General features: G+C 42.0%; 1 protein-coding gene across 5 annotated transcripts; it reads right to left on the minus strand.

Moving 5' to 3' along the window:
• Positions 1-16,045: 16,045 nt before the first annotated feature.
• NSD3 (nuclear receptor binding SET domain protein 3) lies at positions 16,046-91,816 on the minus strand. 5 transcript variants are annotated; one of them, XM_075207033.1, is made up of 23 exons: positions 91,209-91,815; positions 83,734-84,497; positions 74,203-74,368; positions 70,730-70,884; positions 68,926-69,474; positions 67,446-67,575; positions 62,331-62,431; positions 56,840-56,885; positions 56,454-56,584; positions 49,154-49,273; positions 48,885-49,011; positions 48,016-48,213; positions 47,547-47,720; positions 38,388-38,531; positions 30,467-30,623; positions 30,137-30,339; positions 29,794-29,906; positions 28,556-28,825; positions 27,850-27,966; positions 26,830-26,971; positions 24,930-25,036; positions 22,135-22,339; positions 16,046-17,089 (listed from the first exon to the last, which is right to left on the minus strand). In XM_075207033.1, exons 2-23 carry the CDS (start codon positions 84,451-84,453, stop codon positions 16,848-16,850), a joined length of 4,317 nt encoding a protein of 1,438 aa, XP_075063134.1. In that variant the 5' UTR covers positions 84,454-84,497; positions 91,209-91,815; the 3' UTR covers positions 16,046-16,847. The 5 variants fall into 5 exon arrangements, with proteins under 5 accessions (XP_075063134.1, XP_075063133.1, XP_075063136.1 ...); XM_075207032.1 differs by having other exon boundaries at positions 30,467-30,626; XM_075207035.1 differs by lacking the exon at positions 38,388-38,531.
• Between the last annotated feature and the right edge of the window lie 40,105 nt (positions 91,817-131,921).

Raw genomic sequence — 131,921 nt, forward strand, 5'->3', positions numbered from 1 at the left:
GGAATTTTGGTTCTCAGCTGGGTCTTCAAGAATCTTGAATTGTTTGCTAGTTTATTAAATTTAGCTTCATTCCTTGAGATTCTACTTCCTCTAACCTCTCGACTTCAGCTTGGTCCCTCACGATCTTTCCTCTCTGGACTAAAAGGCTTGGCCAGACATTGAGTGTCCTTAATAGCTACCCAAAGCAAGTGTTTTCCTCCGTTAACCAACCTGCACAGTGACACAATGCCTTCCGAAGGTCAGCACTTAGCCAGTACCAAGACAAAGCTTCGAGAGGGAAGTCCAAACTACACCAGAATTGCTTGTCATAAGTTCAAAGCTTGGTTTCCTGGAGAAATGGGTTTAATGCAGGGAGGGTGCCACAGTTATGTTCATCTCTATTAATTATATGTCCAGTGTTGAAAATGTTTGTTTGTGCCTCTTTCTCAGACGTCACAGAGCCATAGCCAGCAGGGGGTTCAGTAGAGAGATGGGCAGAGTTCGATCCCCATTCAACCTCAGGATGAGCCTCAGCCTCCAATCGAGATAGCCTAAGGACAATCCATCATTATACTAAGGAACTGCCACCATGGACCAGTAGGCCTGGAAGCTGTGACTGTGGAGCAGGTTAACCCATGATGATTAAAACCCAATGCAGGCAGGACTGACTGATGGGCTGCAAAGGAATAGAGGCCGAAAAGATTTCGGAAGGGTGTGTGCCCAAAAAAGTGGGGTGACACTTGAACAGGACTAAGTAGAGGTTTGAATCACTGGACTGTAATGCAGTGATTGTTAAACTTTTCATGAAAGGGTTGTAGCTCTGCAGTAATTGTATGAAATAAACTTAAATATGTTTTCATAGTTTCACAATATCAGGAGGGGAGTTTGGGGTTTTAAGATGAAGCATGTCCTGTGAGCGCTGACCTGGTGTGAGAGTGGTCTCCAATTAACTCTGGACACACTACAACTGTTAGTGTGGGTAAGTGTTCCATATATGTTACAACATTGTGACATCTGACTGCCAACAAGAAGGGTCACAGGTGGACTTCCCCTTTACCAACAGTGATTGGCACCCACCATTTGTCTGTCACGTTCCTTCCCCTACTTAATCCCCATGTCTGTGCCGATTTACCTTCTATTAAATAGACAATGGTAATTCAAGCTTTATCGGTGCCCTCTCATGAGGAGATGGGTTAAGTGAGTCTGGAGGCATGGCAGATGGTCTCCCATTACACCACCCATACAGGGTAGGCATGCTGTAAATTCCAGACTAAAGATGTGAAGGGTCAAGAATACTTGGTGTTGTTCTAAATCTTGTGGGATTGCTAAAGACACATTTGAAGTCATCTCCGGACTGCAGGCCGTCAGATTATTCCCAAATAGTAAACCTTTGGCTGTCAAAAGGCATCAAAACAGGTGAGCCCACTGGTAGCCTTTAGAGGCTGCCAAGAACCCATCAACTTCTGTGCCATTTGGCTGTAGTTGCCTGCTCTCTTCGCAAATGCAATCTTTTGACTATTAAATGGCAGGAAACTTTGGAGTCCAGTGGGACTACCAGGAACACATTCAGATCGGTCTCTGAGCGGAAGTATGGTACGTTTACTCCTCCTGTTTCTTCAAGTGTCTGTTCTTGCCACTGCTGATAGCAGGGCTATGCATCTAGAGGGCCTAACAGACACTGCCAGAAGCGCTAGTCAGCTCAGAACTCAGGAATCTGTGGAAAGCAAGACATGGTTTAATCCAGTAAGGACGCTCTGAGTCCAAGTCCAGATCCAGCCTTGGAAGAAAAGAGCCGCCAATTGAGATTTGATCTCTGTGAAGATCGGGGTAGCTTGAAGACAGGACTGTTTGCCAACTATGACTCCTGTTGAAAGGAAGTCTGTGAAGGACAGAACTGTTCTTTCTTCATCCCCATTCGCTACGGGTCTTCTGGATATATGTACCTGCCGAAAGTGTGGTAACATTGAAGCAGGGCTGTTGCCTTGTCAGCAGTCAGAGGGAGAGGAGCTGTGGCACCACTAGATTGTGCAAAGAACAACACCCCAGTGACTAGATAGAGAGACCAATGCTTGTATCGTTTTCCTTGTATGTTATTTTACAAGTGTTAGAGTTTGACCATTTTAAGCATATCATAGAAAGTGGAATAGCTCATAATGGACCTAACAATTATTAGAACTTAAATTAGACTCTGCATCCAACTTTGCTTTACAGATAATGATTCAATATTAGCAGGTGAAGTTGTATGACATCTATTTGAACAGGCGTTTAACAGATGTCTTTCCCTTAATTATATTATAGATATAGCTACATATATACAGGTATAAAGCCAGTTGTTCCATTCTTGAAAATATGCATTTTGTACATACAATTAGCTTACCCTCTACAGAATACTGGAATCTTTAATTGATATTCCTACACATTAAATCTACTCTTTAGTCTATTTAAAACCTCGTGCTTATAAAAGCTTTTTCTTCAAAACCAGTAACTGCCTCAGTATCTCCTCAGATTTCTTCTCCACAAATGGCCTGACACTGCTTGGTTTCTGCTACATAGCTGAAGGGAAGGGACCCCTGCCGTTTAACCAGTTTTGAGGAGGGTCCAGTGTCAAGCAAGCTGCAGTTCTCCATTAGCTAGAATTAAAGAATTAAGTAATTTTCTGAAATTAAGAGAATGGATGTAGTGTAGATGTATTATGGTACTAAGAATTTATTAGGGATCATACTTTATGCCCAGCAGCATAATGCACATCATCACTCAAGAATGCATTACACAAGTTGGAATTACCCGGATCAAAGTAAAGGTTAAACAAATATCTGTGTCTTTTTCTTTCTTACACACAAATGTTTTGTCCCTTTAAAACACCTACGCTTTCAGCACAACTTACGGCCGCTCTAGTTTATATATAGAAGGAAAGTTGCCGACACTATTGTAGTTACGCGTAGGTGTCTATGAGGAATGTGGCTTCCCTGACACACAAAAAATTGACCAACTCATGCTTTAACAATGCATGTAGATGTGACTTATACAATCATTTATGGTGTAAATAGGCTTGGTTTTTGTTATATGGATAAATGATCCATGTTACAGGTGCATTTCTTTGATGGCTTCCAAGCTGTTTGAAGAGCAGCCGATACGCAAAAACAAAACAATGTGAACAAGCACTTAAAAATATATTTAAGGGTTTTCCATCATGCAGCTTAATTCTTTCCTGTACCACAACTGCTTCCAAATGAGCCCCCAAACACTAGTAAGACATTATTAATAGGGTCCAATGCACGGACATCTGCTTTTAGGCTACACACCCACTGGCGTCTTGCTTGTGTTTTTAGCACTAGTAAAATGATACACATTTTTACCAGCATCTCAGTGGTCAATATAGATGTGACGAAACAAGCTTGATATCCACACAACTGGCCTGTCCCTCGTTTCTCACAAAATCTTTAGTTTTACAACATGTACTTTTTAATCATGTTTATGTTCCCCAGCTCACCAGAGTACAACTGCTGTGCCTAAATACATGTGGATAATGGGACATTGTAGCTCATTGTGAATATATGCATATTGTTGATATTGCAGTGAAGCTGTTATTCATTGTTCTTAAAGTAAAGCCAGGTGGGTTATGGGTAAAGATCACGTTCCAGGACACAGATGAGAGGCTGACGGCTATCCTATATCTGGAGGAGGGGAAGGCCAATTAGTATCCATTATTCTCTACAGGGCTAGTCCAGACATTTTGTCTGGAACCCAGTAGGGAAGTTTCTGTGGAAGCACATCTCATCTCCACTCCCCCTCCAACCCTCTGATCCACCATCCACCAATGTTTAAGAGGGAGAGAGCTAGGGGTTTGCCCAGGGAGGGAAAAGCACTGTGGAAATTTGACCCTAGATATAAGGAGCCACTCCAGGGGGGAGGGTTGTTCATTCTGGGGATTGATCGCTGGTGTTAGGTGCAAAAAATCCGGGAAAAGTAGCATTTCAAAAAACAGTACTGCGGCATAAATAGATCATCAATAGGTATGAAACCACTAGAAGCAATGGTTTCTTGTCATAACTATTTGCATGCAAAAATGCATATATAACACATTAACAAAAAGTCATTGGCTATGAGCCCTAGAACATGTTGGTCGCTCACCAGATGGATGCATTTAAGAACTTCTTACAATTAAAGAATATCAACAAGGGGTTGAGACATTCACAACAATATTTATTGAAGTCAACAAGCAAACTTTGAAATCAGCGGAATGTCATAAAGAACTTTTTTATTCGAACAGCTAAAACACATTTAAAACAATAAAAAAAAACATTTGTCCATAAAAGTAAAAAACAAACAATAGTATTGGCAATGTATTTTAATGTACAAAAAAGGATTTGCAGGGTTCAGTAGAGAGATGGGCAGAGTTCGATCTCCATTCAACCTCAGGATGAGCCTCAGCCTCCAATCGAGATAGCCTAAGGAGAGTCCATCATTATACGCAGAAACCGCCACCATGGACCAGTAGGCCTGGAAGCTGTGACTGTGGAGCAGGTTAACCCATGATGACTAAGGCCCAATGCACAGGACTGACTGATGGGCTGCAAAGAATAGAGGCTGAAAAGGATCTCAGAAGGGTGTGTGCCCGAAAGAGTGGGGTGACACTTGAACAGGACTAAGTAGAGGTTTGAATCACTCAACTGTAATGCAGTGTGATTCTTAACCTTTTCATGAAAGGGTTGTAGCTTTGCAGTATTTGTATGAAATAAACTCAAATATTTTTTCATAGTTTCACAGTATCAAGAGAGGGGGGGGATGATGGGGTGTTAAGATGAAGCATGTCCTGTGAGTGCTGACCTGGTGTGAGAGGGGTCTCCAATTAACTCTGGACACACTACAACTGTTAGTGTGGGTAGGTATTGCATATATGCTACAACATGGTGTCATCTGACTGCCAACAGAAGGGTCACAGGTGGACTTCCCCACTACCAACAGTGATTGGCACCCACCATTTGTCTGTCACGTTCCTTCTCCTTCTTAATCCCCATTTCTTTGCCGACTTACCTTCTATTAAACAGACAATGGTAATTCAAATGCAGTGTCTACTTACATGTGGATAATGGGACATTATAGCTCATTGTAAATATCCATATTGTTTGTATTGCAGGGAAGCTGTTATTCATTGTTCTTAAAGTAAAGCCAGGTGGGTTATGGGTAAAGATCAAGTTCCAGGACACAGATGAGAGGCTGACGGCTATCCTATATCTGGAGGAGGGGAAGGCCAATTAGTATCCATTATTCTCCACAGGACTAGTCCAGACATTTAGTCTGGAACCCAGTAGGGAAGTATCTGTGGAAGCACATCTCATCTCCACTACCCCTCCAACCCCCTGATCCACCATCCACCAATGTTTAAGAGGGAGAGAGCCAGGGGTTTGCCCAGGTAGGGAAAATCACTGTGGAAATTTGACCCTGGATATAAGGAGCCACTCCAGGGGGGGAGGGTTGTTCATTCTGGGGATTGATCGCTGGTGTTAGGTGCAAAATATCCGGGACAAGTAGCATTTCAAAAAACACTACTGCGGCATAAATAGATCATCAATAGGTATGCAACCACTAGAAGCAATGGTGTCTTGTCATAACTATTTGCATGCAAAAATGCATATATAACACATTAACAAAAAGTCATTGGCTATGAGCCCTAGAACATGTTGGTCGCCCACCAGATAGATACCCATAAGAACTTCTTACAATTAAAGAATATCAACAAGGGGTTGAGACATTCACAACAATTTTTATTGAAGTCAACAAGCAAACTTTGAAATCAGCGGAATGTCATAAAAAATGTTTTTGTTTTTTTTTCATTTTTACCTTTATTATTCGAACAGCTAAAACACATTTAAAACAAAAAAAAAAAACATTTGTCCATAAAAGTAAAAAAACAAACAATAGTATAGGCAATGTATTTTAATGTACAAAAAAGGTTTTGCACAGACATTCAGTGATTAGCTAAAGTAGTACAGCTATTTCTAAAATGGTTAGTGTAATATTTCCTTGTTCTATATACATATATATAAATATATACAGTATAAACTTGTCAGTCCCACTTAAGACTAAATGTTAAACTAATGAGCTTAAAAAGGTAAAACATTGATCATCAATGCCGTGTATTTAAAGCAATTATATTATATGAATGTGCTTGGTTTTGATACAGAAATGTATACAGGCTTTTACTGTCTGTCTGGGCAGAAAGTAAAGGATTACAAGCATTAAAGTGCAGTCTCCATAGAGGTCTATGAAACACATCACTACTTGGAATAAAGTGCCTTTTTTTTTAAGATAATCAGCATCATAGTCCATTTAATAGGCTCAGAGAATGTGCCTTAAATGTTTAAAATGATGTCCGCTTGATCCAACCTCTAAAGGCACTGCAACAAAACAAGTGACATTCCCTAAACATATATTGTAGAACAAACTCAGGGTTGTGCTTGTAACTGGCTGTCTATTTATAAACAGTACATTGAAAGTAGAAAAAAAATAAATGAACTTTAACAATAATGTACTTTAAAATTTCAAAAAAGCGACTCACAGATACACAAACACATTTAAAATTGCATTAACCATCAACATATATTGCTTTAAACACATCAGTCTTAGTAACTTAATCTTACGTGGGACTGACTTATTAACTTGACTTTTAAATAAAAATTAAGCGCAGATGATTAACATTTTGCAAAAATATAAAAATCAAAACAATTACGATCCCACTGTGCACTGTATATTTGAATTTTAATGTGATCATATCAAGTCAAAAATACAGAAAACACCCAGTTCCTTTGTGATTTAGTTTACTAATTTTGGGATAGATCATTATTTAAATTAAAGCTTCTACAAACTACAATGTCCAGCAGGCTACCAACTTTATCAAAGTGTCCTGGATAACCAATTATTTTGGTATGTTAAAGTGGCAATGTTATTTTTAGGAAATGGAAGCTTTCATGAACGAGTACAATAAATGTATAAAAAATAAATGCACAATTCAATACATAACTTCAAAAAAAAAAAGTTTTTATTGTCTGTCTTCGTTTGTTAAGTGGCGGCTTCAGAAATGCTACCCGCTTTAAACAAAGAGGTACATAGTACAGAAAAATGTGAAATATTAACACTCTGCAGGCATTTCGTAAACCTACATCAAAATTGTAGTTTTTTACCTGACCACCATGGTGATAAAAAGAAAAGTTTCAGAATATATCAAAGAAATTAAAAAATATGACTAAGAAAAAATATAAAAATATATATGTATATATCTTAACAGAAGAAAACCATATAAAGTATAACAAAAAAAAATTCTTAGAGTTGTCATTAAGATAGGTAAAACTTAATGGATGTTTGCTGTGCAGTTAAAGTATATTTGTCATTTACTCACAATGGAGGCATCCACTGTGGGAATGGAGCCTCTCAGTGACATCACTGATGTATAATTTTTTTTGGCCAATTCCATTAACCGTTAAGTGCCCCCGGAGCCTTATGTGATGTGCTTCTGTGCGCAGATCTGAAAGAACGTTTGATACCAACCAGAACATCACCGCACAGTCTCATCACGCAAAGCTCTGGCGGTACTTAGTGACGAATGGAATGCCTTCCTTGGTGTCACCTGTCTCATATTAGGTCACCAGTTCCCACTGAACCGATAGGTTGAACATAGACTCAACACACAAGATGGCTGCCTCCACTGTACGTAGGTTATAGACTGGTAAAAATGTACCTGTAGGGGATGAAAGAACAAGTTAAACAGTTTGTAAGTCGTGGCACCAAGGAGATTATATAATCAATTTAAATAAACTGCTCACCAATAGTCATTTTTGTTACTAAAAAAAGCTAACGCCAGATGAGTGCCCGACACATTGTGCCATGCATGGTAGTGCATTCATTTTGCTTTGAGCCACTAGTCCCAGCTTAAATCTACAAACATATACAATAAAGATAAAGCACTTTGACAAAGAACACACTTTTACTGATAGGACCTCAATAGGCCACAAGTAAACTTTGACCACTGTAGTAAAATATCACAATGTACACACACCACTCCCCCTGGGAACTCTGAGAGGTAGGAGATGTGACACAACCCAGTCTCTATGATTAGAGCAATACATTTACTTTGTCTGACACTAATAAAAACGTATGTTTGCCATTGTGAAATTTTTAAACTTTTGTGGGAATATTTATAAAAAGAAAAGGAGATATATATGTGGGACTTGGAAATTGATTTAAAAAAACCAAAACAAAAACACAACATTCTGGGAGACTTATAAAACAAAAATGAGCATTTCCCCCCCCCCCTCTATAATTGTGTGGTAGTTGGTCTGAAAATAAACCACACCTTGATGGCAGACTAAAAGTTGCTGTGGAAAATGCCAGATCTATATCTATACATGAGGTACAAGACATCACATGAAAGGCAGTATACATAAAGTCATCATTTGCAAAGATTATTAAATTTCAATGTACAGTGACAAACTGGAAAAGTCCATCAACTAGTCACCAAGTCTCTCGGCCGTCACTTTACATATATTCAGATACATGCTATAAAAATAGTTACCACTGTGGATGTACTGGGTTATATTGGGGTCAGTGATAAAACAGGCTTTATGTACAAAGGTCTACATCTTGACAGAACTTATTATTTACACAAGGTTTGAACTCATGTGTTTGCAGAAAGTCAGTAATCTGGATGCTGTAGTGCAGCAGACCGTACAAGAAATAATTAGATTCCGCAAATAGAGCAAATGAGCGTCTAGATACAGCAGCCTTTTGTGTTACATTGCAGTGCAGTATCGGGCGACCCTGCACTTAGATGTGACACAAAGTCATTACAAGATCATTAAACCGCAGTGAAGTATTTTAACATACATTTCAAGGGTTGTATCACCTAGCAGCACTTGTGTGATGCACTTTCAACCTGCAAAGTGCAGTGTCCATAAGTCCTAAATTGCTGCAATAAAAACAGCATGAAGTGGAGAAACATTTGCCCCGTGCTACATGGTAATGATCCAAGTCTAAAGAGCCTGCATGCAGCGTTTTCAGAGTGCAACTCATCCAGTGCGACAGGGAAGAAACGCTTCCCCTTCACTCCTATGTGTCTCTATGACAGTGACTAGCTCCTATGTGCATTGTGCTTTTATTGTTGGAAAAGTGCATTGCACAAGTGTTGTTGTGTGACACATCCTCAAGAACACGTTTGAAAAAAAGACAATGGCAATTTTATAATAAAAGGTACTTTTAACTTTCTAACTTTTTTTCTTCCAAAGTTTGTTACTATTAGGAGTGCATTGAATATGTCACTTGCTTGAGCACTACTAAAAACTTCAGTATAGAACTTTGTAACGGACGGGAGATGGGACCTTCCTCTTTATGCAATAGTATAACAATTAATAAAACAGTGGCTGAGTGATAGACTGCCCTCCTGAAATGCACTGCTGATTAAGCTTTCCATGTATAAATTGATCATGTGCAGCATTCTCAAGAGAAATATCCTCACTGTGGGCATTGTTTAGCATACGTCGTTAGTAAAGGGAGAGAAACTGCACACTCATTTACAGGGATGTATTAGATATACACTGAATAGCATGATATCTAGGGGAGGGACGTCACACTGCAGCAACATGCAATGTATTTGGGAGTGTGCAGTCTCCCTCGACACATTACTGCTATTTGCCAGCAATGTCCTGGTAGCACCTACAACACCACATTCACAAGTGCAAGTGTACAAGTCTCATCATATCTATACCAGTCCCAATGATCATCATCATTTATATTAGCATGAAAAGCTATCATACAATATAGTGATACAGTCCCCAGTAAATGCCTGTGCATAGAAAATACAACGAAAAGAGGATTTATGTACTTACGTTAAATCCGTTTCTCTGATTCCGTCTGGGGGACACTGCTTACCATGGGTTGTGGAGGGGAGCTTGGGAGTTGGCACCTAACTAGTTAACTTTAGTACTGCTGACAAACCCCTCCCCTCTACAATCCCCCTGCCTCTTCCTGTCCAGTTAGTTTTAACAAGCCCAAGGATAAAAAGGGCAGTCACACAAGAGCACACAGAAGAATAACAGAAGGGAGGGATCGCAGTGTCCCCCAGACGGAATCAGAGAAACGGATTTAACGTAAGTACATAAATCCTCTTTTCTCTTTCATCCGGTCTGGGGGACACTGCTTACCATGGGGACGTTCCAAAGCAGCCCCCTAAGGGTGGGACTACTCCGAAAATCCCGCTCGTAAAGCACTACGAGCGAAATCTGCATCAGCTGATGCAAAAACATTAAACTGATAAAATTTTGTAAAGGTGTGGACAGAGGACCAGGTGGCTGCCCTGCAAAGCTAGTCTGCAGAAGCTCCATTTCTTGCTGCCCACGAAGCCCCTACCGATCTGCTGGAATGGGCTGTAAGTCTCTCCGGCACAGGACGGTTAGCCTTTATATAAGCTTGCCTGATGGTAGACGTAATCCATCTAGCTATGGATTGTTTTGAGGCTGGCCAGCCTCTCTTATTAGCGTCATAAAGGACAAACAGAGAGTCAGTCCGTCTAATCTGGGAAGTTCTTTTAAATGCGGAGCCCTAACCACATCTAACTTTTCCATTGATTGCTGATCCGCATGAGAAGTGGATGAGAAAACAGGAACTACTATTTCCTGGTTTAGATGGAAAGCCGAAACTACCTTAGGAACAAAGGAAGGAAGGGTTCTTAACACCGCTCTGTCCTCGTGGAAAACCAAATAAGGTTCCCGACAGGACAGGGCTCCTAATTCAGAAACTCTACGAGCAGAAGCAATAGCCAGAAGAAAGAGGACCTTCCAGGTCAACCACTTTAAATCTGCCCTGCTCAATGGCTCGAAGGGAGGCCCCTTGAGCATGTCCAGAACCAAGTTGAGATCCCATGGAGCTGTAGGAGGGACATAAGGAGGCTGTATATGCAGAACTCTCTGGAAAAAGGTCCTAATATCTGGTAAATCAGCTAATTTCGTATGAAAAAATACTGAAAGAGCTGAAACCTGAACCTTTAGGGAGCCTAATCTAAGGCCTGCTTCTAGGCCATCCTGAAGGAAAGCTAACAAGCGAGGGATACGAAAGGAGGACGAGTGGCATGTCCTATTTTCGCACCAGCTAATGTAGGCCTTCCAAATTCTGTGATAGATGCGAGATGAAGCTGGTTTCCTAGCTCGCATCATTGTTTGTATTACACTGGAAGAAAAACCTCTAGCCCTCCAGAGGCTGGCTTCAACAGCTATGCCGTTAAATTGAGCTGAGGTAAATTCTGGTGATGGAATGGACCTTGAAGAAGAAGGTCGACTCGATACGGAAGGCGGAATCCCGGACCTTCCGCCATAGATATTATTTCTGCGAACCACACACGCCGTGGCCAGAAGGGAGCTACTAGAATTACTGGCAGAGAGCCCTGCCGTACTCGTCTGAGGACGCGAGGAAGCATGGGGATCGGAGGAAACAGGTATCCCATCCTGAATTCCCATGACATCGTCATGACGTCCACTGCCACCACTAAAGGATCTCTTACCCTTGCGCAGAACCTGTGAACCTTTCTGTTGTGTCTGGAGGCCATGAGGTCTATGTCTGGAAGACCCCACCTGTGGACCAGAGATTGGAAGACTTCCGGGTGTAGTGACCACTCCCCCGCCATCATTTGGTTTCGACCTAGATAGTCCGCCTCCCAGTTTTCTATTCCTGGAATGAAAACTGCTGATATTTGGGCTGCGATATCCATCGCTGCTGCGCTCCTGTTTCCTCCTTGTCTGTTGACATATGCCACGGCCGTGGCATTGTCGGACTGGATTCTGACCGGGTGGCCCTGAAGAAGGGACTGTGCTCCCCGGAGGGCCAAGAGAATGGCCTTCAATTCCAATACATTTATTGGGAGAGCAGACTCCTGAACCGACCACCGTCCCTGGAGCCGGAGGTGCAGGATTACCGCCCCCAACCTTTCAAGCTGGCATCTGTCGTGGCTATAATCCACGACCATGGTGCGAAAGATCTGCCCACATTCAAGTGATCCTGGCACATCCACCACTGAAGAGATATTCTCGCCCGCTGAGATAGAGAGATCTTTTGAAGTTCCAGGTGTATGTGTGATCCTGACCACTTCGACAATAGGTCCCACTGGAAACATCGAGAATGGGCTCGACCGAAGGGAATGGTCTCGAAGGAGGCCACCATCTTTCCGAGTAGCCTCATGCACAAGTGCATTGAGGGCTTGGGGGAAGACAGAACCTGAGTAGTTACCTTTTGAATAGAGGTGATCTTCTCTACTGGGAGAAATATCCTTTGCTTGCTGGTGTCCATAATGAGTCCCAGGAACACCATGTGCTGACATGGAACCAACTGGGATTTCCTTGAATTTATCAGCTATCCGTGGCCCTTTAGGACCGCCTGGGTGAGGGTTAGGTGATAGCCTAGGCAACTCTCTGTGGAAGCCTTGATGAGTAGGTCATCCAAATAAGGAATGACCTGAACACCCTGCAGGTGAAAACATGCTGCCATTACCGACATCTTTGTGAAAACCCTTGGCGCTGTTGAGAGGCCAAAGGGGAGGGCCCGAAACTGATAGTGACCTGATCCCACCAAAAATCTGAGGAGGGACTGATGGTGGATCCAAATGGGAATGTGGAGATATGCGACCTTTATATCTATGGACGCTATGAACTGATCTTTCTCTAGGCCGTTTATTACAGACCTTAGAGATTCCATCCGAAATTTGTCCACCCTTAAGTGAACATTGAGGCCCTTTATAATTTAAGGTGATACTTAGCCCAAGGGGCACCAAGGGGAGAAGTCCGACAGCAGTCCTGTGCTTTCTCCTCAGCTCTGTTCCTCTTCCCGGGCTTCTGCTGGCGCCAGAAGACTTGGGAAAGACCATCTCTCTCTCTGTAGGGAGGGGGGGAACTCTATGTTTTAGTTCCCCCTCCTTCCGTTTTGCCGCTATTAGCAACTATAATTTTAAAAAAAAAACTTGCTTCCAAACGTGGCAGAGTAGTGGAGACCTCTAGGACAGAGGTCTCCGCAGCGGAGATATTCGACACCCCCCTCCTATGTATGAGGGGGGAATCTTGGTATAGCCCCCTCTCCTTCAGCGCTGCTGCCGAAATCCAAGATGGCCGCCACCGTTTACACTATCCGATAACCGGTGCTCTATGCCTGTAATGGCAGTGCCAGTTATCGGGGAGGCTGGAGGAGTGCAGCGGTCCTTGAGACCGCTTGTCACTCCTTTCAATCAGGCACCCTCTTCTTATACTTTTTTGGTCCCTGTCAGTGAGAGCCGCTGGCTCTCAGATGACAGGGGAAAACCTGCGCTGCCAAGCTGTGAGTGTGTTCTCTATAGTAGAGCACTGCCACCTGTAAAAAAGTAAAAAATAAAAGAAAAAAATTAAAATTTCTTAAATTTACCCTAAGTACTAAAAAATGCTGCCCAAACTCCAGGGCACCTAAAAAAAACTGGACAGGAAGAGGCAGGGGGATTGTAGAGGGGAGGGGTTTGTCAGCAGTACTAAAGTTAACTAGTTAGGTGCCAACTCCCAAGCTCCCCTCCACAACCCATGGTAAGCAGTGTCCCCCAGACCGGATGAAAGAGAAAGTAACAGATTTACATAGCCCTAGACAGTACAGATAAGAGATGCAAAATGTAGCACTGTACATACAGTTTCTAGTAGATAAAAAAAAACAATGTTGTCATACTGCTCTCCTTGGTATTATAGGTTTAATAGATGTTAAAGTGGTTTTCCACCTTCAGACAATTATAGTGTGTTTGTTTCCATAAACCCTTGCGCAACTTGTACTAAATACACCGTCTTATCTCCCCGGCTTTATTCTGTCCTTTTTTGTCTTGCCTTTTATATGACCAGGCAGAGTTTTTTTTATTTATATTGCCTCGGATAACACAGACACTCTATGTTCGCTTTCTGAACTAGATCCATTCACAGAGCCCTGGAGCAACCAAAATAAACACTTCTGCCTAATGATTTAAATACACGTGTGAAAAGCACAGACGGGAGTCAGAAAAATAAAGCAATACACACGGTAAAACTTATGTTGGTATGTACAAACCAATAAATCAAAGTTGTATGAAGGTGAATAAGCCCCTACCAAAAACATAAAAGTCTGTACTTTCAGTTTTAGAACGCAGAAGCGGACAGTATAATAAGTTGAGTGAGCGGATTCCCATTTCTAGAAGTGTTTGCCTTTACGTGCTGTTTTCTATACCACCATGGTACATTGCAAAAGTACATCATGTGACAAGAGTGGCTAGAACCAATTTAGACCATTTATTTTAATAAGGTTAGCTTGTTTACATTTAAAAAACAAATCTAAGGGGGGAAACTCAATTATCTGTGGAGTGCCTCCAGAACGGTTGCAAGGGCACTCTAGGGCAATGTAACTTTGAGTATTTTTCCTCACACCTCATAGAGTTGTGCAGGAAAATCAATGATGTTGGGACACCGTAGTACCCGAAAATGTGTGCAGCCGCGATGTCTGGCTCCACTACATGCACAATTGAGCACCCCTTAAGAGTGGATTCATGTACTTTAGTTTGTGATCTAACGACCTGTGGCTGAAAGCAAAAAGGTTAAAACAAAATTGCCAGTAAGTTTAGTATAGCAGCATCTCTCGGTTCTCATAAGATAAAGAGTTACTGGTTTAAATAACACCCAGACAGGAAGTGACAGATCGTAAAACTGTTAAAACTTCACAAAACAATCATAACAGTGTATGTAAAAACTTTACAATTAAAATGTAAATACGATGTTTAATTGGCACATAACTTGGACTACAAATATAAAAATGGATTATTTTCTTCCCCTATCCTTACAAACAAAAAAATAACAAACAAGCAAAAAAAAACAAAAAACAATTTGAAAAGCTGGTGTGTTTGGCACAACATGAGGCGTGTTCATGGGATAGTCACTCCTATGCTGAAGTCGAAGTCTAAAACATGAGACATGTACCCAAGAAACAAAATACCCTAACTTTCTTCCAGATTTATCTTTAGTCCCTTATATATGTTGGTAGAATTATATTTAAAAAGACCTAGATTTGTATTATACTCCCCCCCAAAAAATTCACTAATGATAGTGACTTTATATTTGAACATATTCTGAACTAGTTTTGAACACTACTACACTTTTCAATGCACACTCTGCTAGGCAGCCACTTCCCTCTACAAGCTTGTTGGTAGGTAAAACAAAGATGCACCAAGATAGGGTGAGAACGTACGTAAATTAATCCTTGATAAGGAAGAAAGACTAACACTATAGACATTTTGGAATGGGTAGTTACCCTAAGCCCAGAGAAGAAAATAGTTTATCAAAACACTGAGCTTGGAACAGATTTCATTCATACATAGCATGTGCATATGTTAGCATGCATGTGCGTTTTACGCGGCGCAATTTAACTATATGTTGTGCAATTTAACAATACGGTACCACTGTCAAAACTGAATGTGATTGCCTCAAAGGGCTGGAGCAGGAGTTGAATGCCATACACAAAGTAGAGCCTTATGATTTTTTTTCTTTGCTTTGAACCTTCAAATAGAAATTCAAGGCACAGCAATGGGGCCTAAATCTGTGAATTCATCTTGAAACCCTTAGTGTCGAAGTGGCACTAAACTTAACCTTTAGATGACCATTGTCTAAAGGTGACACTGGCAGGGGAGAGGGGGAAGAAGGGTAGGGTGCAATTATGCTTGCAGTCCATGTAATGATAGAGGAACTAGAGTCTACTTAATCTGACTGTACATAGTGAGTAAAACACAACAGTTCCACTTTATGTACGTTTGACATCCTGAACAGTCAGAACTATTCTAGAATACTCACAACAGATGTACAGGCACATACAGCATTTCTCTAGCAAAAAAAAGCAGCAGGAAGGTGTTGAAAATCCCTTAATGTCCTTTTATAAAGTTCTAGGACAGAAACAGTTATAAGTGGCTGACAAATTTCAATATCCATCCTATTGTGGACCTTCTAAAACTGAACGGAGAAAAAAAAAAATGGTTATTCTAGTAAGAGGACAGTTTATTTTCTAGAAAGGCAGTCAAACAGTTTTAATGTTTACATTTTAGGAGCGATGGGACAAGAGGGATGACAAGATTGTCCTTTTAGTATTGACCTAGATGGACGTCAACCCAGAAGAGACAAATTAACTTTCCTTTATGCGCATTCCTTAGAGGGATGGTATTTGAAAGTCTATAATGCTGACAGGGAAGAGACTGTAAGTTCCCTATGATGTACCAGTCACTTCAAGGTCGCCAGATAAGCAAAATGATCACTGTGTATTCCTGTTGAGCGGACATGTAAAAGGGACAACCATAGTACTTGTATTCTGTTTTTAGAAGGGGTTAATAACCTGTTGAATTTCAACATACATCCTTTAAGAGACAACAGCTGCCTTTAACCCACTGAATGCAACTTTAGGAATACTCAAGACAACATCTGGGTAGAATGTTGAATTTCTATCGGTTCGACACTTGAGATAAGGACTCAAGAGTTCCATAAATTGCTGACATGTCTTGTCTTCAATACTTTTTCTGCGAAATTGGTTGCCAGATTCACATGGTTTTATAATCCAGATAAAAATAAAAAATATAATAAATATAATAAATACAACTTGCTTACCACAATCGTTGGGTAAAGAGGGATACTGATTTCACTATTAAAATAAAAAAGTAAAATAAGTTTCCAGGAACAACAAAATGACACAAAGAGGACATATACAATCCAATCCTGGTATTAAAATACGATGTGTGCGTTATACGTCCCCACCATCTATGAAGGTATGAGTTTACATTGTACTGACAGGACTAGTTTTCAGCTGTAAGTGCATCATCTCCTTTAAAACTGTGATGGAAACGAGGAGTCCTCACACTCTATTTTACATTTAAATTTCTTCTTCTCTCCATAGGCCAACGGGCGTTTGGGGTCATGTTCTGAGCAGCACAATCGACCCTCTAGAACCGAGACCATCAATCCTCCTTTCTCGTGCTCCTTGCAGAAAGAAGATGGACAGAAGTCACAGAACGATGAAGAGGCAGCTCCACATTTGTCACACTGGTGCCACGGGCAGTCCCATTTTCCTAAAACAAAAAGAATAAATGGAAGAGCAGCCAACAGTATACAAATATTTATTTCAGAAATGCAGATTTAGTACTAAATGTGTCTGTATAGAAAAGTTGGCATTTGTTGACTATTGGTCAGTGGGGTTTAATACACAGGCAGAAATAGAGCAGAACCAATCCAAAACAAAGATGTTATTTTAGAAAGGTTAACTTTAGTCAAATAATTTATGTAAGAAGTAATTGATAAGGAAAATGCAGGAACAGTGGGATAGATTAAAAAATGCATTATTAAATGCCAACGACTGTTCAAAAAAGAAGGTTCAGTAATGTAGTATTTTTTAATATATGAGGATTTCTAGAACACTTGAAAAATAGAGAGGGAGACGGCAAAGTAGCATAAGGAAGAACTTTTCTACAGAAAGCCTATAGATTCATGGAACAGTCTCCCAGTAGTTGTGGTGTGGACTCATAGTAAAATAATGAAAACAACACATTGAACAACTATATTTCTACTGCTAAAACTTAGGTATAAAATAAGAAGATTTTGTCACTTACGTCAAATCTCTTTCTCTGAATCCATCTGGGGGACAACTGCTACCGTGGGGCTTCATGAAGGCGCGCAGAGTATGTACTTAGTTAACTACACTAACTGCTGCTGACTCCTCATCTCTGTAACCCCTGCTAGCGTCAGTATAATACAAAAGCCCCAAGGAAGGAACCAAACAAACAACATCTAGCAGAAGAGCAAAGAGAGTGTCCCCCAGATGGATTCAGAGAAAGACATTTGACGTAAGTACCAAAATCTTCTTTTCTCAGTCATCCAATCTGGGGGACAGTGTTACCATGGGAACCTTCTAAAGTAGCCCCTGAGGGAGGGTTTGCTCGGGAACCCCTGCATGCAGAACACTGCGGCCAAAGGTAGTATCCGAAGCAGCAAAAACATTAAATTAGTAAAATCTGGTGAGGTGTGAAGAGAGGACCAGGTAGCAGCCCTGCACAGCTGATCCGCCGAAGCACCGTGACGAGCAGCCCAGGATTCCCCCACCGAACACGTGGAGTGAGCTGTGAGTCTCTCTGGCACCGACCTGCTAGAACTCACATAAGAGCTTGCCGAACCATAGATGTAATCCAATGGGCAATGGTTTGCTTGGAAGCCGCACAATCCCTCTTATGGGAGTCATACAAAACATAGAGGGAGTCCTTCTTACGATAAGCAGAGGACCTATCCACATACGTGCGTAAAGCCTGCACCACATCTAACAAAGAACCGTCACGGAAAGCAGGAACCACTATATCCTGGTTCACATGGAAACCAGACACAAACTTTGGTAGAAAAGAAGGCAGCGTCCTCAAGACCACCCTGTCTTCATGACAAATCGGGTAGGAAGTTCTACACGATAAGGCCCTGAGCTCTGACACCATGCGTGCCGAAGCAATAGCTAATAAGAATACTACCTTCCATGTCACAAATCTGAGTTCAGCCTGACACAGAGGTTCGAAAGGAGGCTTCTGGAGAACACCCAGGACCAAATTGACATCACAGGACAGTATCAGCGGAACGTAAGGAGGCTGAATGTGCAACACCCCCTGGAAGAAGGTTTGAACTCCTGGAAGAATAGCCAAACGGCATTGGAAAAAAAACAGATAACGCAGAGACGTGAACCTTGAGGGAGCCAAGACAGAGCCCAACATCCAAACCATCCTGAAGGAACTCCAATAAACGAGGCAAGTGGAAGGAAGATGACTGGCAAGAACGAGCCTCACACCGTTTAATATAAGCCAGCCACATCCTATGGTAAATGCGTGCAGAAGACGGCTTCCTGGCCTTCATCAAGGTCTGCACGACACCAGAAGAGAACCCCTTGTTCCACCAAATGCCGGCCTCAACAGCCATGCCATTAAAGCTTACCGAACCAAGTGAGGATGATGAAAAGGTCCCTGTTCCAGTAAATAAGCCTGAGAGGAAGGGGCCACCGCGGGCAGTCTGCGAGCAGAAGAATGTTGGCGTACCAAGCCCTCCTGGGCCAGTTTGGCACAATCAGAATTACTGGATGGCACCCTAGAGCCACCCATCGAAGTACTCGCTGAATCATGGGAATGGGAGGAAACAAGTACCCCAAATGAAATTCGCAATACATGGCCATTACATCCACTGCCGCTGGACCTTGCGCAAAACCTTGGTACATGGCGATTGTGACGAGAGGCCATCAAGTCTATGTCGGGGAGGCCCCATCTGTCGACTAGATCATGAAAAACCTGGAGGATACAAGGACCATTCTCCTGGGAGAATCACATGTCTGCTCAAATAATACGCCTCCCAGTTGTCCACCCCCGGTACGGCGGATATGGCTGGAACAAACTTTTATGCCCAAAACAAGATCTCGTTCGCCATGACCTGGGAGCCGGTGCTTCTTTTCCCACCCTGGCGGTTTACGTAGGTCACCGGTTACTCTTTCCACTAGAGGACCGGGAAATCATAGCGTCCAGTTCTGGACCAAATAAGACCGACCCAGACTAAGATAAGGCCTCCAGCAACTTCTTGGACTCTGCGTATGCATCCCAAGAGCGAAACCAAAGGGCCCTTCTAGCCACCACCGCCGTGGCAGAGATAGAAGACCCCACCGAAGCCGCATTCTGGGCCGCTTCGCAAAGATAGCCCGAGGTTTCCTTCAAATGAAGAGCTAAAGGAAGAAGATAAGAATCCTGCAAACCTGCCACCAGTTGGTCAGCCCAGGTTTCCATGGCTTAGGCTACCCACGCAGACGAGAACATGGGCCAAAATGAAGAGCCTGCTGCCAAAACCATGTTCTGAAGGAACCTCTCAGTCTTCCTATCTGTGGGGTCCTGTAAAGCCGCCGAGCTGGGCACCTGCAGCGTGGTACGACGGGCTAACCTAGCCACAGGCGTATCCACCTTGGGAATCTGCTCCCAGCGCAAGGCATCCTGGTCCTGCAGTGGATAAAGCTGAAGGAACTTGCAAGAGAAAGAGAATTTCCGGTCCGAACCTTCCCATGCACTCAGACAGCTCTGAAGAGGAAGGAAAACACACAGTCTTCGGCTGTTTCGCTTAAAAAGACCCTGAACTGAACTGGTCCGCTGATTCCACCAAGTCCAGGGCCTGATGTACAGCTAACACCAGGTCCTGTACCCCTTGGTTCCCGGCATTGTCCTCCCAGTCACCCCACTGGACTGAGTCATAATCCTCTACTAGCTCCCTTTCTTCCTCGGAGGAACCCCCTGAGCCCGAAGCTGAAAACAGAGCATAGGATAACTTAGCTCGCTTGGCTCTGGGGGGAAGCAGCCCAGGGGAATCCAGGAAGCGATTTAAACAGTCTAATCTTCTCCCTAAGGAAAAAGACCAAGCCGGCTGCCCTTGGGCAGCCTGAGGGGATGGGGGAAAAAAACTGAGAAGACGCCTCCATATTAACTGTCAAAGCTGGGTTAGAAACCCCTTCTGCTAAAGAATACAAAATGGAACCCGCGGCAGAGTGTACAAGGACTGCCTGTGCCTCTACCTGCTGGGTAAGGAGCTGTGCAAGCAAAGAGACCAATTGGGCCAGTGAAGACGCCCACGCCGGCATCCCCGCTGACAGCGAGGATGCCCCCTGCGCCTGCTTGTCCCGGACCCCAGCTACACACTGCGCACCGAGCGCATCCCGGTCTGTCTGTCCCACCGGAAGTTTAGCAGAACAATTCGAACAGATATAAACTTTTACACTGACAGATTTACCTTTATTTGACATGATAACAAGCAGAAAAAGGAATTCACCAAAAACAGCAGCAAGCACTCGACACACACACACAGGGTGGGTAGGCAACGGGAATGGGGTTTTAATAGGATCTAAACCTCAAAAAAACGTTTCCGACAGTAAACTAAGTATCTCCACTTATTTGCTTTACTCTCTTCTTTAAACGTATATGTCCTTTTTCTTTCTTTTTTTTTTTTTAAAACTGAGAGTAAGCTTAAATATACTACCAGGGCAGACTAGCCCCTCTAAAGATATGTAAACTTAAACCACTGAGTATACCCTAAATTTAACTCCCATTATGGGGAGAATACACTAAACAACCTGACTGCGTGTGTCACACAGATTAATCAATTAAGAAACACTCTTAGCTGGATCCCAGGGTAAGGAAGGGTCAACAACAGTGCACTTCTTTCTCCTAACAGAGCCACTTGAGGAACCTCCGTCATCCTCTGCATTCGAATGGTAGATTTTGCGCTGATGGGACATACCAACCGACAGCGGGGAAGCCTCCACTGCCCTGTCCCAGACTCCTACTGACAGCCGACTGTAGCGGGGTACACACCTTCTGTGTCACCCGCTTGCAGTCCAGCGACAAAAAGAAACAGGGCCAGCGTTACTGCAGTCTGACCTACTCAGGAACTGCCGTGGACTGGCCCTGTGACCGGAGATCCAGGTTCCCCCTTCTCCTTAGCGGGGAACATGTATTTCCCAGCATGTCCAGCTTCTTTCTGTCTGTGCGCTCTCTGCCTGTCGGCAGCGCCGGTCCCGGAGAAGCGGTGGTGACAGCACTGCAGTGAGCAGCTGCTGTCAGCCTAAGAAGAAGCGCCAAACAAACAGTAGAACAAACAAAGGTTTCCATCCGTCCATCCGGACCGCTGACCTAACAAATAACAGGTAGCCCACAACGTCTGTATGCGTCTACACTATCCAGATATAAGAACTAAAAATAAAAGAAACATACTAATATATTTAAAAAACCAACAGCACAAAAAAACCAACAGCCCAACTTCTTGGGCACTTAAATTAACTTAGGCTAGCAGGGGTTGCAAAGGGAAGGAGCCAGCAGCAAGCAGTTTAGTTAACTATTTAAGTGCCAACTCCGCGCGCCCTTATGCAAACACATGGTAACAGTGTCCACCAAATTGGATGACTGAGTAAAGAGAGAATATGATAGACCGATACACACAGGCAGACAAGTGACATACGGAGAAAGAGAGAGAGACAGAGTGGGGTGGAAAGATTTAGAGACAGACGAAGAGAAAGATGGACAAAGAGACATACACACACACATTTATTGGACTAAGCATATATTACCGTAGGGAGGCTGTGTAAGATTAAGGCAGAGGAGGTGATAAGCTTTTGGACAGTCTCTCTTATCGCACATCACCAGTTCCCCTCCATCTCCACAGCGGAAACAGAAATCTTCATGCATTTGCTTCAACTCAGTTTTGATTTTTCGCTTTTTTGCTTTCAGACGAGCATTTTTGGCCTTTTCTTCTGTTGCTGTTGCGCATGCTGACTGCAGAAGCAAGTAACACAAAGTGAGGCTGAAGTCCCAAAAAACATTCATGTCAATAATCTGCAGACAACATTGTTATCGTGCTAGTTTTCTGAGTAAACCATTTAGCAAAGAGCTATTAATGTTTTTGTACACCAAACATTCACATTATTCATCATACTTTTCCCTGTACAGTGTTGGTTCCCCCATTCTTCCGTGAACAAATCTGACAAGCAGAAAGTGAAATCTGATGCCTATAGGTGTAGTAATGTGTGCTTCAGGGCCAATCCCAAACCACTTAATTTTCCTGATGTGGCTAGATTAGAAAAGTCGCAAGGGCAAAAGATACAGTACTGTGACTTTCAAATCCAATCCCACTCCTTCATTGCACACCTTCCGCCGTCAGCTCACCACCACAAGAAGAGAGAGTGAGCAAAAGATAGAACAGTTAGTTCAAGCAATGATGTATTCCTAGACCACCACCAGGCTATGTCCCCTTTCTGGAACAATGGGCCTGATTCATTAAGGAAAGTTAAGCAAAAAAATTGAGTAAGTTTTGTTACTCAAGATTTCTCTACAAAACCATGTTGCAATGCAAGGAGTGCAAATTAGTTTATTATTTTGCACATAAGGAAAATACTGCCTGTTTTTTCATGTAACACACAAATACTTGACAGCTTTATATTTACACTGAAATTTAAAGTTGATCTAGGACATACCTCAACTATAAACCTGCCATCACATTTTAAATTTACCTCCCCCTCCAATGTAACATGGTTTTGTCTTTTAATGAATTAGGCCCAATGTTCCTTGTCTGTGATCAGTGGCTGCTACCTGTGGCAAATTACTGGCTCAATCTCTAGTCTGCCAGGTGGTCATCATTTTAGTCTTGTCTGGTAGGAGCCCGACATAAATGTTTCAATAAGAGCTGTGCCAAAAAAGAGAGGTTGGGTGCGATTTCAGTGCCTTTGCCAAGCTTCCTTAATAGCAAAAGAAAGCAAATTGAAGGAGTCTCATGATTTACAGCTGAAAAACAGGAGAACAAGCAGGAAATATATTTCTTACAAGACGTCCAGACGAGGGAGCAGAGGCATCAGGACCCCACCATTGCATTATTAAAATGAAATGTCTGCCAGGGGTTATGACCATTAAGTCAATTTGTGCATGATAGAAGACAAATCAACCATTTCATTTTACAGGTTTCATTATTTATTTGTAAGGATAAAGCTTTGTTCAACAAACATGACTAAGTGACCCAATAACTTGCAAGGTGTATTTTTCTGTTTTTTTCAGTTAAAAATATTAATTTTCCTGGCCCTTTTGTCAGTTTCTGATTTTCCTGTGAAAATAATCAATTAAAAGGTATCACTTTTATGACGTAATGAATCAATTTCAACTGTGAAGGGAGAAAGGCTGTGAAGTCACATGATCGTGCAAGTATAAAAGTTTGACCAAGGTCATCTCTTCATGACTCGGTGAATGCCTGTTCCGATTTACATATGTGGGACGATCAATACTTTACTTGAGCCACGCGGTCAGCTGTGAAATTGGAATAAGACTGTGCCATATAAGGTCATAGTCACTTAAATGATTCTCACTCTGATTTAGTATCAAATTCTTAAACAGAGATATATTACAAGATTAAGATCCAGCAGTTAAGTTTTTTGGCTTACCGAGTTTTATTATTTTAAACTCATTTTTTATGTACTTGTAGTGTGATGTGTTCTTGTTATTAAATAAATGTATTTCTTACATTCACGGTTATAGTGTTTATTTATCTGCAGGTAACTATGTAGCGCTGTTGTTTTCCTGTAGTTAAGATAAATTAATTAGCATTACAGCCCACCCCAAAACCAGAGATTTGTTTCACTTCACGAAGGAGACGCCTATCTCCATATCTCTGCTTATCTCTATAATCAGTTAGCTAATTAAATCCAGGAGCAATCCCACCAGTTCTAGATTGTATTCTGATACAATGAGGGTGAATTGGGCTCCAAGTTGCTACAAAATTAGGGAACCTGGAATTATGTTAAATCTCTAGTAATACATATTTACTATATTTATTTTTTTTACTCTCAAAATAAATAAATAACTTCACATATCAGAATATTTTTCAACCAAAAGTTATAACAACTTGTAATGTATTTATGATGCTTCATCCCTCTCAGCTGGCTGGCTCGCTCTTATATCAAGGTCTTCTATCAGAGGATAGGCAGCACTCCGTGCCACATCATAAGGTATCGACCCATCCCTTCTCTTTAACTAGGATCCATAGCTAATTGCTGCGGCCGGCCACCCTTTGCTACTGCAAACGTCGTCTCTTGGAATTTGTGCCCCATGTCCTCTTTGATTTTCTGACTGCTCATTCAGTGTCTCAGGTGATGGAGCTTCATCTTTTCCTATGTTCCTTCCACAAGGAGTATCTCAAGCATCAGCTTGAAGTCCACTGTTGTCTCCATCTACTCCACTTCCAATAACCTAAATATCACATTATTCACCTACTTTTCCTTCTTGTACAGTGCTGATTAGAGTATTTTACAAATGTCACATGATAATAGCAATTACAGCTGTTTCATTGAATCGGAACTAGGAAAGCAACAAATTCACTTACTTTTGGTCGTACCCCCAAGAAACCACTGCAGTTATCCGCACCACAATGGCACTCCGTCCGACCATTCCCCAGACAGTCAAGATTATAGTTAAATGTTAACTCGGTGCCTAGAAACATTAATTAATAAAGACATTTCAGTTACAAATTGGATAATCAAAAACAACGTAAACCCTTCTCTTACCAGATAGGTAATCTAGTGTTAGAAAGCATATTAACAGAACAACTCCCAACAGGCTCATAGCTTGGACGCCCATAAGGCTGTTGATGTGGCATCAGTTGACAACTGCATCCAAAGTCCTGGAACACGTGTGTGCTGTAGGTACTGGCAGAAGTGAGAAATCCTTGGGGAGATTTGAATTCCAAAAAGAATGGAATGTTCACTCCCTTGGCCTTCACGGCACTGTCCTTTCCTGACTTGCCTCCTACCTCTCTGATCGTTCCTTATGTTTCTCTTCCTCTGGTACTTGCTCCTCGCCTCTACCTCTATCTGTTGGGGTTCCCCAAGGTTCTGTTCTTGGCCCATTACTTTTCTCACTTAACACATCCTCTCTTGGACAATTCACCCACGCCTTTGATCGCCAATATCACCTCTATATTGATGAAACTCTAATCTGCATTTTCTCCCTTGACGCTCTCCATCTCTTCTCTCCAATGTGTCTAACTGCCTCATCTCATGCCTTATTGCAATTTTATCCTTGCTGGCCTGTCTGACAAACGTCTGTGAGCTCCTGAAATCTGTTCGGAAAGAGAAGTCATGACTAAGCTTCCTCTCCCGACAATCCTCATACGCTGTCCTCCAGTGGCTCCCCATTCCCTCCAGAATACAATTCAGGTTGCTTACCCTCACTTATAAAGCCCTATTTAACGCGTCCCCCTCCAACATCTTCGACCTACTCACCAACTATATTCTGTCACTGACCATAGTCTCTCCTCTGACCGCCTCACTCTCCTGCCCCATCTGACCAGACTCACCCCCAACCTTGAATCTTTCAAGCGCACTCTCAAAATTCACCTCTTCACACTTGCCTACCCCACCCCATCCTAATATCCTAAATTCCCTCATTACGCTCCACCTGCTCCTTCCAATCCTTTCCCTCCACCCCCATTAATTCTACTTGCTACCCCGCCCCATCCCAAACAGCTCTCCTCCCACCTACCTTTTCTTCTCGCTTTCCTCCATCCCTATCATCTCCATTTACGTCCCTCTTAGAGAGAAATGTGGCCCTCTCTATCTCATCTCCTCATCCTCTTTGTAATGTTTTCTTTATTCTAGTTGTGTCTTCTTAAATAGTTGCTTTCTCTATTGTCTATTGTATTGATTTTTACTGATTCTATTGTTTCTCTTGTCCCTTATCTATATTCTTTACTGTTTTCTTTCTTTTTTTTGTAGAGCGCTGCGGATTTTGTGACGCCAAATAAATAAAGTAAGATGATGATAAGGAGTGGAGATGAATACAACAGTTTGGTGATATGCTATTGCTAGTAAGAGATAAAGGGTGGGAAAGAAGAATTGATCTCCAAGATCTAAGAGTTCTGGGGCATCTTCTGCATGTTATGCACCAGAGCATCTTAAGGTGCAGCCAAACGCTGTGTGAGAGAGAGTGTATAAATATAAGCACTTAAGATATTTAATATTACAGTTTAATCAGGGATAGTCTTTTCTCTAATAAAGGACACTACAGCAAGACTAAAATGACTGAAAAGGACAATAGTTTTCAGTGTGAACAGAAAGTGTGCATACAATGTCCTACATCTGTGAATTTCGAAAGATGCCTTTTTTTCCATAGAAGGGAACTTGCAGTATGGCTTTGGAGGCCATTTAAAAGGACCCCGCCATTGTTCTAAAGGCAAATAAAGGTATAGAGAGAATCAGGAAAAATAGATAAAAAGCAGGTTATACCTTGAGGTATGTCACAAAGTGCAAACAGTCCGACCCTGATGTCACCATTTACTGTCCACTTCTGCGTTTCACAGTTGGGATTACAGCTGTGGTTCATGAACCGCGAGTAATTTCCTTTGGGGCCGGCATCTATGATACGATCCTAAAATTCACATTACATAAACAGTTATACAACTTTGGTAACATATTTTATAACATTATTTGGAAAAACACATATTTGTAAAATCTAAATGATCTTCCACTGAACAAATGCATCCAGACTCTGAGATACATTAGGGATTATGAAAAAGTGTGAAATCCAGGGAAGTAAAATCTAGGCTTGTCTGTATTTAAAGTTATGTACTGAGCCAACCCTCTAGTATGCTTGGAGGCTGCTCTTTTTAAAAAAAAACAAAACCTGGTACTACTGATAATTTTAAAACTTTCCATATATACAGTAATAATTCCCTCTTGCACCATTTTCTCTTCACTGAGCAAAAGAGTTACACACTTGGCTTTTAATCTCTGTAATACTCAACTGCAATACTATGAAAGGAGCAGTACTGCCATTTTCGAACAAGATACATAGTTGAAGAGCTATTCTCATTTCTTATATACATTTGTTTATAGTTGGAACAGTTTTAATTACTATACAGGAAGAAATCTAGTCATCGCCCAAAGAATGTCTATTGAGAACGTCTGCATAGTGACATCTGCAGGTTACAAGATGGTACTGCGCTCCACCTTCTAAAGAATAAAAAAATTGAGGTGGAAAATAAAGAATTATTAAAATGTGTTATTGACAGCCGAATATCATCAAATGGCAGGCCTAATTGGTATTTTTTTTTAATCGACTTTTCTCATGAAAGACCTGTGTTTATCTCTAGCAGCTTTATTTGTGCTCATTTAACTTAGTCTGCTTGAAGTTGGTTCCAAGCATAAGCTACTACTACACACTGTACATTAGCCTGGTTCTCTACTATTTCAAAATTAAGCAGCTTCTGCTAAGCCATATTCACCACAAAGTAGGTCAGCTCTCACCTTGGTGACCGTCAACAAGTAGAAATTGGTGATTCCATTTTCATGGGACCTTTTCATGCGTAGCCTGCACTCCTCCTCATCTATCAGTTCCCCCACATACTCATTCACAAACTCGCCCTAAAACAAGAATAGAAGTACATGACTTGCAAAAACAGAACATGGATTATCATTACTATCTAATATACACAGGGCTCTTGAAAGTAGATATTATAATGGCATGGTGTGCCAGCCACTAAAAGCCAGGGTGGTGGGTTGCCTTCCTATCTCCTGGTCCTTAACACCCTGCTCTATCTCCTCCCTGTATCTTCCATGATCTAATAATTGACGGTATCGCCAATTAACGTAAATGCTATCCGTCCATAGGAAGGATTATAAACGGAATAATCAATACTAATTTCACTCTCCTGTGACTTGAGCCTCATTCCTTCCTGTGGACAATTAAAAGCAACAAAGACACAGTGAAACTAATTAATAATTGAAAAGCCTGTGCACAGAAGAACATCCCCTTACCACGATTGAAAAAAGCCCTGAGCCAATTTTGATTTCATGTGTGAGTAGTGTGGAAAGTGTGGGTCGGGGGCTAGAAGTTATATTTTTCTGTGTCAGATGCAATATTGAGATGGCAAAACCTTGTTCACAGCTGCTAAAAAATATGGCAATAAAATAAAATGATCTGGCTTTGTTGTTATACCAAGCTGCACTATACCTTGCGGATATCCTTTTTGCAAATGAGGCCCCAACCTCTCCTGTCTGTTCGGAAGATTTCGGTCTCTGGGTAGAGCCGTTTGGTGAAGCTCTGGTTTTGGCAGCGTTCACCGGTAGGGCACACCTGTGGGTGACACTCATACAGCAACATGCGGTTCAGGCACTGGGAGTCCAGGCCACAGGGGGCATCATCAGTGGGACGACAATTACAACGAGGTATTTCAGACACATCGGCCAGCTGGATCTGGACTTTTCCCACAGCTTTATTGCTCTGTGAATGAGAAATACTTATTTAGAAGGAAAAACTGAAACAAAATGCACTATAAAGCATACAGCTGGTAAACCCAACATGACATGTATAGAAGCCTGGCAATACCAAATGATTAGTGCTCAATACTTCAGAGAATTCACTTTTTTACTCTTTAGAAATGTCTGCCCCAACTAACGTAACCGTTTTATTTTTTAAAATAAGTAATGAACAGGTAGGGGCAGTATTATTTTTTTTTATTTTCATTTTCAATTATTTATGCATTATTCTTTCTGCTAGGTTACAGAGCCTGTATGATAGTAGACACTATAGTCAACTGATTTTCAAATAAAGCAGATAATGTTTCCATAAGTTGCCGGTCACTGCCAGACTTTCCTCAGTACTTGCAATGTCTTCATGTATGTTTATTATTATTATGTATTTATTTATTTGGTGCCACAGATTCCGTAGCACCAGATACAGAAGCAGGTAATAAATAGATGAGGTAATACACATAAGTAGCACAGATGAGTGCAAAAGACATAACAGGGTATACGAGGGAGTCAGTCAGTAGACAGGCATGGGACAATAGGCAGAGAGGACACTACCCAGTAGAGTTTACATTCTAGAGAGAGGGGTGGTGAGAGACAGTAGGACCATCTGGGAGCAAATGGAGAAGGCAGTCGTAGGAAGAGGAGGTGATGGATAAGATGGTTAGGATGTGGTAGGATAAGCGAGCATGAAATGAAAGGGTGAGTTTGGAGAGTGGTTAGGATTACAGAGCAGTCATCACGTGACTATTAAATGAATTTGGGAACACAGTAAAGTAAGTGAAAGTAAGTGAGAGTACAGGTATACCTATACTCCACCAAAAACCATACATTTTTTTATTTTGTTTTAGATGGTTATCCTTTTTTGGCACTGAACAGATACCATGCAGAAAATGAGCAGGAAGCGACAGGGTTGATGGGGCACTCCCATACTTCCCCTACCTTGATGTGCTTGTAAGGAGGAGGTTTCCTAGAGTTACGCTCTACCTCCAGAGCTTCTTTACTCTCCCGCTGAGCCTTCAATTCATGGAATCTTTTGGCAGCCTCCTCCAGTGCTGATAAAGAAGATGAAAATGATCCATTAAATGAGGGGAGAAATATACATTCAAACTACTTGAATAGATTATTTTCTAGTGTTCTCTCTCATAAAGTCTCTGTTTTACTCCATCCAGGGAATGTACATGTGGCAGTGCACTCAGCAGATAGAGACCAGTCTTCATAACAATAGAATCCATGCATGTTGCAGACACATTAGGCATTCTGAAGTGTCCCACTGTGCACTCACCTTTCTTGAAAGTTTTATTAATACTGGTCTGGCCCTCAGCAAAGCTCTTATCTCCTTCTACATAGGGGAACACACGACCCTGATGTACCCAGTAATAATCATGGGAGCCAAAGAAGAAAACTGGAAAGTCCCCTATGTCGTGTTTCAGTCCCTGAATATTGAACGGAACGGACCTTGGATTGCAGATCTCAGCTGGCCACCACCTGAGAAATACATTCTTTTAATTTATTTTGCAAACGATCAATGTAGCAGCTTTTGACTACAATATATTATTACTGATACACATTGTTCAGACATTATACACAGTGACATTGCATACTGAATACTCGCCTGTAATTCCCCAGTTTAACCCACACGATCTGCTTGTAGTGTAGCTTCTTGCCCGTCCTGCAGTCGTTGCAGCTCCAAGATCCTTGTGGCGTCTCCATGTTGAGACATGAGGGGTGGAAGGCAGCTGGACATGACTCGCAGCAAAGGAGTTTGCCACCTCCTCGGATAAGCAGAGAACACCTCATTAAGACCACTGATTAGGGTGTCTCAACAACCCTTTTGCTGCTTGGGTCCCCCAATCAACGAAAGGGTTAAACAACAGAACAGCAGGGATTGGTGGACTGCTATTTGGGCAGGTGCTAAAACTACTCATTAAAATGTGTAAACTGTCCAGCCACATGGTTGTATGGAGTGGTGGTCTACAGCCCATTCACGGAGACGTTTTATGCTGTGGTCTGTTGCCCTCACAGAATAAACCCAGAGCCTGAATAAGTCTTGCTGCAAGCCCAGAGATCACTGACTCAAAGATTATATGTGCATCTGTTAACATAAGTATGGAAGCAGAAAAACAGACTATTGAGCAAAAAGGTGACGCCCCATGTTGATTCATTTCCATTTTAATGATGCAGGTAATGCAATGAAGATCGATAATCCCTGGGCTTGCAACCACCAATCAATGCACAATGAGCCACACACAGGCATATTAACATTTGCCTGAACAGACCCATATTTATTTAGAAACGCTAGAATTAAAAGTGCATCTTTAGCACAACAAACATGACATTAGCATGAACATATGATGCCATGGTGGGAGTGTATAAAGTATAAATTACCCATATGAGGAAACATTACTTTATAAAGGGAGGTAAAGCAGAAGGGATTGGAGTAAGGAATGGATCTAGTGTTAGAAAAAAAGTAGCAAAGACACAGTAAGGACACAATTTTCAGCTCGACAACTCCTCCTTGTGGGGCAACTTTAATCAGTACTTGTACAGACTGCCGCACTGCGTTCTGGAAGGGCAACAATATAGATTATAAAACTAATTGCCTAGAAAAAAAAATTATCAATAAATGTTGTATATTTTTAATGGGTTTTAAAGTGTACCCTAACCACAATGGAGGCAACCATTTTGCACATAGAAGCAATATTAATGATAATTCAGTTAATCAACTCACCAGGAAAAAGTGACATCACTGAGGTGTGAGGCACTTTGTGTTCCATGTCCCAGGGATGTTACTAGTGCCTAGTGACATGATAAGCTAAATATGCAAAAAAAGTCTTCCTCCATTCCATATAGGTGACCGGTACTCTTTAAATTCTGACAGAGGTCCAAGCTATGTCTAGGGTCTTATAAATGCTTGTTAGCACAGGCTTAACGAATGTGAAAGCTTTACATAATGGATTCAAAAATGTGTGTGGATTACAGTACATAAAACTGCAGATGGCACATTTGATTAGGACAATATTGGATAGTAAGGACCTGGATAATCAGCGCACATTTATATTACAAGGACAATAAAGGTTTTACATAACGGGCAATATTTGTATTTATACTATGCAATGGTTTTATAGGCGACTTCACAGCATTATTACTTTTTAATGGGAATTTAAGGGCGAAAGCAGATTCTCACAGGCTGTTAAGAGACAATGTTTATATATAAAAAGAGCCCTTCTCGTGCCCCTTTTGGATGAACGTTGTCTTCAGGATAACCAGTGGTTTAGTGGATATGATAAATATGTACAATATTTGTATTTGGATTTTACCACTCATTTAAACCACGGTCAGGTACTATAGGGCGATGATTCCAGAGACTACGCTCATTCTCCTTCAGTTTACACGTACCACGGGCATGTGCATGGGTAGACATGTGCGGGTATGTAACCTGTGTTTTGTTTTACATTATTTTGGGATCTAAAAGGAGGTGGGGTGTGGATTTTATGGTATAAGCATTTAAGAGAACCTATTCTAATGTATATTATTAATTTGTGTTCATCAGGGGTGGAAATAAAAGCATATTTGGGAGGCAGCTTCTCCATCTAAGGTGTATGTTTTGGTTTTGTCTAAGGGCGTCTCGGTTTTCATTAAAGGGCATTGAAGTGGTATTGTAAGGGCCGTAAGTTTGCCTTTTCATTCAGAATCTTACTCACTGCTAACAGTACACTCAAGGTCAGCACTGAACACCGAATGTGCTTTCCTAGAATTAAATCTCCCTTTTGTGGGGTGGCCAGGGTAACCCACCCTAAATGGCAAAGTGACCCTTCTAGTTTAAAATAAAGCAAGTAGGACAACTTTTCAACTGCTTACATGTGTCCTATTTCTGTCTACCACAGGTATAAAAAGAGATAGTTAATCCTTGTTAAAGGGTTACCTGTCAAACCGTATTAGAACCTGAATGCAAAAAGTCCTACTTATTTGCATCCAGATACATTAATTTGTACTTCCTTCCTGTACCTGCGGCCAAATTATGGCTAGCGTTATAGGAACTGCATAAGGCGAATGGGGAACTGCCTGTTAGAAATTCCATCAGAACATTTCTCTTCTCATCCAGGGAGCCACCAACCTACCAAATGTTTGCTGTATTTTGAATGGGCAAATGTTATCTTACTGCAGGGGTTCTTTTTGGTTTGTTTTTTTTAGAAATAGTTTCCTTCAATTGAAAGATTATTCATAGAGCAAGACAGACTCAACTGAAAAAACATAAGACGTGATTTTGACAACATTTTATGTGAAACGGTTTTAAAGAATTAACACTTTAATGAAATATTTGTGTAATATAGTATTGATGAAATCAGACTTGTATTTAATATGTTCATTTCCCAGGTAATCTGTGAAAACAGGATTAAACAATGTTCCTCTTAAAGCGGGATTACACCAAATTGCTTGTCAGATAAACATCTTGGGAATACCAGAGGAACTACTTATTCCTTCAGCAAACATTGCTTCCCATTCATACTAAAATATGAATAAAATGTATAAGCACTGCCCGTGAGATCCCTCCTGTAGCCAGTTTATTTGAATAGTGAATTTACACTGGCAAATGCTTTAGTGCTAAAGAGAGAAATACAATACTTCACCTTACTGATTTCCTTCGGTTCTTTTCAGCCATGTATTTATACCCTTAGGAAGTTGTTTTTCGCTGCTACTGGATATGACACAGAGCTGTTTTCTAGATATAACTGTATGCAGGGACGTGGGCAGAGCTGTCCCTATCACCTCCCTTACATAGCAATAGCATCATCTAGAGGGGTCTCTGTCTGCATCTGAGCATGTGTCACTGATAGCCTGGAATTGTAGTGACCTAATCACTACGCTCTCCAAGAGTTACATCATCATGTAGTTCATGCAGGGACAGACTCCACCTCTTTTATAGCGTAAAGTAAGAGCAGCAGACTGGAGTAATGGGAATGTGGGAGTAATGAAGGGGAGTGATGAATGACAGGGATGTGGGCTAAGATGTGAGCTATTGAAGGAGGGTGATGAACAACAAGGGTCAGGGGGTTGTGAAGAGGGTGAAGGATAACAGGGTAGGGGTGTGATGAGGGGTGATTTTATGGTTATGATGGAGATGGTGGGGCTGATAATTAAAGTGAATGTGGGGGTGGGGGGTTACAGGGGAGAGTGCTAAGGCTGTGTGTGAAAATTAATTAGTGTGATAGATATATATATATATATATATATATATATAGGCCTATATCAATTTTCACAGTTGAAAAATAAAATAAAATAAAAGTGATACATTTTGCATACCATGGTGAAACTTGATTATGTAGTGAAATAAATGTATTGATAATTTTTACCTGTTTGGCAGTGCTTGTTTGGTATAAATGTTAATGTAACCAATCCCTGTCTATCAATACAAAGCCCCTTCCTTATACAATATCAAAGGAAATTTAAGAGGAAGGTGGCTGAAGGGAGGTTTTAGCAGTTTTAAACCTTTTATTAATAGGGGTAAGGTGCTGGTGATGTCTTTGGGTGCCATGAGACATTGCTACATCACTGACTGTATACAATGTAGAAAGCACAGCTGTGTCATATTCAGTGGAAAATGAAATAAATAACTGATAGAAATACATGGTTTAAAAGAACAAAAACGATAAAAGCCATGTCTCAACTAACACCTACAGGAGGGCATGTACTAAAAATAAAGTATAATACCCCTTTTAGCAGTATGGGACAGTAGGTGTATTGTTAGGCAAGTTTACATGGAGTATCAAGGAGGAGTTACATGGAGCTCTGAAATAGGTAGTAAAAATTAGAAGGAAGAAGTTATGTGAAGTAATAGGAGGAGGCTGCGTGGAGTAATAGCAGGAGTTACAGGGTGAGGCTACGTGGCGTAATAGCAGAAGTTACAGGGTGAGGCTACGTGGAGTAATAGGAGGAGTTACAGGGTTAGGCTACGTGGAGTAATAGGAGGAGTTACAGGGTGAGGCTACGTGGAGTAATAGGAGAAGTTACGGGGAGAGGCTACATGGAGTAATAGGAGAAGTTACAGGGAGAGGCTATGTGGAGAAATAGGAGGAGTTACATGGAGGGCTAGAGGAGGTACAGGGTTAGGTTACGTGGAGTAATAGGAGGTACAGAGAGAGACTATGTGGAGTAATAGGAGGAGTTACAGGGAGAGGCTACTTGGTGTAATAGGAGGAGTTACAGGGAGAGGCTACGTGGAGTAATAGGAGGAGGTGCAGAGAGGAGAGAGCCTACGTGGAGTAATAGGAGGAGTTACATGGAGAGGCTACATGGAGTAATAGGAGGAGTTACAGGGAGAGGCTATACGTGGAGTGATATGGGAGGAGTTACATGGAGAGGCTACATGGAGTAATAGGAGGAGTTACAGGGAGAGGCTATACGTGGAGTAATAGGAGCTACAGGGAGAGGCTAGAGAAGGTACAGGGAGAAGCTACGTGGAGTAATAGAAGGAGTCACAGAGAGAGGCTACATGGAGTAATAGGAGGAGTTACAGGGAGAGGCTATACGTGGAGTGATATGGGAAGAGTTACATGGAGAGGCTACATGGAGTAATAGGAGGAGTTACAGGGAGAGGCTATACGTGGAGTAATAGGAGCTACAGGGAGAGGCTAGAGGAGGTACAGGGAGAAGCTACGTGGAGTAATAGAAGGAGTCACAGAGAGAGGCTATACGTGAAGTAATAGGAGGAGTTACAGGGAGAGGCTATACGTGGAGTAATAGGAGCTACATGGAGAGACTAGAGGAGGTACAAGGAGAAGCTCCGTGGAGTAATAGGAGGAGTTACAGGGAGAGGCTACGTGGAGCAGTAGGAGGAGTTATAGGGGAGCTTATGTGGAGTAATAGGAGTTACAAGCAGAGGTTATGTGGAGTAATATAGTGAAAGATTAAATGGAGTAATTGTAGGTATTATGATTAATAGAAGAGTTATAATGTAATATGAAATGGGACATATTATAGAGGGCCCAGTAACTAAAAAGGTGCTAAATCTTTTTATGTATTTACAAAGTGTATAATAAACTTCCCACCAGGCAACATATAACTATATTGAGTTTTGTCCACCAGCACGCCACACACAAAACCCAGTGAGTCCCCAAAATCAGTAATGTTCTGGTGAAAACTTTATGACAGCGATACCATCACCTTCTTACCCATATTACGGAAAATTCACCACTCGCCTTGTGAAGAAATCCCAGCACCCAAAACAGCAAAACTATATTTCTTCTATAAAATGCTCATGGCTTTTCCATGTTCATTTGTAAAGCAAATTTCAGAGGAAATATATTCAGCGTTCAAGCAACATAACAAACATTGACACTGCTTACAAATAACGATTCAGCGTCGAAGCCAGGTGCAGTGAGCGCAAGCAGAGGGCTGAAAATAATTGTGATCAGAAACTTGTCATAGTAACATGAGGTATGCAACTGAAGCATGTTTTCCCTGTATATGTTACATTTTAAGTGTATTTTAAACCACTATTATGTACCTTGGCTCAGGGCATATAGACAAGAAAAGCTAAACTCAGCAGACAACTGAGCACAGGCTTGCTTTACATGTGTATGGGTGTAATAGAAAGATAACAGCTTATCGGCAGGACATTTCCTGAACATATATGACTAGCAGTACTGAAAAAGACAACTCTTCTGGATTTTGAACCTCGGCTACCATGCTTAGGAAAATTAACATTCAATTATTATTTTCCATAGAAAGAAGATGCCAGGAGCTCCATGTCCTCTTGTCTAGCGGGGAGTGAACATGTGCAAGCACTTGCACTGAGCGGAGAAATATACTAGCAGTACTCGGGGTATGTTCAGAGCTACAACTTTGCAGTTTCAAACATCGAGACAGAGAACACTGCAGATTCGTCAATGGTAAGATGTATAAAATAGCGCTAGAATCTAGCACTCCACGTAGGCATCCGGACTGCATATATGGAAGCCATAAAGGGCCATACAGATGTCATTGTGGAATAACAGAAAAAGGAGGAAGTTACATTTTCCTGTAATCTAATTGATGATTAAATGTACTTCTAAAACTACTCTACATCTTGTAACGTTATAATGCATGACACTTCCAACTGCAGACGTCCTATTCATGTGAAGGGATATTTTCACATTAAATTTAAATGAATGAATAACCTCAAGTCATAATACAGAATTGAAAATGGCAATTTGTTAAAGTGGAGTTTTAACAAACTTTTTTTTGTGGGTAAGTTATTTAGGAGAATGCCCTGCTCTGTACTAGTTCCCAAGCTCCACACCTCCAAAATTTAAATTCTCCATTCATTGTTGGATTTCTAAAAATGAAAAAAAAAAAAATGTGAGTCTTCATAGATCAGAGGTAACCCCTTTTTCTTACCTAGTAGGCTGTGCAGCAAGCTACCAAGTACCAGCCAATGTTTATAGTAGCTTAAAGAGTGCCCTCTAGTGTCTGAAAATGTTTATCATATATCCCCTAATGTCTGAGAGTCTTGCCAAGCACCCTTTATAAATAGAGCTACTCAGAGTTTGACTGTTGTTGTCTATAAATTCTTAGGTTACAAGTACTCTGTAGTTTTTATCTTTTACAGGTATAAAAAGATATGAGGAAAACATATTTTCCTATGATTATTAAGGTTTAAAAATGTCTCGTCTGATTTTTGCAAATGATTTATATTTAATCAGTAAGGCAAGCTGACATTTATATTTAATATGTAACATACCCCTTTAAGATGTATAAAGTATGTCTAAAGAATCCCCTTGGGTACATATACCAGGGATTAAAAAACCTCTAGATAGACCATTTCACACAATGATTCCTCAGTGACATCACCCATTATTGACAGCCTTCACTGCGGCAGTAATGTCTGGACAATCAAAGTTTGTCCGTCTGACTTAAACAGTGGGGGCCAGAGAGGGAGATATTCTGCTTGTTGGAAAAGGAAAAAGGGGAACAAATCTATTTTTTTGCAAATCTATGTAACAGCAGCTTCCAACTCAATTCTTGTTTCCCAGCTGCAGAATATAACAAAATACATACATACTATAATGCCACTACTTGCTGTACTGAGCTCACATGGGAAGCATCCTGGGGTTATAGCTGTGATTACTACATTTTTGGTTACATTCCATTACAATCCAATGGCCATAGTTACATTATTGTTAATGGAATTAGGTAACAAGGATACTCTTTAATTACCTGAATTACTATTTTACGTCATCATTAAAAGGCTGGTGTTAGTGAATTATTTAAATAAAAATAAGGCCAAGTAAGAGCAGAATTATGAAATTGGGTATAATTATTTTAAGCCCTTTAAGCCATTCAAAACACACACAGAAATGAGAAAGGAAAAGCAACACACCCAAAATTATTTGGCATTCATTACAAATCCACGTAGCGTGCAAAGCAAAATAGGAGAGCGGGGACAGCATGTGCTAGACAGGGATGTATTTTAATGGTTTTAAAACTGAAAAAAAAAATTATATATAACGTAGATATAAGGGGTTTAAAAAGGGGAAAAGCTATTTTTCAGTTACCTTTCTCAGATTTCTTTAGGAAAGCTGGCGAGGAAGAAGGAATCATAGGTATTTTCATCAACTCTGCACGCTTTGAGTCATTCAGTAGAAAGTGGGACTTAAAGGACATAGAACTGACCAGGGTATAATCCTGAACTATCAGCCCTATACAAAACAAACAGAGAGATGCGGTCAATGAAAGCACCCATGATTCCACAAGGATCAACACAGGGTAGGGAGGGGAGGAGGAGGTGGAGGATAAGGAAGGAATTGAAAAACAAAAACAAACAATACATAGACAATGTGCAAATGGAAAGAAAACGTGACTGAAAAGAATGACATGAAAAAAATAAATAAAATGAAAATGATATCGTCAAGGTAAACATGTGGCTCTAGATTCAGTTCAGAAAGGATGACTCCACTTTAACTATCTTTTATTAATAATGACCCCCGCATTATGTTAGAGACTCTATATGGCCTAAGGACTTTTCTGACAGGGTTAATTCATTAAAGAAGCAAGCCTGAGAGCACTGTCAGGTGGCGTCTTAGAAAGTCAGGATATTGAGACATGAAGACCGCAGCATTATATAGTGAGGGTACGCTGAGTTAGCCTAGCATTTAAGTGGACAGGGAGCCCTGTTGCCATGTCATACTGTAGCAATACTACAGAAAAAGATCCGCATGCAGCATTTTTGATAGAGGAATTGGTATAGCGTGACATAGGAACAGCATTCCCAAGTCAATTTAATGTAAAGCAGAGAATTATAGCGTTCTAAAAACAGCCTGTCTGACAGTGCCCTAAATTGTGGACTGTGGGGGACTAACACACTAACTGAACAGTTACACAAATTTGTGACTGATAAAACAATAACTCCTGAACGTCAAACATTGGGTTTCCAGCGGAGGTTGGCCTAGCATGTCACATCCCAAGCTGGCAACTCATTGGAATTATTCATGTGACAAAAACAATTTATTTCAGAATGTTAGAATATATACAATCGAATTTATTTAGCTTCAAAATACATAACTCATCTAATAATGATGGTGTACATAAATTGGTCCTCTATTGACTGCATAAATTCACTGCTAAGGTTGTTATACAGGTTAAGTCCTCTATAGTTTTAGTCAGGTTTACTAAACCAGTTTAGTAAAAATCTAGAGCACTGACCACAGATTTGTTTTTAAGGCTCACCAGAAGTTAAACAGATAGGATAACTCAAATGATAGAATAAGGTAAAAGTGATAGTCATAACACTGGGCCATATTTACAATTTGGCAGCGCAAAAGTTTTTGATGATGCTGTGCACCCACATTGACGCAAATGCTCCTGGATTTCGAGCAAGTGTATTTTCTGTAAAGCAGAGTCGGCACACTGATGCACCTGGTTGATCATAGCAGCGCAAAAACACTGCAGAGTGAAATTACTGAAATTAGATTAAAAAGTGAGAAGAGGCTCATCTTTAGGTGCTTCTTTGCTGTGCAGAAGGGTGCACGGCCATTTTCAATTTGCAAAAGAACTTTACATTTTGCACTAGCTCTCAGAGGTTGCAGAAATCGACTCATTATATACATTAAAATGGAGAAATGTTGTACTTTCCAGTTGCACTTTGGAGCAGAAGTCCTAGTGGATGGCAAGTGGGGGTCATCCCCCCTTTACAGGGTGAGTTTTGTACAGATTTAGCTTCTCAACTTCCAGATATGGGAAGATGAAGACCTGTAGCAGAGGTAAGGCTTTTCTGAGGACCATCTAGGATCCAGGGGCATGGATATGGTAGAGTTATCTCCCCTCAATTCCTGTTTTCAGAGCTTCCCCAAGCTCCTCTCCCTGGTTTCCAAAGACCTGTTGTGCAGGACCTCATTCCACAACCATTAACAGGGCTACTGGAGGACAGTCATCTGCCTTGTCCTAGGTCACCAGAGGCATCGGGTATATGAAAAACATTTCCAGAGCCCAAAGAAGAATTGTTCCTTCTGGCCCTGCTGGACCTGAAGATCCTCAATAAATTCTTTCCAACTGTACTATTCAAGAAGGAATTATTTTGGTAGCTGATTAAGATCACCCTCTACATCAAGCATGCTTATCCTCTTATCCCAATGTGGGTGGATCACCAGTAATTACACTGCGTTGATTTTATGGACTTATTTACAGTTTTGTACACCCCCTCTTGCCCCATTGTCTTAAAATGTGGAACAGGTCTCCTGGGCACCTGAGAGTCCGTTTCAACTATCTCACAGGGTTGTTGCCTTCAGGAAGTGGGCACTCCTATTTAACACTGGGGATACATTTTGCAGCTCCAGTGTGGCAATTACCAAGCGGGTGGGGAGCAGTCTCTCCTACTGATCAATGTCCTGGAACTTGGGGCCATTTATCTGGTCCTGTTCTTGAGGATATGGCTCCTCATGGGTGGGGCCATCAGGATGCAAACATCAGGATGGCTTATCTGATCCATAAGGTTGAGCTTTCCAACCCCAAGGCCACGAGGAAAGCATCTTGTGTTCTGCAGTGGGCAGCGTGTTTTTGCCACAACCATCTGAGTGCCCTGCATTCCGTGTTTTACAACAAGTAGGCAGATTTCCTGAGCCATCAACACCTGGACCCATGTGAGTGGTATCTCAAAAATATCTGGGACCGTCTGAAAACAGATTTGTTGGCCTTTCAACTAAATCCCATGCTTGATTGCTACAGCAACAAGTCTTGGGGGCATGTATCATTGCAAGCATCAGCGGCTCTATGGCCATTTCAGTTTGCTAATCCCTTCTGAAAGGTGCATACAGTAGATGGCCCGGGAGGTTATAGCTACATTCCTGAGACCCTACTTTGCTATTGAGCTGGGAAATGTAGAGTTCTGCCGCTGGGTGTTTTCCTGCTTAATGCTATCCCTTTGGAGTGATAACTGCTCATTCCTCTGTTCACAATTTGTAACAGTAGAGTGGAGGAGGGGAGTTTCAGGTGACCCAGGAGACAGGAAGTAGATTTTGCAACAAGTGGTTGAACTAGAGGGAGGATACCTATTCCTCTCCATCCCGAGATATAAGATCAATGACTCATGGCAACAAAAAGCTCACTGATGGAGACAGGTTGAGGATTAGGATTCCATTTGGCCTGGACTGATATGGAAAAAGACAATGGAATTGCTGATCTCGCTGCAAATACAGCTGGAACTTGTCTGCTTTGGGTTGTTTTTTTTTCGGCCATCACCTGGAGTGAACAACTGTCATAGCTGGTAGTAGAACATAAGAACAATTCAGGAAGAAGTCCATCTTTACTACCCAGGTCACTGGTGAAGTCTCCCCTGCCACTTTATATGCACCCTTATGTGTGCACCACTTTATATAGTATTGTTATTATATTTTACTATATTATAATGTGATGATTTATGTAACAGTAACAGAGAAGAGGTGAATTAAAATTGGCTATCCTTGCATTGTCAAAACCCATGGTAACAATACTTGTGGTGTTTCTGGCGCATTAGAATGGTAGCCCAAAAGTATGGTTAACACTTTTACCTTAGGATACATAGAGTCGGCATAGTCTCTTACCGGGGAATCGTGACACATTGCCTGACAGAACTGGGTTTACCGGCAAGGCTCTTGAAGTCATGATTCTTAGGAGGACAGGCCTTGCTGACCCAGTTATTCATACCTTGCTTGAGCACAGCAGCCCACTTTTTCGCATATTTATTATAGCATTTGAAAATCCTAGCTGGCCTGTTGAGAGGAACATAGCTTTCAATCATGAATCTTGTTTGCTTTTTTTGTCCAAAGGAACCTAGAAAATAGCCTGGCTCTCACACTGCCCTCAGTGTTTTTTCAGAACTAGTTGATTATTGCTTCCAAACAATTGTATTAGAGATGAAAGTGTATTGAAGGGCAGTGGCTCTCTGGGACAAGAAGCTGGTTCTGAAGGTCCTGCAGGGTGCTCCTTCATTCTGTTCTATAGGGTTTTCTCAGGTACTTTTTCTCCTAGCTATTATTTTTGGCTAGATGCATTTCTGAGCTGGGGTGATTCAATAAGGTAATTAAGAATTGAGTAGCCATCAGGTGCCATGCTGCTCACAAGGATGTGTCTAGTGTTACTTTTAGCTCTATGTTCAGCCAGGTGTTCCTCGCACCTCGAGGAAAAATCAGATGAGATTTCTGTAAAATTACTGCTGCCCCGATGTTCTGAGAAACATCGCGGCTATTCAAATTCCTCTCATAGAATCACCGTTCTTAGGTTTATTCCACTTTGTACAGAATTAATGTTATGCTTTTACTTAGTGCAATGAATGATTATATTGTATCCATTATTCTTTCATACAATAGTGTTACCCACATAACAGCCTGGAGTGCTGTATGCGCATCTGTGGGAGCTGAGTGTCTGGATGGATACCAAACTAGCCCTGGGACATACATCTTCAAGCCCAGGGATTTGTACCAGCTGGTAGCCTTTCCCATAGATAGTCGGTACTACTTCATACAGCGGTTTGTTGTTCCAACCTACGTTGGTGGTTTCATCCTTGGGTCCTCGCAATCTCCTTGTATGCAGTGAACTACATATGGATGTAATGGTACAGGATTTAAACTCCCTGTTTGTCTTCTTAAGGATCATAAGGAATGGGATGGCTCGCCATAATCAATTGTGTGCTGTATACACCCTGTGAGCTGACAATACTCAACCAAGTGTTTGGTCCTTGTTTGACAGTGAAACAGGGAGCGCTGTTGGACTAAGTTTGCAGGGCTGTTACCTGGTTGACCAGCTTACTTTTTCAAATTGTCCAAAGTGGACATTGCCGTTTCTATGGAGGCCTCCTTTGGTAGGAAGGTTCTATAGTCGGCTGTCTATTCTTCGGTATTCATTCCTTTCCACTGAGGATGGATTTGGGAGACTTCATTATTTGTGATATTCTCCTGAAGATGGAGAAAAGGGGATTTTTTTAACTTTAGGGAGGAATAGTCATTATTTTTGCAGTGTTCTGCCCTCTTGGTGTGAAACATAACCCACCATCAGTGTCTCTCCTACAGACTGAATGGCAAGTACAAAAATCCACTTATCAATCTTGATTAGATAAAACTGAACATTTCACTACCTCACTCCGTGTAATAGGAAAAAGATAATGGACACGTTTTATCACTGAAATCTTACGTGATTTCGTCTGGTTTTTTTTTTTTTTTTTTATCTGGGTTTTGTTTGATGAGATAAAATAAAAAACACTCTGTTCACTGGACTTTCCAGGGTAGATTATCGGTGAGGGGCATCATCACAAATCAGCTCATCTGAAACAGGCCACGCTGGAAAGAGAATGTTGCACAATACTAAAGACCCTGGCGGATGGGCCAAATGGAGCGTGGAAGGTAATAAATTGTTTTTTATTTATCTTGTCATACCCGTTGTCCTTTAAACAGCAACACATTAATATCAGTCATACACTACATTACTGAATTTATTCTAAAAGACAAGATACATCCATCTCACATTGTTATTGTAATATTAAGATGGGTAACTGGTTGTGTTAATGCAGAATTTACTATACCAAACAAATATTAAAGAAATTTCTGTTTATAATGGAAGGAAGACACTAACACCATAAGGTGATTGGTGGTTTATTTATCAATTAGAATTGTGCTCTTGGTTTTACAGAAGTTTGAATAAAGTTATGTTTTAGTAAGTTAATATCCTTTTGAATAACCTTTACTCTTCCTATGCTATAGTTTTAGATGGAGTGTCCTCAGAGAATTACATATAGCTATTACACCTAATGCAGAGTTGAACGTACGTGCCTGTTTGCATACCGAAAATTCGTTCTGCACATGGCCACAAAAAAAAACATGCAAGCACCTACGCCTATACAGTTCCATGCATCCACAATTGTGCCTGAAGAGGCATGACGAGGGAGGGAAACCTAGGCCAAGTACAGTAAGGGTGTGTTCTCAGAACTGTGACCCAATGCAGCTGTGAACGCAGACAAATATATATGCCTTTTACAGCCAAATGGTTTGCACCAGCAACTATACATGCTGCTGATGGTAGCCAGCACTAGCTGACTGCTTCTGATTGGCTGATTGTGAATTCACCGCTGAAGCTGCAGGGTGCTCTCCTTGCTGATCATGTGATCATATAAATGTAATTACTTTAATTTATAAAAGTGAAAGAAGGTTACATCTGCTGTATTATATGATACCTAGAAGAAAATGTGTTTTCCCCTATGAAAAGAAATGTTTACAAAGTTGTATTGTGCTTACAACGAGGTTCTGTATGTGAGTGTAAGTACACCAGCCGTGTGATGCCTCCAACTCCTATTTTAGCCCTTATGCTATCTGTGGGGTGTACTTTACAGCCAAATTACGTTCAATTCTGCACTAGGTCCATTATGTGAAGTTGTCTCTTTCAGAAGCATGTCTGCAGTAATGCAGAGACTCTACGTCATTGCAATGGGCTAGTTTGGAAGGAAGAGTTCATCCTCCAAACTGAGATGGGCAAATACAGAGTCTAAGAGGGTTATTCCTTGAAGTGGACTTGGTGGGATTCATAAAATTTTTTATTGGAATCTGTCATAAATGTCAACGCTTTTGTTAAAAAAGAAAAAAGTTAGATAAAAACTATTATTCTTCTATTACTTCTGATTTACATACAATGTGACAAAATGCGGGTGTTATCCTCAGAAGAGATTTATAATCAAACTATCCGATTTCTAGCAGTAAAGTGTTTATCTAGAGCCACATGAACACCATGAAGGACAACCCAATTTTTTATTTGATATTGCAGAAATATACTATATTATCAAAGCAGCTAATACACTTGACAACTCATTACCTGCCTATAGAATCTTGGTGTACTTATTCAGCATTATTACACAGAGCAGAATGAGCTTACCTTTAACATGATTATATATCCTAAAATGTTCTCTCAATGACAACATTTCACAGACATACAACTAAAACAAAGGTGAGGCCAGTTATTTATTTTCATATAAAATGTCTATGCCGTCTCCTTTTATATTTTGCAGAGCAGCAAATTATAACATTTTCCTTCTCATTACTATTTATACAACATCTTTTTTCCCATATATCAGCTGGCCAGAGACTTTTCCCATGAATGAGGACACAGAAAAAGATTACTATCCTTAACTGTTACACCACCTTATTTTATACCATAAAACCAATATGTCTGTCTGTCTCTTCCACCTGTGTGTGATAAAATAGTTTTATGAAGACTGGTGTAGGTCAATAGCCAGATATATGCTTTTAGGTTGGTAAGCGGTGCTGGAATACTGATAGAATCTAAGTGGCTGCTATGGGTTATGGAACATTTGCGCACCAGCTGTTATAAAATGTCCCCAAATGTGGTGCAAATGCTACTTTTCAGGTGCTTTCATCACCAAAAAGTGAATGACTCAATCCCCTTATCCAGCATGGAGTGTAATGGATTAAAGCCATTTTGCAGTGTGAGGATTCTTGGATTCATATAACCATAAGGTCAGTGCCAATTGCATTCTTTATACCCTATATAGCCCCTTGCTGTCCTTGTAAGAATGGAAACATGACATCCTGAACATAGTATTGGCTGGGTATTGCCATCTCAGTGTTATCAAGTGTAATTGCTGTTTGCAAAGCAGGTAATGAGCAATGAGGTTGTAAAAATAAAAACATGGAGGGGAATGGGAATAAATAAGAACAAAAGATTCTATAGGCTTCATCTGGTCAGGGGATTTAAAACATTCTTGTATATCTCTTGCTGGGGTCTGCTATACAAGCTAACATACCATTTATAAATGGATTTATACACAAAAACCTAATTACATTCTGGCTGGAAACACATTTCAGATTAAATCTCAATGACCAACCATGCTCAAGTGACAAATATGTACAGGGCAGTATAGACAGAAGTGAGAACCGTGGAACAGTCAATTGATTACAATTAAAATCTAGACATTGCATTTGTTCAGCTGAAAGCTTTAATGGTGCCAGAGTGACAAAGCGTACCCATCGCAATCTTATCAAATGTCTCAATCACTTATCGGACTTGGCAACTTCTAAATGACTGACAGGGGTCTTGTCAATTGGTTCTTACATAAAATTATACAATCATACATTACATCTTGTCACTCAGATGGGCAGGTTAACCTATGTACATACAGTAAATATCAGCATAGTTTTTGTTATTTTATTAATCTGTTTCCTGTTGTGTGTATCCCTGTCACAATCTATCAATTCTTATCTTCCATATTCTTGTTTTTGTCTTGTGTGCATCGAAATTTCCTTTCCTCCTACCCTTTACTTTATTACGTATGTTTACAATAGTAAAGACGTCTACGTTGGGAGAAACAGGAGGACACAGATAAAGGAGATAGAAGAAGGTGAATGACTTTGGAGACACACTGACCAACAATAGTTTCAGATGGATTAGTTGATTTATTTAAACCATGGTCAGGTGATTCAAATCTTTAAAAACTGTTAAGACTGTACTGCATAACATAACATAACTCAAAGTCACGCTATTCTTAAATTCATTTCATAGATATTATATGGTAATAATATATAATTCAATTTGATTAAATTGCAAATTAAATTCCCAACACAGAAAAAAAGTGACATATGAGACCACTGTATAAAATGTAGCTGCAGGTATGTCCAGGGATCCCCTGATTCATACAAGCTGTGTGAGAGGTCTCTCTGCTGCATCTTTCTTCCCACCTTTGGTATGTTCCTCCAAACATGTGCCAAGCACCTCTGCCATTTCCTTCACATGTGCTGTGTTCCTCTCTCTCTTACATGTGAAATACTCTTTAGCATTATTCCCTTGTCCTTACATGTGGTGCTACCACAACTCTTTCCCATGTGTGTCATGCTTCTCTACATTTATCCCCTTCCCCTAAACGTCCTGTCTTCATTTGCATTCACTTTCTCCCCTTGTCTGGCATTACATTACCCCAATTTTCATGATAGAGTAAACCTGTTCTCCTATATATTCTCCAAAAGTATTCTGTCTCCCTCTTCCCATTTTATCCCCAACTTATATAATTTCCTTACTGTAGCCCTTGCAAACATGTGGTGTCGTGAAGGCTGAAGTGCATATGGATAACACTAATATGTAAATGCATACACTACTGTTCAGTTATTACTTGTTACCGCTCTAAGTGTATGCCCACTTGTTAACTGCCCATCTGCATTAGCGTACACTGCACATCTCACATTGCTTACCTCGAGCACACACGAAGCAGAAGCTCACGTTAACAGCGCAGGATGAATGCCCACTGCGCTTGGAATGGTTGCTGCAAATGATGAGACTGAAAGAGAGAATAAGGCTGCCTGCAGCCACACAGCCGTCCCCACTGTGATATGCCACAGGGCACCGCACACATCGCAACATGCGTCCTGCAAGAGAGGAGCCCACATAATGAATGACCTTACTGTACTGCAAACACAAGCCCTGAAATAATAGTGTCACCATGAATAGTTATTCCAAGACTCCCGTCACATACACACAATTTAGCTTATCCATTCAGTAGGAACAAGGTACATCAATGCCTCAAGGATGTCCTTACATCTTAGTGAATGGAAAGGCTACATTCCTGTGAATATTTGCTTGGTCCACAATATTGCTGCCTCTAGAGTGTGTATGTGACTGGAACACTAATAGCTGAACATGCATTTCTCTATCCCTGTTTACCTTTGCAAGCTCTGTAGACGTCTTTGTCAGCGGTGCAAGAACTACAGCAGTGGTGTGGGCACCGGAAGCCCCTGGAATCGAAGACAGTTGCAGAATATTGCCGAGCGCAAGCTTCATGGTAAAACTTCCCACATGACGTTACAGAGCAGCGCTTTACGCTGGTACTTGGTATCTTGCAGGAGAAGCAGGTGTGGAGGCCTGTTCAGAAGAAGCAAATTAACGAAAGCATTAGTCTACACAACGCAACAAAGAACTTTGGTTTCTGCAGTTGGTAAAACACAATAGCTTTTGTATATGTTATGGCATTTACAATGCACAGACAGAAGTCTTATATGTGTCAAGAAGCTGTGCACTTTCTTGTCCATTCAGTAAAAAAAGCTCTTTGAGGTCTAAAAGGCTTTCACAAAGAAATCTGAACGCTCTGACATACGCAGATATGGCAAGGAAACCTACTCCTTCAGATAAACTAGTGAAGATCCTACACAGCCCACAATGAACAGTGTATGAGGACACTTGTAACATGGACCGTGTCTGTCAGAGGTTAAGACAACATAGGTGGAGCAGGCGTTCTGAACTTAAAGTGCCCTGTGGGAGGCGCTTATCCCCAGTAATGTCTGTGTCACTTATATGGTTGTAGGACAACATTTTATTAAAATGATCTAAACACACAAATATACATACAAACATGCACCTCTACATACAACAAAAAAAAAAAGATTGCAACCATTGGTATATATTTCTGCATTAAACTATATAGAGTTTATTTATCCCAAAGAAAAAAAAACACTGAAATCAATTCACAGATTAGTAACAATAATAAAAGAGGCCATATTGAAGACAGGGCATGAGGTTTTGATATGTCAACACACCTGTTTTACACTCCATGCAGATAAATTTCCCATCTGGTAATGTATCCATCCCTAAACACTCAAGATGAAAGAGACGAGAGCAATCTCCATCGCAAGACACCAGTGACTCCCCGAAATGTTCACAGATCTATAAAAGATTATATTAGAAAAAGATACCTCAGTATTAGCTACCTTAGTCGACAAGCTCCATACTTGACATATGAAGGCAGATAATATAATTCAACTTTTAACGTCGTTCCCTAAACACTGCCATCTGCATTCACACGTACCTGACACACAGTGTCTCTTTTTCCTGACCTCCGAGATACGCTGGAATCCACAGACTGGACGTCAGAGGCGTCCGCATCAGCGGCGGCTGATGGGCTGTCCAGTTGCTTCTCAAAACTGATCTGTGTCCAAAAGCCCAGATGTTAGAGAAAGCATGCATTTGAGCTCTTACATTTCAGCGCAATAATGTATGAGACATGAAAACATAAAGGGCATTTGGAGGCTGTGCAGCAATACTAGCACTAGTACCTGAGAATAGGCTTAGTGTATAATATTTAACAGATATATTGGAGGATCAATACAATCCAGTGATTAGAATATATTCCTGGAAAAGCAGGTAACTGAACAGAGTTTACGGCACAGTTATATCAACACCACTGTCACCCCGGGCAAGGACAGAGCTTGGATAGTCTGTCTGTATCTGCCTGGAAGTGTCAGCAGGCACCAATATACAAGTGATGCTTCAGTACATAGTTCCCCACCCCCATTCTTGCTGGCTAGAGACTAGAGGAGCCCTTTACTGAATATGGAAGTCACAGTTAGTGGAGTCTGTCATAATAGCAGGGGAATAATGAGTAGACATACAACACTGTGCATAAGGTTTAGGTAGGTGTGGAAAAAAATATATAGATATAATGGGCGCTAAACAACCTTTATAATAAACAATGCTTATCTGAGCTGCAGCTCTCACTAACAGGATCTGCAGCCTGTAACATCTAAATAGTACTAAATAAAACAAGAAAGCGCAAAGCTTAGATAAAATTTATATCTGTATTTAAGAAAATATATCAATAAAATATTAAAACATTTATTGGCTCACTCGTGGAGTCAGGTCCATAGATATCTTAAAATACATCAATATATAGGCTGTAAAGATTCCAAAAACTGTATAAATCCAAATGTTACATAACTCAAACGCCACCATCCAGAAGAAAATCATGTATAATCACCATCAATGTGGGGCACTAGATGTATCAAAGTTAGGTGTGAAGGAAATGCTGCAAAGAATGCTTTCAAAAATAGCAGTGTCAATAGTTTATTTTGATCAATTAACAAAATGCAAAGTGAATGAACAGAAGAGGAATGTAAACCAAATCAGTATTTGGTGTGCCTTCATCAATTCTTCTAGACATTGACACTGCTATTTTTGAAAGCAGTTTTTCCATAGTTTTTCCACACCTGCCTAAAACTTTTGCACAGTATTTTATGCTGGTAGATGATGGGCACCCAGGCACATACTGGTGACCAGCGGTGGGCTATGGGCTGCACAGGTGGGTCATGCTGGACAAGTTGGGCACTGTTGGGCAAATGTGGGATGTGTGGGGCACTGTTGCTAAAAATTAAGTTGGTGCTGCCGGTACACGCTGGGTAAACTCGCATTTAACATTTTATTATAAAATTGATGGCTACTAACGTTTGGAGAAAGTTCTCAAGCCCTGGACATATTTATCAACATTTCACACAACACAAAAAAGAGGATTTATATACTTACGCTAAATCCGTTTCTCTGATTCCGTCTGGGGGACACTGCTTACCATGGGTTGTGGAGGGTAGCACGGGGAGTTGGCACCTAGCTAGTTAATCTTTAGCACTGCTGACAGACCCCTCCCCTCTACAGTCCCCCCGCCTCTTCCTCCTCAGTTTATTTAAAAAGCCCCAAGGAGATAGGACAATCAACCAAGAGCATACAGAGGAAAGGCAGAAGGGAGGGATCGCAGTGTCCCCCAGACGGAATCAGAGAAACGGATTTAACGTAAGTATATAAATCCTCTTTTCTCTTTCATCCAGTCTGGGGGACACTGCTTACCATGGGGACGTTCTAAAGCAGCCCCCTAAGGGTGGGACCGCTCCAAAAGCCCTGCTCGTAGAGCACTACGAGCGAAATTTGCATCCGTGGATGCGAATACATTAAATTGATAGAATTTGGTAAATGTGTGGACAGAAGACCAGGTGGCTGCCCTGCAAAGCTGGTCAGCAGAAGCCCCATTTCTTGCCGCCATGACGCCCCTACTGATCTGGTGGAATGGGCCGTAAGTCTCTCTCCGGCACAGGAAGGTTAGCCTTTATGTAAGCTTGCTTAATGGTTGCCGTAATCCACCTTGCAATGGACTGTTTTGAGGCTGGCCAGCCTCTTTTATTAGAATCATAAAGAACAAACAGAGAATCACACTGAGAAGTAGATGAAAAAACCGGAACTACAATTTTCTGGTTTAAATGGAAAGATGACACCACTTTTGGAACAAAGGAGGGAATCGTTCCCAAAACCGCTCTGTGCTCGTGAAAAACCAGATATGGTTCCCAGCAAGACAGAGCTCCCAATTCTGACACCCTGCGTGCCGATGCAATCTCCAAAAGAAAAACAACCTTCCAAGTCAAACACCTAAAATCTGCCTTAAGTAAAGGCTCAAAAGGAGGCCTTTTAAGCATGTCCAGTACCAGGTTAAGATCCCATGGTGCTGTAGGCGGAACATAGGGAGGTTGAATATGTAAGACCCCCTGAAGAAAAGTCCTGATATCTGGCAAATCAGCTAATTTCAGGTGAAAAAAGACTGAAAGTGCCGATACCTGAACTTTAAGGGAACCTAAACGAAGCCCTGCTTCCAGCCCATCCTGAAGGAAAGCCAATAAGCGAGGGAGACGAAAGGAGGATGTGTGACATGTCCTATTTTCACACCATCTGATATAAGCTTTCCAGATTCGATGATAGATGTGAGCCGAAACTGGCTTTCGAGCTCGCATCATAGTGTTCACTACACTGGAGGAAAAATCCCTCGCCCTGTAGAGGCTGGCTTCAACAGCCATGCCGTTAAACTGAGCTGAGGTAAATTCTGGTGACGAAACGGACCTTGGAGAAGAAGGTCTTCTCGTGACGGAAGGCAATATCCTTGTCTCACCGCCATGGATATTATGTCTGCGTACCACACTCGACGCGGCCATGAGGGAGCTATTAGAATCACCGGCCGACAGCCTTGCCTCACTCGTCTGAGTACTCTGGGAAGCATGGGAATCGGGGGAAACAGATAACCCAACCTGAATTCCCATAACATGGACATCACGTCCACAACTATTGCTAAGGGATCTCTTGCCCTTGCGCAAAACCTGTGAACCTTCCTGTTGTGTCTGGAGGCCATGAGATCTACAACCGGAAGACCCCGCCTCTGAACTAGAGACTAAAATACTTCCGGGTGGAGGGACCACTCCCCTGGCATCATCGCATTGCGACTGAGGTAATCGGCCTCCCAATTTTTTATTCCTGGAATGAACACCGCCGATATAGCTGGAACGTACTGTTCTGCCCAAAGGAATATCTGAGCTGCAACCCGCATTGCAGCTGCACTCCTGGTTCCTCCCTGTCTGTTGACATATGCCACAGCTGTGGCATTGTCGGACTGAACTCTGACTGGGTGGCCCTGAAGGAGAGTCTGGGCCCCCCGAAGAGCTAATTCCTGAACTGACCAGAGCCCCTGGAGCCTGAGGTGCAGGACTACCGCCCCCCAACCTCTCAGGCTGGCGTCTGTTGTAGCTATGATCCATGACCATGGAGCAAAGGACCTGCCCACTGCCATGTGATCTTGAATGAGCCACCACTGGAGCGATTCCTTCGCCCTCGGAGACAGCGAGATCCAAGCGTAGGTGGGATCCTGACCATTTCGTCAACAGATCCCACTGAAAACATCGAGAATGAGCTCGACCGAAGGGGATGGTCTCGAAGGAGGCCACAATCGTTCCCAACAGCCGCATGCACAAGTGTATTGAGGGGTTGGGAGAAGACAAGACCTGAGTTGTAATACTCCGAATTGAAACGATCTTCTCGGCAGGCAGGAACACCTTTTGCTGGCTGGTGTCCATGATGAGCCCTAGGAAAAGCATGCGTTGACACGGAACCATCTGGGATTTCGTTGAGTTTATCAGCCATCCATGGCCCTCGAGAACCGCCAAGGTGAGGGATAAGTGATGACGTAAGCAATTCTCTGAGGAGGATTTGATGAGCAGATCGTCCAAGTAAGGCACTACCTGAACTTCTTGTAGGTGAAGACACGCTGCCATCACTGACATGATCTTCGTGAAGACCCTCGGCGCTGTGGAGAGGCCGATGGGGAGAGCCTGAAACTGATAGTGGGAGGACCCCACTGTGAATCTTAGGAGAGACTGATGGTCGCTCCAAATGGGAACGTGGAGGTATGCGTCTTTTATGTCTATGGACGCCATAAACTGATCCTTCTCTAAGCCGTTTATCACCAACCTCGGGGATTCCATCCGAAATCTGTCCACCCGTAAGTGCACATTGAGGTTCTTTAGGTTTAAGATGGGTCGAAAGGAGCCGTCCGGCTTCTTGACCAGAAACAGATTTGAATAAAACCCCTGTCCCTTCTGGTAGTCTGGGACCCTGCAGATGACTCTTTGCGAAAGAAGAGAGGTGACACAATCCTGTATTGCCTGTCTTCTTGTTGGATCTCGGGGTAGCGGGGTTATGAAGAAACGATGTGGTACCGGGCCCCGCAGGTCTATCATCTACCCCCTTGATATAATGCCCCGAATCCAAGAGTTTTGGGAGGACGCTGCCCACTGTTCCTGAAACAAAGACAGACGTCCCCCCACTGGTGCCCCCTCCGGAACAGAGTGGTCGTCAGGACGCAGGCTTCTCCTGGGTCTTGGAGGCCTGGCGCCTAGCTGCAAATGAGGATCTTCCCCTGACAGAGGAGCCTCAAGCATTTGGATGTCTACCTCTAAAGGACTGTCCTCTACGAAAGGAGGTCCCCCGAAAGGGCTGACGAAAGGAGCTGACCCAAGGGTTCCGGCCCCTACTAGAGAATACCGGCAAGGAAGTGCTTTTGCCCCCTGTTGCCTGTGAGATCATAGTATCCAATTCCGGGCCGAACAAACCTGCTGCTGAAAAAGGAATGGTCTCAGCTGACTTTTTTGATTCCGCATCTCCTTCCCAGGATTTCAGCCATAACGTCCTTCTAGCTGAAATAGATGCAGCCTGAATAGAGGAGGACACAGATGCTGTGTTTTGGGCCGCCTCATAAAGGTACCCCGATGCCTCTTTCAAATGCAAGGCCAGGGGAAGTAAATCAGAGTCCTGTAAGGCCTCTGCCAGTTGGTCAGCCCATGCTTCCATGGCTCTAGCAACCCAAGCTGAAGCAAATGTGGGTCTAAAGGAAGAACCTGCAGCCACAAATATAGATTTCAGCTGGGATTCCACTCTGCGATCATTGGCATCTTGCAGAGTTGCTAAACCTGGGGCTGATAGTAAAGTGTGTTTGGCCAAACGGGCTACTGGAATATCCACTTTTGGAATACTCTCCCAGCGAACCACATCTTCCTCCTGTAACGGATACAGGGAAGAGAACCTTCTGGGAACAGAGAACCTTCTATCAGGCTGTTTCCAGGCTCCCTCTGCAATATCTCTGAGTTCTACAGAAATGGGAAAACGGATAGCCTTCCTTTTGGCCTTCTTAAAGAGACTTCTGTCTCTAGGAGTAGGATCCTCCGGTTCTGGGAGGTCCAACGCTTGTCTTACCGCTAAAACCAAATCATCAATAAATTGGCTTTTAGTGTTTTCTTCCTGTTCCAAAGGTTGAACCTGGTCAGGATCAGAATTTATTTCCCCCTCCTCTTCTGAAAACCCCTCAGAGTCTGAAAGGACCATAAGGGTATTAGCGGATCCTTCCTTTTAGCAGGCGGGATGTTTGGGGATTCAAGTAACTGGTTTAGTTTATCCAAACCCTTAATAAATGCTGCGGACCATGCTGGTTCTGTGGGAACAGGGGCCTGGTCCGTAATCAAAGAGGAAGGTCCTGGTATAGACGTTCCAGTAGAACCTGAGGTAGCCGGGAGGCCCACAGGAGTACTAGTATTATTAACCACGGAGGCTGCCACACTAGATAGCAACTGATTAGATTGTAAAACCATCTGTGCTAAAAAGGAAACCAACTGTGTCAGGGAGTCCTCCGTCAATGGGGCTGAAATATGCTGGGTTTGCGCAGGGGGGGGGCCCTGCTTCGCAGACAGAGCAGAGCGCCAACGGGTCTTTCTGCCCACAAGGTAATTTAACATTACATCTTGAACATGTGAAATATTTTGCTATAGGGCCCTTTCCTTTATCTGTCATTTTTATAAAGGAAGGCACACCAATCACACAGACTTAAATTGTTAGATTTAGCTGTAGAGAGAAAGGGTGTAGAGAATAGCAGGAAAAAACAAGTAATCAACTAATCTTGTCATAAAAGTTGTACTTGTAATTTTTTTAAACACAATATAATATTTAGGCAAGTAGGAGAACTACAATATAATCCCTACTAGCCGACTTTGTAGTACAGTAATATGGTCTTAAATAATTCAGATATTAGCCCATAGGCCAAACAGAGGAGAAGTCCAACAGCAGTGTCCTGGTGCCTGCTCCCTCAGATCTGTGTTCACTTCCCGGGCTTCTCCTTGGCGCCAGAAGACCGGGCTAAACCATCTCTTTCTCTGGAGGAGCTCTATGTCTTAGCTCCCCCATTCTAATAATGCTGTCTGTGCAGCTGTTTCGTTAGTCTTGTATAAAAAATAAAATTGGTATGTGGCAGAGTAGTGGAGACCTCAGAAGTTGAGGTCTCCGCAGCGGTTAGCACCCGATGCCCCCTCCTATGTATGAGGGGGGATCTTGGTATGGCCCCCTTCTTCTGCTCGTCTCCTCCGTGGATCCAAGATGGCCACCGGCGTTTGTAATCTCCGATAACCGGCGCTCTATGCTTGCAGTGGCAGTGCCGGTTATCGGGGAGGCTCCAGGAGTGACAGCGGTCCGGTGAGACCGCTTGTCTCTCGCTATTCAGGCACCCCATTCTTCTCTCCCTGTCAGTAAGTGCCTCTGGCTATCATCTGACAGGGAAGTGCCTGCGCTGCTCTCCTGTGAGTGTGTTCTCTATAATAGAACACACTCCCAGTCTGCCACCTATAAAAAAGTTAAAATGAATAAAATAAAATTAAAGTAAAAAATAAAAAATACATGCCATAAGCTAGAACACTGCCCAACTCCATGGGCACCTAAAAAAAACTGAGGAGGAAGAGGCGCGGGGATTGTAGATGGGAGGGGTCTGTCAGCAGTGCTAAAGATTAACTAGCTAGGTGCCAACTCCCCGTGCTCCCCTCCACAACCCATGGTAAGCAGTGTCCCCCAGACTGGATGAAAGAGAAATTAAATATTCCACCAGCGCGAAACAAAGCCTGCAAGGTATAATGCTATCTGGGTGGAGTTTTTGTACTGCTAAATCTATTAAACTGAATTATTAAAATAACAATTAAAAAAAAAAATCTAACCTGTGCGTCATTCAGGCCACGAGAGTCAGAGTCTGAAGCGTCGCGGTAGGAGGAGTTTGCAAGTTCCACGTCAGTGGAGGCACGACTTCTCTTCTTCAGTGGCTTGCATGCGTCAGAAATCTCACTGGCTCCTTGAAACAAAGAACATTGGGATTCAGTAACACACACCATGGTTAGTGCAGTTAGTTTCAATGGTGGTAAATGTCCAGTTATTACATGTACTAGAAATGTGTGAACTAAAGCATGACGGGTGTTTTTGCTGGCTTTCCTGTCATGCTGTCTGACAAAATGACTCAATAGTGGCAGTGTAAATCTGGCAACACAGCGTGCAACACTGAGATGTGAGGTCACCTGTGTGATATACTCCTATTCTCAGAGACACTCACCCTTCTGCAATCCAATCTGTACTGATGTTAGTGGAGTGACATCCATCTGTCCGTGCAAAAAACAAAACAAAAAAACAAATCCCTGTCATTAAATATGTTTAAACAATAATAAATAGAAAGTACATTAATGCCCTGAATACAAATCTGGTAAATGTACTAGCTAGCAAGCCACCCCAACAGCATAAACTATTTCACTTTTGCTTTCAATTGGGACATTTATGAAAAATGTTCAGCAGGTAACTGTAAAGAAAAGGCGGTATTGCCCCACCTCAAACATACATTTGGTTTCATTCTAAAATGGTACTAGAAGAATTACAGCTAAAAGCCAATTGGTTGCTATGGCTACAGCTACCCATAATAAGTCCTTGTACGAGGACAAATTCTCACAGTATTCTTGGTCCACCATCAGTTGCATTGGTCTTACGTACATATTAGAGGTGGTCATTGTGCTATTAATTTTCGTGCACAGAAAAATAAAAACCCTAAGACAAAGCATAACAGTAATACCGTTTGAGCTATAAATGAGTAAATCAACTCACAAATCATCCGAACTGGCTAGGCCAGCTGTATAAGACAGTACACATGCAAAGTCAAAGCAATGTCCTAGGTTTCAACACAATGTATTCAAGCATCATCCCCAGTACTTTTTACAATTACTAAAGCAATGATTGAGCCAAACGTGAAAATTCTACAGAAAAACAAAACAAACAGCAGGACAACTGAAAGATAAGGGTTAAAGGCTGTCTGAGTTAAGGTGGGCACGGACATGGCTATTCCCAAGTTTATATATTTTGAGAAAATGTTCAAGCTGAGAAAAACATGCCAAAATGGATTTTCATTTCTTTAATACAATTTGCTTGGCCTGCAACATTTAGAACTAAGTATGTTTACTTCTGACACTTAAGCTGGGTATACACTACAGAATTTTCCACCAACTTTTTATGCCGATCGATTTTACATGCGATCGATGGTCCGATCGCTCAGTCCATGGACTGCGCATACACACTAGCCTTGTTTTAGAAGATAAAGGGAAGAGCAGATTTCCCTTTAGCGACTTTTGACAGCCATGTTGTCGTGAGCAATGATTGCAATTTCGTACACATCGGTCGGAAGTTTATACACACTAGAAACGAGATTGGAATGAATATATTAATTGGTACGATCAACCAAATGAGGCGACAATCGTCCATTTGGGCAGACTTTCTACCATCGTGTCACTACACACACTGACCCGACTTTTGAACGAGCGGTCGTATGTCGGCTGATTGAGACGATTATTGGACGAAAACTGTGTAGTGTGTAACTAATGTTGTATATAAGAGATAAGGCTGTGCTTTAATGGGAAAGCTAATTGATATTAAAATCAAACTGCAAGAAAACTAGAGGAAAAGGCCTGGCCCTCAGATCTATAACAGTATTACATAAAACAGGTCACACACAGGCTAATCCTGCCTGAACAACATGACCCCGATCTACGACCCCTCACCCACTGCTGAGAAGAATCATGCTTCCAATAACAGTACTTAAAGTTTCATTTTGCGCTTGCAAGTGGTCTGTGGACCCTGCCTGCTCCAATTACTTGCATAAATGTGTGGCTTGTTAGAAATATAATGACAGCACAAATGCTGACTGCATCATACCATGGTAACCGGTTTATAGATCGCCGATACAGAACAGCTTGACAACATTCTCAAGCAAGGGTTTACAAACGTAAATATATATTTCGGAATGTTATAAAATGCTTATTTTATTGAATCACCTTCTATTTCAGGTTCAGTGGCACTAGGTTCTGCCAAGTAAATCTTCATACAGGGTACTTATACCCACCGACAGTTTTAGATTCAGGGGCTCTTTAAGTCCTCATGACCACTGGTGTTTTATGTGCCTAAATCATCATCTAATTATAAAGCGCCACTAATTCCGCAGCGCTGTACAGAACTCACTCACATCAGTCCCTGGCCCATTGGAGCTTAAAGTCTAAATTCCCTAACATATACACACAGAGACAGAGAGAGATTAGGGTCAATTTAATAGCAGCCAATTAACCTACTAGTATGTTTTTGGAGTGTGGTTTTGTGAGTGAAGCAGAAGTGCTAACCACTAAGCCACCGTGTTGCCCCCGATAACATTTGATATGTGTTATTACTTTAGGATTCACTAATGTAACAAGTAGCAGTCAAAGAAAAGGTACTGCAAGTAAAAATGTGAAGGAGCAGGGTAACAGTAGAAACAATGGATTCCAGAGTTACGCTATTTGCATGCGTCCAAACATTCATGAAAAACACAATTCAAGTAAGCCATTGAGTATGAGCCTTTAAGGTGGGAAGTTTCAGAAAGTCTGCTTAAAGCTCCTGTAACCAAACCAAAAGGCAATATGTTGGTTCTGAGCTTTTTATGTGTAAACTAAGTTCTAATGTTAGCTAGACAAACAAGTATTCATGAGACAAGCCTGAGACAAAAGAACATGCTTTTACAAAAGTTCAAGGTTTTAGAAAACTTTAAAAAACAGCTTGAAGCTAGGATCAGCATTCGTGAGACTCTTGGAAAGACTGAGTTCAGAGGTAGAGCTCTTTGGTGTCAGCGCTGAGAGATGTGTTCAGTCACATGTAGAAATACATTTACAGAAAAGGAAAAATGCTCTGTGATCTTCGAACAAGGTTTTGAAGATGACGCAAGGTCGATATGAGGCGGCTGACAGCGTTTTAAGTAATGAATATGAATACAACCAGGAAGTCACAAAAGGCAAAAGAAATACTTGCAACATCGCAACGAGTTAAATACTTCTCAGGATGCTGTGTCTACACTCGACAACCATGTGCTCTATAAGCAGCTGACTGAGGACTTGCAAATATAGATAATTAACTGCTACACAGCAGGGAAGTTTACAATTTACAATTTAAGAAACATAATTAAGAAATGGAAGTCAAGGGGAACTGTTGAAGTCAAGGCATGATCTGGAAGACACAGTAGCATCTCTGATAGAACTGCTAAATTGGTCAGATATGCAAAGCAGGACCAAATGTCTCTGAAAAAGACCTGCAGAATGATTTAGCCAACACCAGAGTAGTGGTCCACACTATAGTGTTGTCTACATAAAATGATCTGCAGGAAGAGTTGTCAGGAGGAAACCTTTCCTACAACTTCATCACAAAAGTTAACATCTTAAATATGGAAAATAATACCTAGATAAGCCAGAAACATGTTGGAAGACAGTGCTATGGACTAATGAAACACAAAAAGATACATTTAGAGAAAAGCAGATGAAGCATTTAGAGAAAAGAAAACCTTTCCAATTGTTAAGCATGGGGGAGGATCCATTGGAGTTGAGTGGCAGCCAGTGACACAAGAAACACTGTCCAGATGGAAGGAAGAATAGATTTAACTAAAAAACAACATATCCAAAAAGATAATGTTCCAGAGCCAGAGAAGAAATTGAAGCTGAAAAGATGATCCAAAATATACCTCAAACTCAACTATAAAGTACTTATATGAAGAAAAGATTAAGGTTTGGAATGGACCTCAAATTTTCTAGGTTTTAATATTGTTGAAAACTATGGGAGGTACATGCAAGGACAACTAAGACTATTTCTGAGCTAAGAGAGTTCTACAAAAAACTCTTGCAGCAAAAACTGCCAGACACTTACCTCGCTACAGTAAATGTTTGAAAGTTGAGATTTCTGCCAAAGGAGGAGTTACCAGGGGGTAGATTTATCAAACCACATAAACACAAGAAAGGTAAGATTCTTGCTATCATTTTCTAGAATGCACTAGATAAATGCTAGATAGGATATGATTGGTTGCTATAGGCAACACCTCCACTTTTCAATTCTTCAGAAGGTTTGATAAATTTACCCCCAAGTATTGACTCACAGGGTGGACCAGCTTTAGGAAATACCAAAACGTGCAGTTTTTCAAGATTTTATTTTTCTATATTAAGTTCAGCAAATAAATGTAGTACTTGTGGATTAAAATGTGCAGAAATAGGTCATGGCATATCTGTAACCTGCAGTGGTTGCGTTTACAATTGGACCAAAGGTCCCCAAAACTTTGCCTACAAATGTATGGAACTGAAGTTAATGAATGGCTGAGGGGTTAGGGTTTGGCAGCAGGGTGGGAGTTAGATGATGTGGACAAGTAATGATGGCACCTAGCTTACTTTGTGAAATTACCCAGAAAGCAATTTTCTGCTCTGACCAGCTGCTACTATTTTGCCAGGATTGTTTTAATGTCTCAATTTACCAAAGCAACATCTATTAGCCAGGATAAACAGACAAAAACACGCAAAATAAAAACATTTCCATAAATCACCCTAAGATCGTTTTTGGTTAATAAAAGTAATCCCCCAAAATTCCCCTGAAATGTATTCCTTAATGTTTTTTTATTTTTTCACTTTTTTTCTCCCGAAGCTCAGAGATTCCTATAGTACTTCCCTTTTTTATTAGCAATAAATCCAATGCAATTACTATGTCATTACGTTGACATGGATCTAATAGTAATGTGTTGTATGATATAACGGATTAGCTACCCTATACAAGATACCTGGCCTTGCAACCAGAAGGAAAACCCTTGTGATATCAAATGGTAACATCATTGAGATTTTCTGATATGTGGAAGCTGTTCGTACACATACTGGGGTCTGGAACTGGAATGTGCAGGAGTACAATACAATTTCATTTATGACACTGTAATAGTCAGGGTGTATTATGGCACTACCCGATGTTACGCATTAGGGATGTTAAATTGTGCAGCAGAGACTGTAAATGATTTATCATGGCTGTTTATCAATGTCACAGCACTACACCATTACTTACATTTTCATTTTTGTTTTCCAACCATTATAGATACTTGGTCTCCAGATTAAATAATACCATACCACTGCTTCAATATGTGCACATATATATATATATATATATATATATATATATATATGTATGTACTGTGTACAAGCTGAAGCATACTCTTTAACGCATCGATTCCCAACAAGTGTCATGATATGAAGCTGGCAGTATTTGGTGTTAATATACTATTAAACAATATAATATTAAATGTGATATATTAAATGTGTTTACACAGATTAGCTATAATTGGTTTACCTAGGTGCTTGATGGGCAACCCCATGAGCTTCCAAGGTCGGGCCCACTAACCTTCAAAAGGGCCGCACATTACCCTTAATCACATTAATAAGTTAAAACAACACATTTAATCAAAGAGAGGGAGCCACTTCTGTAATAACTTATCAGCGTGTATTTTAAACATCTGTACAAGCTATAGACAATAAAGCAGGAAGTATTCGGGCAGGTGAAGGCTCGGAGGGCCAAATGATGTCCATTACTCATCTATTTAGTTGTGATGCTGCTGTGATTGCATACAATATTTTAACACTGGTGTTTCAGAAATAAATGGCTGATCATGTGGCATCTATATCGGCAGCTTGGACACCACCTGTCTTGACAACTGGGGGTAAGAGGATCCAACGCTCCATAAGACCCACCTGCTCTTTTTTCACCTTCTTCTTTGGCACGGAGTCCAAGGACTTCTCAGATTCCGAACGAGTCCGATTGGACCTTCTCTGGTGTTTCTTCTCTGAGGCTCCTGGTAAAGAAAAACTGGGTTGTGCATTAATCCATCTTTGGGTCAGTCCCTCCTAGGACGACAATGACCCACCTCTGGTAGTGATGATCAAGTAATGTTACATGTTTCTCTTATTCTGCCCCTTCCTTCTGAATTATGCATACAGTCACTCTACCCAGAGCAGTCACACAGATGAGCAATTTCATACTGAGTATACAGTGCAGTAATAAAAAAAAACAAAAAAAACACACTCTTACACGCGTACAAAGCTTACACTAACAGTGAGATTAGTAAGTGTTCTGTAAAGGGGCAACATAAAAGTAATTACATAAAACGACGGCATATATCTTCTTTTGCATCAGCATTTCAGAGGATTTTGGGATCCAGTGATTGCTGTCAAAGGTTTCATCTCAACAAACGAATAACTTTTGTTGCTCAATATTATAATTTCTTGTTTAAAATATAGCCGGTCAGAAACAAAAGAATCCTGTGGTTATTCACCATTCAAAATAAATATAAAAGTATAAACAATATTCTATACCCAATAATATAATTCAACATCGATGTAGAATGCAAAAACAAAAAACTATGCCTAAATTGCAAGTTACTTTATATTAAAATAGAGCCAATACAATTTCTTACAAAATGTAATTAAAAGATTTAAGGAACTTTTCAGACTGTCTGAAAGAAATACCCTTTTAAAATATAAGTGAATAATGTAATGTTTTTGGCTTTAGTCTCTCTGTAAGGGCTTGCACACATATACTTTTTATTTATCTCTTTCTACATTAATAAATGCATGAAAAGTATATTAAAATTAGATCAAATAAGAGTCAATGGAGTAGTTCCATCAATTTAAAATGTTAGAACGTGGCGTGACCCATTTCTTACTTGTGCTACCAGTACAAATTATACAGATAAGAGCGCAATGCAAGGAAAGCACATTGTAATGCACGAAGAGCATATCACTAAAATATCACTAAAATATTATCACTAAAGCATCAGCTTTCATGTCTTTAATCCATTTCCCCAACGCTTGTGTGAAGGGGACTAAATAGATGTTTTTAGTGTCTAAAAGTCAATGGAAAAAGTGCAGCACCAAGTGTCCAGGGGGTATATTTACTAAACTGCAGGTTTGAAAAAGTGGAGATGTTGCTTATAGCAGCCAATCAGATTCTAGCTGTCATTTTGTAGAAAGTACTAAATAAAAGATAACTAGAATCTGATTGGTTGCTATAGGCAACATCTTGACTTTTTAAAACCCGCAGTTTGGTAAATATATCCCATGTGGTTGTCTTTGTTTTATTTTTAATATATATATATTATGTAGACGGTTTGTTATAAAGTGATCTGAAGTTTTAGCATTGAAGACGATCACCCCATGCAGTTGTATTGTAAGATAAATACATGTTTTGTACTTTTGAAAATAAAACAAATGTTTTAGTGAACAAGCAAACTCCTCCAGAGGATAAAAGGGAGGTTCTAGCTTATGATGCACATGACTGGGTGAATCATATCCTAAGTGATAACAGCAGACCTCTATTAACCTTTTTCTACAGTACAATCGCTATTCTATTTCGAAATTATGTTTTATTATCAGACCTGCACAGTGTCAAAGAAAAGGAGAACTCAGACCACAATGTTAGACCCCGACAACCAAGCCGGACAAGTTTTCAATTCCAGTAAATATTTTTAAACAAACATAAAACACATCTGGAAAAACACATTTAAATAACTCTTCTAAGTACAGCATTGCAAATAAATATATATTTATTCAGTAGCATTAAAGGGGAACTGAAGTAAAACATGTTGGCATGGGTTACCAAATATGTTTTTCCCAGTTAGCTTGTATTATGTTTTGTGTTGATATTTATTTCCTCATTCCCCCACCACTGTAGGAGGTGGATTTGATACTTGGGTGCATACCGCCCACTCCTTCCTCTCCGATGACGCTCCTACAACACTTGTCTTCTAGCAATTGGTTGCACTCACACCCTTAGGCTTTGTTCTATAAACAGAAAGTGGAGCACACAGACAAGGGTCTGATGAAAGGTGAGAGGGAGCAAGTAACACCTAATGCGGAGAGAGACAAAGGTTCCAGGGAGCATTCAGCAGGAGATGGGAGAGGAACACAACATGGAGCAGGGTCACACTGGCGATTTTCAAGAGACGTAAACTAAAAAAAATAAAAATTAGCAGCTTCTATTTTTAGGAGTTATATTCCACTGCCTTCACTTACTGCTTAAAAAAATGGATAATCTAAATATTGTACATTTTTCATGTAATTTTAAAGTCTCAGTCACAAAGAGAAAAAAGCAGCTACAAAATTATGTGAATAAACGATGTCCCTGGTAGGTCAAAAGAGCAGCATTTTCAAGTAGCTTTTTACCTGCTGGACTAAATTGCTGTGGACGGCAACTGACTGCAAGTCCCTAAAGGAAGAAGTGCTGGTAGGACAGCCTGCAATAAAAGTATGTCTACATATTTATCAGCGGTGATCTTCACTGACCTAGCTACTGAGGAAACAAACCACGAGTGTGACACCAGCCTTGCCGTCAGTGAACTTTAGTTTCCCTTTAATACAGTGATTTGTCTAAGACTGTGATGCAAATATGGCCAAATAGGTGTAACTACTGCTACATGCAGACAAAATTACTTATATACATCATTGGCAAGTATACCTCATCAATCACAAACCCACATATTTACCATTGGAAGTTTACACAAGCAAACTAGATTGAAAATAAAAGTCATGAATGCTGTATTGGCCGTTATATGTTTATAAGGAGTTGACGCTTACTTTCAGTGTGATGACAAGTATATATTTCAATGTATTAATTGTACTATAGACAATGGACATTGTAACTAGCAGAAAAGACATTAAAGCCACAATTCTAAATTATGAACTTACCAGAAAGTGGGGCAACACACAATGTAAAAATAAACAACTTTTTGACAGAGAAAATGAATGATCCATCCAACTTCTTCTCAATACCTATATACTGCACACTGCAAATCACAACACTACAAAATGATAATACAATACTCAGTAAATATCTCAAGCAGATTACCAAGCGTCTACAAAAGGTACCAAGATGTCAAATGTACAGTATGACAGGATAGCACAAAACCAAATTAATTGTGTGAGTGATGTACCTCTGATTTTACACTTCGGAAAACATTTTCTGAAATGAGTGGTTACGGTGAATTTTATCCTATATCCTCACTATATTATACTGATGTGATCTATGTCTGTGGACCATATTAGACATTTTAGTGGATCTTTAGTCTCTGATTCCAATGATCCTTTACACCATGTTTGGGAAACGTGGCCATTACTAGATCGCTTATTTCGCTGTCTTGTGTTCTCCCATTGTGTTTCATCAGACCTTCAGTCTAGCAGTCAGCCAGCATAATCCCCATCTGCCTTTTATTCACATTTGGAATTTTGAAAGGAATATTTGTTGGGTCATTTGATTTTACATTGGATAAATGGAGGACATAAATAACATTAAATTACAGCCCTTAACCGATTCCAACCCAAATATATGGTACACACCATTGAGGCAAGTTCAGAGGGAATCAATGATCCATTCTACCAAGAGAACCCAATAAGCATTTGGCATTATCAATAAATAGCGGCAAGTGTGTGGGTAAAATAAGTATCACTTCGGTCCATATATAATGGTAGCATGTGACCGTCACCATTGCATGAAGCAGCAAAGTGCTGTTTGATGCAAAAAATAGGAACAGCGTGAACAGTTTTAAACCCCTGAAGAACAAACATCACACGGCTGTCTACTCCCATAGGCCCTTTATGCTGCCCGCTCTCATCAGCCCCCTAGAGAAACAGTGCTGATGAGCACTATAGCTGTTTCTGAAGGATAAGAGAGAGCTTAGGTGGAGTGGAGAAACGTTTTGCATTAGGGATCACAGGCTGGCTTGGTTCCTATTTTCTGAAATGTGCAAATTTTATACATTTTCTTTACATTGTGGGTGGTTAAGGAATTTGAAATACAGTACCTATGGTTTTTCCTTTAAAGCCCACCTTCCTGTGAGGTCACTAACCTTATCTAGAGCACCCAGTAAGCTCTTTATCCACTTTGGTCTGTAAGCCAAGGAGAATCGTTATCTCACCGAGGGCAGACTAACCAGATGGGTGGAACCTAGGTTTAGCATTTTGATAAACATTTTCTTACAAGGAAGTAAACATTTTAAATTGAAGGAGGAAAGATGAGTATTGACCCGCCCACACACACGTAAGCACTTTGGGCTTATTGGCATGTGCAAAATACTAAACAGTATCAGTGCTACATTGAATGAATGAATGAATGAATGAAGGCCACATGTTTCATGGATGAAAGGAACACTGAACTCTTGCCAGTGGAAAGGTGATGAGTTTGGGGTAGAATTAGAATGGATTGTTTAAAATTGTTATCTTACTATGTATTCCATGTGTGGGTTTCACAAATAAAAGTTGTTTGTTTTTTAAAAAAAACAAAACAAAACAGAATCTTTAGGATACTGGCCTTCTATGTTTTACCATACTCTAATTTATCTAAGGCCCAAAATGCAACTAACAATATCTCCAAACTATTTTGATGTTAAGTTAATATCCCATACCTGGTGCAAGCAACAAATATGCTGCAACCAATAGTAAGATATCAGCTGTGGTCAGGTCTAATGAATGTTGCTGTACATTTTTGCTATCTACTTAGAGGTATAAACATAGTTTTATGGAAAGAAAGTCTTCAAATATGAGAGTAACCATTATTTACAACAGAAAACCCATTCAACAATGCAAACGTCATGTCATCTTTGTATCGTTTATTGCACAAAAAGCAGCATGTAACAAAAATATGACAGGGATGACAGCGCAGTTTTGACAGAAAAATACTGAGTTGAGGGGAGGGATGTCCTCTCTCCGTTTATTTTAGTTTATAGATTTCGGCAGCTGGCACAACAGTCTCTTCCCCCCCTCCCCCTTTGGCAGTAGGGGGCTTGTGTTAGGGGCAGACACGTGCAGTTTGCCTACCTGTGGCCCCCGATGAGGTTTCGGGAGCAGGCGCGTGTTGTGCTGATGTTTTCTCGGCCTTCAAGTTGGGGGAGGGTGCAGACGTCTTTTCTGGAGCTTTAACTGTGATTTCTGTTTTGTTACCAACTCCCTTTAAGACAAATATATTGGAGATTACATGACAGCTAGATAAAATCTACCTAGATATCTATTTCAAGGGGCTGCCCTTCTGACACTCCCAACCTCGTTAACTGGCCATTGTGCCATGTGGCTCTATGGTGGAGAGCTTCACCCCCCCACACCCACACCGTATGGAAACACTGTATCCTGTCCAGTTGAATAAAAAGCAGACAGAATGCATCCTTGTTTAGCTCCTCTCCATGCTGTCACATGAGGCAGACAGGCAACTTCATAAAGCTAGCAGTGAGGGTAGCCATCACATCCCTTTCCCCTGTTTTCACTGGATATTCTCTCTTTAGGAACCAAGCTTTTGTCGAAAGCAGCTAGGTTTAATACTGAAGTAGTAATGTCTGCCATCAGTTGGTACTTTGACCACTTTACTGGGAGTTTGTATAAGCTAGTCAACGTATTTAGCAATACACCAAGTGTATTCCTTTGCATGTTTATCTTTTACATGGCAATTAAAAAGATAAAAACAAACTGAGGTCTGAGCTGGAGAGGAGGGGCATAGTAGGGGAGGAGTGTAGGGGACAAATAAGTTAATAAGTGCCTAAACTCCTAGTCCCACCTACTATACCCAATGTCTCGCAGTGTCCCCCAATGGCAGGAAAGAGAAAAAGATATTAAGGATTAACAACAATATAAAGCATGCTGAATCGTCAAATCCAACTGAATGCGGCCATGGATCGGAGGTTTCTGGCAGAAAGGTGTGAGCGTGGCAGAGGGAGATCACATTATATTAAGGACAATCCCTTTAAAAGCTACATATTTAGAAGTTCATTATACAAGGAATTTGACCCAATGTGAAACTATGACAGCAGTTAGAAATTGTATGCACCGGTACTATATAATGTGTATATATGGCTGCCGTGCAGACCAATCATTGCTATGAATACAATTCACTGGTCACAGTAGTCAACATTCTACAGCGTGTCAAGACTTGGGAGTGTGACCACTACAGGCAGGGTAAGGTGTAAGCATATAGGGAACTGTAGTGGCCCCCAATATGAATAACTGAGCTGGGGGAAGGTGAAGCTCTTCTCTAAAAAATTTGATTAATAAAGGTAAATAATATTATTTAGTCAAACATCAAGTTACAATATTTGCTTTTTTTTTAAAACTTGTATGCTTCCAAAATAACTGAGGTGTAAACAGTCATTTTATTGCAACCATAGTCTAGGTCTGAGAGAAAATAACTCCATATCCTGACCCATCAATGTGATGCTGTATTGGGGTATCAGGAACTGGGCACACAAAGGTACCATTCTATCACTATAATGGAACATTTACTGACGTACAATGAGTATGAACTTCACATTACCTTGGTTGTGTATATGAACTGCTCAAAACCATCAGAAGATGCATTCTGAAGAGCTAAGACGTTTTCTATTTTCACCACAGGTGACATATTGCACTTCTGAAGGTCAATTGTGCCCTTGTGCAACAAAACTGAAGCAGGAAGCGACTTGCGGGCAGCTGCCGTCTTCCATGGGATTTTTGCAGGGGGGGGCTGGGGTGACGGTTGTTCCTCTTCCTGAACCTGTTTTCTCTGGCTCTGCCTTCGAGTTTCAGGTACAGAGTCTTTAATGTCCTTTGATGGAGAAGGCTGTGGAGGAGTGGCCTGCGGTACAATCGGAGAGGGGGCAATTTCTGGTGGACGGGCTGGTTCTGCCTCACTACTTGAAGTGGATCTCCGACTCCTTTTGCTAATTGTTACTGTCTTTTTGTGTTCAGGAGAGCTCTCTGGGTCTACATAGATGAAGGTGTACTGCTCTATCCTTTCCTCACGTGTCATGCTCAGGGCCTTCTCAGCATGAGCAACGCCAATCTCCCACTGTATGCGCTCCTTCTGAGGACGAGGCTTCCGCATCTGAACAATCAAACAGACAAGTTACAGTGATTACGGTATCCAGCAATATATCCAAGGGCTACACAGTCAGTTGTTCACATGTAGCCTCATATATTACTCACTTGGACTGCAAGAAATGTTTGCCTATCTATTAATTTTTAAACAGATCCAGTATACCAGTAGTTTATATTAAAGAGAGCCTGTACAAATATTCTATTTTTCAATGTGTGTATACCTCCTGCTGTATTCAGCCCTTAACACAAAACATGTGTAATGGTTTTAAATTCAAAACCACAATTACAATTATTGGGAGAGATTTCCACAATGGTGAATTTTCTGAGGACACAATATGAAATGAAACCACCAGCAGAGATTCTGTGCAAACTACCGTGAATTAATATCTTTATTACTAATGGTTATTATACAAAGGGGAAGATGAGATTGGTGCTTCTTTATGCAGTTTGAAGTATCTCAGTCAAAGTGGTATATTTACTAAACTGCGGGTTTGAAAAAGTGGGGATGTTGCCTAAAGCAACCAATCAGATTCTAGTTATCATTTATTTATAACATTCTCCAAAATGAAAGCTAGAATCTGATTGGTTGCTAACGCCAACATCTCCACTTTTTCAAATCCGCAGTTTAGTAAATATACCCCAAAGTATCTAATGAGGGTGCAAATAGCAAGCACTAGTACTGGAATAAGCGCAGCTTGGTGACAAATCAGAAGCTCTGATTGCTCAGTTCTTTACTAGAAGAAATGGTAATATAAAATGTCATACAATCTTATCGTATATCTAAGAGAGCTACTTTGGATGACGAAATATTGATAAAGGGTAACATGCACATGGGTGTCATTGCATATGGCAAAACACCACTGCATGATGCAAAACAGAGAATGAAATAGGGATCACTAATTCTTACATATGTTAGAGTGTGTATGCATATTAGTGTGCGTATGTTATAGTGTGTATGCTTATTAACATATGGATGAAGTTGTGTGTTCTGTAACACTAGACAAAAAGTGGTATGTGTATTCCAAAATTCTTTAGAAACATCAGGTGACTGCTGACCTAAAGTCAGGCTTCCTATTGTAGACACTTTTTAACAACTCCCTAAAACTGATGAGACAACATTTTTGTGTTTGTAAAGGAGGGTGGTGAAGGTGTACAACTGTGGTTTGTTTGACAGGTAAAAAAAAAAAAATACACTTAAAACTACTTGTAAAAACGTTTGATCCCATTAAAAAATGACTGAATTAGTCTATGCCAATATGCACCTTCAGTTTCTCTGATTGGTTAACTACTTTGGCAGAGTCTTCAGCAACAAGCTGCTCAAATTGCTTCTGGCCCCTGTATTCCCGCATGCGCTTCTCATGTATCCAGGCTCTCTCCGGCTCATTGCTAAAAAATTGCACATGGTATTCACGAGCACCTGCCAAAGAGGAGAATATATTAAAGCATTGAAACTCATTTACTAATTCATACAACTAAATAGAGACACTCTACATTATTATACAGTAATCAATGTTCATCATCAGTATATAAAAAGGGTATTTTTGCATTTACCATTAGATCCCTTTATTTGATGCTGTAGGGGACATAGAGCTTTATGTTTCACCGATGATAGGATGTCTTAAAACTACCCCAAATGGAAGGGGATGAAGGAGTAAGAATAAACAGCTGTCTGGAAAACATTTCAAAGTAAACCTCCACAGAGGCTCTCTGCAAATTTGGTTTGCTGAAGCTCCACGGCACACCGCCCAAGAGGCACCGTCTGCCCAGGTCGAGTTTGTCATAAGACCGAACATCAGTGGCATCCCAAACAAACAGTAGGATAGGAGAAAATAGCTAGAAGAAAGGACATCTTCCAGGTGGGAAACACAATGGGATCGGTGGCCAGGTTCAATGCACATGTGCCGTGGACATCTTGAAATGTGTGGAACTGAAGCCCTGGGGCTCTAAGGGAGGTCTCTCCATTCCCTGACAGTCTAGTGGGTGCTGCAGGGGCAGCAAAGGTCCAGCAGTGGTCGAGGGGGGCCGCCACAGAGTGGATCCCCTCGCAGCCACCTTACAGCCGCTACCTGAGGATCTTGCAGAGATGACTCCTGGATTCAAATGAATGATGGACCCAGCAGGCTAAGTCCTGTACCTGAGCTACAGATGTGGCAGCTGTGGGCTTCTGCAACGGGGACAAGTCAGTCTTTCTTTGGTAGTATTTTAGGCCAGAGAGGAGAGTCAGACCCCAGTGTAGGGTTCCTGGTTAATAATGTTAAAGCCCTCCTGGCTGATTGGTTAATGGGGCAGGAGGCTGAATTACCTCCTGCCAGGTTAAGTGTCTAAAACTGCATAAAAAGAGCTCCTTGTCCATGTAAAATATATACCATCTGTACCTCTGGATGATCACTAGTACCTTTATCTAGTGTGTAATGGTCATTATAAGAACCCTTTCCGAGCAATAAACATCACTGCTTCAAGACCCTGCTTTGACGCCTATTAATCTGTTGTAATTCCTGTGACCTACAGATTAGACAACTCAAACCTGTCTGAGGTTCAGGACCTAGCATCTTGCAACAATTGCCTGCCAATCTGCAGCTCTGGTCCATTGTGAGAGGCCAGGGGGAACCATCCACAGCAACCCTGATCTGAAGTAAGAAGTCAGGTGTGTCAGCCTAGAGGCCCAGCCAGGGGGTGCTCTACAAGCAAGAATTTACCTAGAAGGAAGCGGTTCAAGGTGCCAGTGAAGGAGCACAGCGCCCCTTATAGCCTTTATAGGGTTCAGTTTTGGGTTAAAGCAGTAAGATGTGGCAAGGTAGGCCCAGCCTTTCTCCAGCAACACGACCGGGTGGTATAGGGGTCCATCCTGTTACAGGATCAAATGGAGGATTTCAAAGGGGACACCCTGTAGGATCTTTAGAACAATATAAGGTCACAATGAAAAACGGCGGCCTAACAAGGCCCACTACATGCAAAAGTACCCTCGAGGGAGCAAAAGGTCAGTCCGTTCTCAAGATTCCTCCTTGATAAAGCGGTGAAGATGTAAAGTTGAACAACTTCCATTTCAAACTTAGCAGTTCGCATTAGGCAAGGATTTGTTTTTTGCTTATTTTGTTTTTTTTTAGAATCGTGTGTTAGACAAAGGAAAAAGAAGGATTTCACACCCACAAGATTGTCTTAATTACAGAGTTAGCAAGGACCTTTCATTGTTAAGCCAATTCTGCCAGGTTTGGATAAGAAAAAGAACAGCATTGTAAAAAAAGGGTCTGGCCAAAGTAGAATGCTATGCTGCTGGTGGAGAAAGGTCAAACATGGCAGAAGAATTCTGGGTAACACAGAAGGTAAGGAAAAGGGGTACACAACTGTAACCATGGAGAAACATGTGATTTAGTCATGATACCAGTAGATTTATCTGTAGAGATCCCCAGATGTATATGAGGCCACAAAATCCTTGGAGTGAAGAGATCACTCGCCTGGGTCTAAGTATCACCTCCCAGTTGTCTAAACCCATGTAGATCGCCAAGATTGTAGCAACAAACAATTAAACCTATTGCAGTAATCGAAAAACACTTCCATCGTGGCCATATAGTTTAGGTAAGCCACGCCACTGTGATATTGTCTATACTGGCCCTGGACACCTGGTCCTTGAGTGAAGACTTCACCTGAGTTCAAAAGACACCATTAATCGGTATGGTAGATAACAGAAGAAAATACGACCCTTGGATGTGGTAATGAATATATCCTCCCTTTCTCAAGTATGAAGGCTGGCATTAATCCTGTCAAACAGTAAACAATAAGAGTCTCCCCACCTCAAGTAGACAATCTTCTTGGGATATAGACAGATGAAATTCCAAAAGATGCCCAAGAGACCTTTTGCCCCGTAAAACATTATTTACGGGGCACATGTGGAAGTATGTGTACAGGACCACATCTTGAATGGATACAATATTCTTGCCCTTGGAAATTAACATCTGTTACACAGTGTCAAAGTAGAGTCCCAGCAATACCATAGAAGTTGTCAGGATCAGAGTCCATTTCAATCTGTTTATAATCCACTTATAGCTTTCAGTGGTCTGGATGGTCAGCTAGAGATCTAGATCACCTGTTTCCTGGAACAAGCCTTTACTTGGACATCAACTAGATAAGAAACAAATCAAAACCCTCTGATAATGCAGAAATATTGACAACTTGCTGAAGATAACCAAAATTAAAGAACAATGAAAATATGAATAAACAATGGCACAAGGAACTGTGCCCACATCCTATACAGGGCACTAGAAAGAAACTGGGGAAGAGTGAGGGACCTGGAAGATATAAGGAAGAAGAAAAGTCTATTTTCTCCAATGCCCCATCCTGCCCCCATAAGGGGTGAAACACAACTCTCAGTCTATGTCTACCTACTATAGTGACAACAGCGCACCATATATTGATATTATCATTGTAGAGATACCTGCCATCATTATAATGTGGAGCACCATCATCACAGTAATTTTCAGTGTATAGCTATGGTCCTCATCATTACAGAGAGAACAATGTTCTTTATCAATGTACAGAGGGTCTATTACAGGAGGTACTATCATTATGCATGTCCATGCATAATGATAGAGTATACAGAGAACAGAGTATACAAACAAAAGCCCAAAACCCAGGTCTTTTTCTGTGTCGCATGCTTATTCTTGAAGTAGACTCTGCCTAATATTGCGCAGGGTGTTGGCTCCGCACACATTAGGGTCACAAGTCACACTCATTCTTTTACCTCTGGAATTGATTTTGCTGTGCACATGAAGCTGGGGGTCACAGGACACCATACAGGGCCACCAGGGATAAGATCCAACCTTAGACCAAACCAAGTCTCCCACATGAAACCAGGCAACAGTCCTAACCTCAGAGGGGAGCGGAGAGATGGGCAAGTGCTGCTGGGCCTGGAAACATAAAAACATTAAATATAATTAACATTTTCTGTTTAGACATGCAGATCTTCATTATTATCAGCATCATTTATTTTCAATAGGTAGTGATTAATGGATATACATGAAACCAAAAAGGTTTGGACCATGGAGAAGGTCACTTGTTTGGGTGTGTGCAAGTAGTGGCCCAGGACCGGCCTGCAAGTAATTGTGCGCGCAAGTTGTGTGGGGTTGGATCATGGGGTATATGTCACGTGATACCAATTATCATTAAGCAACTTTATACAGACACAAATCTGTCACCATAAAAGACAAATATTAACTGTCTGTTGTGCAAGAAGGATTGTGTTCAACTCAAAATACACCGTTATTATTGGATGTTGGTCAGATGCGCACTTTTCCCACTAGAAATGCAATAGCTTTCAAAGTACTCAATTGTTGTCACGATGACGAGTTGAAGTGAACGGTGAATGCTCCTTCCCTGCCATGGGTGACAGATTAAGCACTGAAGATGCGCCATGCAACGATTTCTAAAAGCAATTACTTTGGCGTGATATGGAAGTAGCGTTCTTCTTCACTTCAACCTGTCAGCACATGACTGAAAAGCACTGTGGGCTTACAGCTAGAAAATATGTGGTATTTAAAGTGCTCACCTGACACCGCACTAAACAAAAACTGGGCACCACCTACATTACAAAGCACAAAAACTTGATATACTACACAATCAGTGAGCTTTATAGACATTAGTCCCCTTATAATGGCACATACGATTGCTGGATTTAATGAGCACAAATCTCTGTGAAGCCGCATACAATGCAATATGGATGGAACATATGGTCATTTAAGATCAAACTATAACCAAAATCATTGTATATATTGGCCCAAAATGAAAAGGACCACCAGTGCAGGTGGCCAAGGTGTTTACAGATCTCAGAGTAAACCATGTATAGGCAATCAACTCTTTCACACTACTGTCCATGCAAGAGAGCTCAGCTTTGTGCGTGTACCCTTCGACAACCAAATAAAAGGCTGCTAGGACAAAATGAAAGAGGATCACACTCCTATAATTTTCTTATAGCTTAATAGGATGACTCTACACAAAACTATACATTTGGAGTTCACCAAAACAGAAAGTTATTTTTACCTTTCATTACCCACTATTGCCTAGGCATGTTTAAATAGGAACAAGTTTTCATCCCCCACTGAAGGTATACAACCACTGAAGACAAGTTCAAAGCATTGAAGTGCGCAAATGGGAACAATGCCGGCGGAGGAAAACGCAACGAGAGACATAATACAATAGGTGAGGTGCAGTTTTACATTATCAAAAACTAATCCTTACAAGGCATTGAAAATGTGGACTACTAGTAGATATAACAGTCAGCTAGTGTTGTTATACCAGTCTAAGACTAACAAAACGGGAAAATAATTAGGGGAGGAGAGGCAAGTTGCAAGAAAAATAAAATCACCAGATGAGATCTGAGATGGTTCTTCAATGTATTCTGGTAAACGCCCAGAGGACTGGGACCCTGGATATGTATGTGCCATATATGAGAGAGTGTGACAAGCATCATCTTTAGAATTTTTTTTTCTATATTAAAATGTTATAACTGAAGAAAAGCTGTATGACATACAGGCATTAATTAATTAATGCATTAAATCACTATTACCAATGATCTAATGTGTCTGTGCTGCAGTGGATACATGTATCACCTCCCCAATGCCCCTAGTATCAGCTTTAGCAATGGGTAACAAAGCAAAGGACCCATTCAATTGATTCATGGACAAAGCAATGGAACAAGACGCTAACAGCCTGGTTGCATCTCTAGCATTAGAGTGCCCTCCAACCACACATTGCTATAATTCATGTCAGACTTCACTGAAGCCGAATACAAGCTATTGATAATTCATATATTATTATGTAAGTCACTGAGACAAAACTGGGGTACTGGGCACTCAGCTCCTCCACAACCCTGGACATCTGGTAGAGTATCCCTGTCACCTCAGACACCATGAAGAGGGGAGGGCTTCCAGGGACCCAGAATGAAAAAGAGAAATTTACCACTAATGGCTTAAAATATGGAGGTAACTGTGCCCTCTCCATTCACAGGGGCTGAATGTTGTTCCCCTTGTTTATCTAGAATTGTCCTTTAGAACTTACTGCCCAACTCAGTAGAGCCAATAAGAGAGGCATCCTGGGGAAATGTAGGGGGTGCAAGAGAGCTGCACCTCCTGAGCCAGTCACTCAATATAAGCCAGATCAATGGCACTTCTCCCCAGAGGAATCCAAAACCTCTATCCAGTGGGCACCAGTATGAGATGACGGACTGATACACGAGTGTTCGGTGAGGCAGAGGGTGGAACCCAGTACTGGATTGGTATTATGGTCTCCAACACCCCAAGGAGGGAGATGTGTGAGCAGAAACTGAAGTAGGCACATAGAGTGGCTCTCCACAGGGTCTAGTTACTGATATGTGCCCATGAACGCAGGGCAACATTGGGACTGAACAGCTGCTGTGTGTGGCAGAAGTAGCATCCAGTGACCAGTAAAAGTCTCTCTATCTCTCCTTGTATATTTTGCTATGGAGGCCAGTTAACCAAGTTCTCACTGTTTATTAAACAACTTATATGTAGTAATTATACATTGTTAATGAAGTATTATAGTTTATCCATTCACTTCATTGTATTTCAACACCCACTGCAGTACCCAGACTCACATGTAAGTCTAACTAGGCTGAAAAACACTTGGTACTGAAAGCACTTTTACCCCAGCGTACACACATTCCCCAGAAGGTACTGCGACAGCCTCCACAAGCAACCTCACATCTGTGATTTATTTAGATAGACCTTGTACTACAACACTATATAGACAGTCCAAACAGTCCTATATGAGAATCCCTCTACACAATGTCCAAGAATTGTGGGGTGCCTATAGCTGTATGTGATGGAAGACAAGCAAATAATTGCATTTTACAAAGCTGAAGTGGAAAGACTGTGTGTGCTAATTGGTATAATTAAATGTGTCCTTAGTTCCACCTCATTATACTTATGCAGTAAGTGCAACTCCTCAAATATAAAGAGGATACCACATCTGCTTACTTTAGCAGACGTTTTTTTCTCCTTCTCCACGAGGAATAATAAAGTCTACGTACAAATTGTTATTTTTTTTATTATTATTACGAACTCCCTATTGGGAGACTTTTCTTCATGAATGACCCAGAGGTTCTCTCTTCAATTGAAGGAACCAGGTGGTGACATCATCAATCATCAGTGAATTGACCATTAAAGACCCTTAAAAAAACAATTTAAGAATTATGAAAAGACTTCAGGTAATAAAATAATATGGAAGCCTCAGTAAATATGTAGAAGCTGCACTTATGTTTGTATCAGGGTTTTAGACCGCACACGTTCTATTTATTTCATAAGGATATTACCAAGTCTGTTTACCCCCTTAAACACATGACACGTTCTACAGAACTTGAACCTAACATTTATTATATAAAAGGACAAAGAAAATAGTGTTCAAACGACTGCTGAAAGCCCCAGACAGGTTTTGTCCTAACAGGCTATTCTCAAAGGGTCATGTGACTTGCACATATACCTATTTTATTTGAAGTTTTCCCATTACAATCATGGTTGATACCATCCCTTTGTACAGCATTATGGACCTTTTGTTGTGTCTTAGCACTAAAGAAAATATATGAGAATAATAATAAAGTGCCCAAGTCATTTAATTTATACATCAAGTAAACTTCATGCCGATGTGATCACTTTTTTAGAGGTACCTGCTCTTAATGGGTGATTAACATAATCAAGTGCAGTATAACTGCCGTGATGAACGGTGGCCAGCCTCAATGTAATGTATTGCCATGGGATTATATTTTATCCACTATTATAAGTACTTATAGAGGTTTAGATAAGCAGTTATCAGAAGTGGCCTTGTCTCCATGTATCAAATAATCTCGAAGATATCATTTACATTTGTGACATGCGCTGAAAAAAATGGATGTTCAAGTTTGGAATCTAGGGACACAGAGTTTCTAATGTATATTAGTCATCTTCTTAATACCCTGAGAATTAGAGGTATAAATTGCAGTAGAAATGAGACAAGGGATTTATAAGATGTTGTAGATGGAGGATATTTTTTTTGGTTGAAGACTGTGTGTAAGCAAATTGCTGTGATTGCCTCGTACATTAAGCCATTGTATAATTTGTTTATTATATTTATCTCCTTTATGGGTTCAGTGCAGTGCATTAATTCTGGTTAATCTTGAGAATATTTGGAAAACTGTTGCATATTTGTATTTTATTTTTTGTAATACTACCTCTTATTTAATAATATGAATAATATGGTATTTCTAAGTCACATGATACTATAAAAACATGACCCTTTGAGAGAGCATGATAGGTTTTAGCCAGTCACAATCTTTCAGTGTTGGCCTGTGCACTCTTTTCTGAACATTTTAAATGTTTTAAAAAAATTGCACTATATGTAATGCTTGTAGGCAAAAGCAAAATACACAAGTACAAATACACAAAGAAGTAAAACTTGAAAATATATTTTAAGGTATGTATTATTGCATATGTATTTTTAGGATTTATTTTTATTTAAATTTTTTGAAACTCCCCCACTTTGATTCTAAGTAAGTAAGAGGCTTGTTACATTGTGGGATCTATAAGAATGCACTGTGTTCAAATAGTCAGTTCTTAATCTGGGAGTGAAAAGTGAAACTATGCACAGTTCATTTTGGTCCAGTGAGACAGTCCAAGCTTATCAAGGTGTTCTACAGCTGTAGACTGAAATATGCGAATAAGTTGCCAGTCTATGTACTTAAACCACAGGCCAACAAGGACAGTAAGAATGGTAGGCAGGAGAGCACCCCCTCAAAATTCCCAACATGCACAGCGCAGCAGAATAGAGAACCAAGTCAAAAGTGCAAAGGACTGCACATTGTTCTTATTTCATTTTTACAGCAAATACATTTCATTTGACTGAGTTTTCAATATAGTGGGTGAAGTGTGTACTCTCTTCCCTTGAAATCTGTAACATTCCACATATGACATAGGCATAATCTCATCTACTAAAGATGTATCCCATGATATCAGTGACCATGCTAAAAAGTGTTGTATTTAGTCTGGTAAAGTCATATCATCTTATCTGGCTTAGGATAACTGTACTAACTTGCATAGTGAATGCGTTGCTTACTCCTACCTGCAAAGTGCAATACTTGCTACTGATTGAAAGCTACAGATAAGTGCAGTACAAACTGTTCATGAGGATCTTACTTTAAACTCATCTCTTGGAATACAGGACACTAAACTCTCTTTGATATCCTCTCCTACATAGCAGAATGAGCTGTCATTATTCTTATCTGTCTCTTCCTTTTGTCAACTTGTTTTATTTTACCATAGTGATCCTTCTGAACTCCTCCTTTCTCTAGCTGTACATCTGGTCCTCACAAGGTAATTAATTTCATTAGCTTTCAGTATCATGTACACACTGATTATACTCAAACAGATACCCAGGCTTAGGTCACTGATTGTCTTGTCACACATCTACTCTTGATGTTCTCTTATCCCTTAAAATTCAATATAACAAAAGTAAATTTATTATCTTTAATGTATTTCCTCACATCACCAGGCCATCAGAAACGACACATTTGTAAAGAGGTTCTCCACCTACCCATGTAAGCTGATGGGTGTGGCCGGTAACAACATCAAGAAGTATTAATCACCATCCTGCTCCAAGTTCTGATCAGGAAAGTAGCAACACTGAAGGCAGCTACCAGTAGAGCAGAGACACTCATTTTTCAAGGATATAGAAATATAGATAAAACTACTTTAATACACTATTTCTTTGATGGTCACTGTCTCCCCTCCTCCTCCTAACTATCATTTTTTGTTTTTTTTAATAATTAAATGGGTCATGTCATGCAAGTTTTGCTTGTAATGTTTTGACCTTAAATATATAAACGTTTACCAAGAAAACAAAAACAAATAACCAATAAAAACTAACAGTATTATTATGAATAAGATAATAGCCATCATCCTGAGTGCAGGCATCTTCCAGTCCTGACCTTCCCAATAAAACCAGAAGTAATCTGGTCATTTGGCCTAAGTGCCTAAACAAGACTATCTTGTGGATAAATTAGACGATGAACCTGTTATTTGGCCCAAGCTTTAAGAATGCAATAGCTGCATGTGGCTGGATCACATAGCAATAACTTATTATATAAATTGATTTCACTCATTGGTGCAGTGCACCAATTCTTATTGGAAACATACTAAGTTTTGCATTGGAAATGTAGTGATGCCATGTTAGAGGGAAATTTGTTTCTGCAGCTGTTTGAAGAAATTATATCCCATGCTAACTAAGCCCTTTTCATCTGTGAGTGGCAAACACTTTTTAGCCTGAATACACAGCAGAGGGTTCCTATAGACTAACTACATGAATAATGCAACCAGCAAGTAATTTAGGAAATCACAGAATGATGGGCATTCTAGTAATTCCAAGAATAGAGAATATATTACATTCTGCTGCTAAATATCTAATGTAATATCTTAAACTTTGTGCTGCCTGCTAGGAAGTGGGCGGGCCAGGTTACCCCCATTCCAACATGTGTAAAAAAAACAGTATATATACACGAGCTGTATTTTAGCTGTATTATACCATCTGTACATAGGGATTATCACTGGTAGTGTCTGTGTGTCGATGCTCTGCCCGCTACCCAGTAGTCCTGATCCATAATAAGAGGTCAGGAGGTACCAGCCAACCCAGAGGGCTGCAGCAGCTATATCAACTACCCAGAAGTAAGCAGTTCTAGCCGTCATTGAAGGAGCATAGTGGTGGTAGCTAAATTCTCCTACAACTATTATTCAGTAGGCATTCACAAGTCGGTGAGTGTCTGATGGCAAGGTGACACCAGTAGGAGTGGTCAGTATTAGCCGGTTACTGACAGTGAGAAAGAAACCCAGATAAACTTTGTAACATCCCTTCATTCTTCTTCCCCCAACTGACTGGTGGTGAAGTAAGCCCATCCAGTCACACTGCCTTTCACCATACCATATACAGCTTCAGCCTAAGTAGAACATCAGGGCCCCTAAGGTTTCCAAGGCAGAACACCCTTGTCCTCCTTTTCTGGCACTGTGCAATTCCTGCTGAAAGAGGAAGGGACCACAAGAGCTTATCTCCCCTCTGAGAAGAACGTCACTTTAAGCCCTAGAATGCCAGCTCCCACACAGCATTGCTCCTTGCTGTGTCTGCGCTAACACATTAAATTCCACCACCACCTTCCTCAGCTGCCACCCTGATAGTTAAGTCATTGCCTTCAAGATAGGAAAAGAGGGAACAGACACAACAAGAGAGCGCTGAAAGAGAATGTGGTGACACAGGGAGTGGTGGAAGAGATCCAGGAGCACGATTTCCAGAATAAAAAAAAAAACGGTAATATGATAAAATGAGATTAGTCTTACAAAAAATAAACTTAGTCATTAGTAAGGTACAACCAGGTAACGCATGAAATCTTGTCATTACTTTGCAAAAGTACAATTTAGATTATTTTAAGACATAATGAAAATAAATCGGTTATCTGGGATTTATTATATATAAAAATAAGTGTTTAATTTTATACCATAGTAGTAGATCGAAGTACCTATTCAAAAAAAAAAAAAAAAAAAGAGGCAGACAAATAAAAGACTTGGGACTTGGTAGACATTGTCCTCTCGATGGAAAAAGAAACGGACACGTTTTAGCAGACTCTCAAAGTTGGATAGACCATGCATTTTTTATTAACTAGGACCATGCATTTTTTATTAACTAGTGTTATGATAAACATGCAAGACACACCCATTTTTGCATAAATTAAAAAGTTAGGAAACCAGAAATGTATTTTATACATTACTCTGATAGATTACAAAAAATAAACCTGCAAAAATATATGATGTAAAATGAAAATAAAAGTGACAAACTTTTTTTGCAATTTAACAAAAAATTCTGACCACCACTTTTGGGATTATTCTCCTGTGTCTCAGGCGATTGTGTGATGAAGGTGGTTTGCTTCCTTTCAGCAACAACACCTATTCCAAGCCCTCAATTTCAGAAATGTCAGAACCAGACAGGCGGCAATGACTATAATGACGACACTCACATCTCCTGCTGCCAAGCTAATGCCAAAGGTCTAACCACAGGAAAGCAGAAGCAACTGGCTTCTCCTACTCAAAACAATGTGAGTGGTAAGAGAGGAGTACAGTATGAAAAGCTGTAGTCATTGAGGAATCCACCAGAGCCAGTGGTAGTTATCATACCAAGTCATCCATCCATAAGTGATTGAGGGGTATAATGCGTTTCTGTTACAGTCCGCACTGAGGGACTACAGACTAACGGGAAACTTACATTTTATCACTGAAACAATAAAAATGGTTCTTTTAAGCTACTCTCTATATACGACATGCACATTTCTGGGAACCACCACTTACATCGCAGCCCTACGAGACAATGTTTACACCCTGGGTTTTGGTGAAGCAGAATAGACCATGTCATGCTCTTAAATAAAGGTGGTAAAGCAATGACTCAAATGACATTTCCTAGAACACCATTCTCCTGGATAGAAATACTTATTTGTATATGACTATTTGTAGTTCTGTTTCAGTGTTTGCAGCATGCCATTATTAATTCTGTGTAGATCTTCTGAAAAGTGTGAAAACAAAAGCATAATTTACCATAATAAATAAGACTATTTTGATTGATCAATTTTTATTAGCTATTGTAAAGCCCTCAATTTGAAAGAATGAAAGAAAACAGAAGCCGATGTGGATGATGATTGCAGTATCAGTATCAGTGTGTATTAGACTTTCATTCCCTTTGATATATCTCCCCCTCAGGCAATAATAGGACGGCAACTGGGATCAGACAAGAGAAGTGGGGACAGAAAAATTGCAGCAGGCAAACAGCAGGAGAAAATTATTGCAAATAAAAAAACAAATCTGAAAAGTATAATAAAATAGTACATTACAATAGAGAATGGGATGTTAAGGACCCAGATCAAGCTTACAAACAGGCATAGATACAATAAAAATGGTGGGGATGGTGGGACATATTAAAAAATAAACACTATTTGCATGGATTTATTTACACTTTATAAAGAGAATAAAACGCTTGGTTTTGTATCATTGTGTCTGACTATAATTACAGTTTACATTAGAGAAATATTAAAAATTAAACACAACCAATCAAATGGTCACTATCTGAACTCCCCCATTCAAGCAATAGTGAAAAGTGTATGAAGAAGTGACATTATTAGAATTCAGACACCTATATTAAATACTATTAGCAGCACTGTTGGAAACAATACTTAGAAAGAAACAGGTGCAGCAAAACTCACAATCTCCTCCTCCTGAGGCTCCAACTTTTGTATCTTAAGTGGCTGTGGCTCCTCAACCTTCACCTCCTCCCGGTGGTGGTGGTGATGGTGATGCCTGCTGCTCTTCTTCCTTTTCTCCTTCCTTTCTCTCCTTCTTTCATGTTTTCTCCGGGTGGGTTCACTGGCTTGGACTTCGTGAAGGAGATCCCCACACAGTGAGGATTCAAACATCTCCCGCCCATTTTGGATAGTCTTTGTAATCCTTAGTTTGATCTCTGGGGAGCCAGTCTTCTTTTGAGTGATGACGGTGGAGGATAGAGGAGGTTGGAGAAGAGTTGGAGGGGAGGTGGGTTGAGGGGGAGAGGATTTAACCACCCCCTCATGAGGACGCATGGCAGCAGTTTCCAAATGGTGGTAATACTCCAGAGTGCTGTAGTTTCTGGTGCTGTACCCGTTGGCCGACCCGTTGGGGAACTGAGAATAAGTTGGGTATTTGACCTGTGAATCATACCCCAGTGAGGACTGAAAGCCATTGGTGAGGGGCGGTAGCTCCTCTGTGGTAGGAGTGGGGTACTGGAAGTCCGGCTGCAGGCCAGAATCATAGGGCGTATGACCGCCCTCGTCAGCCTGATCACTGCTGTTGGCATCATCCTGCCGGTTGTTGGCGGAGTCGATGAGTTGAGGGGGTTGCTGGATTGTGTTTCCCATGATCCCTTGCATGAAAGAGAAGGAGAAATCCATTGTCGTGCTCAGGCATCATCAGCTTTCCCTTTCTCTCATAGGGCCTGAGGGAGAGACAGGCAAAACGCATTACAAACCATGACAATTAAAATCATTATTAACTCAGTGTAGTTTGCACTTCAAACTGTCCTAAAAATCTGTGCCATGTATTTAGCTGCTATAAGATAGGTTGTTCCATAAGACAAGTCAGATTTATGGCAAATACTAAAAGGTTTCAAAAACTTTATTTGATGGCTGTGACATGCATCTGTATTTAAGCTGTAGTTTCAAGCTTTTTGGACACCTTATATCGAAACCATTAAGATACAATGCTGGCAACTCTACTGTACACCTAAGATATCATGCAATAAGTGTTTCAGTATATATTGAGGGGGGTGTATATTTTGGGACCGTCCCACCCCTTCCATGCTGTCCTTGTAACAAATCGGTGGGACACTAAGCATTACCTGAAGCAACAGCTGGAGCGCACAGTATGAGATAAGGCAGAGACTGCAACCATGTGAATCAACAGACATGACAAGGGAAGTAAGTGAACACTAGTAATGGTCAATAACTATTAGAGAATGGCAAATAAAGCTAAACTGCTGGAGCGAAGCACAGATGTCATTTTGTGAAGTCATGAGCCAATTTCTACCAGAATACATCCGTTCTACAGGGAGGGGTGTTGATTTGCAGACTAATGTGGCTGCTGGGGTGTAAACTTTTGCATTCTTTGATTTGGCTGGAGCTGGGCATAACAAATCTGCGATTGTTGAGTGCATGCTAAGAACATTAATGGGTCCAGATGTGCAACCATATGCAAAACAGGATTTCATTTTATGGGACAAGATCACATAATAAACCCAATTCCAAATGCATTCATCCCTAATAGATAGGGAACCTACACTGAAATCTGCAGATTGAAGTGGTGAAGCCATGCGTTTCCTGGCTGTTATAAGACACACCAACATCAGCACAGTACAAGAGACACCATAAGAAATAAATAAATTTTAAAAAAATGGAATGCCACAATTTACACCCACAATACTTCTGCCAATAGACACAACCACCATCACCAGCAACAAAGGCATCACACTACTAATATGACCCCTTTCACATTCTATTGTACACTAGATGCACAATATATAATTTTTATTTATTTTATGTTTTACAAAAAAGTGGTTTCAGGACTCACTGGAGGACATGTCTGAAAATTGATGCAAATGAAAAAGATGGTATCCATATTATGTCAATTTCCTAGTGCAGTTTATAATGTGAAAGTAAACATCTGAAAGATGGATGTGGCCAACACATGTTTTACACTCGCATCACTTTCCAGAAAGGTCTCCCATAAATTCCCATGGTCATGGCACCGACATATTAACAGGGCAACAGGTTACATGTCCCAACCTTATCATAAACACGGGTATATCCTAAGAATGATTAATAATAAACTAAACCAATGTTTCTTAAGCATCGTGTACAATCACATCAAGCACATCTTTAAGTTGGCTTTAGCATGCTGAAAAATTAGTGGCAGCGTTTCCCAGGCACTGGTTCCTGTTGTACAGCACAAGTGTCGTCTAAAGCTTAGGTGGCATATTCTCACAAACTCCGTTCTACTGAGCAAAGTTCCAACACCATCAGAGGCAGCAGCACATTGACAAATTGCATTTACAAAATAGTCGCTAGTGTTTTTGTCCTCACTGGTTGTAAGTTGTCAGAAGGTGGAACAGAACAATCACAAGAGGAAGGAGAGAAAGCAGAAGGTATTAGGACATGAGATTTAACTATAATAAGGTAATACTGCTGGGGTTACACCAATGAACCTATAATAAATTAAAAAAATAATTCACACAGTGGATATAAAAAGTCTACAAACTTATTGAAATTGCAGGTATTTGTCATGCAACGGCTCAAATCAAGATCATGTCAGACCTTCTCCCCCTTTAATATGACCTTGCAACCAACAAAATTCAAGTAAACTAAATAGACAGGTTTTTGGTTGTTGTTTTTTTGGGGGGCAGGGGGTGGGCTACAATATGCATTTATTAGAGCAGTGAGCTCTGTTTTAATAAGTCTTTATCAACCCTGCACTCCTGCACCTTCCAAATCTACCTCACTCTTCCCTGCAGAAAAAAGATCAAGGTCCAATAAATTGAAAGATCTCCTGTGTACAGCCCTCTTTAGTCATTCCACATGTTAATGGGATTGAAGTCTAGGATCTGACTGGGCCACTCCAAGACATTGATCTTACTTTTCTGAAACCATTCATTGGTTGACTTGGATATGTGCTTTGGATCATTATCAGATTAGAAGGTGAAATTCCTCTACAGCTTTCTGACAGGGGCCATCAAGTTTCATATCTTGAAATTTGGAGCTATTCATTATGCCCTCTATTCCGACTAGAACCCCTATCTCAGCTGAAGGGGAGCAGACAAAGCGTTACACTACCACCACTATGCTTCACAATAAGTTCTTTCGGTGATGAGCTGTGTTGTCTTTGTGCCAAGCATAGCTTTAAGAATTAATGCCAAAAAGTTCAACATTGGTCTCATCAGACCACAAGACGGTTTCCCACATGGTTTGGGGTGGATTTATTTTTTAGCAAAATTCAGATGGGCTTGGATGTTATTTCTTTTGCAAGAAACGGTTTCCGTCTTGCCACCTAACCCCATAGCCCTGACTTGTGCAGAACACGGGAGATTGCTGTCACATGCAGGGAGTGACCAGTTCTTGACTGAAATTCCTGCAGCTCCATTAATGTTACCATAGGTCTCTTGGTAGCCTCCCTGATGAGTTTTCTCCTTATACGGTCATCACCTTTGGAGGGATGCCCTGATCTTGGTCCCTGTTATGCCACATTTTCTCCACTTATTGATAGTTTTCCATGGTATATTTAAGGACTTGAAATTATTTTATACTCCTCTCCTTATTGGAACCTTTCAACAATTAGATCCCGTAGATGGTTTGAAAGCTCCTCGTGGACCATGGCCATCTTCAGATACAACCATGACGACTGCAAGAAAATCCTACAGGAACAGACGATCTTTTGGGGTTAATCACAATTACTTTCATTGCTGACGGTTAACTCTGAACACAACTGCGGCCTATTTACTTTTCACTTGAATTTTCTTTCTTGCAACGTCACATTATAGGCTGAGAAGGTCAGACACAATTTATCTTGATATCGGGCTTACATCACAAACACCTGCAATTTCAATAAGGGTGTGTAGACTTTGTATATCCACTGTATAAATTTACTTCAGTAAGCCTCAAAGCTAAAATTAACTTCTATACCTCCCTTGAGCACCAAAAGTTTAGAGACACTGAACTAGACGGATGAACTGCAATATCAGTTGTCTGTGCTACCTGTTTAAAGAAAAAATAGACACCAAAATACAGGCTCCAGTTTGGAAACATTATTTCAGATTTGTAATTCTATAAAGGCACATCCAGAGTTAAATGGAGGCAAAGGCATCAGGGGCATTGTCGGCTACAAATACATCCAGAATACACAAACTCATATACAATTGGCAGCATAGGAAACCGTTCAGTGACCACACTGATCAACAAGGTCAGCCTATGAGCAAAGGTTAAAATATTACAACTAATAAATATGTAGCCATAACTCTGGGCCTTATTTCTGCATCTACCTTACATAGTATTCCTATATGTATTGCATTTTTTTTTTTTTTTTTTGGGGGGGGGGGAGCCATCTGTTGATTTGCACGGTGTGACCATTACTAGGGATAAGATCATGGTGTTTGTCCCACGTGTACTTAGCAAAAACAAAATATATCACTTTAATATTGCACAAGTACCAATAATTCTATGCATTTTCAGCAAGTTTAAGGTTTGGATTAAAAATACAAATGAATTCAAAGTTATCAAAGTCATAGCTAAACAAACAAAATAAACGATGAACATCCCTACTTAATTTAATATGTGAATGAGGGTTCTGAACTAAAAGAAACATTTGCAACTAAGAAATAAAGTTATTTATGGCTTTACAAAGTCATGGCGAAAAGCTTTTTCTTCATTACAAATTAAAAGAAATAACAGAAGGGTGAACACTTGTGTAATTATTGTCTAAGGCATGGCTAAATAAACCCTGCTGCAAGAAATCGTATTCAGAAGTCACATAATTGACTGGAGTTTGCCTGTGTACATTAAACTGCTTTAATAGACTAAAATAAATACAGCTTTATGTGAGGTGCTATAGTTGGTTAGTACAAATGTGCTTCATCATGAAGATCAAATAAAGCAAATCCAATAAGAGTTTATTACAAAGCACTAATCAGTAGAAGAATGTTATAAGATTTAAAAGACTTAATATCAGTAGGAGGACGCTAAATCCTTTCAGAAAGAAATGCAGAGATTATGGCAGAACTGTGAGTTTGTCTAGAGCAGGCTGTCCTTCAGAAACTAAGCATCCATGCAAGAAGGGGAGGCTACCAAGAGATCTGCGGAACTCAACACTGAGAATCTATGGAATGTTTTGGAAAACCAGATTGAACTTGGGCAACAATGAACAGAATGAGTGAAAATTGCAATAGCCTGATGTGTAAAGCTGGAGGACGCTTACTGAAATATCCTTGCCACTGTAATTGCAGGAAAAGGTGCTTCTACCAAGTTTCAAAAACAAAACATCAATTACTTAATCAATATTGCTTTTTTATAGTTAGTGCAAGTGTTTGACTAAAAATATATATATATATATATATATATATATATATATATATATATATATATATATTTAACCCAAGTGAAAAAGAAAGTTATTACTCTAAGCATTTATTGTCATTTCTAATTGCTTGTTGCCGCTAGGACTTGTAATTAACTTTACATGTGGTGAATTGAAGACACACTGATGGGTTTGTTGAGATAACACACATTCCAGTTCACATACGACTTACCCTAAAAAACAATGCAACCTGCTTTAATATTACAGCAAGCATAAAACCGAATTACAATCAACAATTATAAAGCCACAAAATAACATTTAGAGAACAATCAACAGCAAAACCTTGCCTTTTATTATCTGTCTGATTTGACCTAATTATTTAACCATTTTTTCCAGGACTACATGACACTGATCTATAGACCATTCTCTTTACAATGTTGATGCAGACTCTCAGTACTATCTTCAGGTAAGTCCCTTAAGGAGATTACATTTTCCATAACTAGCCTCTTTTCAAACATTACTACCCTTTTTTACTACCAATTCAAAAGGTGGCACAGAGAAAAATTGCCTGTTCAGCAAACATATTAACACCCAATAACAAATATGGTTCTACTGAACAGACACTACATATAACTACAAAAGAGTGTGATTTATGTAGCGGAACCAAGAACATATAACTGTAAATATTTTACTTTCCTGAGAAAGAGACACAACAAAACCATGATACCCAGCTCAAGTCAATAACAATTCAACACTTAGCGATAGGATTAGTCATGTTTCAAACTGATGAGCCCTTCATTCAAGAGATTTTCCAACGTGGTCATTTCCTTAACCACACTTGGCTAATGTGTCATTCCCCGTACCATTTATAAATTCAGAAATCTGCATTATAGACACAAAAAAAAAAAAGAATTCCACTGGGGAAGACCATGTCTTCATAAAGTTACCATTTGTTAGTGGATTCAAGAGCATGAACTGTAGATAAAATGCCACCTTCACATGTTTAACACCGAAGTATAAAGCCACTATTTGATCTTAATATACAGCAAAGGCTGTGTGATAATATACATGAAATAACTGTAGTGTTTATGGTCATACTATGTCCGCCATACTCTCTTTCTGTAGCAGGTTACCATGTTAGGAGAGAGATTACTTTCCCTCTACCAACCTAACCAAGAAGCGTCACCCCATTATATATTTTCTTCCCCAGCCTACGATCTCCTCTCCCTAATGTGATGCACAACCCAGTTTCCCTACTAATGGGTAACAAATCCAAACATTTCTTCCCCTGCGCTCAACACCATCCAATTACAGGGCACCCTCCTCCAGTATAATGGCACCATCCCATTTTATCCATCCTTCCACAGCAGGACAGCATACTCCATTTATTCTCCTCCTCTGCGTAATAGAAGAAAACCGTGGACATCTGTCTCCCCCAAACATAAGCAATCAGATCGGTTTTCTCTATCCCTCCCCAGAGCAATAGCCCCACCTCACTTCATCTCTCCATCCCCTTGCGGCGTAGCAGAACCCTACCATTTCCTCTCACTCTCCCCCAGTGTACTCAGACCACACCACCCCATTTTATCTCTCCATCCCCCTGCGGCGTAGCAGAACCCTACCATTTCCTCTCACTCTCCCCCAGTGTACTCAGACCACACCACCCCATTTTATCTCTCCATCCCCCTGCGGCGTAGCAGAACCCTTCCATTTCCTCTCACTCTCCCCCAGTGTACTCAGACCACACCACCCCATTTTCTCTCTCATTACCAGGCAGCACCACATACACCATCTATCCCTTTCCTGGTGCATCCTGTGCAACATAAACCATTTCCTCCTAACCAACTCCATATGTTGTATTGTCCAATATAAAGACCTACATACAGGGACAGATATACAGACACCCCTCCTATATATGTCTCTTCTACAGTACAGTGCCCAGATAGGTATAACACCCCCTTCCCATAGATTGTCAGCTTCTCGGACAAGGATAACTATAGGACCCCATACACCTATCACAGTTACTACTAGACGTCAATAATCCCCATTCTCACACCAACCCCTTCCCAGTTACACCAACTAGCATCACCTTCAGCTTGTTCCATTCTAGATCACGGTGTCTCGGACTCAGCGACAGGAACCCGCGGGTGACCGTAAGGAGGAGGGGCGCCAGTAAAATCGGGTGTGTGACGTAATATCCGGGGGATAACCCCCTTCGGGACTTAGCAATCCGGGTGTGTTTACAGCTGCAACGTATTGATTTTCGGGTGAGCCTTGCCCAAAGGGGCGACAAAAAATGGCGGCTGTTCTTTTATTCGGGTGTCTCTGGTTTTATATATCCGGGTGATATTACACAGTTCTGCGTTGAAACGTATCCGGTGGATATTTGGTTACCGGGTCTGTGTGCCTGATTCGAGACCAAATTTCGGGCGTTATGGGTGATATCCGGGTGTTTTATTGTTCCAGGCCGCTGTTGAGGGGATTACTAGCGTCGTGTGAAGCTTCCGGGTGTCGGATCCCGAGTTTTACCAGCTCCCCCTCCCTCCCCCCTGATACGTTTCAATTTTTCCGGGTGTGTCCGGGTCACCACCGCCCGCTTCCTCCTCACACAAAAGCCGCCCGCGCGCCCCGGCAGGGCCAGTGAAAAAAAAAATTCCCCCAACACGGATTGGATGGAAGGCCGCGTTATGGATGCCGGGATTTGTAGTTCCATTCGATTTGTCAGTGTGATTGTTGTCATTAAAGCTTGATAGCACATAACAGGCACGTTCTACAATCTAGAGCGACATCTACCGACTGGAGGTCTTGTTGCATGTCTGTTCTAGTGTATTGACTGACCCATAGATCCATGCTCCTTAGCCCTCAGCATTTTTCTTTTTACTAAACAGAGAACGCACTCTGAATTGAGGAAGCGTGAAAGAGAACAGAAGACAATTTTCACTGCATGGGACAAATTTATGGCCTTTGTTATGATTGTAATCTAAAATATTTTAAAGTTGCAAAAAACAAAAACAAAGCACATTCTTTTATATCTGTAATTATGTAGCACTTAACTTCATGTATGAAACTCCCATAGATTCTAAGCTTGTGAGCATAGCCTTCTTATCTCGCAGTCTGTATTAACCAGTATTGATTTATTACTGTGTTTGTATCTGATTGTAAATTGCTACGGAATTTGTGGCGCTTTATAAAAACAATGATGATCTGTGTTTTTACATACCAGGAGGTATATTTACTAAACTGTGAGTTTGAAAAACTAGAGATGTTGCCTATAGCAAACAATCAGATTCTAGCTGTCATTTTGTAGATAATGCTAAATAAATAACTAGAATCTGATTGGCTGCTATAGGCAACATCTACACTTTTTCAAACCCGCAGTTTAGTAAATACCCCCAGGACTTGATAAACATCTAATCCTCGCCAAGTGTGTTATGAGAGTTTTGTCGCTATTCAATAACGATTGTCAAATCTCGGTTTGTGTTTCCATCGCACAAATATTTATTCTCAAAAAGTAGCAGAATAATTCAAGCAAAATAATAATAAGTATAGCCGTTACTTATCGCAGGTGCTCTGGATCCAGTGAACAGTCATTCAGTCCTGAAGTCTGTGGTCTAGGTGACTGAACAATAGATGAGGAGCTGCTGCTTATATGCAAACAGAGATACAGTAAAACAATGCAAAGGTGTGGCTTGCTTCTATTGGTCCAGGCATCAGGAGGGTCCAGGGGGTTGCAGATCATAGGCTAGTTTTAAGCTCAGGAATCCAAAGGAGGGGGTCATCTCTCCAGGGGATGGGTTCTCATCTTCCCGCCAAGATTTCTAATCATAATAGTCCATAATTCCTTAACATTAATAACTTGCGTATGCACTCTGCGATCCCTTCGCAGAGTGAACCGGACAGTCGCAAATGTGAAGAGGATTAGTATGACACCACACATGACATGATTCCTTCAACGTGTACCATATGTTTTACTGATATGCATATAACTTATAATATTACACAGATACTACTATATTTCGAAATAAATGACTATGTGTTGCAACTACCATTAATGTGTACTATTTTACAAGTGTGCGTGTTTGTGCGAATGTATGTAAAAGACTAAATACTGTTGTTGCCACGTGTTGCAGCTGCGTACGCCCTTCCACGCCGTAGCGTGGCCTTTGACGCCGTAAGGCACGCATCTTTTCAAACAAAGACAACCAAGTTTGCTCGATTTTAATTGAAATGACTTTATCCAATATGCTGACTTCGACAGCTCCACCGTTTGATAGTATAATAAACTATCACCTAATCACCGTGTCAAGTTTGGGGTTATACGACACTTCTTCACATACCATGATCTCGGTGTCTTGCACCACCCTTTCTGTCTCGTTCTCAGTGTTTCTCCTAGAAGACTGTTTTCCACACTTCAACACAGTAGGAACACATTTGACACATAAACCAATTGCTAAGATGACACCCAGTATAAGGAGAAGGAGCTTACCTACACTAGCAACCATTTCCTGTACCCACTCCCCCAGACCAGAGAACCATTTCACAGGGTTCAACCACGAGAACCAACCTGCCACCTTTTCCCCGACCTTATATAACGAAGAATTATTGTTCCTTCGAAATTCCCATTTTAGTTGCAGAATTTCATCCATCTTCCGGTCTATAACCTCCTTAGGGTCATCCGTATTATTGGTGATGTACGTGCAACATTTGACACCGAACTGGGTGGCCAGTGTCACACAGTACCCACCAGTAATAGAGGTGAGATAATTTAGTACCAGTCTATGTTGCACCTACTCCTTCTTGTACGCTTGTAGCTCCCTTCCAGTATACCTGAAAGTGTCATCATACATCTCGGTGATATTGTCTATTAATTTAGCTAGGTCTTGGATATATTTAAAGTTTAATGTTCCCCGAGCGGTCCTGGTGAGATCTAGCGCTGCCATAACTTAGAAACTAATCAATTTTGTAGCTATGGGTTCCTCACCAGGAATCAAATTTCTCTTGTCACCGTGTTCATAATGTGTGTGTATGTATGGTGGTGATGTAGTCTTGTGAATACCAACCATTTCTTCATGAATAATAGTCATGATTTCAGGAACCAGTTTAGCTAAGAAACACAAGCCCTTGGAACTCGGAGTCACCCAGGAATAAGCTTTCCTCCCACAAACAAAATACACATTATCAGGGAGAACATAAGGAACAGTATGTCCATTAATTACATCACACAGAGTTTCGATAAAACTACCCATGCCTAGTGTCTCCATTTGCTCAAGACACGTGTCAGCATGGATGACATTCTTACAATTATCTATAGAGACTTTTCCAATGGATACTTTCTTATGTTTTGTTACACGCCCTAATTTGTGACTTCCATCAACATTCCTGCTTATTGGTGGCCTTAGTCTCCCTCCAAAATGAGCGTGGCGATCCATTGTCTGATCTGATAGGTCAGCTTCCCAATTCTCCAGACACTTTGCATGAGAGATATTTAGGCACAGCAAAGATCTGTCTACAGAGTATTGTCGAAGCGTTAGACTAGGGGACCTATTGTTATTGTACCTCCCCTCTATGGGTCTCCCACCCCTCAATTCGAGTACTTCGGAGATGTTCAATGGGAATGGCACTAGTCCTATGTTATGCTGCCCCTGCGGCACGTGAGAGCACACCCAGCACTCGGTTTGGTTTAAGACCTTACCCACCAAGGAGTGATAATCCTCCAGAGGATGCCCGCCCACATTCAGGTTACCGGTGGACTGGCATCGCTGGATGCATCTCTCTTCAACTAGGGAGTCACAGAACTTGCAGATACAATACTCATCAGACAATAGCCCCTCACACTGTCTCCGAGTTCCTGAGCTAGCAGACCTTTTCATAACCCCTGGACCAAGCTTAATAATGGATTGCTCTGGGTATTCTAATAACTTTTCCTCGATCTCCATTTCATCTGTATCACTGCCAGAACCTTCCTCTGTCCTCCATCCTCCTTCACGAAAATAGAATGTCCTAGAAAAAGTAAAAACAAGGAAAATCCTGGAACAAAAGAAAAAGAAAAACCGCCACTCCATAGCTGGAAAGATAGTTCTGATGCAACGTCTCTGGTTTAGGTGTCTCGACTGCGGGCCTTAGGTCTCCCGGAACAGATTTACGAGTGACAGATCTGTGTCGTCGGTCTCAGTTTTATCTTGCACTTTCTCCGGGTTATTGACTCTCCTGCAGTGGGTGGAATGGACCCAAGTGTCTCTCTCTGCAACCTTCAGTGGTGTAGTACTGGTCAGCAGCACTTGGTACGGGCCTTCCCAACGGTCTGTTAAACAACCTGAACGTAAGAAATTGCGGATCATAACATAGTCCCCAGGTTCAACATCATGACAATTCGTTTCTGGCATACAAGGTGACAGCATTTTGAGTTTTTGTTGTTGTTGTTTCAGCTGTCTGCTCATTTTTATAAGATATTGCACAGTCACTTCATTATTACACTTTAAGTCGTCTTGCGGACTCACGATCAAATGAGGTTGTCGTCCGAACAGTATCTCAAAGGGGGACAAATTAAGAGGAGGTCTAGGAATGGTTCGAATGCTATGGAGGACTAGTGGCAAAGCTTCAGGCCATACCATCCCAGTTTCAGCCATTATCTTACCAAGCTTGTTCTTTATAGTACCATTTACTCTTCCCACCTTACCACTGGCTTGTGGTCGGTAAGGGGTGTGAAGTCTGCTACTGATTCCCATGAGCTTACACATATTCTGGAAGATATCACCAGTAAAGTGGGTACCACTATCACTTTCAATGATTCTAGGGATACCGAACCTACACACAAGTTCTTGTACAATTTTCTTTGCAGTGAACACAGCAGTATTAGTGGCTGCTGGATATGCTTCTACCCAACCGGAAAACACATCAATACATACTAACACATACTTTAGATTCCTGCACGGTGGTAATTGGATATAGTCAATTTGTATTACCTGAAAAGGTCCGTCTGTAGGAGGGATGTGGGATGGCTCAGTTGGAATAGTTTTCCCAACATTTTTCCTCAAACAAGTAAGATATGACATTGCTTTCTTACCAGCCTGAGAGGAAAATCCGGGAGCACACCAGTATGCTCTCACCAGTTTGCACATACCTTCTTTACCCAGGTGAGTCAGACCGTGTGCTGCTTCAGCCAGGCTTGGATAGTATGTTCAGGGAGCTACAAGCTTACCTTGTCCATCCCTCTAGAGTCCTGAGGACTCTTGACCACATCCCTTCGCCTTACCGACCGCCTTTTCCTGCAGGGAACACAAATCTTGCATTTCAATTAATTTCTGCATGTCTAATGTCTGAAAAACCATCATAATCTCGGTCGATACAGTCATAGGTTGCCCTGCTGCCCATTTAGCAGCTTTGTCTGCCCTGTTGTTGCCCAATGACACCGGGTATTCTTCAAAGGTATGGGCTTTGCACTTTATGATGGCTAACGCTCTGGGTAACTGTATCGCTGTCAGAAGTCCTTTTATGTGTTGTGAGTGTGCCACTGGTGTACCTGCTGCTGTCGTAAAGTTTCTAAGACGCCAAAGGGCCCCAAAATCATGCACTACCCCGAAGGCGTACCTAGAGTCAGTATATATATTGGCTGATTTACCCTCTGCTATTTCACACACTCTCCTTAATGCTACTAGTTCCGCCACTTGGGCTGAGTGAGGTGGGCCAAGGGGTTCAGCTTCTACCACTTCCTGATTGTCTACAACAGCGTAACCAATACATAGCTCTCCCGTCTCTGTCTGTCTATGACAACTCCCGTCTGTATAAAACGTAAAATCTACATTTTCTAAGGGGGTATCACGTATGTCGGGCCTTGCAGTATAGGTCTGGTTCAGGTGTTCCATACAATCATGCGTATCAGTACTCTTGCCTAACGCATCATCAACCAGGGTCTCCTCACCTCCCACCCTTTGTGTCTCTAGAGACACATATGGAAGATATGTAGCTGGATTTAAGGTGCTACATCGTTTGATGGTGATGTTTGAGGGTGCCATCAGGGCTAGTTCCCACTTTGTGAATCTAGCTGAAGAAACATGTCTGGTTTGGGCTGAATTTAACAGAGCTGATACAGCATGGGGTGTATAGATAGTTGAATTATGTCTTAATACTACGTCCTCGCTCTTACTTACCAGAAGAGCCGTTGCTGCTACGCTTCTGAGACATGTTGGGAGTGATCTAGCCACAGTATCTAATTGTGCTCTGTAGTATGCTACCGGTCTGCTAGCGTCACCATGTTTCTGTGTGAGGACACCTGCTGCACAACCATCAGCTTCCGTACAGTATAGCTCAAAAGGTTTTTCATAATCAGGTATTCCCAATGCAGGTGCTTTAGTCAGACTATCTTTAAGATTAAAGAACACTTGCTCTGACTCTTCTGTGTGATTGACATGTTCTGGTTTCGAGGAAGAGATTAGCTCCTGCAATGGTAATGCCAGAATAGAAAAACCTGGGATCCAGGATCTACAGTATCCACACATCCCCAGGAAAGTACGAATCTGCTTCTGGCTCTGCGGCAGAGTCATGTGTTGTATGGCCTCAATCCTGTCGGTTGTCAGGTGTCTTAGCCCCTTGGTGAGGCAGTGTCCTAAGTATTTGACCTTAGTCTGACATGGCTGTAATTTATCCTTTGCCACCTTGTGCCCTGTTTGTGAGAGATGGAGCAACAACAATTTAGTATCATGTAAACATGACATAAAAGAATCAGAGCACAACAACAAATCGTCCACATATTGAATTAGAACAGAACCATTGCAGGGTTGAAAGGATTGCAAACAGTCATGTAAGGCTTGGGAGAAAATACTGGGACTGTCAATGAACCCCTGGGGAAGTCTGGTCCATGTGTATTGCAATCACCTGTAGGAGAATGCAAATAGGTATTGGCAGTCAGGGTGAAGAGGGACTGAGAAGAAAGCAGAACATAAGTCAATGACAGTAAAATGACTAGCAAACGGTGGAATCTGAGGATGACAGCTGGATTTGGCACTACGGGGAATTGGCTCTTAACAACTTTATTAATTCCCCTTAAGTCCTGCACTAATCTATAGCCCCTCCCCCACTCTTTCTCACAGGGAAAATGGCACTATTTGCTGTTCTCGATGTACGAATTAAAATCCCTTGTTGTAACAGCCTTTCAATAACAGGATATACCCTTAATTCCACCTCCGGTTTTAATGGATACTGTGGGATTTGTGGAGCTATCCTACCACTTTTTAGATTTACCATGACAGGGGCTACGTTTGCCATCAGTCCAGTGTCCTGTCCATCTCTGGTCCATAGTGAACCCGGTATTTCCAGCAACATCCCCTTTACTTGAGATGGACTTTGTTCTATAACAGGAGAGTGTAACATTAACCTTTGAGGGGTGTCCAATATATCCTGTACCTCATGTGCGACTTTCTCTGGTATATCTAAGAACACACCATCTGACGTACAGTATATGACACATCCCATTTTACATAACAAGTCTCTCCCTAGCAAGTTAGTAGGAGCCGCTGCAGCTAAAAGAAACAAATGTTTAGTATGCAGGGGCCCGATAGTAACTTCTGTGGGTTTAGTTATAGGATAATGTAACACGCTTCCCGTTACCCCCATAGCTGGAGTAGTCTTACTGGTCACCTGTAAATTAAAAGGAGAGGTTATCACAGATCTGGCCGCCCCTGTATCTACAAGAAAAGTTTGTTTCTGTTAGGAACTCCCAAGTCAGTACAGTGAAACTCGGGAACTACTCAGAAGGCCAGGTGTTTTCTGGAGCCCCTAGTGGTGGGGACAGACTGGGCTGCGGGCCGACCGAGGGTCGAGAAACGTATACTGACTTAAAGGAGTTCCCAGGAGTGGAGTGATTGGTGGACAGTAGTATGAGAAGAATCCTAGGTCAAAAGGTCACAGGCACAGATGCAATATCCAAGGGCAAGCGAAGGGTCAAACTCACAGGCAGAGAAGCAAAATCCGAATTCCAGGCAAAAGGTCAAGGTCAGAAGAGAAGGGTCGCAGGTCCAATAACAAGCAGGGGTCAAAACACGGGTAGTCAAATCCAAGGTAGCAGGAACCAAAATGAATAGCACAAGCAGGCAGCAGAACTGAGGACAGAACGCTATAACCGGCAGTGAGGCTGCAGACCTCTCTGCCCTAAATACCACAAGCCACCAATCAGAGCCTAGCTCTGAGTCTCACACAGCCCCCATGATAATTGCATTAATCAGCCCATAGGCTGTGTTAAATTATGTGCATGCGCCCGGCCACTAGTACCGCCGGGACGCAGCGCTATATTATCAGCATTGGACCGTTGCCTTGGCAATGGCCGACCAGGAAGCGGAAGTGACGTCACGGTCGTCAAGGTGATGGCCGGGACGCAAGCAGGACCAGGAGACGAGCCGCGGCGGCTCGTAACAGTTTCCTACCAGCTATGTCAACTATCATTGTTGGTTCTTCTCTCAGACTCTCAGTTAACCTCACTGACTGTAGACTGCAGGTATGACCTGACCCCTAGCGCTATCGCTTTCCCACACAGCATTTGCTGCTATATTATGTGTGGGTAGATGTGAGTCTTCTAGTCTATGCGAGTCCTTCCTTGGAGGATATCTGTTAGGAACTTACCTTGTTCCCGTTCCGCTGTGCTGTCAGCGGGAGCTGACAGCGGTGTCCATCTCTTCAGCGCTTCTTCTGTTAGCGCTGCCGCACTTCCGGGTTCTCTCTGCTGCTGATCATGTGACTCCTGGGCGGGGAATTCAAACTCCTATATCTTCCCTGCTCTGACACGCTGCCTGTGTCAGAGCAATGTGTTTCCTGTTCCTGGCTACAGTTCCTGTGTCCTGACTCCTGTGAACCTGCTCCCTGTTAACCCCTCTATTCCTCCTACTCCTGTGTACCTACCTGGCTGTGACCTGACTATTCTCTGGATCTCCCTCTGGCACCGCATACCTGATACCTTCTGTGTACCGACTCGGCTGTGTTACCAACTATTCTCTGGATCTCCCTCTGGCACCGTATACCTGATACCTTCTGTGTATCGACCCGGCTGTGTTACCAACTATTCTCTGGATCCTGCCACGCACCCATTGCCTCCGTGCATCTACCGGTTACTGTTCCAGACCTACTACGCCTGGAATTAACGATTAGTGCCTGTACTTGCACCGCATTGTCTATTTTCTTGTCTGCCTGCCATCACTTAGAACTTTCTCCCTTACGTCAGTAGGCTAATCTGGGGGCCGCGACCTGCGGTTGTTCGGCAGCTAAGCCCACACTACCTTGCGGTGGTTCTTGGTGAAGACCGGAAGGCCGTTAGACTCCGTGCCCTAGGTAAGCCTGTGCTAATACTGACTAAGGCATCAAAATCGTAACAGTTTGCTCTGACACCAACTGTTTTGAACACATTGTGTTCTTACCCGTATATGACGCGTCTCCACCATTTGTTAGGGAAACAAAATCCGTTGGTCTTGCGTATCGTCCGGTCAACGAAACCTCCGCTGCGAGCCCCCAAATTGTTATGAGCGTTTTGTCGCTATCCAATAATGCTTGTCGAATCTCGGTTTGTGTTTCCAATGCACAAATATTTATTCTCAAAAAGTAGCAGAATAATTCAAGCGAAATAATAATAAGTACAGCCGTTACTTATCGCAGGCACTCTGGATCCAGTGAACAGTCATTCAGTCCTGAAGTCTGTGGTCTAGGTGACTGAACACTAGATGAGGAGCTGCTGCTTATATGCAAACAGAGATACAGTAAAAAAATGCAAAAGATTTCTAATCATAATAGTCCATAATTCCTTAACATTAATAACTTGCGTATGTACTCTGCGATCCCTTCGCAGAGTGAACCGGACAGTCGCAAATGTGAAGGGGATTAGTATGACACCCCACATGACATGATTCCTTCAACGTGTACCATATGTTTTACTGATATGCATATAACTTATAATATTACACATAAATACTACTATATTTCGACACAAATGACTATGTGTTGCAACTACCATTAATGTGTACTATTTTACAAGTGTGCGTGTTTGTGCGAATGTATGTAAAAGACTAAATACTGTTGTTGCCACGGGTTGCAGCTGCGTACGCCCTTCCACGCTGTAGCGTTCCCTTTCACGCCGTAGCGTGCCGTACGCATCTTTTCAAACAAAGACAACCAAGTTTGCTCGATTTTAATTGAAATGACTTTATCTAATTTGCTGACTTCGACAAGTGTTATGAATCCCAGTGCATTCACGAAGAGCAACGGAAGTGTAAGGCAAAGTGTCTATTCAGGTAAATATATTAACAAAGATAATTCAAATCCACAGATAGCAGGTTCCAAAAGAGACTGTATAGTAAAATGGCAGGAACAAGTATAATAAGTTTACCCCAGTCCAGAAGGCACAAGGCTGTCCAGGAAAGCAGACAGGGTCCAGGGATCAAATAGAGATCAGACAAACAAATCCAAATAGCCAGGCAGAGATCAAGCAAATAGGCGAGGTTCAGAAGTCTGTCCAAAAAGTCAGGGCAACAGGCAAAACAGCGTGGTCCAAGCAAGCTATAGGCAAACAATTCGGAGTCTCAGGCAAGCAGGCAACGTCCAAGGTACAGGCAGGTGTCATACACAGAAAATCATTCCAGCAGGTATATACCAAACAGAACAGGAGCAGGTTAGCAGCAGCCAGGAACAACGGATAAACTGCACAGAGCACAGCTAGAGGCAGGTACTTAAAGCAGTGCAACAGGTGCAGTTCTAATTAGCATCAGACAAGGAGATTAACTCCTTCAGGCATATTGCAGAGTTCAGGAGCAGGACAGCAGCACCTCTGATGGATTACAGGTACTGCTGCCAGATACAAAACAAAGGCAGACATAACACCAAGTTCTAAAATATGATCCCTCTAATCTCATCTGATGACACGTATCGGACTTTATTTTTTTTTTTATTATTCAAACAAAAAGGAGGCATGTTTGAAAAAGTAAGTATGTCCCATGATTCCTCAGTTTTAGAATAACCTTTAGTAGCAATAACCAGAATTTTGCCCCACTCCTTTCAACTACTTTCGTGCAGTCAAGCTTGGCAACTGTTGTTAATCTTGTTCGTGTGTAAATAATCTGTCACTGTAGACTTATTTCATGAGTATGACCGAATTAGGATAATTAGAAAAATAATATGTTAATGTGGTAATAATCTCTCCCAAAGACATGAGTTGTTTAGATAACATGTGAGAACACAATCTAAGCAAACAAGGGACTAAGGCTGTGGCTTAACCTGAGTGCGATCGAACCCTAGGGGTTTGGTGAGTTAGTCTCAGGGGTTCGGTGGACGTGTGTGTCCATTCCGTTTGCCAGGTGCATTAATATACTTTTGGCATTCACACTGTACTTTTATGGCATTTTCAATGTTTCACCATAAGAAACTGAAGACTATTGATGAATATTTATAAAAAAATTTAAAATTTGTTGCGAAATTTATGGCAAAAAATGCCATACATGGCAGGACCTGGTAGCCCTGCCGTTCACCCCACTCATATGGTTTTTGACATCACGCTCAGCATGGCCATCATTGACTGCTCACTTGGCCTTGATATCTGTGCTGCAGGGAACTTGGTGCGCTTAGTAGTCGACTTGTGACTGTCACGATTGTACATCATTTGTGATTTCCTTTTTAATATTCCAATCCCTTCGTACTATGTCTAGCAAAATAAGAAAGTGGTCAGACGAACACGTACAATATGGATTCACGTGTATAACAGAATGTGATGGAAGTCAGCGTCCTCAATGCATGATTTGCAATGCCAAGTTGAGAAATTCTGGTCTAGCACCGGCAAAACTAAGGGGACACTTCCTAAAGCTGCATGGAGATGGGAAATACAAGAACACAAGTCTTGCTGAATTCTAGGTGAAGGGAGCCAGATTCGATGAAAGGGCCACTCTGCCTGTTTTCGGCTTTTTACCTATCGACAAACCGATCTTAACAGCATCATACAAAGTTCCGTACCTGATCGCAAAACAAGGAAAACCACACACCATTGGTGAAATACTCGTAAAACCAGCTGCGTTGAAGATGGCAAATATCATGCTGGGAAAAGCTGTTGAAAATAAGTTGTCCCAAATTCCTCTTTCAAATGACACCATCAGCAGCAGAGTAGATAACATGAGCAATGACATCTTGGCTCAAGTAGTTGCAGATCTGATTTCAAGCCCAGCAAAATTCAGCCTCCAACTCCACAAGACCACCGATGTTTCAAATCTAAGCCAGCTTGTTGCATTTGTGAAAGACGACATGATAAAGGAAGACTTTTTATTTTGTAAGCCTCTTACAACAACTAAGGCAGTCGACGTGAAGAAACTTGTGGATGACTTCTTCAGAGACAACGATCTTTCGTGGCAAATGGTTTCTGCAATTTGTTCTAGGGATGTGCACCGGTGACTTTTGGTGTCTCGTGTTTTGTGTTTTGGATTCGGATTTTCGTGATGTTTTGGGTTCGGATTTGTTTCGCAAAACACCTGCCGAAAGGTTTTGGTTCGGATTTAAGGTTTTGGATTCAGGTTTTTTTTGAAAAAAAGCATAAAAAGTTCAAAAATCAAGTTTTTGGGCTTATTTTCACTCCTACACTATTATTAACCTCAATAACATTCAATAACAAGCATTTCCACAAATTTACAGTGTATTCTGAACACCTCACAATATAGTTATTAGTCCAAAACGTTGCAACGAGGTATCTTTCTGGACTGCGTAGTGGAGTGGTCCCCACAATATAATTAGAAAACCATCAACTGGTCTTAATCGCACCAAAAAATGTACCTGGACTGCGTAGAGGAGTGGTCACCACAATATAAATTAAAAACCCTGAACTTGTATGAATCGCACCAATAAATGTATCTGGACTGCGTAGAGGAGTGCTCACCACAATATAATTTAAAAACCCTGAACTTGTATGATTCGCACCAATAAATGTATCTGGACTGCGTAGAGGAGTGGTCACCACAATATAATTCAAAAACCCTAAACTGGTCTTAATCGCACCAAAAAATTTATCTGGACTGCGTAGAGGAGTGGTCCCTACAATATAATAAATACACCCTTAACTGGTCAGAATTCCACCAAACAAGTATCTGGACTGCGTAGTGGGGTGGCCCCGGTCCCCAATTTGATACCGGGCCACAATATAATAAATACACCCTCAACTGGTCAGAATTCCACCAAACAAGTATCTGGACTGCGTAGTGGGGTGGCCCCGGTCCCTAATTTGATACTGGGGCCACAATACCTCCTCCAAGTTCCAAGTGTAGTGTTTATAACATATTAACACTACACTAATTCTAGCACGTCAATACCTCTTGTTTTAAATAATGACAGGACATTTAACTTTTGATTTAATTTTTTGAATTTGTTGACATTTTCTTTTACTTTTTGAACATGGCAAACGACTGTTGAATGGTCACATAATGGCAAAAAAATAGTTGCAAGATGGAATTGTCCTTGGGCCCTCCCATCCACCCTTATGTTGTTGAAATAGGACATGCACAGTTTAACAAACCAATCATTTCAGCGACAGGGCCTACCAAACAACTGTGGCTGAAATGATTGGTTTGTTTGGGCCCCCACACCAAAAAAACAATTCATCTCTCCCTGTACAAACTAAATAGGCTCTACTGAGGAAAGATGTCGTCCTCATCCTCAACCTCTGATTCCTCTCCCCCTACAGTGTGTACTTCCTCCTCCTCACACATTATCAATTCGTCCCCGCTGGACTCCACAACCACAGGTCCCTCTGTACTATCTGGAGGGCAGTGCTGTACTTCATTGAGGAATTGATTATTCATTTTTATAAACATAATTTTTTCAACGTTGTGAGGAAGCAACCTCCTTCGCCGCTCACTGACCAGGTTCCCCGCTGCACTAAAAACTCTTTCCGAGTAAACACTGGAGGGGGGACAACTCAGGTAAAATAGAGCCAGTTTGTACAGGGGCTTTCAAACTGCCTTTTTTTCCTGCCAGTAACAATATGGACTGTCTGACATGTCTATTTGGATGGTGTCAGCAAAATAATCCTCCACCATTTTTTCAATTGTGACAGCATCCAATGCAGCGACAGTGAACATGTCTGCAATGGTTGGCAGGTCCTTCAGTCCGGATCAGATGTTATCAGCATCCCCGCCAGTGGCTCTTTTAGGAAAACTGAGCTTTTTCCTCGCAGCCATAGATGTGGAAGAAAATGAGGGTGGAGCTGTTGGCATGTCACGGTCCTCTTCAGAGGACAATCTCCTGACCAGAAGGTCTTTGCACCGCTGTAGACTTGTGTCTGCCGGAAACAGAGACACAACATACACTTTAAACCAAGGATCGAACACGGTGGCCAGAATGTATTCCTCTGACTTTAAAAGAGTGACCACCCTCGGATCCTGGCAAAGCGTACGAAGGGCTACATCCACAAGAGCTACATGCTTGGTGTAATCGCAATGGTTTACCAGCTCCTCCCTCACTTTCTCCAGCTGCTTCTGCAACAGCCTGATCAGGGGAATGACCTGACTCAAGCTGGCAGTGTCGGAACTGACTTCTCGTGTGGAAAGTTCAAACGGCTGGAGAACCTTGCACAACACGGAAATCAGTCTGCACTGCGCTTGACTTAGGCGCATCCCCACTCCTTTGCCTATGTCGTAGGTGGCTGTGTAGGCCTGAATGGCCTTTTGCTGCTCCTCCATCCTCTGCAGCATATAGAGGGTGGAGTTCCAGCGCGTCACAACCTCTTGTTTGAGGTGATGGCAGGGCAGGTTTATGCTTTTTTGATGTGCCTCTAGTCTGCGGTAGGCACTGGCTGAATGCCGAAAGTGTCCAGCAATTTTGCGCGCCACCACAAGCATCTCCTGCACACCCCTGTCACTCTTGAGGTAATGCTGCACCACCAAATTAATGGTGTGGGCAAAACATGGGACGTGCTGGAAATTGCCCATATTTAATGCCCGCACAATGTTACTGGCATTGTCTGACACCACAAATCCCCATGAGAGTCTAAGTGGGGTAAGCCACTGGGAGATAATTTCCCTCAGTTTCTCTAATATGTTGTCAGCGTTGTGCCTCTTATTAAAGCCTGTAATACACAATGTTGCCTGCCTTTGCACGAGCAGCCATTTTGTAGATGCAGCTGTTGCTGTTGCTGCGGAAGGGGATGCATCTACCCAGTGGGCTGTCACAGTCATATAGTCCTTCGTTTGCCCAGAACCACTTGTCCACATGTCCGTGGTTAAGTGGACAGTGGGTACAACCGCATTTTTTAGAGCACTGAGGACACTTGATCGTACTTCTCTGTACATTTTTGGTATCGCCTGCCTAGTGAAGTGGAATCTCGACGGGATTTGGTACCGGGGACACAATACCTCCATCAACCCTCTAAATCCCACTCCACTGATGGCGGACACCGGGCGCACGTCTAACACCAACATTGCAGTTACAGCCGCAGTTATACGCTTTGCAATAGGGTGACTACTATCGTATTTTGTGCTCATGGCAAATGACTGTTGGACGGTCAATTGTTTTGTGAAAGACTTAGCGGTCCTATGACTTCCCCTCTGGGAAGATGACCGACTAACAGCAGCAACAGCAGCAGTGGCAGTAGTAGGCGTACCGCTGCAGGATTCCTCGGATGAATCCTGTATTGGAGAGGACTCAGTCTGGCTGCTGACTTGGGCTGCAGGACTGAATCTGATGGAGACTGTGGAGGAAGTTGACGAGGAGGGTGTTGCTGGTGTGTATCCAACTGGACCACGGGATTTAGGTGTCCCTGTACCGATGACGGTCCTAGCCCCAGTTCCTAAACTAACCACTAAACTATGAAGGTTATTCAGGTGACGTATAACAGCGCCAGCTACATCATCAATAGCCTCCTCCCGAGCCGTACAGTGATGGGAAGGTCAGGCTTGACAACCACCAACACCCTTGGACTCGCCTTGGGGATTTGTGATAATTTCTCTTTAGAAGGCAGAGTTGTTTGCTGTTTTGTTGCTGACAGCATAACTCTCTTCAATTTTGAACAATTGAACACGGGCCAGGGCCTAAGCCGTTCCTTGCCACTACGTGTCGTAAATGGCATATTGCCAACTTTACGTTTCTCCTCAGATGATTTTAAGTTTCTCTTTTTGCTATTTTTTGAGAACTTGGGCTTTTTGGATTTTACATGCCCTGTACTAGGAGATTGGGCATCGGGCTTGGAAGACGACGTTGATGGCATTTCATTGTCTATGTCATGACTAGTGGCAGCAGCTTCAGCATTAGGAGGAAGTGGGTCTTGATCTTTCCCTACTTTATCCTCCAAATTTTTGCTCTCCATTATATGTAGCACAAGATACTGCAGTATGTGTGAACTTGGTAATATTGCAGTACCAATGGGCTTATACTGCAGGATTGGTTTGGCAAATTTTGTTGTAATTAAAAAAAAATTTAATTAGTTTTTTGTATATTTTTTTTATTAACTTTTTTTTTATTTTTTAAACACTTGGGAATATTGTGGAAATAACTATGCCCTTAGAAGCACAGAGCACGGGACACAGGACCACTGGACTGAACAGGACACAGCACACAGGACCCAGCAGCACCACTGAACTCAAAATTGACAGAGCACAGCACACAGCACCACTGGACTGATACTGCAGAACACAGCACAGCACGAGATCTACCAGGACAGAGGACCACCTAACACACCCTCCCTCTACCCTGATCAATGCCCGAGTGAAGATGGCGGCGACTAGCGGGGAATTTATAGGATCCGAGTATCGCGAGATCCGACAGCGGGATTATGACTCCGAGCCTCGGTTTCAATTTTTTATTTGGCGCCAATACCCGGATCTGTCGCGGATCCGACTTGGATCGGCAACGTTTGGGTGGGCTCGGATTCAGGAAATCCGAGTGCGCTCATCTCTAATTTGTTCGGACAGAGTTTCAGCCATGCTGGGACGAAAATCTGGTTTTGGTGCGCTGGTGAAAGTCACTGTACCACACATCATTGTTACGCACTGTGTTCTGCACAGGCATGCATTGGCAACAAAAACCTTGCCTCCAAAACTGGCAGAAGTATTAAAAATTGTAGTGGAATGTGTTAACTATGTGCAAAATAGTGCTCTGAAGCACCGCATCTTCAAAGAGCTGTGTAATGAAATGGGCTCTGAATTCGAGGTACTTCTGTACCATTCTAACATTCGGTGGTTATCCTGGGTAAAGGTGCTGAATCGTGTTTTTGCCATGCGTGTGGAATTAGCTCTGTTTTGCGAGCGCACCAACATTGTCATGCAGATTGCTTCGAAAATTCTAACTTCATTGTCATCGTACATGGCCGATATCTTTGATGCTCTCAATCAACAGATGCAGGGGGGTGGAGTCAACATCATCGAAGCAGAAGAAAACCTGAAGGCTTTTCAAAAAAAGTTACCTTTATGGAAAAGAGGAATACTAATAAAAAATATATATCTCTATGTTTTGAATTTGAAAAAAAATAAATAAATATTTTTCAAACTATAAAGGGTTTGGTGAATGCACGTTTGAAACTTGCGGGATTCAATACCTCCAACAAGGTTAAGAGTAACTGGGCTAAGGTATGTTGATGTACGCTTCAGCGGCCTGCTTGATGTCACCTAGCTTGGGCTGTTTATTCAGAGCTGCCTGGTGGCCACTCAACTATAGTTTATTGCATAGCCCCAGATACATTTGGAAATTTCTTTAGGTACAAATGACTATAGATAGTCCCTCCAAGGACAGTCATATTTCCTATAGGAAAAATACATCAGCAGTGGACTGGGACATGAAGGGCCCACCTTGAGATATCATTGTAGGGGCCCACCAAAGGGGGTGTGGCCAGTCAACTGAGTGTGTGACTAGAGGGGGTATGGTCAGCCCACTGAGGACATGGCTAGTGCCATATTGTAGCATATAAGAATGCAGTGTATGCCAAAAGTGCACAGACTGGGCCCCAACCCCTAGATTGGTACAAAGCAGAATGGTCAGTCAAAATCAGGACTGTCCCACCAGCATCAGAATAGTTGGCAGCGATCCTGCTCTCTCCTACCTGTTCTTTCACCTTTCACTTCCTGGTGTCTTAAGCTCAGGTGTTGCTTGTCTCAATCCTGAAATTTTGGGCTCCTGTTTGTAAAAAAAAGAATAGGTACAAGAAAAATAAAAAGACGAGCTCTGAGTGAACCCTCTAGCCCCCCCTCCCAACCAGTCCAGGGGGTAAATGTATCAAGCTGAGAGTTTTCCGGCGAGTTTGAAAAACCAATCAGATTCTAGCTATCATTTATTCTACAAAATGTAAGCTAGAATCTGAATGGTTGCTATAGGCAACATCCCCACTTTTCAAACCCGCTAGAAAACTCTCAGCTTGATACATTTACCCCCAGATGTTAAATCAATAGCAACACACGGACACACACTGATACATTTCTCATACACATGGACACACATTAATGTGGATTATTATAACATTGTCAGGAAAAGTTCTGGGACAAGAGAAAGAAAATCTATGGAAGAGATAGCAAACAATGGGTCTGTAAGAATAGTGAGCTTTGCAAGCAGACTTCATAAAAACCATTAAAAACACTAGTTAAATTCCTAAAATTAAAATACGTTCATACGTTAATCATTTGATTGTTACATTAGATCAATTCCAAGGGAAGCAAATTGAATCCCCTTTCTTAAGACTTAATAAAACTATAAGTAATAGTATTTTGAAGGAATGGAAAGTTGAACATAATGAAAGGAGTGATTCTGACGTGGTAATATGATGGGAGTTTTTAGGGAAACTTTTACACCTCACACTATGTATATTTCCAGTCAGACCCCCAAATAATCAAATAGATACATGTGCACAAAGAGAAAGTCTGCACTAGCATAGAAGAAAAAAAAAAATCACAAAAAGTGATAAGCAATGTTTTGGTTTAAGGTATAATCCTTGAAACACATTTTACTGTTAAGATAATACAAATTTACTGCCTCCAGCTTCCTCATTGGCAGTATAGGAAGGTGGTGTGTCTGTGCTCTGATTGGCTGAGTGACTGTGTCAGCCAATCAGAGCACAGCAGAGACAGTGAGGAGTTTTTTGCATTACTGAGCAGCACAGGCTGCTCCTACATGTCTTTCTATGTGGAGACCTGGGGCCTGATTCATTAAGGATCTTAAATGAAGAGGTATCTTATTTCAGTCTCCTGGACAAAACCATGTTACAATGCAAGGGGTGCAAACTAGTTTTCTGTTTTGCACATAAGTTAAATACTGACTGTTTTTTCATGTAGCACACAAATATCAACTTTACATTTCAGTGTACAAATAAGCTATCAAGTATTTGTATGCTACATGAAAAAACAGTCAGTATTTAACTGATGTGCAAAACAGAATACTAATTTGCACCCCTTGCATTGTAACATGGGTTTTGTCCAGGAGACTGAAATAAGAAGTTCCTTAAGTTAAGATCCTTAATGAATCAGGCCCCTGTTTTTTTTTTTTTGTTTTTTTTTAAATACATTTTATTAGTAACATCTTATCTTGAACAGCATTACAAAATATAAAACTTTTGAAAGGTACAATAGTAAGATGACAAATGCACATACAAATTTAACAGTGTATATAGTACTCTTTCACATAGCTTTTACAAAAAAGTTTAGCTTCATACAAACATGGTACCATGAAGATGTTATTTTGTTTTAAAATATACAAATAAGGGAGAAAAGAGGAATAAGAGGGGGGGTAGGGGGGAGGGACAGGGCAAAAATGGGGGGGGGGAGGAGAGAGAACAGATTGGGAGGGTTAGGGAAGGAAGGAGGAATTCACGCCTTTATATTATTAGCAGGAGATAATAGTTCACTCTAGTATTTCTAGTAATGGATAGGGTTTGACTAAAATTGGAGCAGAGGTTGGTTGCAATACGAAGCTCAAGGAGACCAGACCCTGTTGAAGGATACGGAGGAGCCCCTAAGCACGCTGGTGATATGTTCCATCTGATAAGTGTGCCAAATCCGAACACAGACCATTTGGAGCATCAGGCCCCTGTTTTTGAACTAAATCTTAGTGGTGGCAGAACTTTAGAGTTTAGTAATGTGTGTGCGATCTAATTTTGGGAGATTTTAGTCATTTTTAGACAGAATAGATGGTTTTGTTTTGATTAACCCTTTGACACCCACGTGTCACATATGCTCATTATGCTCAGGTCGGATCTTGTGAAAACTTCAGTTTTCTTATAAACATTTTTATAGTGATAGGCAGCAACAATTTCTTCTCTATGATCATTGCAGATGACTTTTCTCCTTGGCATGTAGAGTAGAGTACCCCTCCAAGATGATCAGATAATATAGTAAATTTGGTTATCAGCACTTGCCTCAAATTACCTACTGTGTATTTTTTAGTGCTGTAGTATTGTATTCATGAACAATTGCATAAATTCCTTAAAAAGTTTCATCACATCCGTCTGAAACTCTATACTTTGCCCAAGAGTCATAAAACACTGATAAGACACTACTGGCTGGCCTATTATTTTGACATGTATTTCACTTTTACAACAAATTGCAGTTTCTTGACTTTCACTTAAAAACTTGTGTTCAAAATATTCCCTAGTAACTTATGGGAACAGCAATTGGATTTCAGAAGTACCCTGACCACAGTCAATTTGATGTTGGAAATCCAACACAGCAAGGCAAGTTTAGCCCCTCATTTCACCACAACCGCACCTCAGCGTCTGTAGTTGGCCCCAGATAATCAGCCTCAGTCAAGTCCAAAGACTTCTGCGGATGCTGTTGTGCTGGTCCGTATTTCTTTTCGCCTGTATCAGGCGGTGGTGCGGGCAGTCATTCACTGTCTCTTTGTTCCCCCATGACATTCCAGTGAAGCGGGTGCAACAAATCTCATAACTGGGGTGATTGTTTAAGATGCCAAGCAGCAATGTATCCTGTGGTCTGGTATCTAATCAGGGCTGCCTCAGGTCAGTGATGGGCAAAGTTTTAAAAGACCAACATACATCCCCTTAGGCTGGTGCTTACAACCACCAGAAAAACAGTACGGCATGACTAGGGTACAGTCCCATTTCGTCTGTCGGCCCTACCCACACCACAATGTAAAACAGAAGGCTGCCAAGTGGCTGGGAAATGTTGAGGTGGCAGGTCTGGCAGGGACTCGACTACCAATGTGTCCTGTAGCTAGCTTTCCAGCTGAGCTGTCTTCCAGCAGTGGGGCTCCACAACTGAAAGCTGCCAGGTGGCAGTAACCCTTTGGGGCTTTGGGGCGTCCTGTGGGGTTGTCAGGCCCTCATCTGAAGCCTCCTTTAGAGGTTCACTTATGGCAGAATTATCTTTGTTCTCAATTGACTCTATTATTGACAAGGTAATGTTAAGAGGCAGAACATCAGGGATAGTGATTATGTTCTTGCCAGGATCAAGGTGCTTGATGGACCCTCCAGGGCAGTCTCCTACCCAGAATCATATTTCCGGTTCCTGAACAGGACAGACATGTCCTGTGTGCTTTCCGTTGAAGCACAGCTCTGATCTCCATCTGGGCCCCGCAGTCATTCCAACACATGCCTGCTGTGCTACCTACTACATAAGTTACTTATGGGCTCTTAAGTCTTGCCCTCTGATCACTCCTCTGCCATCTCCCAGACGTCGTCTCAACTACCTCCTGTGGTTTGGGCCTACTACCTGACCGCCCCCTCTTCATCCGGACCTGCAGTCTTCAAGTGATCCAGTCCTACAATCTCGAAGTAGCTCTCCTGTGCTCCTGCGGCCTACCGCCTCACTCACTGACATGATTCCTCTCTTCTCCTGACGCTCATCGCTGCCTGGTGCTCCGATTCCTGGATGCTACTGTGCCACTTACTCCTGGATGCGTCTTGGACCCTCACCTCTGGTCTCCTGCTCTGACTTCCATCCGTTTTCTGTCCTGCTGCCTCCCACTGCCAGTTACCTCCTTCTTTGCTTCTGATGCCCCCGCCCCTTAATGATGTACTGGACCCATCAGTCTTTGCTCCTGCAGGCTGTGACCTGGCATCCCTGCTCTCCTGCACCCCTGGTCTGCTGCACCCCTGGACTCCTGCACCCCTGCTATTGTATTACTGTAATTGTTACTGCTTTGTATTCTATTTAGTCTTTATTTAAATTTTATTTAATTTTATACTTTAATTTTATTCTTTATTTTATTCTTTGCTGTACTGGTAATGCCTTCTCTTACTTTTAGTTTTAGTCTTTAATCTAATTGCCCTGTGTTACTCCCTTATTTCTGATTGCTGTGTGCTTTTCCCTTACAGCCTTTTTTGCCCTGTGCTTCTGCCTTACTGCCTTAGTTTCTCTCAGTCCTTCACATATTTTTTCTACAGTTTGATTCATCACTGGTTGCTTATTTATGTTCTCATTGATGTTCCTTACCTCTGACTCCACATTCTGTCCTCTCTTTCTCTCTCTTTTGCCCTGACTCTTTTCCTGACCCTCCTTTTTCCTTTCCTTACCCATTTTTCCTTTCCCGCTCTCTCACCATGCATCTTTGCTCCTGTCCTATACCCATCCTCTCCCCCTAGCTCCACTTTCTGCCCCAACTATACTCTCCCCCTCAAGCTCTAGCAATCCCGCGCTTCTCCTGTGCCCTCTGGAACTCCAGATCCATCCGCAATAAACTGCCTGCTATTCGTGTCCTCTTCATCTCCAACTCTCTTAACCTTGCTATCACTGAAAGGCACTCGTCTACTGACACTGTCTCCCCCGCTACTTGCTCCCATGGGGTCTCTCCTTCACCCACTCCACCAGACCGGATGACTGTCCAGGAGGTGATGTGGGCATTCTCCTGTCTCCTAACTGTACATTTCGGGTCATTCCTATTGTGCCTTCTCACTCTTTCTCCTCATTCAAAGTCCACTCTATCTGTCTCTTCTCCCCATCCACATCCATGTTGCCTTCATTTACCTCCTCCCTGGCCCCACTTCCTTTTTTCTTGATAACTTTGCAGCCTGCTTCCCCACTTCCTTTCCTCTGACTTCCCTTCCATCATACTTGTTGACTTTAACATTACTATTGACAACCTCATTGACCCTGCCTCCATTAAACTCCTTTCCTCCTCTTTTAGCCTTACTCAGTGGACCTCATCCTCCACCCACTGTTTTGGTCACACCCTCAAATGTGTCTTCTCTCTTCTGCCAACTGCCGCCGTCGGTTACCCCAGCCTGTGCACTCTAAATTTACCTGCTTCCTTCAGAAGTGCACTCGCGCTGCTGAACACTTCTCGAGGAAATCTCGTTCCCTGGCCGTTTCCTTCACTTTAAGTTCATCCTCACTTCCTACAGTTCTGTCCTCTACCTTGCCAATCCTTCTTTAAGTCTCTCATTACATCTCGATCAGCCCAGCATCAGACGTGATGTGAGAAAAAAAATTCATATCTTCTCAGACTTCCTTGTCACGACACATAAGCTGTTGCCAGGTATCTGCATCGAGTACAGTCTGGTGGGCTCAGAAGCTGCTCATCACCCTTTGAGACCAGTTCCATAATGTCTGCTGGTAATGGGTTTCCATAATGGATTTCAAGAAAGCAGCCAAATCTTTTTCCACACTGAACTCATCAAACCATGTCTTTGTAGTCCTTGCTTTGTGCACTGGGGCACGGTCATGTTGGAATAGAAAAGGGCCTTCCCCAATCTGTTGCCACAAAGTTGGAAGCATAGCATTGTCCAAAATGACATGGTATGCTGAAGCATTGAAATTGCCCTTCACTGGAGATAAGGTGCCTAGCCCAAACCCAAAACAACAGCCCCATACCATTATCCCTCATCCACCAAACGTCACAGTTGGCATAATGCAGTCAAACAGGTAACGTTCTCCTGGTATCTGTCAAACCCAGACTCACCCATCTGACTACCTAACAGAGAAGCGTGATTTGTCACTCTACAGAACATGTTTCCACTGCTCCACAGTCCAGTATTGGTGTGCTCTACACCACTCCATTCTATGCTTGGCATTGGTCTTGGTGATGTGAGGCTTGCATGCAGCTACTCGGCCATGGAAACCCATTTCATTAAGCTCCCACCGCACAGTTTGTGTGCTTACATTAATTCCAGTGTAAGTTCAGAACTCTTCAGCTATGGAATCAGCAGAGCATTGGTGACTGTTACGCACCATGCGCCTTAGCAGTTGTTGACCCCGCTCTGTGATTTTACGCGGTCTTCTGCTTCGTAGCTGAATTGCTGTTGTTCCTAAACGTTTTCCACTTTCTAATAATATCACTTTATAGTTGACAGTGACATATCTAGCAGGGATGAAATTTCTCGAACCGTCTTATTGCACATGTGGCATCCTATCACAGTACCAATCTGGAAGTCACTGAAGTTTTCAGAACAACCCATTTTGTATCACAAATGTGTGCAATGGAGACTGCATGGCTAGGTGCTTGATTTTATACACCTCTGGAAATGAGTCTGATTATAACACCTCAACTCATAATTTAACAGGTGTGTCCAAATACTTTTGTCCATATAGTGTATGTCAAAGGACTTACTGAACGGTGTAGGTTAATGCACTGTTTATCTATTTGACCATCGCGTCAATATAGGTTTCCCCATCTCATCGCTACACATATGATTTCTTCTCTTCCAATGCAAATTACTGTGGACTATATGCATACCAGGATTCATGATGTGATTAAAATCATGAACATAAACAGGAGGTCTCGACATCAAGGACTTCACCCTTTGAAAAAGTCACTCAAGGTGACGAAAACGCATTAGGGCCTGGCTCATCTATCCATATGTCACACAGAAACAGGAACTGAGCGTGTGTTCCACAGTGGAACACACGCCGGGGATCAGAGCCTGATACACCTGAATGCAGAGCAATTTTGCTCCTTCTCTGGCCATTTGGATATACAGAATCGTGAACACTACTAAACAGCAATTACTTTTAAAACTGCCACTTGGGATTTATTTTCATTTTTGGACATTTTTATGCGTTGATTCGGACTCAGAGACAATTATAGACTGTTTCATATTTCTGCAATTACTCATGTGTTAATTAAGTTTATGATTAATGGCTTAAAGTGATTTTAGGTTATGTTAGTTAGGAATAAATTGATTCTTACTATTAGCTGATTATTAGTAGACATTGTGATTCACACGTGCTATATAGAACTTCCCCAAGTAGCATTATCCCATCTATCACATAATGCATTTTAGCACTGTCAGCGCAATTTGTTATATTTAGGTCTCAAATATATTTCACACATAACATCTGGAGCACTGGATGAATATTTTTATTTTTTGTATCTCTATATAAGGGTTGGACATCTTATAGATCCATAGCTGCTCCTACTCTAGGAGGTATATTTACTAAACTGCGGGTTTAAAAAAGTGGAGATGTTGCCTATAGCAACCAATCAAATTCCAGTTATCATTTCGTTAGTACATTCTACAAAATGACAGTAGTTTAGTAAATACACCCAATGTCAATCTGGACAACGGATGTACCTCCAAGTCAGACAGATTCTCACAGAACCACTTCTCAAATATAGTCAGGGCTGGAGTAAGGGAATGGAGGCCCCTGGGCTAAGGGGCCTCCACTCCCCCGTAAGCCCCCCCCCAGAGAGACACCCCCCCTCGTGATTCGAGCCGCCCCCCAGCCCCCAAGGCACTTAACTCCTTCTCCTGGCATTGCAGTCCTTCCCCAGCGTGCTGTAGTCTCCTTACTGAGGAGATCTCGTGAGAGTGAGACTCACGAGATCTCCTCAGTAAGGAGACGACAGCGCACCGGGGAAGGACCGTAGTGAAAGTGCTCAGCAGCATTGATCGGGCCGGTCAATAATGCTGCTGAGCACTTTCAAGGGCCCCCTGGATGCCCGAGGCCCCTGGGCTGTAGCCCAGTTAGACCTAGGGTTTATCCGGCCCTGAATATAGTGGACACTTGTGAACCATTATCCAGTAGGACAGTACATTTTTTTCAGATATAACTTTGCAGTCTTACCACTTCTATTACGAATCTTCTCCAGCTGGGACAGGCTGATTTCCTGAGAAGGGTCTCAACCTTCTGTAACTGCCATCCTGTTGAGACTTTCCTAACTGTTCAGCTAGCATGTCCATTGCAGCTAGAAACAATTGACTTTGGATGTCTGGGGGTTGTACACCCAAGTGACATTCCTCCTGAACACTAGAACTCAGTTTTGGTGCGACTCTTTCTTCTTCACTGGGTCTGAGGGGTAGTATCACACTCCAACGCACCCTTCTCCGTCAGAAATGGCAGCAGGAAGTAGTTCTCTAACTTGCTTTGACCCTCCAGTAGCACAGTGTGTGCAAAACTCTGTACATCACCTCGCCTGTCTATTACTTTCGGCCTTGGCATCCATGTTCGTTCAGTTGCCACCTTGACCACTTCTTCATCTGAGATGTCTGATAATTCACCACTCAGTGTAAAGCAACTATCTGCATCTCTTGATAATTGCTCATACCACCGGTACACATCTTCCTTCAACAATTTCGCAACGGCACTTCTTTTCTGTAAGCAACTCTGAGCTTAGGACCCGATCTCAGCAGTGCCTCCAAATGTAACACCCCCTTTTCCATAAATCGGCTGGGTGCCTATGTAAAGTGTATTGTGACCTGTGGTGTTTCCTTTACTTCTATTCTCAGTTACCGCAGTGCCTTCACCTGGGTCTGAGTACAGTAGTTTCGTCGTTGGGTAGTGTTCTTGACAAGCAACACCAGACAGAGACAAGGAAGCCTCCGCCCAATACTAACAAAACCACAGTCACACACAGAGACAGCAATAGGCAAATTGGTCTTTGAAAGCCACACCAGCACTTTTATTGATTGGGCGCGTGGTCTCAAAGGATTTTCATGTCTAATTAGACTTTGTATATACCAAAATAGAATATCTCATATATAAACTGTATTTTAAAAGTATCCCTTTAAAACAGATAGAACTCTAGTGAATGTACAAGAATATAATGCAATAACTTAACTTTTCTTACCCTGGCCAAGAGGTACCTCTACCTTAAATGCTTACTTGCAATTATTGTTCAACTGTAATAATGTCTAGCAATAGTACATTCTAAACTGAACACATATTCCCTAACTTAGCATGTTATACATCAATATATGCATATTTAGCAATAAAATGCAGTTAAGTGGTCTTATGAGGAAATTAATGACAAGCAAATGTCTTTCCACTTCTCTATCCCTGAAACAGTAGACTATGGTAGAAAACGCTCCAGAATAAAGTCGCTGGTGTCATTTTTCCTTAGCTTTGTTAAATATAAATCTTTTTTAATGGTGACACCCTGTAGTATCCCTCACTTTCCTGATAAACACAATCTCTAAGCTGTATTTATTCTGGCAGAATATGACTTGAAGAAGTTAGCCATGTACACAATTTCCTCCTTGTCTTATCCTATAGCCCTGCAGTGAGCTATCTCTCCCCTATACTTCACTGCAACTAATGTCACTTGTCTGAGGTAAATATTGTTGTTTAGTGCAGATGTTCACAATATATCTCAGTCTCTGATCCCTGTCTTTCCCTATCAATACCATTGATAGTTTATTACAGTCCTGCAAAGAGGTGTACAAATTATCTTTGGGCCTTCCCACCAAGTCCCTATCTACCTAATAACAAACTTCACAATACACAGTCTCATCAAATAATAAACAAGGGGGGCGTGGCTTGGTAGCCATCTTAGGAGGACGTGGGACACAGAAGCTCCGGCTACCGCATAACAAATTAGATAATTTTCGGATGCCTCTACCTTTCAATTAAGGTATAATTATCTGCATTTAGCGCCGGAACCTATGCGCTACAGAACAAGCCCAATATAGAGCCTGAAATCCCCGAGAGGAATGACAATCACTCTCAAGCGCGGGATCGCGGTGACGGCCGCGGGATACCACACGCAGATTTTCTTCAAGCCTACCGCCTGATGTGACAGTTCTCAATATCTAGACCGGGAGAGCCTGTAGGGGATCGTTTTGCGATTCCAAGTCCGGAGGGCTTGATATTGCGAGGAGCAGCGCATATCGGGTGACAGCCCCGGCGGTGAATCTATTGGCGGGAGCGCCATCTTAATTACCTCTCAGGGCCTGTGTCTGTGTTCATCTCCTGACGGCGCCAGAACCCTTCACATAAAGAGGTCTGCAATCTTATCGAGGTGCCCTGCTGTCCTGCCGGGGTGGTTCTGGACTCGGAGGTAGGGGGATACGGATAATAGGAACTGATCCCAGAAGAACAAGGACAGTTCTGGCGGTGCAAAGCGCTGTGAGGGCAGTGGGTGAGTGCATTGAGAGCGGCAGCTCTAGCTTAATTCAAGCTAAATAACTCACTTTATACTCTATGATAAAGGACTGTCACCTATACCATCAAAGCACAGCAGTCTACCAATTCTACTACTTCAGTGCATTCTCTAATACTTGATTGGAGAGGCTCTAGTATTCTTTCACACACAACTGTAGTATACTTGTGTTTCCTTTGCTGACCAGATTACTGTAAAACACTTTACTTCATTTAAATATTCCCCTCAGCAAGCTAAAAGTTATCCAGTGACATTAAAAAAAAAACAAAACAAAAAAAAAAACTCTATACGTATCTCTGTATAGGAAGAGTTTGACTCTCTAGCTCCATCTAGTGGCTGTTTTCCATATTGCATTTTTCTGTTCTTAGCATACATATTAGAAAATACCTGAAATCAGGGACTGCCATCCAGTTCAACTGTACTATCCTTACAAGATTGCGGAGGATGCAAGGCGTGTACTATACAGCAACAATGGTCCCGTCTTCATAGACATGACTGCATAACACGTCCCCCCCTGGGGGAAGGGGGACCGGGGTGCTACAGAACCAGGATTTCTATGTAAAGCAACTTCTGAATGCAAAGTGTGAAGTAATGTTGATGCAAGAGGTTTAAATGGGGAAGGATAAGAAAACTCCTTTGAAGAAAAATCAAAAGAAAGCAAAAGAATCCACGACACAAGTAGCTTTTCATCAACTGTTTTCTAGTAAAGCTTCTCTAGTTTCTACTCCAGACTCACCTCAATCATCTGTTTCCAATATGCCAGGATCATCACAAAAGTCTCCCTCTAGATCGGCTTCACCCATACATGACAAAAATGACCTGGAGGAAATCTTAGCGCATCTAAAAACTATGCCTACCAAATCAGACTTTCAGGCATTGGAAAATAAAATCAGCTGGCCTCATTTAAAGCTGACCTCACTAAGGTGGCTGATAGGATGGTATCGCTGGAGGAAAGCAAGGAGGCGATGGACTCTCGTATTGACAAACTCCAAGGTCTGGTTTTACATCAAGCAAAAGATGCTACTGAGTTTCGTATGAGACTAGATGACATTGACAACAGAGGTAGAAGAAATAATCTTAGAATCAGAGGAGTACCAGAAGACGTACCCTCTCCGGGCATCATAGACGCGTTAACTAAGATCTTTAACGAACTCCTGGAAACAGATCCAAATGAACAGATCATATTTGATAGAGCCCATAGAGCCTTGCGATCAAGAGGTGCACAGTCTGACAAGCCCCGCAACATCATCTGTAGACTCCACTACTACACAGTGAAGGAAGCAATGTTAAAGAAAGCTCGTGGTCTATCAAATCTAATGTTCAATGGACATGAGATTCAAATATTTCAGGACCTGTCGTGGTCCACCCTTCAACAAAGGAGGTGTCAGACGCCATCCCCGCGCCTCCACGCTAAGCAGGGACGGACGTCTGACTCTCCTTCAGCGTCCCGTTGCTAGGCAACGGAGACGCACCTTCCGGCGACGGTGTGCGCATGCGCGCCCGTCGCCATGACAACGGGACGCGCTGCTATGATTTCCTGTCGGCGGCCAGACAGCTGGCCACCGAATCACTGCCCACCAATGGGGGTTTAGCTCTTGCTATTTATATCCTGCTCTGACATCACTAGGATGCCAGAGCAACTAGTTTCCTAGCCTCCAGCGTTTCAGCCACCCTTAGTGTATTTCTCCATTGATTCCTGTTATTGACCCGGCTTCCTGACCTTGCCTTTGGATTCTCCCTGTGTCCTGCATTTATACTTCGGTTCTGACCTCGGCCTGCTGACTATCCTCTGCCTTCTGATTTTGTACCTTACCTGCCCGCTTGGTTCTGACTCGGCCTGTACCTCCACGGATTTGCCCTTACCTCGCAAGTAGCTACCTGGGAGGGCCGCGACCTGCACGTCGTTCGCCGCGAAGTCCAAACTCCCTTGCGGGGGTCCCTGGTGAATACCGGCGGCGTGTTAGACTCCGCGCCTCCTGGCATAGCTGAGCCAACACTTGCAGGTACTAAAGTCACCTCCGTGACAGTTTGCTCTGGCCATGTCTACCGAGTCGTCTAACGAACCTTTTGCACGTGATCTACTACTTCATTTGGCGCACAGAGTGGAGAAACAAGAGGCTGAGCAAGCACAGTTGCTTCATTGTGTTCAAGGAGTCGCCTCACGTCTCGAGGCCCTCCAGGCCTCCATGACCGCAGCTCAGAATGTTCCCGTGACTACTCCTGCGGCTGCAGCAACTTCCTCCTCTTCTGCCGTGGCATCCACTGCTGTTTTGAGACTTTCCCCGCCGGAGAAGTTTGACGGAGAGCCTAAGAAATGCAGGGGGTTCCTAAACCAGTGTCTTATTCACTTCGAGTGTAATCCTGCCTCGTTCCCCTCAGAACGCATCAAAGTGGCTTTTATCATCTCTCTATTATCCGGACAGACACTCGCTTGGGCTTCTCCCTTGTGGGAGCGAAATGACGCACTGCTTGCTAACTCCTCTACCTTTATTGAGACCTTCCGTAAGGTCTTCGATGAGCCAGGCCGCGTATCCTCTGCTGCCTCCAGCCTCCTTAACCTCCGTCAAGGGTCCATGACAGTCGGACAGTACGCCATTCAGTTCCGCACCCTGTCCTCTGAACTCAGCTGGAACAACGAAGCCCTAGTAGCGGCATTCTGGCAAGGCCTGTCTGATCGAGTTAAGGACGAGTTAACGTCTCGGGAGCTTCCTACTGATTTGGATTTATTAATCACCCTATGCAACCGCATTGATCTACGATTTCGAGAACGTACACAGGAACGTTCCGCCTCCAGACGGGTCCCTACTCGCCTAGCTCTCATGTTCCAAAATCCGATACTTCAGGAGGAACCGATGCAGATTGGCCGATCTCGACTTTCCGCTGAGGAACGCCAGCGACGTTTTAAACAGAATCTGTGCTTATACTGCGGGGATCCTGGTCATACCATATCCTCTTGCACTAAAAGACCGGGAAACGCCCCCTCCTAGTCGGTGGCAGGGAGGCCGACTTAGGAGTTGGAGTTACCACTCCCTACACTACTGCTAGCACAGATTGCCTCATGCCCATCTCCTTGGACTCAGCTGTCGGTCCCTTTGAGACCCTAGCCTTTGTGGATTCTGGCTCTGCCGGGAATTTTATATCTGCCACTCTGGCATCGCAACTCCAATTAAATACTCTAAAATTGCCTCAGCCGTTATTTCTCACTGCAGTGGATGGGACTCGGATCTCCAACGGGTCGGTGTCCCACATCTGTTCTCCTATTCGGCTGACGGTAGGGGTGCTACATTCTGAACTTATCGAGTTTTTGGTTCTTCCTCGTTCAGTCAACACTGTCATTTTAGGATTACCTTGGCTCAAGCTTCACTCACCCCAATTTGATTGGAATCGTGCTATGGTTACCTCCTGGGGCCCACAATGTTCTAAGTCCTGCCTGTCTGGTCTAAAGTCTGGCCACTCTACTCTTCCTTGTCGTCGGACATCTCCTCAGATTGAATTACCTTCTGCATATAACTCCTACCGAGATGTGTTCTGCAAAACTGCAGCCGAGGCCCTACCCCCTCATCGGGCCTGGGATTGCTCCATTGAACTTCTTCCTGATAAACCGCTTCCCAAGGGCAGGATTTACCCATTATCTCTTCCCGAGACTGCTGCCATGTCTACTTATATATCTGAAAATCTCCAGCGTGGATTTATCAGGAAATCTACCTCTCCCGCAGGGGCGGGATTCTTCTTTGTCAAAAAAAAAGACGAGACTTTACGGCCTTGTATAGATTACCGGCGATTGAATGCCATCACTGTGAAAAACAGATACCCGTTGCCTCTCATCTCGGAACTATTTGATAGGATCTCTGGTTCTAAGATCTTTACTAAATTAGATTTGAGAGGAGCATACAACCTCATCCGGATACGCTCTGGTGACGAGTGGAAGACTGCCTTTTGCACTAAAGAGGGTCACTTTGAGTATCTCGTGATGCCCTTTGGATTGTGCAACGCCCCTGCTGTGTTTCAGTCTTTTATTAACGAGATTTTTCAAGACCTTCTCTACGTTTCTGTTGTAGCTTATCTTTACGATATTTTAATCTTCTCTCCAGATTTGGTCACCCATCGTGCTCATGTTGCAGAGGTTCTTTCTCGGTTAAGAACAAATAAATTATACTGCAAACTCGAGAAGTGTGTTTTTGAGGTATCCCAGATCCCCTTCCTGGGTTACATTGTATCTGGAGTCGGACTGCAGATGGATCCTGTGAAATTATCTGCTATACTCGAATGGCCCAGACCAGTGGGACTAAAAGCAATTCAGAGATTTGTCGGATTCGCCAACTACTATCGACAGTTTATACCTCACTTTTCTTCCATCATTGCACCCATTACCCATCTGACCAGAAAAACAGCTAATTCCCAAGTTTGGTCTCCGGAAGCCCTTACCGCTTTTGAACTCCTCAAAAAAGCCTTCTCTTCCGCTTCAGTGATTGCTCAACCTGATCAGAACAAACCATTTCTAGTCGAAGTTGATGCCTCCTCGGTTGGTGTCGGGGCAGTCTTGTCGCGAGAGACTAATTCTGGGAGACTAATACCCTGCAGGTTCTTCTCTAGGAGATTTTCCCCTTCTGAATCTAATTACGGCATCGGGGATAAAGAGTTATTAGCTGTAAAATCTGCACTCGAGGAATGGCATCACCTCCTGGAAGGTGCTCTCCACCCAGTCACCGTACTTACCGATCACAAGAATCTAATCTACCTTCGGGAGGCTCGGTGCTTGAATCCCCGTCAAGCCAGATGGTCCTCGTTCTTTGCTCGGTTCAATCTCAAACTCACCTACCGTGCTGGTTCACTAAACTCCAAGGCTTATGCTCTGTCCCGTTCCTTCGACACCTCTGATACTCCTCACTCGGTAGAACCTCCACCGGTCTTAGAACCTTCTTGCATTGTGGCCATCACTCGGACACCGCCTGTCGGTTGCTCCTTTCTGGAACCACACCTTCGCCTGAAGGCGCTCCGTTGGGCACATACTTCCAAGTTTGCTGGACATGCCGGATCAGAGAAGACTCTTTCACTACTCACTCGGCAATACTGGTGGCCCACCATCCGTACTGACGTCCGGGAGTTTGTAGCCTCATGCACTACTTGTGCTCAGAATAAAGTACCTAGACAACCTCCCGCTGGACTGTTACAACCTCTTCCAATTCCTGACCACCCTTGGTCTAGCATCTCAATGGATTTCATCACCGACTTACCACCCAGCAACGGCTACAACACCATCTGGGTCACTGTCGACAGATTTTCTAAAATGGCCCACTTCGTTCCCCTCAAGGGCCTTCCTACTGCAACTAAACTAGCACAAGTCTTTATTAAAGAGATCTTCCTCCTACACGGTTGTCCTCTGGAGATAATCTCGGACCGTGGCGTCCAGTTTGTTTCTCGCTTCTGGAGAGCCTTCTGCAAGGACTTAGGTATCAGTCTTAAATTCTCCTCTGGGTACCACCCACAAACCAACGGTCAGACGGAGCGAGTTAATCAAGATTTAGAATTATTTCTTCGTTGCTTTTCTTCACACAACCAATCCAATTGGAGTCTTCTGCTACCTTGGGCCGAATTTGCCCACAACAACCACAATCATTCTTCTTCTGGTTATTCCCCATTCTTTACTGTATATGGGACCCATCCCATGCTTCCCTCGTTTTCTTTCCCACCCCCCACGGTCCCTGCCGCCCACGCCATGACTCAAGATATGGCTAAACTATGGGTTTCCACCAAACAGAATCTTCTCAAGTCTGGACGTCATTATAAATCCTCCGCTGATATTCATAGAAGAGTCGTACCAGCCCTCCAGGTCGGGGACAAGGTCTGGTTGTCCACTAGGAATTTGAGACTTCGGGTTCACTCCATGAAACTGGCACCCCGCTTCATTGGACCCTTCTCAGTTACTCAAATTATTAACCCAGTTACGGTTAGACTCCAACTTCCTCGGGCACTGAAGATCCATAACACCTTCCATATTTCCCTCCTTAAACCGCTGATACTCAACAAGTTTTCCCACGTCACCCCTGTTCCTCATGCTATTCCAACCACTATGGGGGACGAATATGAGGTTAGTCAAATCCTGGAGGAACGTAAATTTCGAGGACGTTTACAGTACCTGGTACATTGGAAAGGCTTTGGTCCAGAGGAGAGGTCTTGGGTTTTTAAAGAAGATTTGCATGCTCCAGGATTACTATCCGCCTTTTTTAAATGGCGCTCCTTACCAGATAGGTCTTCCGATTGTGAGGAGGGGGGTACTGTCAGACGCCGTCCCCGCGCCTCCACGCTAAGCAGGGACGGACGTCTGACTCTCCTTCAGCGTCCCGTTGCTAGGCAACGGAGACGCACCTTCCGGCGGCGGTGTGCGCATGCGCGCCCGTTGCCATGAGAACGGGACGCGCTGCTATGATTTCCTGTCGGCGGCCAGACAGCTGGCCACCGAATCACTGCCCACCAATGGGGGTTTAGCTCTTGCTATTTATATCCTGCTCTGACATCACTAGGATGCCAGAGCAACTAGTTTCCTAGCCTCCAGCGTTTCAGCCATCCTTAGTGTATTTCTCCATTGATTCCTGTTATTGACCCGGCTTCCTGACCTTGCCTTTGGATTCTCCCTGTGTCCTGCATTTATACTTCGGTTCTGACCTCGGCCTGCTGACTATCCTCTGCCTTCTGATTTTGTACCTTACCTGCCCGCTTGGTTCTGACTCGGCCTGTACCTCCACGGATTTGCCCTTACCTCGCAAGTAGCTACCTGGGAGGGCCGCGACCTGCACGTCGTTCGCCGCGAAGTCCAAACTCCCTTGCAGGGGTCCCTGGTGAATACCGGCGGCGTGTTAGACTCCGCGCCTCCTGGCATAGCTGAGCCAATACTTGCAGGTACTAAAGTCACCTCCGTGACAGGAGGCTACTGAAACCCCTAACTGATAAACTTAAGAAATGTTCCATAAGATTTCGTTGGGGGGTTCCCCTTAAGTATTGAAGTGAATCAAGAAGGTAAAGTCTTCGCTCTTCATAACCATGTGGACTTAGACTCATTCTGTGAAAATCTCAACCTTCCTAAAATATTCATTCCGGATTGGCAGAATCCAGCATCATTACTGCCTTCACTTCCTCCACGCTGTCAAAAAGCCTGGAATAAGGTCACGAGAAATAGAAAGAGATCCCGTCCATCGATCACCTCTGAGGATCAAGAGGGGACTTGAAATCAGACTATAGTGATAACACCATTTTCTACAGTATATATTCACTACACCTCTTGATGTAGTTACATAAAGGTTAGCCTAGTCGTCAAGATAACAAACATAGGTCACAGGCTTTCTTTTTTCTAGACCATTACATAGACGACCTTAAGCCTAACCCTGGTAGTTACCTTTTTCCTATTATAAGGTTAAGTTCTCTCCTCATATTACATGTTGGTTTGGTTTAAACTTTACCTACATACATCAGGTTAATATTTCCTGAAATGTTATAAATCTAGACTATAGCTGGAATAGGTAGAATGATTCTCTCCTTCTTTCTCTATATATTTCTTTCAACAATTTTAATTTCCCACATGTGCATATCTTAGGCACCTGGGATAATTTAGCATTTACATAAAAAATTGCTTTATTTAAAAATTGTTTTATTCTTTGCTCTCTTGTACACACTTATACCTGGTTGGTGTTGCCCCGACACCCCCCCCATACCCCATTTAACTCCATCCTGTAAAATTTGTCCAGGGGTTTTACACCCCCCTGGTATATGAGACGGTTGTCTACAATTTCAGTCATTGCAGATTTTCTGTAATTAATTGTGATTGTAATGATTTTCTTGTTTTGTTTGTGTCTTGTCCGTCTTTGTTTTTATCCATCCTTCCCCCCCTTCTCCTCTCCCTCATCCCCCCTCCTCTACCTTTTCAAGCTCTATTTCAGATACACTATGAGGAAAAAAGGTCATCTTCATGTAGGATCTTCTACCAGAATCCTGGAAAGTTTGAACTAATGATGCTCTTTCCGAAAAGACTCGACAATGGATAAGTTATAAATTGTTTCCAAGAATGTTAGAGGTTTAAATGTCCCGCAAAAAAGATCTACCCTACTACACACACTACATATAGACAGGGTGGATGTAGCTTTTATACAAGAAACCCATTTTAAAAAAGGTATAGCTCCTAAACTATGTAATCACCATTACCCAACAGGGGTCTTTAATAATTATTCCCCCAGTAAGACGAGAGGAGTAGCGATCCTATTTGCTAAGCGCCTCAGACTTACAGAACTCTCTAAAACCATCCTAGAAGAAGGCAGGGTCCTAATGGTTAAAGTTAGAATTTCCAACCAATTGTTTACCTTCGTTAACATATATGCACCAAATGATTCTCAGGCTTCTTTCATGTCCAGATCCCTGTCACGAATTGGGGATCAACTAGAAGGTGTAGTGGTATTGGGTGGAGATTTGAACTGGGCTTTGACTCCCCAAATAGATTCGTCTACTGGGGCACCTAGGATGTCCTTGAAGGATGCCCGTAGGGTGAGAAAGAAGTTTCATGACCACCAGCTGGCTGATGTTTGGCGTTTCTTCCACCCTTCCGATAGGGACTATACCTTTTTCTCACACCCCCACGCCTCATACTCCCGGATTGATTATCTTTTTGTTAATCATAAATTTTTTGACTATGGATAATGATAATGGAGAGACTTCTAAATTGGTGGTGTGGGAGGCTCATAAATGCTTCATTCGAGGTAAATGCATACAACTAGGTACTTTTCTTAAAAAACATAAGGCGGAGGTCAGGGATGCTCTCCTCTTAGACATTAAAAATTTGGAGACTAGTCACAAGAAGTCCCTCTCCCCTGAGACTTTAGCGGAGCTACAAAATAAACGATCAACTCTGAATAATTTGTTAAATGGTCGGATGAAATTAGCCTGGAGAAAATGTAGGAATAAATATTTCCAATGGGGTGATAAACCGGGACGTCTTTTGGCAAGAGCTCTACGAGCCCAAAGATCCCTTACTTATATTCATTTGATCCAGGATACAAGGGGAACCATGAAACATAGTGACAAAACTATAGCAGGAGCCTTTCGGGAATATTATTCTCATCTATATAATATTCGATCCAAACATTCGGGAAATAATGAGGAATCTAGGTTAGAAGAGATAAATAAATATTTAAAAGATATTAGTTTCCCCAAGATCTCAAAAGAAATAAGGGGTATGCTCGACTCGCCTTTCACACTTGCGGAACTCTTAGAGGCCATTAAATCTTCTCCATTAGGGAAAAGCCCTGGCCCAGATGGCTTTTCAATTTCCTACTATAAAGCGTTCATGGGAAAACTTGGCCCCATTCTCCTAAATGCTCTTAATGATGTATCAAGTGTAAATGGCTTTTCACCCCAGTCTTTAGAAGCTCACATCACGGTCATCCCCAAGGAAGGGAAAGATCCCACCTTCTGCCCTAGCTATCGTCCGATCTCTCTATTAAATATAGATATCAAATTGTTTGCGAAATTAATCTCTAATCGGTTAAAAACACTGTTGCCAAATTTAATTTGTAACGACCATGTGGGATTTATTCCTGGGAGGAGAGAGATAATACAACCAAAATAATTGATCTTATACACTCAGTCTCCATCTCCTCGGTTCCCACAGTCCTCTTGTCAACAGATGCCGAAAAGGCATTTGACAGGGTGGATTGGTGCTTCATGAGGGGGATTCTAGGACATATGGGAATAGGTCCCTCATGTTTAAGTAGAATTTTAGCTTTATACAGCTCTCCCTCAGCTAAAGTCAGAATAAATGGTATGTTATCTGATTCCTTTTCAATTTCTAATGGAACTCGTCCGGGTTGCCCATTATCACCTCTAATCTTTGTCTTATGCATGGAGCCTCTGGCGAGGGCGATTAGATGTAATCCAGACATTTCGGGTTTGCAGATAGGAAAAAAGGAATATCGTTTGGCTCTATTTGCTGATGATTTGCTGGCAATAGTCACCAACCCAGTTATTTCTCTCCCTAATTTGATGTCGGAATTCTTAAAATTTGGCCATCTTTCTAACTTTAAAATTAACTATTCCAAATCAAATGCCCCAGAACAAATGATTGCAGGTCTTAAGGGGGCATTCCCATTTAAATGGCAAGCATCACAGATACGCTACTTATGAACATCTATTTCGATTGAATTACTCCCCGTTATTGTCCAAAATTAAAAGAGATCTAGGTTCATGGTCTCTCCCGAAGTTTTCTTGGTTTGGTAGAATGAGTATCGTAAAAATGAACATATTACCCAAGGTATTATATATTATGCAAGCACTACCAATTAAGATTCCGAAGGTATTTATTGATGATCTCCAAAAACTAATCAGTAAATTTGTCTGGGGATGGAGGAAACCTAGATTCAAACACTCTATTTTGTACAGACGAAAGCACCAAGGGGGCGTTCAGTTACCTATGTTTCAAACTTACCTCCAGGCAGTATACTTGAATAGAATTTTGGAGTGGACCAGAGGGGGTGATGCTAAGCAATGGGTAGAATTAGAGGGTAGCTCCAGTGGAAAATGTCTGAGTGCTTTACCCTGGTTGTCTAAGATCCCTAGGATAAATCACCCTACGGTCGGACCCACCCTGTTGGTTTGGAATAAACTACGCACCTGGAGTAGTGTGGCGGCCTTCCCCTCCCCTTTGACTCCTATCTTGTATAATCCAGATTTTCCTCCTGGCTTGTCTAGAATTTCATTTGCTGGATGGTCCAAAGCTGGGATGCTTGGCCTCGGCCAGCTGGTGGTCAGTGGGAAACTTTGTTCCTTTTGGGAACTCCAGTCTACACACTCACTACCCTCAAATGAATATTGGAGATTTTTGCAGGTAGTGCACTATATCAAGTCAGTGGGAGGCTGCAGATCTCTGGCTAGGGAGCCTTTTCCCTTTGAGGCTCTATGCCTATCCAAAAATACACCCTCTCATACTATATCAGGGATTTACAAAATTCTAATGAATGATATATTTCAAGTGGCTCCATCTTATACAGGCCCCTGGGAGAGAGACTTAGCACCATATATTTCACAAACCTCATGGCCTAAGATTTACCAAAACACACATAGTTGCTCCTTGAGTGCCTCAGTAGTGGAAACTCATTATAAACTTCTTACAAGATGGTATAGATGTCCTTCCACACTGCATAAATTCCACCCTCAGATGTCCTCATTATGCTGGAGATGTAATGGGGCTTTTGGCTCTTTGGTGCATATATGGTGGGAATGTCCTCGTATTACTCCCTTTTGGGAGGAAGTAATCAGGCTCTCTAAGATCATTGTTGGTCATGAGGTTCCGGTAGACCCGGGTTTTTGGCTATTATCTCTTTCCAAAATTCCCTCATCTAAATATAAGAAATCACTGTTAAAACACTTAAACAACGCAGCTAGAGCGGTTATTCCAATGCACTGGAGATCTCGTTCCCCCCTTCAGTCAAGGATTGGTTCACCAGAGTGGAATTTTATATGTCAATGGATGATATTATTTTCTCTGTGAACGACAAACATTCGGATTTCACAGCCATGTGGCTTAGATGGTTGGAGTTTAAGGTAACAGAAGAATTTAAGACTCTCTTTTACATTTCCACTTTGACTGATGGAGGGTTACACATTTAAAAATCACTTTCTTAAACCTCATATAAGGTAATTTAATAAGGAACATCTTTCGCCTGACTAGTTACATGTTTCTACAGCTACTAGTATTCCTTACAGGAGTAATTGAAGACAGTCTGAAGAGCTTCTCACACTTCCCCCCTTTTCCTGTCCCTTACCTTTATTACCTCTTGTTTTATCCCTTGTCCGGTCTTTGTTTTGCCCCCTATTTCCCTCTTAATCCTATGTCAAATTTTGTTCTTTTAGATTTATAAAAAAAGAAAAAGAAAAAAGAGGAAACAATGAGTTTGTTTATCTGCTTTATTTTAATTACCGATGGATTGATATTTTGTCATGGTATCATTCATCTCGATATGCATATGTACATTATATAATCGGTATTATGTATTGCTATATTTTCTCTTTGTAACAAATAAAGAATTAAAAAAATAAAATAATAATAAACAAGGGTTACTTATCCATTTAGATTCCATTTTCTCCTCAGACCTCTCACAGGAAATTTCAGCAGTTTCTCTCATAGGACAGGGTTGACAAGACTGACTGGGCTCTCTCTCCTGTCAGAGCTGATACTCTTCTGTCCCTCCCGGGCTCATTTTCTTCAGAGACTCAAAGGGCTTCTTCTGCTGACAAGATGACAGGGTTCTTCCCTGACATACTTACAGGTTTCACCACTGACAGGGACCGATTGCCACACTGCAACTTCCAGTTTCAAGTCATTCTTCTCACCTGTCACTTTTCCCTCGCTCCCTTGGTCTCTGTGAGCAGATCTTTATCAATCCCTGACATTAGTGCACATGTGCAGACCATCATGTCCTCCGGCACTACATGTATTATTACCTTATGTGGTCATGGTCAGGGAACCATCTTTAAAAGAACTTATATATAAGAATGAGTTAAACAAAGAAAC

The sequence above is a fragment of the Mixophyes fleayi genome, chromosome 4, assembly GCF_038048845.1.
Source record: "Mixophyes fleayi isolate aMixFle1 chromosome 4, aMixFle1.hap1, whole genome shotgun sequence".
NCBI lineage: Eukaryota > Metazoa > Chordata > Amphibia > Anura > Limnodynastidae > Mixophyes > Mixophyes fleayi.

Excerpts from the sequence above, each read along its gene's own strand:
- NSD3 (XM_075207032.1), bottom strand. The coding sequence starts at position 84,453 with ATGGATTTCTCCTTCTCTTTCATGCAAGGGATCATGGGAAACACAATC. Across the intron at positions 49,274-56,453 it reads GTGGCCTGAATGACGCACAG|ATCAGTTTTGAGAAGCAACT; the intron begins GTTAGATTTTTT and ends TTTTGGACACAG. Across the intron at positions 17,090-22,134 it reads TCTTACACAGCCTCCCTACG|GAAAATGGGACTGCCCGTGG; the intron begins GTAATATATGCT and ends TTTTTGTTTTAG.